This window comes from Leptodactylus fuscus, chromosome 1, assembly GCF_031893055.1.
Source record: "Leptodactylus fuscus isolate aLepFus1 chromosome 1, aLepFus1.hap2, whole genome shotgun sequence".
Lineage (NCBI taxonomy): Eukaryota > Metazoa > Chordata > Amphibia > Anura > Leptodactylidae > Leptodactylus > Leptodactylus fuscus.
Window position 1 is genome coordinate 266023345 of NC_134265.1, and position 144179 is coordinate 266167523.

At 42.3% G+C, this 144179-nt stretch overlaps 1 protein-coding gene across 1 annotated transcript; it reads right to left on the reverse strand.

Annotated features, from left to right (window-relative positions):
* Positions 1–9990: 9990 nt before the first annotated feature.
* QRFPR (pyroglutamylated RFamide peptide receptor) lies at positions 9991–76509 on the reverse strand. Its single transcript, XM_075287186.1, has 6 exons — positions 76170–76509; positions 31636–31794; positions 26799–26860; positions 22194–22429; positions 18341–18438; positions 9991–10361 (listed from the first exon to the last, which is right to left on the reverse strand). Exons 1-6 carry the CDS (start codon positions 76507–76509, stop codon positions 9991–9993), a joined length of 1266 nt encoding a protein of 421 aa, XP_075143287.1.
* Positions 76510–144179: the final 67670 nt, after the last annotated feature.

Consider the following 144179-nt stretch of genomic DNA (forward strand, 5'->3'; position numbering starts at 1 on the left):
GCCTGTGCTTTTCCCCAGCTTTTTTTGTTGATTTAGCTTCCCTCCACATGCACACTGCTTTTGCCCCTAGACATCACCCCAGTCCATACCTCTGCTTTTACGCCCAGTTTTTTATGCTTAGCTTTCCTCCACATCCACACTGCTTTTGCCCCTACACATTACCCCTATCCATGCCTGTGCCTCTAGCCATAACTCTGCCACCCATGGAAACTCATGGTGCAGAAACTTTGGGAGCTGACTTTGAGGAACCCTTGGGTTTTGTAGATGGAACTCTATCAAAGGTCTGTGCAGCTCACACACCCTGCTCAAGATATGGTATTGTAGGGTTTCAGCGGACAACAGCCGGACAACAGCCTGTGTTTGGACAGATGTAGGCCTTGCTAGAGTGTTTTTTGGCTAGCAGCGGCTAGTGTAGACTTGTGAAAGTGGGTGTCCAAGCGCCGCACTTTCACCCTTAGCTCAGCTAATTTGGGGTATGATTTGAAAAATCGTTGCACCACGACATTGAACACGTGGGCCAGGCATGGAACGTGTTGGAGGCTGGCAAGCTCCAGAGCCCTCCAACAAGACAAAAAAGCCTGGCCCCAGGAGCAGCGGGGATAAACAAATTGCCATCTCATCCAGGATGGCATCCCTGACCTCAGAGGCAATGTGCTGTCCGTCCCCCAAGCTGATGAGATTCAGCCCGGCCTGCTGACGTCTCCCCACACCAGTGTTGCAGCGTTTCCAGCTCGTAGCTGGGGTCAATCTAACAGCGGAGGAGGAGGGTGGTGTTTCAGCCCTCCTCCCAGGAATGTTGTGTGGGGAGACAAGTCAGTCTACCACATTTTGCAACCCGGTCCATGCCTCAAGTACATTCAACCACTGTGCCAAGATTAAAAGTTAGCGTCCCTGTCCGCATGCACTTGTCCATTCGTAGCTGGTCACGTGGAACTTTTGGGCAAAGCGCTGAACTTAGGGACCGCCTCATGTTTGGGGAAAAGTGCTGGTGTGGACGGCACAGTGAGGTGGCGCAGTAGCCAGCAGGCCCAAAAAGGGCAGAGTATCCACAAGCCGGGACCCCAACATCTCCTGGGCCAGAATTTTTGAGATGAGGCCGTTGAAGCCTTGGGCATGTGGGTGGGTTGTGCTGTACTTTAGCCTGGAATGAAAGGCCTGGGAGATGGGGAGTCGCATTGCAAAGTGTGTAAACCACACTCAGTTTGTCCTCGACCTATACATTTAGAAATTATCTCCCCCAGCGAGGAACATGGCCTCGATGGGGGAATTTTTCTAAGGAAGCTAGAAAAGAGGGCATCTTGGGCCTTGCTGGCTCAGGTCTAGCTTCTGTCATGCAGCTGTCTTCTGCCTCTGGACATCCCTTTGCCTCTAGCCACCTTTTTCCCTGCTTAGCTTGTCTCCACATCCACACTGCTTTTGCCCCTAGACATCACCCCAGTCCATGCCTTAGCTTGTACCCCCAGTTTTTGCTGCTTAGTTTGCCTCCACATCCACACTGCTTTTGCCCCTAGATATCACCCCAGTCCATGCCTCTGCTTGTACCCCCAGTTTTTTCTGCTTAGCTTGCCTCCACATCCACACTGCTTTTGCCCCTAGACATCATCCCTATCCATGCCTCTGCCCCTAACCATAACTCTGCCACCCCTGGAAACTCATGGTGCATAAACTTTGGGAGCTGACTTTGAGGAACCCTTGGGTTTTGTAGATGGAACTCCATCAAAGGTCTGTGCAGCTCACACACCCTGCTCAAGATATGGTATTGTAGGGTTTCAGCGTGTGTGAATGACGGACAACAGCCTGTGTTTGGACAGATGTAGGCCTTGCTAGAGTGTTTTTAGGCTAGCAGCGACTCCTGTACACTTGCAAAAGTGGGCGCACAAGCGCCGCATTTTCAACAGTAGCTTCGGTACATTTGGGTATGTTTTCAAAAAACGTTGCACCACTAAGTTAGACGTGGGCCAAACATGGAACGTGTTGGAGGCTGGCAAGCTCCAGAGCCGCTACCAGGTTCCGGCCATTATCACAGGCATAAAAATGCCAGGCCCCAGGTGTAGCAGCGAAAAAAAAATGCCATCTCAGCCAGGATGGCATCCCTGACCTCGGAGGCACTGTGCTGTCTGTCCCCCAAGCTGATGAGCTTCAGCACCGCCTGCTGACGTCTCCCCACACCAGTGTTTTAGCGTTTGCCGCTAGTAGCTGGGGTGGAGGTTGCAGCGTCGTAGGGTTTCAGTCTACTCCTGCCATGAATTTTGGCCTGGGAGAGGAGATAGGGTACCTGAGTTTGCACCCCGGGACCAGACTCCACCACATTCACCCTGCCTGTCCTTAAAGATAAGCAGCATCCCTAACCACAGGCGCTTGTCCAAGTGTTGGTGGTCAAGTGGACCTTGCAGCAAAGCGCGGAACTAAGGGCCCACCTGATGTTGAGTGACACGTGCTGGTGCAAGGCGGGGACGCCACACCGGGAGAAGTTGTGACGGCTAGGGACGGCATAGTGAGGTGCCACAGTTGCCATCAGGTCCGGGAAGGCGGGAGTTTCAACAAGCCGGAACGCCAACATCTCCTGGGCCAGCAGTTTAGAGATGTTGGCATTCTAGGCTTGCGTGGGTGGGTGGTTAGCGGTGTATTTCTGCCGGCGCTCCAATGACTGAGAGATGGTGGGTTGTTGTAAAGAAGCGCCTAATGGTGCCTTTGATGGTTCTAAGCACACTTGCACACATTTTTTGAAGAATCTTTTTGAAGGGGGTTGCTCCAAACATCTTGAAGAACTAACTACAGATCTTGGTTTCTCAGATTCTTCTGTCTCTTCATGTAATCTCAGACAGACTCAATGATGTTGAGATGAGAGCCCTTGATCATTTTCACTGTTTGCTGATGTATTGGAATAAGCAAACCATTATTACTAGAGATGAGCGAACAGTAAAATGTTCGAGGTTCGATATTCGTTTCGAGTAGCCCCTCAATATTCGACTACTCGAATCGAATATCGAATCCTATTATAGTCTATGGGGGGAAAATGCTCATTTCAGGGGTAGGCAATGTTCGATCAAATTATACTTACCAAGTCCACGAGTGAGGGTCGGGCTGGATCCTCCGAGAAGTCTTCTCCGTGCAGCGTCCCCGCGGCATCTTCCGACTCTGAATTCACTCTGCCAGGCATTGGGCCTGGGCAGAGCCGACTGCGCATGCCTGCACTACAAGCGGACATGTGCAGTCGGCTCTGCCCAGGCCCGATGCCTGGCAGAGTGAATGAAGAGCCAGAAGACGCCGCGGGGAAGCTGCACGGAGAAGACTTCTAAAGGTAGGAGAAGAACCAGCGTTGATTGGCCGACTATATAGCATTCGGACAATCAATGCTGTTTCTGCATCAAACTTTTACATTCGAACAGCGAGTGGTACTCGATCGAGTACGAGTATTTCGAATACCGTAGTATTCAATCGAATACCTACTCGATCGAGTACTACTCGCTCATTATTACCCATACAGTTTGCATTGGTCGGCAGCACACTGCCCAGATTACAGAGGACAATGCGCTGCTAAGTGTTGGTTTTAAGTACTACATTTAAAGGTAGAGCGTTCCTTCTCTTAATCCACAAATTGCAATAGATTTTGTTGAGAATTATAACATTTAAATTGAAGATGGCTACCTCCGTATTAAAAGACATTGGCTAAAATATCTTGTTTTTATAATATTTTCATATTATTTGTGCAAAATGTGTGCAAGAAAATGTTAATCATACCAAGTGGTACCTGAGGCCAATATTAATTTATTTTGAAGCATTCATTAAAAAATCACAATGTCTTTCACATCTAGTCATTCACTCTCAAGTTCACTTAAACATTCATATGAATGACCTTGATGAATAAAATATCTGTATTTCCTGCAGATGGCATTTTTCCTGCTAATAAGCATTAGATTTGTCTTTACCTGCTGTTTTAGAATACGTCTATGCTGCTTTATAGATAATAAAGCCTATATGTTAGAAAATGACTACCGGCAGCTACATTTGCATGTGTTTTAATATAAATGGTATGCTGGTTTTAGACACATATTGATCATAGAAAGGAAATGATCTCAGCAGAATAAAATAAGTTTTAAATTCTAAAAGAACAGTGTGATATCCGCATAGTCTAGAAGGCTGTGAATAACTATGCAGAACATCCCCCTTCTCGCTATTATCGCACATTTGTCGTGCTATGTTTTCTACTCTGTTTCTATCTTCCTGACATTATATAAAGGGAATCTGTATAAACATATAACATGGTATTCACATACTATATATTTATTTGATGCAGATTTCTCTATGTGCTATTAGCAGTGTTGTGTAAGACAAAGCTTTCTTATACAAATCTTTTTCTGGTGATTCAGAAATATGTCAGTTTTTAGAAGTGAAGCTCTTATCTTATCCCTTATGCAAATGAGCCAGGGGTGCACTGGAGTCACCTGATGCACCAAATGCATCCTATCATTTAGAATCCCTTGATGAATGTAGACATAGCTTTGCACAATATATAACCATGACATAGTTAACAAACTATCCACAATTACTTTGGGCCTTATCAATATTAGGCTGTAGGACAAATCTGGTAGCATAGTCAGATGTGCTATCTTATGGATATTCATACAATGTGAGTCTTGCTCTGTGGATTTAATGTTAAAGGAGTTGTCCAGGATTTAGAACAACCCGCGGGGCAGCCAAGGATGCAAAAAAAATAAAAAATACATAGTAGGTTTTCTCACCCATCTGTGTACTAAAAAGACTTGTCCAGAACCATCTACCATTGGTGTTCCATTCCAGATGGTCCTGTAGTAATACCTTAGGCCTGGTTCACATCTGCGTTTGATTTTCCGTTCTGGGAGTCTGCTTGGGGACCCCCCGAGCAGAATACTGAACACATTGACAAGCGGTAAGCAATGAAAGCACATGGACCCCACAGATTATAATTGGGTGCCGTGTATTTTCCGCAAGGTGTCCGCAAGAGTCATGTAGACAGGAAAGTAGTTCATGAAGTAATTTTCTCTCCACATGTTCCTTGCGGACACTGCGCGGAAAACACAGACCCCATTATAGTCTATGGGGTCCATGTGCTTTCATAAGTTTACCGCTTGTCAATGGGTTTGGTATTCTGTTCGGGGGCTCCCAAGCAGACTCCCTGAATGGAATACCAAACGCAGATATGAACCAGGCCTTAAGGGAGTAGATTCTCTACTGTAGTCTAGGAGTGAATTGCTCTAAACTCTGCATATCAGGGTCACTGATAATAAACAGACTAGATTAAAGGGGTTGTCCAGTTTCATACATTTATTCAGAGACAAATGTTAATATTTGTATAATGCAAACTTATACAATTTTCGAATGTACTTTCTGTAATTCCTCACGGTTTTAAAGATCTCTTCTTTCTATCATTCATTCTGCTTACGTCCAATGGATAAAATATGTCCATCGGTATGTGATATATAGTCCATGGTCATGTGATATACTGTATAATACCATTTGACTTTATAGAGCACTCTTTTAACAGATCTTAGTATAAGTGAGGCTAAGGCCCCACGTAATGGGCTGCAGCAAAAAAGTACTATGGTAAAAACTGTGCTTTTTCCTACAGTGCTTTTCACAGAAAGACTTTCTGCTTCAATTATACCTATAGGAAAATCTCCAGTGTTTCCATAGGTATAATTGACATGCTGCGATTTCCAAAAATGTGACAGTTTTGGACATTACAACATTTCCACTGTGTGTATTTTTCTGCAATTTGTGGATGAGATTCACTAGAACTGTAAATCAAAGTTTTATGCCAACTCAAATGAGTATTTTGTTTTATTGTCAAACTATCAAATTGAGCTAATCCTTACGTTTGCTGCCCAAAATAAGTCATATGTCACCTACATTTCTTCTGCAGCTAAGTAATGTCAGAAATCTGTGCAGAACTATACCTACAGTCCTATGAAAAAGTTTGGGCACCCCTATTAATCTTAATCATTTTTTGTTCTAAATATTTTGGTGTTTGCAACAGCCATTTCAGTTTGATATATCTAATAACTGATGGACACAGTAATATTTCAGGATTGAAATGAGGTTTATTGTACTAACAGAAAATGTGCAATATGCATTAAACCAAAATTTGACTGGTGCAAAAGTATGGGCACCTCAACAGAAAAGTGACATTAATATTTAGTACATCCTCCTTTTGCAAAGATAACAGCCTCTAGTCGCCTCCTGTAGCTTTTAATCAGTTCCTGGATCCTGGATGAAGGTATTTTGGACCATTCCTCTTTACAAAACAATTCAAGTTCAGTTAAGTTTGATGGTCGCCGAGCATGGACAGCCCGCTTCAGATCATCCCACAGATGTTCAATGATATTCAGGTCTGGGGACTGGGATGGCCATTCCAGAACATTGTAATTGTTCCTCTGCATGAATGCCTGAGGATTTGGAGCGGTGTTTTGGATCATTGTCTTGCTGAAATATCCATCCCCGGCGTAACTTCAACTTCGTCACTGATTCTTGAACATTATTCTGAAGAATCTGCTGATACTGAGTGGAATCCATGCGACCCTCAACTTTAACAAGATTCCCGGTGCCGGCATTGGCCACACAGCCCCAAAGCATGATGGAACCTCCACCAAATTTTACAGTGGGTAGCATGTGTTTTTCTTGTAATGCTGTTTTTTTTGGACGCCATGCATAATGCCTTTTTGTATGACCAAACAACTCAATCTTTGTTTCATCAGTCCACAGGAACTTCTTCCAAAATGAAGCTGGCTTGTCCAAATGTGCTTCTGCATACCTCAGGTGACTCTGTTTGTGGTGTGCTTGCAGAAACGGCTTCTTTCTCATCACTCTCCCATACAGCTTCTCCTTGTGCAAAGTGCACTGTATTTTTGACCGATGCACAGTGACACCATCTGCAGCAAGATGATGCTGCAGCTCTTTGGAGGTGGTCTGTGGATTGTCCTTGACTGTTCTCACCATTCTTCTTCTCTGCCTTTCTGATATTTTTCTTGGTCTGCCACTTCTGGACTTAACAAGAACTGTCCCTGTGGTCTTCCATTTCCTTACTATGTTCCTCACAGTGGAAAATGACAAGTTAAATCTCTGAGACAACTTTTTGTATCCTTCCCCTGAACAACTATGTTGGACAATCTTTGTTTTCAGATCATTTGAGAGTTGTTTTGAGTAGCCCATGATGCCACTCTTCAGAGGAGATTCAAATAGGAGAACAACTTGCAATTGGCCACCTTAAATACCTTTTCTCATGATTGGATACACCTGGCTATGAAATTCAAAGCTCAGTGAGATTACAAAACCAATTTTGTGCTTCAGTAAGTCAGTAAAAAGTAGTTAGGCGTATTCAAATCAATAAAATGATAAGGGTGCCCATACTTTTGCACCAGTCAAATTTTGGTTTAATGCATATTGCATATTTTCTGTTAGTACAATAAACCTCATTTCAATCCTGAAATATTACTGTGTCCATCAGTTATTAGATATATCAAACTGAAATGGCTGCTGCAAACACCAAAATATTTAGAACTAAAAATGATTAAGATTAATAGGGGTGCCCAAACTTTTTCATAGGACTGTATGTATGTGAATACTATTGTGGAAAGACCATTCATCTGCAGTCCAAGTGGATTTTGGCATTCAATCCACATTGCAGTCCTCAAACAATTCAGCTGTATGAATATACCCTTAGTGAGAATAAAATATAATAAAGTAATTCCATATTCTATATGATACATTGTCACAAATAATTTATTAACATGTCAATCTTCATATACAAAATATATAGTGTATACAGTAAATTATACATCACAAGAACACAATTGCTCAATACTATATTATATCTATAGAACACGCACTGTTTCGTAAATATCTGACATAAATTGACAAAAATGACATTGCATTTCAGTGAAAACATATCTCTCACTTCAGAATTCATTTTCCATTTTAAGAAATCCTTTAAAAAAAAAAAAGATACAAAATTGGTCACAATTGTTTGGAAATAATTGTTGATTTTTCAAACGAAAAGAAAAGTTTTAAATATAAAATTGCAAAGCATTGATTTTACAAATGAAGTGGAGGAGCCTATTAGCAATACTAAATAAAATTAATATTCATATGTCTGCATTTCACGTGTGTGTATGGCTTCCGCATTTTTCATGGCTGCCATAAGTATCCATTCATTTTAATGTGTTCATTTAGAAGTCAGTAGCATGTCTGTTTTTCACAGATGCTGATGTTTTATAGATGCTTGGCATCATTGAATGTCTATATGTTTGTAAGAAAAATGGATGACATCCATCTATCATCCGATCATCACAGACTCATACAGAGACAAACAAAATATATATAAAAAAAAATTGATCTGCTTTTCACAGAGATAAAAAAAACGAATCAGCCACAGACAGTACACCATCCACAAGTGAGCATGGCGGGATGCTGTCCATGAAAAGTGCGGGCTGTGGATGCAGCAATGTGAATGAGGTTTAACATAGAAAAATTTTCAGACTGTATCCCAGTTCTTAAAGCTAGACATTTTTTTCACAGATAATATTCATATTGACATATTGTCATTAAAACACAGAACTGATATTCATATTCTGACTATTTTAAAGTTTAAAGCCATGAAGAAGCTCCATATGATGAGCAAGCAAATATGTACTTGGAAACTGCTGCCCAAGTGATATACTGTATATACTCGAGTATAAGCCAAATTTTTCAGCCCAGTTTTTGTGCTGAAAAAGCCCCCCTCGAGTCAGAAAAAAAAAAAAATATATATTTTATTTTTTAGGAGGGGGGGGGGGGGTCTATGACCAGCCACAATATCAATATATAGAATCTCCCATAAAACAGTGCAAAAAAAAAAAAAAAAGATTTAAAAAAAAAAAAAAAAGTTCTAAATCTCTCTCACGTTCCCTAGAATACGTATAAAAGTAGAAAATTACTGTGAAACACAAACACATTAGGTATCCCTGTGTCTGAAAGTGCCTGGTCTACTGAATATAGGTTATCTGCAGTGCTCCTGTTCCGTCGGGAAGGGGTTAATAGGAGCACTGCAGATACCCTATATTCAGCCAGACTGAATTCCAAGTGGAGGAAGAAAAAATTCTGCATATTCTGGTTTTGAAAACGTAGCTTTTCCACGTTGTTTAATTTTAAACATTGGATGGAATGGGATGGGATTAGCCAGAATCTCATTTTTCTCTGCTGCATTTCCTTAACGGGGGCCAAAGCTTTAGAATTCTGCACAGTTTTCATCTGTAGGTACAATTGACATGCTGCGATTTACAAAAACAAAAATGCAACATTTTCACTGCAGATTTTTAACTGCAATGTGTGAATGGGATTAGCCAGAATCCCATCCACTTTGCAGGCACTGTAAAATACAGCGTTTTTTGCCAAATGCTGCTTTTTCTCAACGTGGGGTTTTGACCTTATACTGGATTTACATTGTGCTTTTTTTTTTTTTATTACTGAAGAACGGCATGCAATTTTTAATTGCAATAATAAGTAGCACATTGGCTATTTCACCTATAGGTTAATGGCCAGAACAGCAGAGGTTTTCTATTTAATAGTCATTATATTGATATTCTTAGTAAAATGTTCTTCTTATTACTGCCATAAAAAAGAACTGTATGCAGTTCTTCAGTAAAGAAGCACTATGTAAGCCCTGCCTCATCTTATTCATTTACAATCTTACAAACAAGTTAATAATGTTAATAATTAATCTTAATTATTATTATATATAGAATATATGTTATATATATATATATATATATATATATATATATATATATATATATATATATTACTATATGACAGTGTTTTTTTGAAAGACATGATTTAAAATACATGATATTAATGTATGGCTCGTCTGTCCCTTTGAGGCTCAATGTAAACATTTCCAGTACATCGTACATGTATTTCATTCAAATACATTTATTTATAGGCATAATTGTGAAATTGTATATTTGGCTTGTAGTGTTAAGAATGGACAGTAAGTTCCGATGTAAACAAATGTAGATGTCTTTTTGTGCTCTTTTTAGAAACAGGCTGATCGAAAAATTTGACTTCAATATTTCCATCACTGAAAGCTTCCCTTCTCGTATCTTCACTTGTATTTTCTCTTACTTTGTGTTGTGTTAAGGTGATACCTGAATTTCCAGGTCTTCTTAAAGGTGAAGAGGGGTCTTTCACGAAGCAGAAACATATAGCTGACAGGAAATTTTTTTTAAAGTTTTCATTCATGAAAGCATATACAATAGGATTACAAATTGAATTAAAAAATCCAATTGTTTGTGCGACAGCAAATATTATCTTGATTGTGACATCATCATACTCATTTTCAAAATTGCCTTAAGGATTGAAAGAGAAGAACATAGAGGTATTAATAGAATGTTGTATTTATACATTATAAAAACTGTAATAAAACCAATAAGAACATCAGATGATATTGAAAATGTACAGTGATGTGCAAAATTTTTAGATAGGTGCAGAAAAAATGTGCAAATTACGCTGGGTTCACAGCAGCGTCTGGACTCCGTTATCAGGTTTCCGTCTCCTGCATACAAAACGCTCATCGGCCGTGAGCGTATTGAGCTCTCTGCGGTGAAACCGTTTTTTTTTTAAAACCAGCCACAGAGTACTGCATGTCCGACTCTGTGTCTGGTTTTTTAAAAAAAAAGGTTTCGCCGCGGAGAGCAAAAAACGCTCACCGGTGCTTATGGCCGGATACTTTTCAAACCCATTCAAATGAATGGGTTTGGAAAGATGCCGGCAGGTTTCCGTCTCCTGCCCAGGTTTGAGCAGGAACAGAACCCTGGAACCCAGGTGCGGATGCGAACAAGCCCTAAGAAGGTTTTGTTGTCTATTAATGAAATTAAGTTAATGAATAAATCTAAATCAAATCAATATTTGGAGTGACCACTCTTTGCCTTCACAACAGCATTAATTCTCATAGATACGCTTGCATATAATTTTTGAAGGAACTCAGCAGAGAAGTTGCTCCAAACATCTTGGAGAATTAACTACAAATCTTCTGTAGATGTAGGCTTGCTCAAGTCCTTCTGTGTCTTCATGTAATCCTAGACAGACTTGAAAATGTAGAGGGGCAACACGGTGGCTCAGTGGTTAGCACTGCAGCCTTGTAGTGCAGTAGTTCTGGGTTCGAGTCCTGCCAGGAACAACATCTGAAAGGAGTTTGTATTTTCTCCCCATCTTTGTGTGGATTTCCTCCCATTCTACAAAGACTTACTGATAGATAAAAAAAAATGTACATTGTGAGACCTGTATGGGGCCACAATCTACATTAAAAAAAAAAAAAAAAAAAAAGACTTGATGATGTAGAGAACAGGGCTCTGTGAGAGCCATATTATCCCTTCTAGCACTCCTCCTCCAAAGGGTGATCCCACCAAATGTGTGTGTTTAGATTTCTCTTTAGTTCATTCATTTATTTTTATTTATTGGCAAGAATAAATTATGAACATTTCTATTTTTAAAGAATTTTTACTATGCAATATTTTTGTGCCTAAAATACTGGCATAATACTATATATAGAAAACTGAATTGTGCTGTAAATACTTTGGAGAAAACTATAACATTTGATGATGTAGTAAAAACTTTGTCTGTTTGAAGACATTCTCTGCCCTCTCCTCTCCAATAGACTCCCCAACCTCTAAACCAACACGCCCCCGCAGGAACCTCAACCGCCTTGACACCTGCACCCTCTCAGACTCTCTCCTACCACTCGCTGACATCTCCTCACTCCAGGACACAGATACCGCTGCTGCCTTCTACAATACCACCATTACCTCAGCCCTTGATTCTGTAGCCCCCTACACATACACCAGAGCCCGACCGATCAATAGACAACCCTGGCACACTGACCTGACTAAAAAACTGAGACGTGCCTCGCGGGTTGCAGAACGCCTCTGGAAGAAAAGCCACTCCAAGGAGGATTTCCTCAGGTACAAAGACGCAGTTCTCTCATTCAAGAACGCAGGTCTACTTCACCACACTCTCTTCACTCTCTCGCAACCCCAAACAGCTATTCTCCACCTTCAACTCCCTCCTCTGTCCTCCGGCCCCCCCTCCGACATCACTTATCTCAGCTGACGACTTTGCCTCTTACTTTAAAACTAAAATTGACACCATCAGAGACAGTCTCACCCTACTCCCCCGACAACCCATCTACCCAACTACTTACTGTTCCTTATCCCTGACCTGCTTCTCCTCCATAACTGACGAAAAACTCTCCTCCCTTATCTCCAAATCCCACCTCACCTCCTGCGTGCTCGACCCAATTCAGTCACATTTCATCCCCAAACTCGCTGAAGTCATTACTCCAGCCCTAACCCAGCTCTTCAATCTATCCCTAACCAATGGATCCTTCTCCTCAGCCTTCAAACACGCCACTGTCACTCCTATACTTAAGAAACCATCCCTTGACCCGTCCTCTCCTGCCAACTATCGTCCCATCTCTCTGCTCCCGTACGCCTCAAAACTTCTTGAGCAGCATGTCCTCTCTGAACTCTCCTCCTATTTCTCATCCAACCTGCTCTTTGACAGACTTCAGTCAGGCTTCAGACCCTGGCACTCCACTGAAACTGCCCTAACAAAAGTCACCAATGACCTGCTAACCGCCAAAGCCAAGCGCCATTACTCTGTCCTCCTCCTCCTCGACCTCTCCTCTGCCTTTGACACAGTTGACCACTCCCTCCTGTTAGAAATTCTCTCATCCCTTGGTATTTCAGACCTGGCCCATTCCTGGATCTCCTCATACCTCACCGACCGCACATTCAGCGTCTCCCACTCGCACACCACCTCCTCACCTCGCCCTCTCTCTGTAGGTGTCCCCCAGGGCTCCGTCCTAGGACCCCTCCTGTTCTCCATCTACACCCTTGGCCTGGGCCAACTCATAGAATCTCACGGCTTTCAGTACCACTGCTATGCCGACGACACCCAAATCTACATCTCTGGACCAGACATTACCTCCCTGCTGGCCGGAATTCCAGATTGTTTAGCGGCCGTAGCCTCCTTCCTCTCCTCCCGCTTTCTCAAACTCAACATGGAGAAAACAGAGTTTATCATCTTCAGCCCATCCTGTATGGCCCCACCACCTGACCCATCTATCAAAGTTAATGGAACCACAATTACCCCTGTCCCACAGGCCCGATGCCTTGGGGTAACCCTGGACTCTGACCTATCCTTCAAGCCACATATTCAAGCCCTCAACACTTCCTGCCGCCTCCAACTCAAGAACATCCACCGAATTCGCCCCTTCCTCACCCAGGAAACTACCAAGATGCTCGTCCAGGCCCTCATAATCTCCCGCCTACACTACTGCAACACCCTTCTCCATGGACTCCCAGCTAACACCCTCGCCCCCCTCCAGTCCACCCTAAACTGCACTGCTCACTTAATCCACCTCACCCCCCGATCTTCATCAGCTGCTCCCCTCAGCCAGTCCCTCCACTGGCTACCAATAGCCCAGCGAATTGAGTTCAAGCTACTAACGCTAACATACAAAGCCATCCACACCCTGTCCCCTCCATATATCTCTGACCTCATCTTCCGCTACCTGCCCACACGTAACCTCAGATCCTCCTATGACCTCCTACTCCGCTCTGCCCTCATCCGCTCCTCACTCAACCGTCTCCAAGATTTCTCTCGTACATCCCCATACTCTGGAACTCCTTACCACGACACATAAGACTGATCCCCACAATCATAGGATTCAAGAAGGCCCTGAAGACTCACCTATTCAGGAAGGCCTACAACATCCAATAACACTATCACCGCACTGCCATCTGTACAGTCTCCCCCTCTCCTTCTGTCTCTACCCCCCTTCCCCCATAGATTGTAAGCCCTCGCAGGCAGGGCCCTCTACCCCACTGTGCCAGTCAGTCATTGTTAGTATTATATCTACCTGTATATTCTGTGTATTGTATGTAACCCCCAAATGTAAAGCACCATGGAATTAATGGTGCTATATAAAATAATAATAATAATAATAATAATAATAATAATAATAATAATAATAATAATAATAATAATAAAGACTAAACCAATTACAGCAAACATGAAAAGTAGGACTACTAGTGAGGGCCATGGAAAGTGTCATTGCAAATGTAATTACCCCTCACACAGGGCAAGTCTAAAAAAAAGTACTTTCTTACATTTATAGAACTACGTACATTTACCAAGAATATTATTCCCGATAAAATATAATACAGTATATAATGAAATTTGCATGTAAGCATGTTGTCTATTATCTGCATAGGTGGTCAAACTTGAGGTTGCCCAGTTTAGAAAAGGTAGCATAGGGGTGACCTAATGACATTGCACACATATATGTATGGACAGTACAGAGATATTTCCAATGATTTCGTAACAGGACAAGAGGGCATGCTCTATGTCTGGAGGTAAAAGGGTTTTACCATAGTCATAGGCGTGGTTTCTATACAGTAACAAGAGTGAGTCTATAGAACACATGGCCACAAGATGTGGTGATGAATGATAACATGTAGAAGTACAAGAGGGGCCTGGATGCCTTTCTTGAAAGTAAGAATATCATAGGTTATGGAAGCTAGTTAATAAAGGGACTTATTCCAATTGCCATATTCCTCCGAGGAAACTAACATCAGTCTTGTGTTTCTTTTTTCCTTCCTCTGGATCAGCTTTGTAGCTTTATAGGTTGCGTCTGGGAAAAATGTAACACATTATTTCCATTGCTTGACATTTTTTTCCCTCTTAGTTTATCTTTGCAGTGTTGGAGGAAACTCATGCAAACACAGGGCGAACATACAAACTCCTTGCAGATGTTGTCCTTGGCAGGATTTGAACCCAGGACTCCAGCGCTGCAAGGCTGCAGTGCTAACCGCTGAGCCACCATGCTACCATTGACTATTTTTTTAAGATTCAAAAATGCTAAGTGGCATCTATTTAATAGAAGTGTGTTATCTTTTTCTGGATCAAGACTCTAGCTTCAGCACCTAATTCGCATTCAAGCAAGAAGAGAGAATGTTTTATATATTCATACTTAGAAGGATTTTTGCTAAGGCCGCATGTGGCATTCCGCAGCAAAAAGGTGCTGTCGGAAAAACTGTGGTGGCAACGCATCCTAGTTCTTCCCGCAGTGCTTTAGACAGAAAGTTTGCAGAGGATTCCTCCGCAGACTTTCTGTTTCTACTGAAACTGCTGTTTTGGAAATTGTGGCGTGTCAGCAGTGCGGTTTTTACTGCAAAGTGAGTATGGAATTTGCTAGAATCCCATCCACTTTGCCCTGACTGCAAATCACGGCGTTTATGCCACATGGGGCACTGGCCTTAGTGCAGTACCTAACCTGCACCTTCATTTACCTGGAAAAAAATGATTTTTAATTTGTTGTATCATTTACTTTCTCAATACTTAACTCTACAGATCCAAGAAAAGGTGACCTGGTATATTTGTACAGTGTTGGCCAAAAGTATTGGCACCCCTGCAATTCTGTCAGATAATACTCATTTTCTTTCAGAAAATGATTGCAATCACAAATTCTTTGGTATTATTATCTTCATTTAATTTGTCTTCAATGGAAAACTACAAAAAGAATTGTCAAAAAGCCAAACTGGATATAATTCCACACCAAACATGAAAAAGGGGGTGGACAAAAGTATTGGCACTGTTTGAAAAATCATGTGATGCTTCTCTAATTTGTGTAATTGACAGCACCTGCTACTTACCTGAGGCACCTAACAGGTGGTGGCAATAACTAAATCACACTTGCAGCCAGTTGAAATGTATTAAAGTTGACTCAACCTCTGTCCTGTGTCCTTGTGTGTACCACATTGAGCATGGAGAAAAGAAAGAAGACCAGAGAACTGTCTGAGGACTTAAGAAGCAAAATTGTAGGAAGCATGAACAATCTCAAGGCTACAAGTCCATCTCCAAAGACCTGAATGTTCCTGTGTCTACCGTGCGCAGTGTCATCAAGAAGTTTAAAGCCCATGGCACTGTGGCTAACCTCCCTAGATGTGGACGGAAAAAAAAAATTGACGAGAGATTTCAACAAAAGATTGTGCGGATGGTGGATAAAGAACCTCGACTAACATCCAAAAAAGTTGAAGCTGCCCTGCAGTCCGAGGGTATAACAGTGTCAACCCATACTATCCGTCGGCATCTGAATGAAAAGGGACTGTATGGTAGGATACCCAGGAAGACCCCACTTCTTACCCAGAGACGTAAAAAAGCCAAGCTGGAGTTTGCCAAAACTTACCTGAGAAAGCCAAAAACGTTTTGGAAGAATGTTCTCGGGTCAGATGAGACAGAAGTAGAGCTTTTTGGGAAAAGGCATCAACATAGAGTTTACAGGAAAAAAAAAAAAGAGGCCTTCAAAGAAAAGAACACGGTCCCTACAGTCAAACATGGCGGAGGTTCCCTGATGTTTTGGGGTTGCTTTGCTGCGTCTGGCACTGGACTGCTTGACTGTGTGCATGGCATTATGAAGTCTGAAGACTACCAACAACTTTTGCAGCATAATGTAGGGCTCAGTGTGAGAAAGCTGGGTCTCCCTCAGAGGACATGGGTCTTCCAGCCGGACAATGACCCAAAACACACTTCAAAAAGCACTAGAAAATGGTTTGAGAGAAAGCACTGGAGACTTCTAAAGTGGACAGCAATGAGTCCAGACCTGAACCCCATAGAACACCTGTAGAGAGATCTCAAAATGGCAGTTTGGAGAAGGCCCCCTTCACATCTCAGGGACCTGGAGCAGTTTGCCAAAGAAGAATGGTCTAAAATTCCAGCAGAGCATTGTAAGAAACTCATTGATGGTTACCGGAAGCGGTTGTTCGCAGTTATTTTGTCTAAAGGTTGTGCTACCAAGTATTAGGCTGAGGGGGCCAATACTTTTGTCCGGCCCATTTTTGGAGTTTTGTGTAAAATGATCAATGATTTGACTTTTTTTTTCATTCTCTTTTTCATTGCAAGCAAAATAAATGAAGATATTAATAGCAAAGAGTTTGTGCTTGCAATCATTTTCTGGAAGAAACTGAGTATTATCTGACAGAATTGCAGGGGTGCCAATACTTTTGGCCAACACTGTATATAAATAAATGAATATATGAATACATCCTGACTTGTGCAGGAACACAAGAGATTTTTCATTCACAAACTTGTACCTTCATGATGGATACTTATATGGAGAGCCAGTTTATCCCTGGGTCATAAATGTGTTGCACTCTACTGTAGTACCAGCAGGCTACACAACAGTTAAACACCAAATGAAAGAAAACTGTTACATCTGCAATATACTGAACACATGTTGTGCTTTCAAGCTGTAAATTTGTATAGATTCCTTAGTTTAATAGTTACACCAAGCTGAGATTTTGTATTACACTACTGTTATAACATATTCTGTAACTATGTTTTATTGTTACATTATACATATGTGTTTCTAAAAAGACAAAAAAAACAGTTCTTGTCAACACACTAAACACAGCTAAATCATATTCCCTGTGGTGCATGTTTCAGTGTACATCTCTAGAGAAATATTTTAAGCACAGATCTAAATATATTCACATTGGGGCCAATTTATCATGCCTTGGGTACCAGCTTTCTGGTAGAAAAGGCATGAAAAGTGTTTTTCTCACATATCTGGTTTTCTTACAAAAATAGCAACCTTTAAGACTTTTGAAAAAAGGGTTGGATTCTAGCAGGACTTTACCTATTAGATTTACTACAACTCATGCCAGAAAGCTGTCGTAAAGGTGCATTCACACTGAGTATACGCTAAGCTCTTTCTGAACGTAAAACACGTTCAGAATGAACGCGTACAAAGCAGATCCCATTCATTTCTATGGGAGCAGGCATATGTGCACTTCCTATTGAAATGAATGGGCTGAATGAATGAATGCATCCCATAGAAATGAATGAAATCTGCTTTGTACGCGCTCATTCTGAATGTGTTATACATTCAGAAAGAGCTTAGCGTATACTCAGTGTGAATGCACCCTTATACCAGAATTCTACACCGGTCCCAGAGTAGCACAGATTTCATTTATGGGATGTCCTGTGACATAATAATATAATACTGTAAATGAAATTTCTGGCACTCTGTGGGTATACTTCAAAAATGTAATTTTTATTCTGACAAATACACAAACGTTTCGGTCAAAGTAAAAGACCTTCTTCAGTGTGTCGGTAGGTAGGAGAAGGAATAGGAAGCCCAAGTAAATTGGATATGTAGTCCTAGGACATTTGCTTTCTCATTATTGTTACAATTCTTTTTTCTGTCATACAAAACATAACATATTGACTATGTAAGATTATTTTTAACTAGAGCATAGTTACTTACTGTATTCTATCATCATATGCACGACATGAAATGGTGCCCAGCAGACTGCAAAAAGGACAACCACTGTTATCATCATTATGATAGCTCGCTTCTTCTTCCTAGATGAATGGAATTTATGTTAATCAATGATCAGGCAATATTGATTGGAGATAAGTCACTTACTCTTCATGTTTAGATAAGTATTTAAAAAACCTCAATAAGATGCTATACTATCCTGTGTACTGAAAGTGAAGTTACTCTATATCTCTGACACTAATTTAAGGTATGGCTGGAATAGCCTTTATAAACTTTACTATACTGTGTCATTAGTTTACAATTGTGTTTTGCTGATAAAATGTATTGCAATGTATAGTGAAATCCATTCACTTCTATTACACTGCTATGTCAGCGTGTAATAGAACTGATGTAATGACAACCCTGAGAGCCTTTAATAGGCTCCCGACTGTCATGGCAACTGATCACCGCTCTCTGATGACAATCCTGTGATTTACTGTTTCCTATAAAAGGGCCATGGGCCATAGACACAACAGTCTGAAGCAGACCCTATTGACTTTAATGGGAGAGTTTTCTAGGCATGTTCTTTGATCTGGGCAGAGGTCATTGTATAATGAGGTAGGTGGATAAACTACTGTGACTAGTGAATTCTATGTCTTATCTACATGTACATGCTAGCTGTGATCATCAGTGTATTGCTAAGTGAGGGGGCTGTTACAAAGACATTTCCCACAGAAAACAGGAAGTATAAGTGTTTTATATGGCCTAGTGACAAAGTCAGAACTACAGGATTTTTAGGAATTGTAGTAGAACACTACACAAGAGCCCCGAAGAGCCCAATAGCCACATGTGGTCCCAAAACCACTAGCTGAGGAGCACTAATATAGAACAAACAAATCTAGCAGTGCTCATGCAGAAATCTATATGTATCTCTTCAAATAAAACTCTCTGAGAAGGCCACTCCTTAAGCAGACAATATTTCCTATGACAAATTTTGAGTTCCATTGTGTGTATATATATATATATATATATATATATATATATATATATATGTATCTGTCTGTATGTCTGTCTGTCCTCTGTGCGTGATCAAACGACTGGACCGATCTTCACCAAATTTTGGTGCACAAATACATCAAATGTCTGGGAAGGTTTTAGACTAGGCCTCAACTCTCTCTCTCGGATGTACTGTTCCTGAGATACAGTATTTCCAAAACAATGACCCCCATTAGGAAATACAAACCTGCAAGTCTTTCACTCATATTCCTACTGCCAATCACAAGGTCACTCCACATGCACACAGCATTATTCCAAGTTTCCATAACTAATATCCAACACTTGATGTCCAAACTGAGATAAACACATTAGAGGATTAGATACACAAGTCAGCACACATTGAGTATTAGATACACAGCTCAGCACACAGTATCACACATTGGAGGATTAGATACACAGCTCAGCACACAGTATCAGACATTGGAGGATTAGATACACAGCTCAGCACACAGTATCACACATTGGAGGATTAGACACACAGCTCAGCACACAGTATCACACGTTGGAGGATTAGATACACAGCTCAGCACACAGTATCAGACATTGGAGGATTAGATACACAGCTCAGCACACAGTATCAGACATTGGAGGATTAGATACACAGCTCAGCACACAGTATCACACATTGGAGGATTAGATGCACAGCTCAGCACACAGTATCAGACATTGGAGGATTAGATACACAGCTCAGCACACAGTATCACACATCAGAGCTTTACTCCAGGTTTCCATAGCAACCCAGGCATTTTTTTTTCACTACTGTAGGTCAGTTTTAAAGGGGCAAGGTGCTGTAGATGACACTGATACACAAAGTCATATTCACACAGCTTTACTTCAAGTATCCATAGCAAATGATTGCAGATTTTCACTGATATCCAAACTGAGATACACATGATTACATGATGCTTATGGACACAGACACACACAAACAACTTACTAAATAGACCAGCACAAAACTGGGCCATTCTTATGGGACCACTACACAAACAAAAAATGAAATATACCTGTGTGAAGCCGGGTCCTCCTGCTAGTATATTATATAAACTGATCATATTCCTTGTGAAAACCACTGGCCCTAGAAGACCACTTTTCAATACAATTCTGGATGATTGTCCGTAAAGTGATTTTACGGACATTTGAAGGTATTAATTTAATTCCACCCAGGTATTTTCACAAATGCATACACTATATATTTATACACTCTGGACTCTCAAGCACCCCGTTATCACGTAGAAACACATTTAGTAAATTGGAGTAATTTTACCAGTTCCATCCATTCCCACAATAGCAATTATATTTCATATACCATTACTTAAAAATGTAATTGTCACCCATTGTACGTAATTCGTCATACTGTATACATCACAAGGAAAAGCCCAATGAAATACCCATTGCTACACCACTATTTGAGCAGTGTTGCCACGTCCTGTAGTTTGTTTTCATCCAGGACGGGCATGCTCAGTCTTTTTTTTTTTTTCTTCTCTAAGGCTATATGTGTGTCAGTCTAACAGATAGAGAATGTGTAGTGCATGATTCATTTCTACTAGGAGGAATGGTCAGTGCAGTTAGATAGAGCATAGAGTGACTGAGAATTCTATGTTGTTTTTGTAACATGATCCACAATCAATTATTGTTATGATTGTAACTAGCTTTTCTCTCTTATTTGACCACCAAACCTTTTCTGATTTAACATTTATGTATACAGTTGTAAATGTCTTTAAAAAACACAATAAAAATTGAGAATATAAAAAAAAGAAAGAGCCTAGAGCAAGCTTTATCTATACATCTGCTTAAAGAATTACCATAGGGACTAGAGATGAGCGAGTAGTGTTCGATCGAGTAGGTGTTCGATCGAATACTAAGGTATTCGAAATACTCGTACTCGATCGAACACTACTAGCTGTTCGAAGTTTAATGTTCGATGCAGAACCAGCGTTGATTGGCAGAATGCTATACATTCTGCCAATCAACGCTGGTTCTTCTCTTACCTTTCCGAAGTCTTCTCCATGCAGCGACCCCGCGTCTTCTTCCGGGTGGAATTCACTCTGCCTAGGCATCCGGCCTAGGCAGAGCCGACTGCGCATGTGTGGGCATGCAGGCGCATACACGCGCATGCGCAGTCGGCTCTGCTCAGGCGTTGGGCCTGGGCAGAGCCGCACGCGCATGCGCAGTCGGCTCTGCCTAGGCAGGATGCCTAGGCAGCGTGAATTCCACCCGGGAGAGGACACAGGGACCCTGCACCGGGAGAAGACTTCAAGCAGAATCCAGCCCGACTGTCACTCGTGGACTTGGTAAGTATGATTTTTTTAAATGTTGCCTACCCCTGAAACGAGCATTTCCCCCCATAGACTATAATGGGGTTCGAAATCCGTTCGAACAGTCGAACAGTGTGCGGCTGTTCGAATCGGATTTTGAACCTCAGACACTTTAGTGTTCGCTCATCTCTAATAGGGATCTAAGTAGCCCTTATCACATCAATGGGAGCTGATCTGCAGTACTGGCAAACCCAACACTAAACAGAGACAGAAGTGCTCCTTTTGTTATGTATAGTAGAAGCGACTGCATACAGTTGATCAGTATGGGGGCCAGCTATTGGGTCCCCATCTATTAGATATTTATGGCCTTTCCTTAAATTCCTGGACAACATCTTTACTCTAATATGTATGACCATGTTCAGTCAAACAGTTGGAAATAAATTTTAAAATACGAATACATTGCTTGGTTTCCCATTGTCCTTCAGCCATTTCATAGATGTGATTTACAGATTAATTCTAATTTTTGTAATAAAAGTAAATCATCTCACCTAGCTATTTTAGACATTTCATTGCCGTGAATAGTTTGCAGAACTGAGGCATCTCCAACTCGCTTCTTTATCCAGAGTTCATAACCAATTTTACTGTAGAGCAGAAGCATCAATGTTAGTGGAAGGAGGAAGAGGATCAATAGAATAAAGGTTGTGTAGATTTTCTGGTGGACGTGGCTGATCCATTTCTCCAAGCAGCATACATACTGTTTGTCATATAAAAAGTCATATTTAATCTGAAACATAACAATGTAAACCATGTTAGACGTTCCTAAAAATGAAATAACTTTACTGTTCAATATAACATTGGAATAACAAATCTATCTCCCTTTAGAGATTGTTAAAGTGTATCTCCAGTTCTACTGCTGTTATCTAATCGACCTGCTGACTATTGATGTCTAGAAGACTCGGCTCTGAAGAGCATTGGAAAGTATTCCTCCATCATGATGCTTATTCTGTTTACATACTTTTTGTTGCCTAACTTTTTATTTTATATCAACCAAGTATACTCTTGCTGACTACTGAATGAAGAAGATGCTTGAAACATTGAATACATTGGTAAGAACATGTGCCAGCTTCACAAGAATTTTCATTATATTGTTTGTCTATTCAAATAAAATATACAGTATGTAACCATGAAAATTAGTTACTGTATATACTCGAGTATAAGCCGAATTTTTCAACCCAGTTTTTGTGCTGAAAAAGCCCCCCTCGGCTTATACTCAAGTCAGCAAAAAAAAAATAAATAAATAAATATATATATATATATATATATATATATATATATATATATTTATATTTCTTTTTTTTAATGAGGCGGGGGGGTCTATGACCAGCCACAATATTAATGTATAGAATCTCCCATAAAATAGTGCAAAAAAAAAAAAAATTAAAGAAAATAAAAAAAAATAAAAGTTCTAAATCACTCCTTTCCCTAGAATACATATAAAAGTAGAAAATTACTGTGAATAAAATAGACATTAGGTATCCCTGTGTCTGAAAGTGCCCGGTCTACTGAATATAGGGTATCTGCAGTGCTCCTGTTCCATCGGGAAGGGGTTAATAGGAGCACTGCAGATACCCTATATTAAGCCAGACTGAATTCCAAGTACGGGAAGAAAAAACAGTCCTGGTAAAATTGTGGGCCTCGGCTTATATTCGGGTTGGCTTATACTCAAGTATATACAGTACATTGCCTGTGTAGATAACATAGGAATTTCCATGGGAACAACATTCCTTATGCTGAGTCTCAATAGTATACTGTAGCTCAGCATCTTTAATCCAAATGACAATGCTATAAGAAAGTTTTTTCCATTTTTCAATTATACATATAAAAAGCTACATCAGACAATTCAAAAGAAAGATACAGGATCAAAACATTGTCATAGCTTGTGGCTTTGTTATACATTTTTAGCTGATGCACATTTCTTAAAAAATTTTAACATTTCAACTTTTTAGAAGAAATATATTGCTATATTGCAGTTTGAAAGAAGCTTACCTCAATAAAAGAAGTGAAAAAATAATCTAAGTTATGGCAATGAACACTAATGCTAATAGAAAAGCAGATTGCTTTCTACCGGTCTGCAATAGAGGAGCTAACACAATCTTTGACTTTTCCGTTATTTGTACTTTCTTACTTCACAATGTCATATGGTCTATCTAGTTAGGTGGTTGGACTAATAAATAGAGATTTGTGATCTGCCAAACATGGTACCACCAATATTACACTGTCTACCAATAAGTATTTGGACACCCAGGCAAATGAAGATATCTGCAGTCATGATGTACGTCACACCTTCTGCCGTTAAATAGGAAACAGCATTGATGTTAGTGAATTAGCATTAGTCACATGCAAGATGCCATGAAGTGCAGAGTTGTCCAATTTCGATAAATGGGTAATTGTGGGGTACCACAGAAATGGTCGATCCTTAAGGGACATAGCAAACGAACTGAATTACCCAAAATCGACAGTGGCCTATGTGATTACGAAGTAGAAGATGAACGGTGATTGTCGGAATGTGCCCCGAGTCGGCATACCCCCGAAACTGGGAGATAGAGACCGACGAGTGCTGGCCAGAGAAACCGCTCCCAACTGCTGGTGTATTGTGTCGATTAATACCATCCATAAGGAAGTCCATCTGTTGGGGTCTACCAACTATTGAATATGAATAAATGGTGTTTTTCTAAATGTAGGTGGAAAATAAATAATAGTCATGTTTAGGAATACTATATCAATGGATGAAGCTGTAAGCAGTTGTTCAATTACAAAGATTACAAAGATTCGAAGGAAATGTTCTATAACATGTTTCTACACTTGAAATATTACAGAAGTTATGTTCTCACCCATTTTAACTCCTGCACCGTCCTCTGCCCCCATTGTACAGCGCAGGTGGCGTGTCAACTTATGATTACCTGCTCCTAGACTTTTGTGTTGGCACTGTTAGGGTTAACCTTTGTGTGCTTGTGATTGACAGCTTATCTGTCAATCAAGCCTGGGGCAGGTTCTACTCTTTGGCTTTTGACTACTACTCTTTTTCGGATTGCAGTTTAGTACTATTTTGTCTCTGGTTCAACCCTTGGCTTGCTGTCTCCTCTTCTGTGTTGTGTTTTCTTGTCCAGTTCTATGTATCACTTATCTAGAGTAGGGTTCATTGTCCAGTTATCCCTCTTATTAGGATAGTTGCAATAAATAGGTAAGGACACAGGGTGGGCCTAGGTTTAGGGCTCACTATCTCTGTTTTCCCTTTCCCTAGCAGTTGTTATTGGGAATTACCTTGAATCTGATAACTTGCTGTACCCTGATACCTCACAACAAAAGCTGGTGAAAGCAATGGAAAAAATGAGTTACTGGTTACTGTAGGTGTTACATGTTAAGCTTGTCCCCAAAGTCAAATATTATGGAACAACATAAGGATACAAATATACAGATGTGGTAGAGTCAATCTGAATTTCTGCTATTGGTTAAACTACTGCAATGTGATATCTTAGTACCGTATTTTTCGGACTATAAGACGCACTTTTTTTCCCCAAAATTTTGGGGGAAAAGAAGGGTGCGTCTTATAGTCTGAAGGTGGCGCCTGGCATCTGCTGTAATAGAGAGGCGGAAGCCGGCAAGTGATAGACGCCATTACAGGTGCCGGGGCCTGAGACATCGCTGCGCTCCTCTGCACTGCATGAAGCCAGCAGCAGCGGCAGGGGCTCCTCCGTGCCCCCGCCGCTGGCTTCATGCAGGGCAGAGGATCGTAGCGATGTCTCATGCCCCGGCGTCTATCCCTCCCCGGCATCCGCCTCTCTAGTACAGCGGATGCCGGGTCAGTATCCGTGGCCCCTTCTCCCCCGGGGCCGGTCCCCACCGGCCCCGTACCTGTAAAGTTGCAGGCCGGCTCCTGCGCGGCAATATCGCAGGAGCCGACCTGTTCGGGTGACAGCCGGGAGCCTAATGAGGCTCCCAGGCCTGTCACTGCTATATATTAGTATTGCGGCTGGGTCTATGACCAGCCGCCGTAATACTAATATACAGAATGTCCCATAGATGGCAATACAGTTGTATTGCCGTCTATGGGACTTGCGATCAAGTGACCGCAGGTTCAAGCCCCCGGGGGGGGAATAAAATAGTAAAAAAAAACAAAAAACTTTAAAAATATAAAATAAATAAAAGTTCTAAATCACCTCCTGTTTTTTTTTTTCAATACAAGGTGATCTAAGCAATAGATATCCCCAAAATGGTATAACTAAAAAGTACTTCTGGCCCCGCAAAAAAAAACACTCTATGGGTCCCCGTACAGCTGCAGGGTCACCTGTCAATGTGGCCTTGCAGCTGTTGCAAAACTACAACTCCCATATATTAAATATTTTACCAGTTTTTGCTTCAAAATTTTTTTTCCCTATTTTCCTCCTCTAAAGCCTAGGTGCGTCTTATAGTCCGAAAAATACGGTATATAAAACAACAACAACAAAAAAATATAATTCTGTAGCTATTTAACCAACTGCAGAAGTTCGGGTTACATCTGTATACCAGTTCTACCATGGATCCAGAAGCAATGGAGGAGATTTCTCAAGCTAAGTGTACCAGAATTCAGGTTTATTTTTTGAAAAAATGGTGTTCTTGCTTATTAAACAGCAATAATTATGTGTTTTAGACATGTTTTGCACCTCGCTAAACAAGATTCTGAAGCTTAATGATAAAGGACATGACTTAGCAAGAAAGCAAGGAAAGTTTGATAGGTGATAATATGCACTAAAAAGTTGGCACAAAGTGTGCTATAATGACACATTATTGTCTAAAGATACAAAATATTTGTCATCCAGTGTGAGCGACTATAATAAATTTGGCTGATCTTTAGACTACTGAGGCCCAGTTCACATCTACGGGTTTCCGTTCAGGGAGTGCGCTTAGAGACCCCAAATGGAAACCTATATGCATAAAAAGCAGTTACCTAAGGAAACGCTCCAATACCATAGACTATAATGGGATCAATAGCATCAAAGTTCACTATAATGGCAGGAGTCCATCTCTCCACATAGTCTTCAGGTAGGGAAATCTGATGGACGGATCTATTGTTATGCTTTAATTTGATAATTTTGAAATGTTATAACAAATATTACCTCAAGATGCTGCACGTGCCATAGTGGAATACCAACAAGTGCTGCAGTTACCCACACAATACCTGAAATAAATATTAATGAAATAAGTCATTTACATATATGCAAGCAAATATTCTCTGATCTACACATTTTAATGAAAACTGTAATATGGATAAATGTAACTGGTAAAATAGTGTTTTTCCCTTATGAATAAGTGCCATTGTTTGTGAGAGTTCCACTTTTTTTTTGAGAATATGCAAATGAGCTTTTTGGCACAATGATGGCTTTGCTGTTGATCCAAAGGGTTAAGAGGCACCACCCCTGTTGCTCCAAAGAACTCCTTTGTATGTTGACAAAAGCGGTGATATGTATGCAATGGAGGCACCAATTTACAAGAGGAAAACACCTTTCAGGTGACCCTAATGGAACCCACACCTGAACTTTATGAAGATGTCTCTTCCTATGTTAACAACTAAATCAATACATTATACATGAAATAATACTGAGAAAACTTAACCAGAAATAAATGTTATTGCACCTACAGCTGAAAGAAGGGATCCCTCACTAACAAAGAATCTGTACCGAATTCCCTGTTAGTGAGCGATCCGGGCAACGGCGTGCGGGCCAGCAGAGATGGTTCTGCATGCTCTCTCTGGCACGCGTGCCATAGATTCACCATCACAGCTATAGACTGTCTATTATAGACTATCTAGTATAGCACCCTATTTTGCTATGTTTGCACAAATATGTTATAGATATAGCTGATGACTTTTGTCTTGCTTCCTTACTGTTGATGCTGTTCCTCCTCTATATTCCCAACCTGGATGTGTAATACTGAGGTATCCCCTTCTATTTTCCTCCATTTGTCTATATTGTATATCTTGACAGATTGGTATCTCCCTATCTTATAAAAATGAATTCTTGTCTGTCTGTCTGTCTGTCCGTCTGTCTGTCTGTACTCTAATGCGAACCAAATGACTGGACCGATCTTCACCAAATTTGGTACAGAGATACTTCAGGTATCCGGGAAGGTTTAAGACAAGACTCCAACTCGCTCGGACGTACCGTTGCTGAGATACAGCATTCCAAATACAGTGCCCCCCCCCCCCCCCTTAGCCAATACAAACCTGCAAGTCTTTCACTCATATTCCAACTGCAATACACACGGTCACTCCACATGCACAATACAACACTGATATCCAAACTGAGATACACGCATCAGAGGATTAGATACACAGATCAGCACACAGTATCACATGCCAGAGGATTAGATACACGGGTCTGCACACAGTCCCACACACCAGAGGATTAAATACGCATTTCTGCACACAGTTCCACACACTGAAGGATTTGATATGTGCATTTGCACACGGTTTCACATGCCAAAGGATTAGATACAGGCGTCTACACACAGTTCCACACTCCAGAGGATTAGATACGTGCGTCTGCACACATTTGTACACGCCATAGGATTAGATACACGCGTCTGCACACAGTTCCACATTCCAGAGGATTAGATATGCGCGTCTGCACACAGTTCCACATTCCAGAGGATTAGATACACGCATCTGCACACAGTTGTACATGCCATAGGATTAGATACACACATCTGCACACAGTACCACATGCAGTAGGATTAGATACGCGCGTCTACACATAGCTCCACACGCCAAAGGATTAGATATGCATGTCTGCACACAGTACCACACGGGGGAGGATTAGATACGTGTCTCTGCACACAGTACCACAAGCCAGAGAATTAGATACGCGTCTCAGCACACAGTATCACACAGGGGAGGATTAGATACGCGTGTTTACACACAGTACCACACGGGGGAGGATTAGATACGCGCGTCTACACACAGTTCACATGCCATAGGATTAGATATGCGCACACAGTACCACATGCCGGGTAATTGGATACACGCCTCTACACACAGTTCCACATGCCGTAGGATTAGATACGCGCCTCTTCACACAATACCACACAGGGGAGGATTAGATACACGTGTCTTCACACAGTTGTACACGCCATAGGATTAGATACACGCGTCTGCACACAGTACCACATGCCGTAGGATTAGATACGTGCGTCTACACACAGTACCACATGCCTTAGGATTAGATACACGCGTCTACACACAGTACCACATGCCGTAGGATTAGATACGCGCGTCTACACACAGTACCACATGCCGTAGGATTAGATACACGTCTACACACAGTTCCACACGCCGTAGGATTAGATACGCGCCTCTTCACACAATTCCACACGCCGTAGGATTAGATATGCGCCTCTTCACACAGTACCACACGGGGGAGGATTAAATACGTGTGTCTGCACACAGTACCACACGCCAGAGGATAAGATAAGCGTGTCTGCACACAGTACCAAATTCCGTAGGATTAGATACGCACGTCTGCACACAGTACCACATGCCGTAGGATTAGATACCCACGTCTACACACAGTTCCACATGCCGTAGGATTAGATACGCGCCTTTTCACACAATACCACAGGGGAGGTTTAGATACGTGCATCTGCACACAGTACCACATGCCAGAGTATTAGATACGCGCATCTGCACACGGTACCGCACACCAGAGTCATTAGATATGCGCGTCTGCACACAGTTTCACTTACTGGAGGATTAGATACGCGCCTCTTCACACAATACCACACGGGGAGGACTAGATATGTGCATCTGCACACAGTACCACACCAACAAGGATTGGATACTTGCATCTAAACACAGTACTACACGGGGAAGGATTAGATACAGCTTTACTCCAGGTATCCATAACAACTGATCACAGGTTTTTCACTGACATCCAAAATGAGATACACATAATCGCATGACGCTTATGGACATACACACAAACAGCATACAAAATACACCAGTGCAAAATTGGACAATTCTTATGGGGCCACTACACAAACATAAAATGTAATATACCCGTGCGAAGCCGGGTCCTCCCTCTAGTATCTAATAAATATTAGTTATTTTAACTTCTTTCTGGGCATGATTTTTTTGGTAGGTTTAAACCCAAACTCTTTGGAAAACTTGTAACAAACCAACTTGTTTACCAGCCAGTTCATCCCCTGTGGCAATAAGTATTCCATAGCTAGGAGCAAGTAGAAATAACCAATATTGGACCAATCAACACTGCAGAAATTGGGTGTTATATTTCAGATCTTGTCTAGAGTATATTCAGGAGATTTACACAGAACTACACTTTATTTTCAGGCTTTATTTAACTAATATACACTTTATTAACAGACTGTGACTGCTTTTTGTGAAGTCCTGTACTTTAGTCTTTCCCTTATTTCTTTATTGAAAGCACTAATCTATACACTGCTTTCACAAGGTGAAAGGATGGGTATATGGCTCTTGTATAATGGATGGATATAACAAAAACTAAATTGTGGAGTTATTTCATACAGATAAATTTTGGGCATTTTAAAACATAGAACAGTACTGTAAGTGTCATAAGAAGGAGGTGAGGTTCTCATCTGTGATATGACACCAAGATCAGAGTATTACAGCATTTGGTAGATTTCCAGAGTAGTTTATAACTTAAGACACTGAAACACAAGGTTTAGACAATGTAGAAAAAAAATCCTATTGTTAATATAGATTTTGAGTTTTAGAGTTACTAAACTATAATTTCATTCTAGCAAGTCTTTGAGGCACTGGCAATGCATATTCTTGTCAGCATGGCGGTGCTTGGAATGCTTATTTGACTTTTTGCGAGTGTCCAGCGAACCTGGGAAGTCACTGTTACAAGGGGTAATAGAAATCACATCAAACGTACACATGGAAACCCATGTATACAAGTATGGAAATAGTCATAAAACAGAGCAGGAAAAAAGCCACCAAGGCATAGTGACCAATAGTGATACTTTATGAATTGTGATTTTTAGGGGTCCATTCTCTGGATGTTTATTTACTGTCAGCCACATATTATGTGTAGGTAAGTCTATGCCCTTCTTACAAAATGAAGAGGAAGGCAGTATACTTATTACCTGGAATAAAGTATTTGCTGAGGGAACTAAAAGATATATCACAGAAGATCCCCATGATCAAGGAGACAATAGATTTGGTTAATATTACAGAATGCAGGACTCATTGAAAACACTATATGTAGTAGAGAAAAGTTGATATTTATATTAATGTCACTGCCCTCCAGTGGTATGATACTTTCACTGGCTTCTCACCAACTTAAAAACAGATAACACATATTTTATTTAGCCCTATATTGTTACTATTTGGCAACTTGATATATATACACATATAGTACAATGTATTAAGGATTAGATAGATGGTTTATGGGGATATTTCAGTGAGTACTATTGCTCTGCTTATGTATCAATTTGGTTATAAACCTTATAATCTGGTTTGCAAAGAGATGTAACCGTGGGGCAGCCATCTTGTACCTGTCTCCATCTTACCCCACTGTTCAGAGAGCTCATCCCCCTCCTTTGCAGAAAACTGTTATTTATAATGGGATGCAGCTTCTTGTGTCTACCTTATCCAAATATTATGTACTAAAACTTATGTTACAACTGTTTACCCACTCATGTTATATTAATCACACCTTCTCTTTGTCTATGCAATGTGTAACCCACCTACAATGTATAAAAACCTTACTATCCACCAATAAAGCCCAGAGTCCATATTGCCGGCTGATATACCAATTGTATTAATATTGACTTCAATACGATGATACTTAATCTAAGCTTCCATTCTAGTATTAAAACTTGTCTGGTGTTTTTATTTTTTGACATGACTACGCTACACCACCATCACATTTGTCATAATTTAAAGTATTCATACATTTACATTAAATTGCTTACCTAGCATTGTAAATGCTCTTCTGTTAGTGTATTGCCATTTCATTTTTAGAGGATGTATGATTCCCTGATGTCTTTCTACAGCAATGCAGGTCATTGTTAGGATTTCTGTGACAATGGCGGTAGACTGAACAAATGGGACCATTTTGCATGCAAAGGCACCTGTAAAAATCATCAAAAAAGAACACAATGTAATTTTGAATAGTTCTGCTGAAACATGGAAACATACTCAGAACAAATGCTTTGAAATAATTAAAGCAAAGTATAAAGTATAATAAAATAGCTAGATGTTACTTGATCCTTTGTTCTAGCGTATATCTGAATAGGTGTTGTTTGAATCAAGTCAACAGTGTCTGCAATTAAAAAGATGATCTTGGTGAAATAATCTTTTATTAAGAATGTACATGTACTTTAAAACACAGAGCCTGGTTAAAATGTAGTGCTATGACAGCTTGCAAGCCGTCTACAATGTTGTAGCCTATGCAACATAATTCAATGTCAACCCTTGAGCAACCTTTTTCTCTTTAAAAGCCTATTTACCTATATCTGTGATGTTGAACAAGTCCAACTATTGACGTAGATTCAGAGGCACAGACAATTTGGCAAATTTGGGGGAAATTAGCTTTCAATATTTTATTTATATACATATTTAAAGAAAAGACTAATGGTCTACCTCATGTATCTTTATTGTACAGAGGCCATGACGAAAATCATTACACATTTCATAACATGAATGGGATGTTAGAAAGTCCAGTTTAGTGCCATCTCCAGCACAGGTGATGGGGCAACCATTTCTTTGTTGAGGAAGCAGAAGTTTGTACACAAAAACTGATTCTTAATGTTCCAGCACTACCACTCTGGTGCTGGAAGCAGAGGCCATTGGGCAGCACCAAGCCACAACATTTCCTAGCTGAAGGTACCCCGCTCTTGGTCCCCAGCATACCATCTTTCAAAATATTGCGCCCCAAACTGACTTTCCTTTTCCTGTCTCTTCCTGACTTACTGTCATTCCTGTTCTCCAGTAGAGTATCCCATTAAATATTGGCCCACAACATGTTCACCCTCCTGGACTCCAGCATCACTTCTTCTTTCATTACTGTTTCATATGAGCATGTCATTCCTAGACCCCAACACGGCTCCCATCTCATTCCCAGACAACCAACATGGCTCCTCTTTCATTTTCCCCTGCATTAATAATCTTGATACTACTTGCTGACATTTCATACGCCAAACTCCAAACTTTAAACCCCACCTGGGAACGCCCCAAGAATGCCCTTTCTGATATGCTGTATACATAAAATCTCTTCTTTTGTGGCCTAGTTTCTCAGATTGTCCTGGCAAATACATGGGATTGGGACTTATAAGCTCAACATCTCAATGGCAGATTACATTAACTATGACATGGACTCTGTTCCAGAGTGATGCTTCACTTTTCCTCTCCCGATGTCCCTTGCAATTCTCTTGCTTTTCCTTGCTGCAGTCCAAAGATTCAGCACAGCACAGAAATACGTCCATGTTGCTTTCACATTGTATGTAAATCCAATTTGTCGACTTTTCAAAGGGGTTCACAGTAAACAATTTACTCAAAATGTTGTCTATAAGAGGTTGATCTGCTTATAGTAAGGTCTTCTCAAAGAAGGGGACTTCTTCATAGATTTCTATGTATATATACACTATTGTAATAACCCAGGAGGAAAAAATAAGGAATGTTGACCTGACTACCAGGCAGATGTCTGATTACTGAGCTGTGACTATAACAAGCTGCGCATCTGTGTGTTTATCACATGACCATGGTCAGAATTTTATCCACTAGAGGTAAGTGGAATGAATGACGGCAAGCAAAGATCTATAAAGCCTTGAGGAATTCATACAGAAAGTATATTGGAAAAATTGGAAAACTTTTAATTATACATTTGTCTCTCAATATTGGTCTGAAAGTGGACAACCCCTTTAAGTCTATTAGGGTTCCATGAAAACAAATTCCACACAGATGGAAAATGGCTGTTAAACTTAATGTTGCCTTTTTTTTACAATGTTCCTATGCATGTAGACTAAAACTAAACATTTTTTTTTAAAGGGTGATATGTAAAGATGAGCAAGTAGTATTCGATCGAGTAGGTATTCGATCGAATATTACGGTATTCAAAATACTTGGTCGAATACCACGCGGTAAACGCAGTAAAAATTCGATTCCCTCCCACCTTCCCTGGCGCTTTTTTTACACCAACAACTATGCAGGGGAAGGTGGGACAGGAACTAGGACAATGTAGGCATTGAAAAAAAATGTATACAGTCATTAGCTGGCTAAATCAGGTGACCTCCAATCTATAAGAATAGTGGTTTTCAGATTCGGTTCAGATGCGTCTGTGAACTAGACAGGGATAGATGCCAGGGTTAGCTAGCCATTAGAATTATTTAGGCAGGAATCTTACACTAACAGCTCTTATAAGAGCTAAACTTAGATCTATCACTGCTTGAAGATTGTATATACACCATCTGTATATACAATCTTTTTGCAATTAATTTAAGCTAGGTGTAAGCTAGGTGTATACTTACTATACAGTACGCTTGTATACATCTAACATACATAGGTTTGTGCGCCCAATATACCTTTCCCATCTCCTGTTATATACTTGTTTTAAGCTCAGTATATACATCTAACATACAAAGGTATTTGGGCGCTATATAACTTGTCCATCTCCAGTTCTTGTTTTAAGCTCAGTATATACATCTAACATACAAAGGTATTTGGGCGCTATATACCTTGCCCCCATACCACCATACCACCCCATTAAGGCTCACCTCAAGGGCCACAAAGTAATTTTTGGAGGTCTCACCACATCACACACACATACACAATGACAGTTAAGGGTGGGTGCTGTTTGATTTCCCCCTTGCCTATGCCATCTGTGGTTGTCATGGGCAACGTGATTTAAAGGGGTGCATGGTAATGTTTCTTTAGCTTAAAAATTGTCTTTCTGTCCATACTAATGTAGAAGAAAGAAGGTTTCCAAGTATTTTTCCACTTTCCATAGAGGTTCTTTTGAGTTTAGAGTGTCTAGTTGGTAGGCTGTGATAGTGGGGTAATATTGGGACTTGGGCTTGTTAGATGCCCCCAGATATGCTTCTCCTGCTGTCCCAGTTGCATTCCAGAGGTGTTGGCATCATTTCCTGGGGTGTCATTGTGGACTTGGTGACTCTCTTTAGTCGAATTGTGGTTTCCCCTTAAACAAGCATTTTTTTCCCGTAGACAATAATGGGATTCCATATTCAATCGAATAGTCGAATATTGAGGGCTACCGAATCGAATTTCGAATAGTCAAATATTTCACTGCTCGCTCATCTCTAGTGATATGGTTGACAGTGAACAGATGAAATATGTTAGTGACATCTGTCACAGCCTCAAGTAAATAAAATATATGTTAATTAAATGTGTTATTTTTACATAGGAGCCTATGGGCAATAGATGGGTCATGAACCTCCTTTATCATTACATACAAATCATTTTTGTTTTTTGTTTTTTCATTTTAGTTTAATATCTTGTGCCATACATCTTGGGATATGATAGGTTTAGACACAAGGAGACACATCTGCATATAAAAAAACATATAGATGCTCAGATAAATTAGAAAGGAGGCTTTATCCATGAAACATGTTGCTTTATATTCATTTTCCTACTACATTAGTATGATACAAGATTATGTGTTATTATATTTCACACATTTCTCACATACAGTATAGTTTCTGCAAACCTGCTAAAAATGGCAACTGCAATTAGCACTTTCTGGTGAGAATCGATGTAACAGCGTATTAGGTTAGGTAGTTAAGCTTAGCAAAATGGAATATATCACAGAGAAGATAGAGTTATATAACAATGTATTTTATGGGAATCTTAAAAACAACTTGATAATAATGTTAAAAAATTCAGATCTGTTATAAAATGTTAAAAAATAAGCTTTACCGATCTGTTCTTTCCCCAATCATTCCGTTACCACTACTCCAGTGCTCTTCTGAGTAGTTTGGGTCACTAAAACTTGCTGTTGTCCCAGAGTAACCAAAGGGAAAATCAGGTAAGTAAAGCTTATATTTAACAGTATGTTTGGCCTGCTCAGCTAATTTTTGCAGGGTTCTGTAAAACCTCTTTAAATATTATAAAAGTGTATATTTTGCTAGTTATTTTAAGCCAAAATGATTGAAACAAATATTTAAAGGGTTAGATATTCCTCAAATATCCCAGCACATGTTCTAGGCTCTGGGAAAGCACCTTGTATAGTTATTGTTTAAGGCTAGGTTCACACCTGTGCTCAATCTACATTCGAGGTTTCCGTCCCTGAATCCGCTTAAAAAGTGTGGATAGAAAAGTCCCGCAAGCAGGACATTTCTCTCTGCATTTTTCATCATTTTTCAGGTAGAAACCCAGCGGCAGCGCCGCACGTCTCATGAGGCGACCTGAAGCGACCGCTTCAGGCGGCGCTATGCCGGGGCCCGGGGGGGGGGGGGGGGGGGCGGCATTTTTTGACCTAAGCCAGTCCAGGACAAACTGTCCTGGACTGGCTTAGTGTCACCGTCTCGACAGGGAAAGTGAGCAGTGGATTGGGGCGGCCCTGCTGGACGCAGCGCTGCTCCAGCGGCCGCCACTCACCCTTCGCAGAGAGCAGATCTCCCTGCCTGCTCTCTGCCTGCTCCGCTCGGCCCCCTCCTCCCTCCGCTCGGCCCCCTCCTCCTCCCTCCTCTCCGCCCCTCCTTCCCACACGCTGGGTGACGTGGCCACGTAATCAGGCCCGCACCCGACGTGTGCCTGTGTCCTATGCAGTCTCACAAGATCGCTGCGCAGGCTGAAGAGCAAAAGCAGGTAAGCTTCTGCAGAAGAAATTGTGATTTTTCAAGTATTTAACCCCTATCCTACAGATAGGGGATAAATACTAGATTTATGATGATGGGGGGGTTTGAGTGCTGGGGAAGGGTTGGGGTGCTGTGGGGGTGCTGGGGATGGGGGAGGGGTGCTGGGGGAGGGGGGCTTTTTGATGTCTGCCTGATGTATGTCTGTCTATCTGTTTTTTTTCCCACCACCTTGTAATTCTTTCACTTGGGGGTTAATTGGAGCATTACAGTCTGTAGTGCTTTTATTAACCCCCAAGTGCAAAAATTGCAAGTGGGTGGGAAAAAACAGTCCTCAGGCCCAAGGAAGGGCTAGACATCCAAAAGCCCCCCTCCCCCAGCCCCCCCTCCCCCAGCACCCCCCCCCCCAGCACTCCAACCCTTCACCAGCACTCCAACACGATAATGGTGTCTGCCAGCTTTAACTGAGGTGCCATTTTACCGGCAATCGCAGGCACCCGGACCAAGATTCGGGGCCTGCGTGCATTTTTATGGCAGTCGGGAGCCTTGTGAAGGCTCTCCAGCCTGTCATTCTATACTTTTTATTGTAGGCTACTCTATCTAGCCTGCAATAGAAATGCCGGATTTTTGCGATGCATGGTATTAGTGATCAGACCCCTAGGGGGTCTAATAAGTACAAAAATTAAATAAAAATTAAAAATATTAGAAAAAATAAAAAGTATTAACAATTCAAATCACCTCCCTGTCCCTAGAACACATATAAAAGTACTAAAATACTGTGAAACACATACACATTAGGTCACCCTGTGTCCTAAATCGCCCGCTCTACAAATCTATAAAAATATTTTTCCTGTACAGTAATCGCTGTAGCAGAAAAAAAATCAAAAGTGTCAAACTGATGGGTTTTTTACTGTTTTGCCTCTTATAAAAATTTGAATAAAAAGTGATCAAAGCAATAAACAGTCCCCAAAATGGTAGAACTGAAAAGTACACCCAGCCTCGCAAAAAAAAAAAGATGCCCTATGCATCGTACACGGAAGTATAAAAAAGTTACAGGTGTCAGAATATGGCGACTTTATATAGGGACTATTAGGGGCATTATTAATACCAGGGGGTATTATTAATAAGGGGCACTATTTAAAAAGGACCTTTCATCAGTTGGGCACATTCGGTTTTATACACAGCTGGAAAGCCGACAGTGCGCTGAATTCTCAATGCTTGGCCAGTAGCAAAGCATTGTGGGAAATAACCTCCGACCTCGATCCCGCCTAAAAAGATTGGGATCGGAATTCCGATCGCGATCATGAAATTTACGCGATCGCCAATCGGAATCCGATCTTTTCCGATCTCGATCACTCAACCCTACTAAAGATTTTTGCTGACTGTTTTTGTAAAATTTCAGTCTTCAGATCTATATATCTATATTTAAAAAAAAAAAAAAATCTAAATCCTGCAATTTTCACTTTGGCTACTAAACTTAAAGAGGACCTTTCACCATATCTGGGCACATGCAGTGTTATATACTGCCGGAAAGCTGACACTGCGCTGAGTTCAGCGCACTGTCGGCTTTCCCGATCTGTGCCCGGTGTGAAGAGCTTACGGTCCGGTACCGTAGCTCTTCTATGGTCAGAAGGGCGTTTCTGACCATTAGCCAGAGACGTCCTTCTGCCTCGTGGCGCCTATCGCGCTGTGCTGTGGAGCGGGGAGGAACGCCCCCTCCCTCTGCTCACACAGCTCGTCCATAGACGAGCATTATCAGGAGAGGGAGGGGGCGTTCCTCCCCGCTCCACAGCACAGCGCGATAGGCGCCACGAGGCAGAAGGACGTCTCTGGCTAATGGTCAGAAACGCCCTTCTGACCATAGAAGAGCTACGGTACCGGACCGTAAGCTCTTCACACCGGGCACAGATCGGGAAAGCCGACAGTGCGCTGAACTCAGCGCACTGTCAGCTTTCCGGCAGTATATAACACTGCCTGTGCCCGGATATGGTGAAAGGTCCTCTTTAAGAATATGCTGTCACTTCCTGTTCTGTTGATCTCTTTGAAGCAGGCATGTCATTATCGGCAAATCAGGATAGCAATAAAAGCCCATGCATAAATAATATAGAGATCACCATTCATAATAGGTGAGGGACACAGATTATCTATTTGCTTTCACTATAATGCCCTCTGCAAGGGGCACAGAGCACATCTAGAAAACTTTCCCATAGACAACAGTGAATATCTTCACACTATTATGTCTATGGTCCATGTGGCTGTTTTAAAACATATCTCTAAATTCTATTAACAGTAGTTGAGGCAGAATGGTAGGTACCATCAACATGTGCAGAAAATAACTATCAAGTAAAACAGATGTGATGCCTAGTATAGACTATTTAGCAGGAGTAGTTTGAATTTGACATCACATATAACAGACTGGTCATTAATCTGGATAACATTAAAGGGATTGTCCCATGAAAAGCATCCTATCTATACTGCTATGTGCATACTGCTACTGCTTTATGTGGATTTAAGACTTTTCCTAAATACATTGCTTTATCAAAACTGCTTTGTTTGGCCTGCTATCTTAATTTATTCACTTCATTGTTTACACTCAGTTTCTATGGCCATGGACCTTATCTGCTCAGTTCCCAAGTGATGTGGCTGCCTGCTCTCAGGGGGAGGGAGGGGCTGAGTGCTGGGAGCAGCTCTGGGCTGTTTATGTCTGATAAGTAACGGAGCTCCTCAGATAGGGGAGGGAGAGGTGAGAGCTCCAGAATTCCTGATTCTGGTTTAATTGAATTTGGCTGATAGGGGCTGAGATAAGGAGTCCATTACCTCTGTATGTAATGCAAGCTGACTCAAATCCAGCTCTGCTACATCAGCCTCTACATCAGCTTCATACTGTGGTAATGCATTTACAACCAATCCCTCATTACTGACTGCAAACATAGCAGATAGCCGTGCAAGTGAAACCCCGCCCACCAATGTGCTGAAAATCCAGGAAGTGAACAGAGCACAGAGCCTGCTGGTTGATGAACAAGGGTTATGGGAATACCACTTTAACACTTTTCACATGAGTCAATTGTGTATGCTTTGGGGGAATGACCTCCAGAAAAGGTGTAGACAATAAGGGAGACCAGATATTGCGCAGAAAACTGAAAGACTGGGTAATCTTATCAGTAATTCAGTTGGTTTCCCTAAGAAGCAATAGATTCCCATCTTTGGTACTTAGACGCTGACCATTGTTTCCAGTCTAGTAGTATGGTCATCTAATCAATTTAAAGTATCTCGGCAGCAGGAAACATGTCTTAATTTCATCAGCGCAGTTCTATTAGTGAAGGGATTACTTCTAATAATGTTTCTGGAGCATGTGTCTGTCGAGCACTGACCATTATAGTGTAGAACATTGCAGTGGAGGGTCAGTACCAGAGGTTCCCAAGCTTTTTTTTCTCGTAGACTACTTTCAAAATTTTACTGGTTTCGGTGGAGCCCCTGCTGCTACATTTCTACCATATTCTACCATATTTCTACCATATTTCTACCATATTCCCAAAACTCGTCAAAAAATGTGAAGATTAGATCTAACTATGGAAATTTGCGTCGTGGCTGAGACCCCTGGAGGTCCACCTGAACCACTTTGGGAATCACTGGTATATACTTTCTAGTTTCTGTGTCATCTATGTCTTCCAGCAGCAATTTTTTATAGCCATGGTCCCAAAATTAACAATCCGAGGCCAACACAATCTCTCAATGGCAGCTTAGTTCTCTAGGTTCAAATCCAAACAAGAATAATATCAGCATGGATTCTATACATTATCCTCTTGTTTGCATGGGTTTCATCTGAGTTAAAAACATATTATTATTTTAGCTGATTTCCTTTTTGAAATGGCTGTTTTTCCTCAGGACCATTGAGCAATCGCATTCAGTTCTGACAATATATAGCTGAGGCCATCTGTGAGCTGACATTTGTGGTTCTAAGAGCTGAGCAGGAAATGGGAACTGAAAATGAGCATAACAATTTGTTGAGAATCGGTATCATTAGAGTTACAAAGTACTTTGATGCGCTACCTCCAGCTGGGATCCTTTTCTTGTTGTATTAAAATTTGTTGAAGCTTGTCAAATCAGAAACTTTTCTTCCACTATTACTCTCAGGTTGCATTCTGTGATTTCAAGATTAGCATTATGAAGAAAGCCCTAGTTATAACAACATGAACTTAGTTGTGCTTAGCACAATATTAAGAACGATAAAGACATTTTCCAGTTTCTAATTTCCAAATAAGACATACCGTATATACTCGAGTATAAGCCGAGTTTTTCAGCATAGTTTTTGTGTTGAAAAAGCCCCCCTTGGCCTATACTTGGGTCACGCAAGAAAAAAAAAAAAAAAAAAAGATAGAATCTCCCAAAAAATAGTGAGAAAAAAAAAGCTTTAAAAAAATATAATAAAAAAAATTAAATAAATAAAAGTTCTAAATCCCTCCTTTCCCTAGAATACATATAAAAGTAGAAAATTACTGTGAAACCCATACACATTAGGTATCCCTGTGTCTGAAAGTGCCCGGTCTACTGAATATAGGGTATCTGCAGTGCTCCTGTTCCATCGGGAAGGGGTTAATAGGAGCACTGCAGATCCCCTATATTCAGCCAGGCTGAATTCAAAGTGGGGGAAGAACAAACAGTCCTCAAGCTCAGGGAAGGGGCAGACAGACAACCAAAACACCCCCTCCCCTTCGCCAGCACCCAGCAACTACTGCACCCAAAAACTCTGACCATTTTGAAATTTTCCAGTAGCTGCTGCATTTCTCCCCCTCGGCTTATACTCGAGTCAATAAGTTTTTCCAGCTTTTTGTGGTAAAATTAGGGGCATTGGCTTATACTTGAGTATGTGAGAAGAAGGGTTTTTTTTTTTTTTTTTTTTTTAAGAAAACTGCTATAGACTAGCAAGAGAACAATAGTACTCTAGTGTTATTGTTCTTGACCAACCTGAGAGTCTGTAATGGTAAAGCACGAGGTCAGTGGATCAATAAGTTTCATCCATATTTCATCTTTTCAATTGACCTCCTCCATACACAGCTCCATAATGGTCTTCACCTATGTCCCTGCCACTTGTCTTAGCTATTGTACTCCAAATGAATTTACTTCTCATATCTTCCAAGTACTTGCAATGGTACGCCTTTCTTCTGTTACTCATGATTTGTCTGTAAGTTTTGGCTATTGGTTCTTGTTCTACTGAAAGTGAACGGGGACTTTTCTGTACCTCTGTATACGTCTGATATGGTTTTCCATAAATCTTAACAAAAAAAATTGTGACATGTTCCAGTGAAGTATATTTTCTGTACAGATAGAGTCTAAGGGCCCCTTCACATGGCTGATACGCTGGCTGCTTTAGAACGTGTAAACGTTCCGTAGCAGCGGCGTCTAAAGCAGTTCCCATTGTTTTCTATGGCGAGCGCGCGTCTGCCGGCTCCCATAGAAAACAATGCGATCAGCTTTAGACGCCGCTGCTACGGAACGTTTACACGTTCTAAAGCAGCCAGCGTATCAGCCATGTGAAGGGGCCCTAATAGAGCATGTACAGCAGCCCATAGAGATTAAGATCTGAGCCTATAAAGGAAGAAGTGTTCCGTTGAAGCAACTAACAAAATACCGGAGTTACATACAGAAGTCTTGATGTACTTAGCACTGTAGTAATTTGTTCCATGCACTAGAAAGTCAAATCTACACTAGCTAGGAGCTACCATTTGAACTATCCTGGAATTTATTCCAGATCTTGGTGTAAAATAGATTGAATGTGTTAACACCCCTACTGCTAAGCCAGCCCCCCTCCACTCTCACATAACATTAAGTCATTAGGTTCTGGTATAGGGGGACTTGATGAATTCCCCTTAGTTCAATATATTTACAATCTATATATGCCTAGGTACTTCTGAGATAGAGATTAGAGATGAGTGAGTAGTGTTCGATCGAGTAGGTGTTCGATCGAATACTATGGTATTCGAAATACTCGTACTCGATCGAACACTACTAGCTGTTCGAAGTTTAAGGTTCGATGCAGAACCAGCGTTGATTGGCAGAATGCTGTACATTCTGCCAATCAACGCTGGTTCTTCTCTTAGCTTTAGAAGTCTTCTCCGTGCAGCATCCCCGCGGCGTCTTCCGGCTGGAAATCACTCTGCCTAGGCATCCGGCCTAGGCAGAGCTGACTGCGCATGCGCGGACATGCCCTCGCATGCGCAGTCGGCTCTACTTTGGCGTTGGGCCAGGCAGAGCCGACTGCGCATGTCCGTGCATGACCGCGCATGTGCAGTCGGCTTTGCCTAGGCCCCGATGCCTAGGCAGAGTGAATTCCAGCTGGAAGAAGACGCGGGGACGCTGCGCCGGGAGAAGACTTCAAGGAGAATCCAGCCCGACCGTCACTCATGGACTTGGTAAGTATAATTTTATTGAATTTTGCGTACCCCTGAAATGAGCATTTCCCCCCATAGACTATAATGGGGTTCGAAAACCGTTCGAACAGTCGAACAGTGTGCGGCTGTTCGAATCGGATTTCGAACCTCGGACATTTTAGTGTTCACTCACCTCTAATGGAGATGGAATAAAGTGAAACAGTATTTAAGAGCCAAAATTAGGAGTATTTGGGACTAAATAAGGAGATATGTTATATATATATATATATATATATATATATATATATAATAAGACCTATACTCTTAAAAAAATAAGAATGCATAAATGATCAAGTAATGCTAAAGTTTAGTCCTTCTTCTTGTAGTGTGATGGTGTAATAAGCATATTACTATGTCACAAAGTTTGCTGTACTGTCTACAGCGTCATAACTTTCAGTGCACTGATGTCCTATCTCGCATTTGAAAATACACTGAAAGAGTTGAGTTAAGACAGAGTGTTATTAACACATTATGAGTCATGTTAACCTTTGCTACATGTGTATGTCTGACTTTTCATCACTACATACTATGGGAATGTCGTTGTTAGTTTATTATTTATTTTCCCTGATTGTTTTTTGGTTTTGTCTTTTTCACTCCACGGATTTCAGTACATACTTTTTCAATCTTCCTAAAGGGCCTTACGAGCCGTAAGGGCCGGCGTTACGAACGCTCCCATTGAAGTGAATGGGAAGTGTTTGGGAGCCGTCCGCAGCGCTTGCGTGTACGGCTGTGAATGAGTATTTTTACAAGCCCGGCGTAACTCCGTGTGCATGCAGCCAAAAGGTGCAATTCACATACTAATTCCATGTCACACAAGGGTAGGAAAGTAAAATACAGTGAAAAGCCATACGTCAGTAGCAATGTATACAGTCTTTAGGCACAATGACCATTAGTAAACCCCAGTTCACATTTTGCTCCCCATGACTTCCTCTCCTTGAGAATGCACGCATGTCATTGGCAACAGTGATAATGTTCTATAGTGTAACAAATCAGTTACAACGAGAAATGAAGTTTGTTAAGCTACATTATAATTGTCAGCCTAGTGCCATGATGTCACTAGTTGCTGCTTTTGCACTATACAATAATAATCTAATCATGATATTGGATATACAGTAACAGAGAATAAGGTATTGCCCCTTCCGAGGATTTATTTATGCATCTATTAGCATTGCTTTGCCTACTATATTGTAGGGGAACGCTAAGGAGGCATTATACTGCATGCGGGTCACTAAGGGGCATTATATTATGAGGGGGCCACATGTGGGGGATTATGATTAGTGTGGGTCAGGTATGTATAAGTAATGGTGAGTGGAGCCCACTTTTGCACTGGGTCTACCAATGTGTTAAAATGGCCCTGAACTGTTACATCGCATATTTGCTTTTGCACAAATACAGCATATCTTTGACAATAAATATAAGCTTTTATAAATAGCTTTTTATTTGTGTTTTTGTCTCTTCAAAGTCTTACAGATTCTACTCAAGACATACTGTCACCAGCATCTTTCTCTGTTTATCTCTTAAAATAGCTATCGGTTCAGGTTCTAAATTGCATTTAATTACTGATGGAGAATGACATTAATATAATAAAATAATATAGCTTCCAGGGAAGATTAACAAAGCATATGCAGTCATGATAAAAGTAAGTACTTTTTGCATGAATTTCTTTGATTTGTATAGTTTTACATATCAGGGTATAATAAACAAACATCTGGCCCTTAGAACTAGGTAAATCCAATCTCAGATAAACAGTAACACGACAAATTACACTGTGCCATTATTTATTTAACAAAAACTTTCCCAAAATGCAGCAGCTGTTTGTGAATTTTTTTTTACACCCTTATTGTTTCCATAGGAAATAATAGGGTAGGTAGCAGTTAGATGCTGAAAATGTCCTTGATTAATCAAACATCAAAAGTATAACCACTAGAGATGAGCGAACACTGTTCGGAACAGCCGTTCAGAACAGCACGCTCCCATAGAAATGAATGGACGTAGCCGGCACGCGGGGGGTTAAGCGACCGGCCGCCGGCAAAGTGTACGTGCCAGCTGCTTCTATTCATTTCTATGGGAGCGTGCTGTTCGGAACGGCTGATCCGAACAGTGTTCGCTCATCTCTAATAACCACCTCTATGAAAGAAGAGGATTTGGAGGTTTGCTGGTCTGGAACATTCAGACTTTTGGTAATACCAAGGGAGAATGACATTAGCAATGATCTTAGAGAAGCAATTGCTGCTGACCATCAATCTGGGAAAGGTCATAAGGGCATTTCCGAACCTTATCATTCTACAATGAGAAAGGTTATTCCCAATTCAAAAACATTTCAGACAGTTGGCAATCTTCCCAAGGGTCCTAGAAAATCAACTCCAAGATCCACTGATGCAATGCTAAGAAAAGTGCAATAAATGCAAGAACTACATGTAGGATTCCTCAGGCCTCATATACAAAGGTAAAGCATGTTTCATACCGATGTCTTATCCACATAATGTGATTTGTGGTCTGACACCTAAACTACACACAGATCAGCTGTTCTGGCAGCCTCCAGGCCCTAGAAGCTGCTGGGTGGGCAGGGAATGGCTACAGTCTGATCAGTTCCTTGAATAGGAGTGGAGCTGCCATACCACAGCATCACTGCTATACAGTGGATGGGGCTGCAGTGTCAGTAAAAGTCAGATACAGATGAACTTGAAACATGTATTTTGGGCTATAAAACTCCTTTAAGCGTTCAATTTTATGATAATACAGTTAAAAACCGAATGAACAAGTATGGCTTGTTGAAAAGTATTGTCATGAGAAAACTTATTTCTAAAATGAATTTGGCAGCATGGCTTAAAGGAAATGTGTAAGAAAATGACCTATTTTTATTCAAGTTTTATGTTAAACTTCTTTTTAAAGAATTTTAATTTAAAGTAATTTTCTAGATTTAAAATATAGGTCACAGAGCATACCTATAGAGGTCAATAAGATTTGCTCTACACCAGGCATGTCCAAAGTCCAACCCACGGGCCAAATGTGGCCTGTGTTCAAATTTTACCCGGCCCACCAGTACTGTTTCCTTTAGGGGACCGTACCGGATCCCCACTGCTTTTTTAGTAGGCAGTGGAGTTCCAGTAACAGCCCCAATAACTTACCTATTCCCGTTCCTTCTCACAACCTCTTCTTCCCTTTTCATCCACTAGGGGGCACCTGCACCTGGTAGAGCTTGTAAACCATAGGCCACATTGAACCTGTGGCTGTAAAACTAAGTAGCAATACTGATCTGTCTGTTCTCCAGGACCTCCCAATTCTTCCTCCTCCTGATGACCATGAGAGAGAAGGAGACAGAAGGAGATCGGGGAGCAGACAGGTAAGTACTAACTGAATACTGCTATGGGGAAGGAAAGGGGACCAGTAAATGGGCTACTGTATGGCCCATATAGTGGCCCCTCACAATTTCCCCTCATACAGTGGCCACTTCACTGGTCCCTCCCCTATACAGTGGCCTCTTCACTGGTCCCCCATACTATATGCATGGGGACCAGTGATGGGGCCATTATACTGAGTGGGGGCAGTGATGAGGGTTAGTTTTGGAATGTGAAGAAATTGAAAGTATCCCATTTGCAATAAAAAAAAAAATACAAATAAAATAGCTATTTTGCATTTAATGTGAAAGAGGACCTTTCATGTCCTCATAGTTGTGTGAAATTATATACCCATCCAAAACTGACAAAGTGCTGAATTCAGTCAGCTTTTCTAGTGGTATAAAATACCGTACATCTATGAGGACATGAAAGGTCCAGTTTAATGGTTAAGATTAAGGCCCCACACAGTGAGTCACAGCCAAGAAGCTCTGTGGGAAAAACCACGGCAAATGTGAATACATTTTTTTTCCCACAGCGCTTTTCTCAGAAAGTTCACAGGAGTTTCCCTTTGCAGATTTACTGCTTCCTGTATACTTATAAGGAAAACACCAGTATTTCTGTAGGTATAACTGACATTATGCAATTTACAAAAACGGTTTTGAAATTGCACCATGTCCACAGCAAATATATTTCTGCAATGTGTGGGTGGGATTAGCCAGAATGCCATCCATTTTGCAGGTACTGTAAAATTCCACAGTTGTTGCCTTGGCTTTTATGCTAGGTGGGGCCTCAGCCTAAAAGAATGTCAGGCTGAATAGTCAGCCCCCACACATTTTCATTCACCAAATCTGGCACTCCTTGGAAAAATTTTGGACACCCCTGCTCTACTGCTCTACACCTTTGTATTTATGGCCAATGGACCATCTCCAGGAAACAGGACATCACAAACTATTTTAGGCTTAGTGTCAAGAGTTGGAATTGCTAAATTTTCTTTTAAATTTGATAATGTGGAGGATGTCAGCTTGTGTGACCTCCATTTGAGACGTGTGCTGACAGCCACCATTTTGTTGAGACCATGCAGCTACCATGCGGCCAGGTGCTGTGGACTCCATTTTGTTTAGTTAACTCACAACCCCCACTCATCCCTCAGGGGGTGTGACCTCTCTCCTTTTTCTTATCCAATAGGCATGTGCCAGGACTATTGTTACAACTTCTCCACCAATCATGTTATGCTAATTATGTAAATACAACCTGCTTTGTCTATGCCATGTATTATATACTGCTGTATTGTTACCATTAAACAGAACACACCTTACACACACAAGCTGTATGTGGAGTAAGTTTCTATGAGCCTGGCTTATTAAAAGGAAAAGACAACTTTATTAATTTGGACTTCAATACGATACTTAGATTGAATTGCGCTCACAGAAATTGGCACCAAAATGTGGGGTCAGAGGTCAATTACTACGCATCCGGAAAAAACATACAGAGAGGACGCCAAGACGAGGAGATGAGGAAACTGGTTTAAAAGCAGCTGCTCCTTGTCTCATGTGGCCTCTCTGAATGCCGGGGGAGTTGTAAGGGAAGTAAATCCTCTGGTCTTTTTTAAGAACCTTGTTTATAAAGTATCCATATTTGAAGAGTAACTAATGTAGAAAATTTCTGCTGTATACTTGGCATACATCCAATTTGATTTCTTTATGTGTTCAACCCTGTGGAAAGCTGTTAAGGAAAGATTAGCCAGGAAAGGTTAGACCTTGCCCATCTCCTAACTAAAACTACAGGAGATAGTAGCAGCCCGGGGCTATTATATAGTTTCCTTGTAAGTAGTTAACACGTATTTGCTGAAAGATACCTTCTATGTGATTTAAGGCAAGGCGTTGCCTTAATTAATCGCTGGACGACCGGAGATATCTTTCTCAGAGGGTCTACTACAAGTAGTGTGTCGTTAAGCATAGGACCGAGAGGTACCGGTACCGTTTATACGATTTCAGGTTCGCCACAGAAGTTAGGCAAATCATGGGGAATTTGCCTGGGCGGGGGAGGGTGATCCCAAAAATATAGGAGTTTATATCGGCATCATCTCTTTTTTGTTTTTTAATTTATTTTGGACGTCACAAGACTTACAATTGTAATAGCGATTTTCCAGATTTACAAGAAAATTCCCCAAACCAATTTTTTAAGGACCACTTCGGTTCTGAAAGGAATTATAAAGGCCTGTATAATAGAATCCCCCATAAATCACCCCATTTTCAAAACTACACCCCTCAAATTATTCAAAACAGCATTTGGGATGTTTGTTAACCCTTTAAGCATTTCATAAAAATAAAAATAATATGGAGGTGAAATTTTTTCATTTTTTTTCCCACTAATACATTCATTTAGACCTAAAATTAACACATTCACAAAGGGTTAAAAGAGAAAATGCATATCACATTTTGTTATACAATTTCTCCCGTGCACAGAAATACCGCACATGTGGGTGTAAACTGATTTTTGGGCACACGGCAGCGCATGGAATGGAAGGAGCGACACATGGTGTTTGAACAGCAGATTTTACTGGAATAATTTTCAGGCACCATGTCTCATTTGCAGTGCCCTTAGAGTACCAAAACAATGGAAACCCCCCAAAAGTGACCCCATTTTAGAATCTACACCCTTCACAGAATTCATCAAGGGGTATACTGAGCATTTAGACCCTACAGTTGTTTCACAGATTTTACTAACATTGGGATGTGTAAATGAAAAATTACTAAAATGTCACTGTATCCCCAAAGTTTTCATTTTCACAAGGGGTTAAAGGAGTAAAAGCCCCCCACAGTTTATTAAACAATTTCTCCTGAACACGGCAACATCCCATATGTGGTCATAATTTGCTGTATGGGAACATGGCAGGGCTTGGAATGGAAGGAGCGCTATTTTGCTTTTGGATGGCAGATTTTGCTGGAATAATTTTTAGGTGCCATGTCTCATTTGCAGAGTCCCTAGAGTACCAATACAGTGGAAATCCCCTAAAAGTGACCCCATTTTGGAAACTACACCCCCCACAGAACATATCAAAGGGTATAGTGAGCATTTTGACCCTACAGCTGTTTCACAGATTTTATTAACATTGGGATGAAAATTAAAAATTACTGTTTTTTTTCCAACAAACTGTCAATTTAGCCCCAAATGTTTCATTTTCACAAGAGGATAAAGGAGAAAAATCTCCCTAAAGTTCGTTACACAATTTCTCCTGAACACAGAAATGCCCCATATGTGGTCATAATCTGCTGTATGGGTACATGGTGGGGCTCAGAATGGAAGGAGCGCTATTTGGCTTTTGAAGGGCAGATTTTGCTGGAAAATTTTTCAGGTCCCATGTTGCATTTGCAGAGCCCCTAAAGTATCAATACAGCATAAACCCCCTAAAAGTGACCCCATTTTGGAAACTACACTCCTCATAGAATTTATCTAGGAGTTTGGTGAGCATTTTGGCCTCACAGCTGTTTCACAGATTTTATTAACAATGGGATGTAAAATTATTTTTTTTTTCCAATCAATCATCCATTTAGCGCCATATCTTTAATTTTGCAAGTAGTTAAAGAATTAAAAGCTCCCCACAGTCTGTTACACAATTTCTTCTTAACACGGCAATACCCCATATGTGGCCATAATCTGCTGTATGGGAACATGGTGTGGCTCAGAATGGAAAGAGCGCTATATGGCTTTTGGAGGACAGATGTTGCTGGAATAGTTTTCTCGTGCCATGTCGCATTTGTTGAGGCCCTAAAGTATCAATACAATGGAACCCCCCAAAAGAGACCCCATTTTAGAAACTACACTTGTCAAGGAATGAATCAAAGGGTATTATCATTTTGAGCCTAAAATGCTTCCCAAAAATTAATGTAAAAATTGAAAATTTAAATTTTTAAAGATATATGCCATTTCGGTGCCCAGTACATTGCACCCACCTTTGTGTTGTCAGAGACCTGCACTCCTAAAACTATTAAGTGGGCCATCCCGAGAGGCAAAAAATTATATATGTGGGTGTAAACTGCTGCTTGGGCACACAGCAGGGCTCAGAAGGGAAGGAGCACTGGGCTTTTAAGCTTTTGGGGTACAGATTTAGAGGGACTTTCTGGGCGCCATGTTGTTTTTGCAGAGACCTGGAGGTGCCAGTAAACTGGAATTCGCCAAGAAGTGACCCCATTTTGTAGGGACAATTTTAGGGTCTCTGCAAATGTGACATGGTGTCCAAAAACAAATGCGACTTTTGGAGTACAGATTCAGATGTTTGGAATCTGGACGCCATGTCATGTTTGTAGAGTCTGTAAGGTACCAGAAAAGTGGATTGACCAAAGGAATGACCCCATTTTGAAAACTGCACCCCTCAAAGAATCAGTATTAGTATCCCAGATGTGACTGTACAGCGGATGGCGAAGAGGGAATATGTAAGCTGTGCGGAGTGCATTGCAAACACCAAATTCCCTACTATGTCCCAGTAGCTCCTATGATTGGGGGAGTCACTCTGAGGTCACTTTGGGGGTCACTTCTGCTGTCTTTTCTCTGATAAGCTGTAAATCTGGGGTGTCCCCTGATATACCCTCGCACAGCTTATACATTCCCTTCCTGCCGCACCCAGTTGTATTCTAATGATTTGGAGATTTGAGGGCTTTTTTGTCTTCACATTGCTAGATGCTATATTTTCTTTATTTTTCTGGTGACATGGCCATATAAGGGCTTGTTGTTTGTGAGATGAGATGCATTTTGTAATGATACCATCTTTGGGTGCTTACAGCTTATTGAATGCATTTTATTAACTCTTTCTTGCGGGAATTTTTTTTTTTTTAAATCAATTCTGGCATTGTGTTTTACCTTTTTAATTTTTCGCCATGCAGCATACAGTGTAAGTAACATGTGGCCTTTATTCTGCGGGTCGGTACGGTTAAGGCAATACCTCATTTATGTTATTTTTTTATGCGATACTAATTCTGCAGAACAAAAACACATTTGGGGACATACAGTGTTGGCCAAAAGTATTGGAACCCCTGCAATTCTGTCAGATAATACTCATTTTCTTCCAGAAAATGATTGCAATTAGAGATGAGCGAGTAGGTATTCGATCGAATACTACGGTATTTGAAATACTCGTACTCGTATTCGTAATCGAATACTACTAGCTGTTCGAAGTTAAGATTCGATGCAGAACCAGCGTTGATTGGCAGAATGCTATACATTGCCAATCAACGCTGGTTCTTCTCTTACCTTTAGAAGTCTTCTTCCTGCGCAGCCGGCTCTGCCTAGGCCCGATGCCTAAGCAGAGTGAATTCAAGGCCGGAAGAGGACGCGGGGACACTGCGCAGGGAGAAGAATCCAGCCCGACCCTCACTCATGGACTTGGTAAGTAGAATTTGATCGAATGTTGGGTACCCCTGAAACGAGCATTTCCCCCCATAGACTATAATGGGGTGCGAAACCCGTTCAAACAGTCGAACAGTGTGCGGCTGTTCGAATCGGATTTTAGTGTTCGCTCATCTCTAATTGCAATCACAAATTCTTTGTTATTATTATCTTCATTTAATTTGTCTTCAATGGAAAAACCACAAAAAGAATTGTCAAAAAGCCAAATTTGATATAATTCCACACCAAACATAAAAAAGGGGGTGGACAAAAGTATTGGCACTGTTTGAAAAATCATGTGATGCTTCTCTAATTTGTGTAATTAACAGCACCTGTTAATTACCTGAGGCACCTAACAGGTGGTGGCAATAATTAAATCACACTTGCAGTCAGTTGAAATGGATTAAAGTTGACTCAACCTCTGTCCTGTGTCCTTGTGTGTACCACATTGAGCATGGAGAAAAGAAAGAAGACCAAAGAACTGTCTGAGGACTTGAGAAGCAAAATTATGAGGAAGCATGAGTAATCTCAAGGCTACAAGTCCATCTCTAAAGACCTGAATGTTCCTGTGTCTACCGTGTGCAGTGTCATCAAGAAGTTTAAAGCCCATGGCACTGTGGCTAACCTCCTTAGATGTGGATGGAAAAGAAAAATTGACGAGAGATTTCAAAGCAAGATTGTGCGGATGGTGGATAAAGAACCTCAACTAACATCCAAACAAGTTCAAGCTGCCCTGCAGTCCGAGGGTACAACAGTGTCAACCCGTACTATTCGTCGGCGTCTGAATGAAAAGGGAGTGTATGGTAGGATACCCAGGAAGACCCCACTTCTTACCCAGAGACATAAAAAAAAGCCAGGCTGGAGTTTGCCAAAACTTACCTGAGAAAGCCAAAAACGTGTTGGAGGAATGTTCTCTGGTCAGATGAGACAAAAGTAGAGCTTTTTGGGAAATGGCATCAACATGGAGTTTACAGGGAAAAAAAGAGGCCTTCAAAGAAAAGAACACGGTCCCTACAGTCAAACATGGTGGAGGTTCCCTGATGTTTTGGGGTTGCTTTACTGCCTCTGGCACTGGACTGCTTGACCATGTCCATGGCATTATGAAGTCTGAAGACTACCAACAAATTTTGCAGCATAATGTAGGACCCAGTGTGAGAAAGCTGGGTCTCCCTCAGAGGTCATGGGTCTTCCAGCAGGACAATGACCCAAAACACACTTCAAAAAGCACTAGAAAATGGTTTGAGAGAAAGCACTGGAGACTTCTAAAGTGGCCGGCAATGAGTCCAGACCTGAATCCCATAGAACACCTATGGAGAGATCTCAAAATGGCAGTTTGGAGAAGGCCCCCTTCAAATCTCAGGGACCTGAAGCAGTTTGCCAAAGAAGAATGGTCTAAAATTCCAGCAGAGCATTGTAAGAAACTCATTGCTGGTTACTGGAGGCGGTTGTTCGCAGTTATTTTGTCTAAAGGTTGTGATACCAAGTATTAGGCTGAGGGTGCCAATACTTGTCCGACCCATTTTTGGAGTTTTTTGTAAAATGATCAATGATTTGACTTTTTTTTCATTCTCTTTTGTGTTTTTTCATTGCAAGCAAAATAAATGAAGATATTAATAGCAAAGAGTTTGTGCTTGCAATCATTTTCTGGAAGAAACTGAGTATTATCTGACAGAATTGCAGAGGTGTCAATACTTTTGGCCAACTCTGTAACTTAGTGTTTTTTGCATTGCCATCTTCTGAGAGGCGTAACATTTTTATTTTTCAGTTAACAGTTTTGCTTAATGGCTTATTTTTGCGAGACAATATGCAATTTTTATTGGCACTGTTGTGGGATACATATGACTTTTTGATCACTTTTTATAGCATATTTTGTAAGGTGAGATAGCGAAAAATCATTACTTCCGGCAAGTTTTTTCCATTTTTTTTTTTCCTTTGTTCACCGTGCTTAAATATTATTTCAGTTTTATTGTACAGATTGTTACGGACGAAGCAATACCAAATATACATTGTTTTTATAAATTTTAGTGCTTTTTATATAATTAATTTTCTATTGAAAAAAAGAGATTTTTGGGCTTTATAACTTTATTCATTTTTTTCATACACTTTATTTTATTTTTTTCACTTTTTTTTAAATTTTTCATGTGTCCATTTAGGACACTTGAATCAGTTGATGCTTTGATGAAAGCATCAACTGATTTAGCATTGTAGCTTTCAAGACACAGCATTCACTGTCCTGCAAGCTACTGAGGAAGTGAGCGATATTGTTCACTTCCTCTTCTCACTGGCAGGATCAACCAGGTATGTGGGGCTCCAGGAGCCTGGGGTCACTGGCCAGACCCCAGGCTTTTTTTTACTGATATCGGCATCCCCCGATCTCGCCGCAGGGGGTGCCAATCGGGTTAAATTTTGATGCTTCACGGCGCAATCGAAAGAGTTAAAACTACCAGTCGGACTCAGTTTCGACTGGATGTTATTGAGGTGGGGGGGTTAGGTGTTAGTAGGTAGGTAGTTGGTTCTTTGCCCATGTACAGTTGCGGTGGTCAGATATGGAGTACAGTCCCTTAAATGATATGCATTATCGTCTGCTGACAGGAGCATTTGTAGAAGGATTGAAAGCCCAGATAGCCCAGGCACAAAGGAGTGCCAGACCTGAGTGGCGTCGAAGCCACCCTCAGGACCTCCGCCTTGTAGCAAAAGGCATAGAACAAGATAACAGTAACAAAAGAAGTAGAACAGCTGGTGCTTACTTTCTACAGGGAGAAGATAGATACAGGGGTAGAAGAAGTGTGAGATGCTACAATTGAGGAAAGGAGGGACATATTGCCCGGAAGTGCAGAGGTTCAGGACCGGAAACCCAAAACCAGGAGGGGTTTGACAATAACAATCAATAGGAAATAGATACTCCAGTAAGCGTGCCTTTAGTATCAGTACCTGATAAACTGGGGCCAGCCCCTATGATCTCCCTACAATTGACTGAGGGGAGAACATGTGAATTTTTAGTGGATACTGGAGCTGCCAAATTTGTCTTTCATGCCGACTATGTTTTCCCTTATAAGATAACTGATGATTTTTTTTCCTGTATTGGAGTGGATGGCAAGCCGGGGATAATTCTGTAACCACTCCCATGAAAGTCACATTTCCTACCCCTGCTTGCACAATTACCACTAGATTCCTTGTCAGTGAGACTGCCCCAGTTAATTTACTGGGATCAGATGTTTTAAAGGCTCTGCAGGCACACATTGTGTATGAGCCAAATGGGACAGTCTCATTGATACCAGGAACATCAGAAGACACCTTGTGTTCCCTACACTCCTTGGTTTTCCTAACAAAAGAAAACAACCCAGAGGTAGTTACTGTAGAGGAATATCTAGGTTGTGTACTCGATTACCTTTGGGCAAAAGGAAAAACAGATATAGGCAAAATTGCCAGTACCCCCAGTAATGGTCACATTGAAGCAGGGAGCACTCCCACCCAGGCTCAAAGAATACTGAGTCCAGCGCAGGAAATTGCCATTGAAGTCACTGTTAAAGAACTAGAGACTGCTGCAATCTGGCCTATTCAGTCAATGGCAAACACACCCCTTTTTCCAGTTAAAGGGCTAGTTCACACGTAAAAACCTCCTGGCTTATTTTGGTCCTGAAAAAAAACGCTTCCTAATTAGGAAGCTTTTTTTTGACATTGCCAAGCTTTTTTTGAAGCTTTTTTTTGTAAAAACCGCTTCCAAAAAAAGCCAGGCTGTTTTCCCCTCCCATAAAGTGAATGGGCTGAAAAAACTGCTAGCGTTTTTTTTCCGCACTGTTTTTTTGCAAAAAAAGTGTCGCTTATGTTTGCAAAAAACCGCGCGGAAAAAAAACGTACGGTTTTTGCCTCCCATTCACTTCTATTGCTTTCTTCAGGTGGAAAACGCCTGAAGAAAGGTCATGTCGCTTCTTTTTTCTGCTAGCTGAAAAATAACTAGCGGAAAAAAAAAGCTAGAGGAAAAAAAAAGCTAGCGGAAAAAAAAGGGGCTGATTTTGAAGCGAAATCCGCTGTCAAAAAACTCCCCTTTGCCCACGTGTGAACTAGCCCAAAAAGAAAACTAAAAAAGGTGAACCTGACACCTAATGGATGGTACATTATTTGAGGGCGGTAAATGCTGTGACTGAGTTACTTACTCCGGTTGTACCCAATCCTCACACCCTGTTAGCTCAGATACCTCCCTCAGCTACACATTTTACTGTCATTGACCTTGTAAATTCATTTTTTAGTGTACCCCTTCATCCTCACTGTAAGTATCTATTTGCATTTACCTTCAAGGGTAAACAATATACCTGGACAGTGTTACCACAAGGGGCGCAGAATTCTCCTACCCTGTATACTGCAGCCATGACAATCGTCCTCCAAAACTGGCTCCTGCCTTTGGGTGTGGTGCTACTCCAGTATGTGGATGACCTGCTTTTATGTTGCCCCTCTGTTGTGCTTTTTAGCAGAAAATGGTTGTAAAGCATCTAAGTCCAAATTGCAGTTCTGTCTTACTAAAGTTGTTTTTTTTAGGTTATTGTATTTCACAGGGACTCAAATATCTAACCCTTGATAGACTTCAGGCCATACAGGAGCTCAGACCCCCTGACGGTGTGACACAACTTAGGACATTCTTAGGCCTTGTGTCCTACTGCAGACAGTGGATCCGAAATGCATCTTTATTGATGCAGCCTCTTTATGACTGCATTGCAAAAGCATTTTCTCTCACATAACAAGCAGTAGAAAATTTCTACTCCCTCAAATTGGCAATCTTATCTGCGCCAGCTTTAGGACTTCCTAACTATGACAAGCCCTTTTCTCTTTACTACACAGAAATGTTCGGACATGCAACAGCAGTGCTTACTCAAAGTCATGGACACCAACAAAGTCCAGTAGTTTACTATTCTGCTAGATTAGATCCAGTGTCCAGAGGAGCACCTTCTTGTGTTAGGGCAGTGGCTGCGGTCCAATTGTCCCTGGAGAAAAGTGCTGACATCGTACTGGATTTCGCTGTAACAGTACTCACTCCTCATAATGTACATGGCATATTATCCCAGGTCCAGGCTAAGCACATTTCAGTGGCTAGACAACTCAGATTACAGTGTACTTTACTTATGCCCCTTAATGTCACCCTTGCACGCTGTACAACACTCAATCCCTCTACCCTGTTACCAATAGATTCACGGAGAAGAAAGAAAGAACAAAACAACGAACAACGGGGCCACACGGTGGCTCAGTGGTTAGCACTGCAGCCTTGGAGCGCTGGAGTCCTGGTGTTCAAATCCCGCCAAGGACAGAAAACCATCTGCAATGAGTTTGTATGTTCTTCCCGTGTTTGCATGGATTTCCATCCCAAAGACATACTGATAGGGAAAAATGTACATTGTGAGCTCTATGTGGGGCTCACAATCTACATTTATAAAAAAAGAAAGAAAAACTACGAACAAAACAACCTGTACACACATGTATTTTCTGATGACGATGTTGAACCACATGATTGTATACAACTGATGTAACAAGAAACTGTAGGGTTTGATCATGTAAAAGATGAATCTATTGCTAACCCTGATGTTGAGTTTTTTGTAGATGGCTCTCGATTTGGGAAGGATGGTAAATTCTACACCGGATATGCTGTGGTGACTGAACACGAGGTAAAACAAGCAGAACCATTACCCCCACATGTCTCAGCCCAAGAAGCTGAACTCAGCCCAAGAGCTCTCACTGAAGCGTGTACAATCGCTAAGATAAGGTTGCTAATATATACACTGTCTCCTGCTATGCCTTTGGTATAGCACATGATTATGGCCCGATCTGGAGAGCAAGAGCTTTCCTCACATCTAATGGTAAGCCTATAAAGAACTTCCAGGCTGTTCAGGAACTGATGGAGGCCTTACTACTATCCGAACAGGTGTGTATAGTCGAAGTCAAGGCACACACCAAGGATGATACAAAAGAAATTAGAGGTAACGCAAGGGCAGATGCTGCCACCAAACTAGCTGCAGAAAAGCCTAGGGAACATGCCTCAACACTAGTGATCACCATACCAGAGAAAGTTTCTCAGCTCTCTTTTCAGGTTCTAAAAACATAGCAAGACCAAACTGGTCCAGAAGAAAAGAAGACTTGGGAGCAGAAAGGATGAACTGGCCTCATGGCCAGTGGTAAGAGAATATGTTTACCGAGAGCATTGTTCACAATGATGGCACAGGCAGCTCATTCTCAAGTGCACCACTCAAAGACAGCCATGTGTAACCTGGTGAACAAACGATGGGTAGCTCCAGGTTTTAGCATGACTGCAGCCAGATATGTGCACAATACGTGCATGACATGATACATGCATCATGACAGATACATGCCAGATACGTGCATGACATGTGCTAGGCACAATATAGGGGAAAAAGGAAAGGTCCCTCAAAAACACACCCCAAAGCCCTTGTACCCGTTTCAGAGATTGCAGGTTGACTATATACATTTACCAAAGGTGGGAAGGTATGAGTATGTGCTTGTGTGTGTTGATCTCTTTTCAGGATGGCCTGAGGCATTTCCGGTTCAGAAAGCCACTGCAAAAGCAACTGCAGATAAACTACTTAAAGAAGTAGTGTGCAGGTATGGAATCCCTGAGACCATTGAGAGTGATAATGGAATGGAAATAATGGAGGCTGTGGGGATATAACAAGCATTCCACACCCCATACCATCCTCAGAGTAGTGGAAAAGTGAAGAGGCTACATGGTACCCTGAAACTAAAAATCCAAAAAGCTATGGAAGAGACAGGGAAGCCATGGACTCAGTGTCTCCCTCTGGCCCTGTTCTCAGTAAGGTACACACCACATAGAAAAACACATTTGTCACCTTATGAGGTACTTTTTGGTAGCGCCCCAAGAATAGGACGATATTTTCCCCAGCAGATGCAAATCCAATATAACACACTGGCAGAATATGTTGCAGCATTGCATAACGAATTAAGGAAAGTGCATGACAATGTATATAGTCAACGTGGATCCACGGTAGTCACTGTAAGAAGGTGACCTGCCCAGTAGAGGACTGAAAAGATGTGGTGCTTACTGTTGATCCTAGCACAGGGGATACAACCAGCAAGCTTGATATATGATATCCTAAATGAAGAGTGCAACAATAAACTGATTAAACACCATCAGGTGTTAGCTGATAGTATGGATGGACAGGAAAAACCTAGGGACTGTTGGATTTGTATTCACAGCCCTCTTTCAGCAAAGACCATGCCCTATCTAGCCCTCCCTCTGGACCCAGATGAGGTTTTTAATGACTCCTGTTTTCATAATGCTTCTTGGAGCCCAGTGACTTATAAGGGGATGAACGTCACTAATAATCATGCTGTTCCAATTCCAATAGCAGGTTGGGTGACCCTCCCATGGTTACAGCTAAACCTTACAGGGAGACCAAGCAAGTGGTATGATTGGAATCCAACAAACAGAAAATTTGAACGTAAATCTGAATTCCCATTGCATGTTGGTGCCATTCCCACAGAAGAGCTTAATATTAGCTTAGGTCTGCCAACTACCTCTAATGTAAGGTCAGGTAAAGTGGTCCGTCAGGTAAAGTGGAGTTCAATTTCAAGAAAAAGATCCATGCCCCCTTACGGGATAGTGACAGATGGTTCATAGAGGGAATAAACGGTTGTCCAGAACACAACTCCTCAATAGAACAGGGACTAATTAAGGATAGTCAGGGGTGTCTGATACTGAGTACTGGACCCCAAAGAGACCTAGAAACAGGGAATAAGTGGTGTGTAAAGCCCCCCATGCAGTGACTCTTTAGCTACCTCTATTGCCTAGTTCAGCTTTGGAAAGCATGCATATTGCCCAAGGATGTATATCTAGTATGTGGTCACCAGGCATACAAGTGGCTACCCCAGAGGGAACTTGTACTCTTGCTAGACACCAGCTACCTTTATAATTGCTCATGAACATGTGTAACCTGAGATGATACCCCATCATACTCTGTACAAGCATGCAGCAGACAATCACCGTAGAAAAGATGGATGACCTCATGTGGTTTCAGTAGGCACAAGCAACAGAATTACCAGCACAATGTTTTTGTATCGCATGGTTATGCAAACTTGGGACAAGTTGGTAGACTCTACTGATTATCTAGATGAGAAGATATACACCATTTTAGGCCTGTTGAATGTCACTAATATTATACAATGACAACTTATAATAGTCGCTAATCAAAACACCATAGTCCTCGACTACCTCAAAGCGGAACAGGGGGGAATGTGTCAGATTATCGGACCTTCCTGCTGTCACTATATCAACTCTGAAGGGAATCTTCAAGTGCATGCAGGAATTGATAAGGTCAGAGAGTTTAGAGAAAAATGGATCAAAGAAAACGTGAAGAAGCAGGATAGTTGGTGGTCAGATACTTTTTCATTCTTAAATCCTGCCAATTGGTTTAAGGGATTAGGTGGATGGTTTATGGGAATATTACAGGGAATATTCCAAATATTACTGCTGTGCCTTTGCATATATGTGAGTATATAATTTATATTCTGGCTTGTAAAGAAACCCGCTAGAAGAAGGCACAAACCTGAGACAATAAATTTGCAGTCTGTAAGGGTGGTTGGACACACATAGACATGTCAGTGAAGGCATTCTTCTGGATGTAAATGGTATAACATATTTATGAGGAATGAGGTGAAGTCTCCATGAGAGTTATCATTATCTGATTAGCAGTTCCTAATGTACCCTGAGTATGGGTTATATCATTTAAAAAAGGAGGGAAATGTGGAGGATTTCAGCTTGTGTAACCTCCATTTCGTAGACGTGTGTTGACAGCCGCCATTTTGTTGAGACCATGCGGTCATCATGTGGCCAAGTGCTGTGGACTCCATTTTGTTTAGTAAACTCACAACCCCCACTCAGCCATCAGGGGGTGTGACCTCTCTCCTGTTTCTTATCCAATAGGCATGCGCCAGGACTATTGTTACAGCTTTTCCACCAATCATGTTATGCTAATTATGTAAATCCAACCTGCTTTGTCTATGCCATGTATTATATACTGCTGTATTGAAACCATTAAACAGAACACACCTTACACACACAAGCTGTATGTGGAATGAGCTTCTCTGAGCCTGGCTTATTAAAAGGAAAAGACAACTTTATTAATTTGGACTTCAATACGGTGATACTTAGAGTGAATAGCGCTCACAGAAATTGGCGCCAAAACGTGGGGTCAGAGGTCAATTACTACGCATCCGGAAAAAACATACAGAGAGAATGCCAAGACGAGGAGATGAGGAAACTGGTTTAAAAGCAGCTGCCAAAGTAAGAAAATTGTATTCTTACAATCTCCGCTTATTAAAAGGAAAAGACAATTTTATTAATTTGGACTTCAATACGGTGATACTTAATGCGAATTACGCTCACAATAATAATATGGAAAATTGAAAACAACAACTTCAAGTAAAGAACTATCTATTTATGGAGTGTACTTTGCTTTTCACACATGGCTTTTCTGAACAAATAATGAAACTGGAATTGTTGTGTTGCTCTTCCTCTGACATGAAATTTACCTACCGTGCTTTTAAGGCATTCTAAAAATTAGATTTTTTTTTTACTATGCCCTTTACATACAGTGTTGGCCAAACGTATTGGCACCCCTGCAATTCTGTCAGATAATACTCATTTTCTTCCAGAAAATGATCGCAATCACAAATTCTTTGGTATCATTAGCTTCATTTAATTTGTCTTCAATGGAAAACTACAAAAAGAATTGTCAAAAAGCCAAATTGGATATAATTCAACGGCAAACATAAAAAAGGGGCTGGACAAAAGTATTGGCACTGTTTGAAAAATCATGTGATGCTTCTCTAATTTGTGTAATTAACAGCACCTGTTATTTACCTGAGGCACCTAACAGGTGGTGGCAATAACTAAATCATTCACTGTGTGTAAAATATATGTTGATCTAGATAACTAGGAGATTCACTGAGGAAATATCTAGAAAGAAAATATATAAAGTAGAACTTTTATTAATTTATAAGATAAAAAAGTATAAGAACATATTTCCCAAAGCCAGGAAACAACAGTGGATCTATGTCCTTGGTCACAATGCACATCGTATCCATGTGTACCAATTAATCATGGAACTGATTGTGATATAAAACTATCTTTCAGGTCAGAAAATAGTAAAAGATACAAGGTATGAGGGTATAGTGATTTTGTTGTCCAAAGCACAATTACTAACTGCTTATCTGCCTCCTTCAACCATAGAAAGCATGCCTAATAGACAAACAGTACGATTCAAAAACTGTGTCCACCTCACTTGTATGCTTTGAAGCCCTCCAGCACTTGTCTCCCCCGAGGTTACTGGCCTAACGCCACTCCAACGGGATCTGGCAAGCCTGAAGGTGCTTAGTGAGTGGCACTTAACCGTCTGCTGTTAATCTAATAAAAGACATGTAACTAAATAGTCTGACCTATATGTAGCCCAACGCTGCGTTTCTTCAACACTATGAATCATCAGGGGCCAATGAGCTGTCATACAACATGGGTTAATACCCTAATCACAAATGAGTGTGACCGCACGAGACCGCACTGATGCCAGCGGTAGCGCGCCGCAAACATAACCCACTTTTAAAGAAAAGTCCCCTCCTACCACATGTCATTCCTCCAATCACTGCGCTAGGTGGGTGTGTCATCGCTCAATGATGCAAGCATATAGTAGTATACACACTACCCAACCTAGCGCATGCGCATACTAGCGAGAGCAGGACTTAATTTTGTGGCCGCTATACAATTCCTTCAATCATTGCGCTCAGTGGGAATGTCATCGCTCGATAGTACGAGCATATCGCGGTATGTCCATTTCCCAACCCGGCGCATGCGCATAATAATCGAAGAGGAACTTAGTCTATCGGTCACTTCATGATGCTAGCGCATGCGCTTTAAACCATATACCATGAACAACTACACCAATGAAGGACATCGCTACATGATGGATACATAATGCAATTGTATCCAACACAAGTATGTTCTCACAAATATATAAAGGAAACAGGTGTGTATAGAATGTAACCAAAACACCAATCACCCCAAAGAGAATAAATAACTTCTCAGAGCAACTGCAACTAATTATTTTCTCTATTCTAAATTGACATCATATATGCCAAAGGTATGTATACATCACTTATTGTCATTAATAACTAATATACGATGTCACAAGTTTCAAATACCAAACTGGTATACATAAAGTGATAGTAAAATGTGTGTTCCTTCTGGCTATCACTTATGATTCTAGATGCTAGATAAAAGAGAGAAAAAAAAAAAAAAAGGGGATGACGGGTCAAAATGCTCACTATGTTGTTCATGGGAATGGATACAATATGTCAAAGAATGACAAACGGAATAAATAATGCCTATAGGAGAACTGTAATATCAATACAGAAGGGGGAAAAGCACTGACCATAGCCAATGGTCAGATCAGAAACTGATCAGCGGTTCATTTTCCAGTGACATTACCAATATCTAAGCAGAAAGTGAACAAAATGTCTACAGGGACAAAATATATACAGAGAACGGATAATGAATAACATAGATGGCGATGCCAATACGGATCATAATCTTAAGAGTGAGTAAACTTTTGTTATTATCACATGACCCATGTCAAATATAACATGAGAAATCTAGGGTCTCATTTATCCCACTCAGTTGGAGAGTATCTAATTTATAGATCCATTGAGTCTCCTTTCTCAGGACCAAATTGTCCCAATCTCCACCACGAACATGTGGTCTCACAACTTCAATGGCTTGAAATTTCAAAGATCTCATGTCTGCATTATGACACCTATTAAAGTGCCTTGCCACTGGGGTATCACAATCGTTCAAAATGTCGCATACATGGTCTCTTATTCTTCTCCTAAATTGCCGGATTGTCTTGCCCACATAGCCCATTGGGCATGGACAACTTAAGAGATAGACAACCCCCATTGTGGAAAATCACGACAGTTGAACATTTGATTGGTGACATAATTCTTAAAGGTTTTAGAAGAGTTGACAAAATCGCAGGCAGAACAACCCCCACATCTATGGGTCCCCACAGTCCGTCCCCTACTCAACCAGGTATCTCTTCCAACCTCCGGTGATAAGAAACTATGGACCAATCTGTCCCTTAGATTTTTCCCCCTCCTATATGTCACCAGAGGTCTAGACCCCAGTACTCCATCCAGATCCGGATCTGATTGTAGAATTCTCCAATGTTTTCTCAATGTACCCATGACAGCTTTATAATGGCTGTCATATGTACCCATAATGCGGAAGTTACCATCATTCTTAGGTTTGGTTTTTGGTACAAGCAATGTTTTACGATCTGTTATTTTTGCTTTCCTGAATGCTCCATTAATCGTGTCTACAGGGAATCCCTTCTGCTCAAATCTGTTGGCCAAATCTCTGGATTGATATAAGAAATGCCTAGTGCTCGAGCAGTTTCTCCTAGCCCTCAAAAATTGACCAACAGGTATTCCCTTTTTCAAGGGTACAGGATGATGGCTTTTCCAGTTCAGTAAACTGTTCGTTGACGTGGCTTTTCTGTGTATTGTGGAGGAAATCTTGCCATCCTCCTCCCTAGTTATTCTGAGATCCAGAAAGGTCAGGGACTCATATTGAAATTCAGACGTAAACCTGAGTCCTAAATCATTGATGTTAAGCTCTGCAACAAAGGAGTTAAACTCCTCCTCCGAGCCCCTCCACAAAATAAACACATCATCGATGTATCTGAGCCAGAGCTCTATGTTGCCTATCCAGAGCTGGTTATCCTCCGAAAATACTGCGGTTTCCTCCCACCAGCCAAGGTACAGGTTGGCATAGGTGGGGGCCACAGGGCTCCCCATCGCTGTACCCCTCAGCTGGTGGAAGGTCCTCCCCTCGAATGTAAAAATGTTTTTTTCGAGTACAAATGATAATAGCTCTAGAACAAATGCACTATGTTGACTAAGTTGTACCCTCCTGGATCCTGGATAGAGGAGTAAAGAGCCTCCACATCCAAACTGGTGAAATGAACCTCCTCATCCAACACTATACCCTCCAATTTATTGAGAACCTCCATAGTGTCCCTCGTATAAGATGTTAACCCCTCAACGTATGGTCTTAATATCTGATCCAAATAGACACTAACATTTTGAGTCAAACTGTCTATTTGGGAAACAATTGGTCTTCCCCTTAGGGTATTTACCCCTTTGTGCACCTTGGGGAGCGTGTAGAAGCACGCCATCACAGGGTGTTTTGGAACTAGGAATGCTTTCTCATTTTTGTCATTCAACTCCTGTTCGAAGGCTCTCTCTACAATATTTGTCAATTCATGATGGTAGTCTTTAAGAGTTTCCCTGGATACAACACGATAACAATTTTTATCATCCAGGATCCTCAGACACATATGAATATATTGCTCTCTGTCCAGTACCACAGTGTTCCCTCCTTTGTCAGCAGGCTTAAAAATTATATCCTGCATTCTTTCCAGTGTCAATAAAGCATCAATTTCATTTTTGTCAAGATTGGAGAAGTGATGATGTGTCTGTGAAAGATATTTCAAATCTTCCGTCACTAGCTTAACAAATAAATCTATGTGTGTGGATTCCACCGGTGGTGGTTGGTGTCTACTGACATTCTTACATGTAGAAAAGGGACCTTTATCTCTATCCCGTTCAGACTCCTCCAACAGCTCTTCCAAGGCCTTTAACCCTTCCAGGTCAGTAAGTTCTAGGCCCATTTGTTCACACCTATCTTTGTCCTGTTTTTTGTAATACTTATGCCACTTGAGCTTCCTGGCATATAAGTGGATATCTTTTGTCCACCTAAATGAATCGTATCTCACCGTTGGGACAAATGATATTCCCTTCCTTAGCAAAGATATCTGATGCTGTGTAAGCTGATACGATGATAAATTGATTATCTCATTAGTGTCAGTAGTTCCTTTTCCCAACTCTAGTCCACTTTCACACATATTACCACCCAGACATTGCTCATCCTGAATCATATCACACATTCGATTGGTAATGCCCAGTGATTCAAATCCTCCACCCATTTTTATATGTCCTTTCTTCCCCTTAGGAGGTAGTTTGAAATGGGGGGATTTTTGTCGAATATATAAAATATAACTTTTATTAATTTATAAGATAAAAAAGTATAAGAACATATTTCCCAAAGCCAGGAAACAACAGTGGATCTATGTCCTTGGTCACAATGCACACTAGGACATATCCATGTGTACCAATCAATCGTGGAACTGATTGTGATATGTGAAACTATCTTTCAGGTCAGAAAATAGTAAAAGATACAAGGTATGAGGGTATAGTGATTTTGTTGGCCAAAGCACAATTACTAATTGCTTATCTGCCTCCCTCAACCATAGAAGGCATGCCTAATAGACAAACAGCACAATTCAAAAACTGTGTCCACCTCATTTGTATGCTTTGAAGCCCTCCAGCACTTGTCTCCCCCGAGGTTACTGGCCTAACGCCACTCCAACGGGATCTGGCAAGCCTGAAGGTGCTTAGTGAGTGGCACTTAACCGTCTGCTGTTAATCTAATAAAAGACATGTAACTAAATAGTCTGACCTATATGTAGCCCAACGCTGCGTTTCTTCAACACTATGAATCATCAGGGGCCAATGAGCTGTCATACAACATGGGTTAATACCCTAATCAAAAATGAGTGTGACTGCACGAGACCGCACTGATGCACACTGATTGTTTCCTGGCTTTGGGAAATATGTTCTTATACTTTTTTATCTTATAAATTAATAAAAGTTATATTTTATATATTTTCTTTCTAGATAGTTCCTCAGTGAATCTACTAGTTATCTAGATCAACATATATTTTGCACACAGTGAATGGTTTTTAGAGCCTATTGCAATCCATATTTATTTGGGGAATGGCTGGTTTCATATTCAACACAGTGAATGCAGACAGCTGGGCAGAGGAAGTTAGAAGTGTGTTTTCGGAGACAGAATTACCGTCTGGTACCTCTAGTATAGTGTCATTAAAGAGTACCTTTAGGAATCTCACCAAACTCTATAAAGATTTCTATAGAAGTTGGTGGGAAATTCAGTCCCTAGAGAATTACATTAAAAATCAAATTGTGCCGAGAGGGCTTAGGATCACTCTAGTACCTGCACCACGTTTGAAATCTACAACAGTGCAGGAGAAGTGGGATACTGAAATAACCAACAGCTCTCTGAGGTTGATGAAAATCCTTTTGGAGGAGGAGAAGGAGTTTTTCAAAAAATTGGAAGTGGATTTGAATGCTGAAAGGGACAGGGCTAAAACTTTGGTGGAAGCACCGGGGTTTGAGAACAAAGATAGGCAATTGCAGCAGACGATTGAGAGATTCAATACACAAATTAAAGAGAGAAAGCACTTTCAATTTGTCCGTGATTTACAAGAATTTAAAGAGAAGAAAGCCTATCTGCTTCAACAAAGAGTGGGTGGAAACAAAGGGTCAGAGCCATCATCGTCAGAAAGTGAGGTCACAGATTCTGAGCTCCCAGTGAATAGAGATAGAGTCTCACAGTTTAGATCTGGGAGAGGAGGCTCTAATAAATATAAAAGGGGAGCAACTAGGAAACAATCAGGAGATAGAGCCTCAACATCTACGTCTTTTTTAGACAAAAATCCCCCCATTTCAAACTACCTCCTAAGGGGAAGAAAGGACATATAAAAATGGGTGGAGGATTTGAATCACTGGGCATTACCAATCGAATGTGTGATATGATTCAGGATGAGCAATGTCTGGGTGGTAATATGTGTGAAAGTGGACTAGAGTTGGGAAAAGGAACTACTGACACTAATGAGATAATCAATTTATCATCGTATCAGCTTACACAGCATCAGATATCTTTGCTAAGGAAGGGATTATCATTTGTCCCAACGGTGAGATACGATTCATTTAGGTGGACAAAAGATATCCACTTACAGTCCTATGAAAAAGTTTGGGCACCCCTATTAATCTTAATCATTTTTAGTTCTAAATATTTTGGTGTTTGCAACAGCCATTTCAGTTTGATATATCTAATAACTGATGGACACAGTAATATTTCAGGATTGAAATGAGGTTTATTGTATTAACAGAAAATGTGCAATATGCATTAAACCAAAATATGAATGGTGCAAAAGTATGGGCACCTCAACAGAAAAGTGACATTAATATTTAGTAGATCCTCCTTTTGCAAAGATAACAGCCTCTAGTCGCTTCCTGTAGCTTTTAATCAGTTCCTGGACCCTGGATGAAGGTATTTTGGACCATTCCTCTTTACAAAACAATTCAAGTTCAGTTAAGTTTGATGGTCGCCGAGCATGGACAGCCCGCTTCAAATCATCCCACAGATGTTCAATGATATTCAGGTCTGGGGACTGGGATGGCCATTCCAGAACATTGTAATTGTTCCTCTGCATGAATGCCTGAGTCAATTTGGAGCGGTGTTTTGGATCATTGTCTTGCTGAAATATCCATCCCCGGCGTAACTTCAACTTCGTCACTGATTCTTGAACATTATTCTCAAGAATCTGCTGATACTGAGTGGAATCCATGCGACCCTCAACTTTAACAAGATTCCCGGTGTCGGTATTGGCCACACAGCCCCAAAGCATGATGGAACCTCCACCAAATTTTACAGTGGGTAGCATGTGTTTTTCTTGGAATGCTGTTTTTTTGGACGCCATGCATAACGCCTTTTTGTATGACCAAACAACTCAATCTTTGTTTCATCAGTCCACAGGATCTTCTTCCAAAATGAAGCTGGCTTGTCCAAATGTGCTTTTGCATACCTCAGGCGACTTTGTTTGTGGCGTACTTGCAGAAACGGCTTCTTTCTCATCACTCTCCCATACAGCTTCTCCTTGTGCAAAGTGTGCTGTATTGTTGACCGATGCACAGTGACACCATCTGCAGCAAGATGATGCTGCAGTTCTTTGGAGGTGGTCTGTGGATTGTCCTTGACTGTTCTCACCATTCTTCTTCTCTGCCTTTCTGATATTTTTCTTGGCCTGCCACTTCTGGGCTTAACAAGAACTGTCCCTGTGGTCTTCCATTTCCTTACTATGTTCCTCACATTGAAAACTGACAGGTTAAATATCTGAGACAACTTTTTGTATCCTTCCCCTGAACAACTATGTTGAACAATCTTTGTTTTCAGATCATTTGAGAGTTGTTTTGAGCAGCCCATGATGCCACTCTTCAGAGGAGATTCAAATAGGAGAACAACTTGCAATTGGCCACCTTAAATACCTTTTCTCATGATTGGATACACCTGGCTATGAAGTTCAAAGCTCACTGAGGTTACAAAACTAATTTTGTGCTTCGGTAAGGCAGTAAAAAGTAGTTAGGAGTATTCAAATCAATAAAATGATAAGGGTACCAAAATTTTTGCACCAGTCAAATTTTGGTTTAATGCATATTGCACATTTTCTGTTAGTACAATAAACCTCATTTCAATCCTGAAATATTACTGTGTCCATCAGTTATTAGATATATCAAACTAAAATGGCTGTTGCAAACACCAAAATATTTAGAACTAAAAATTATTAAGATTAATAGGGGTGCCCAAACTTTTTCATAGGACTGTATATCCCAGGAAGCTCAAGTGGCATAAGTATTACAAAAAACAGGACAAAGATAGGTGTGAACAAATGGGCCTAGAACTTACTGACCTGGAAGGGTTAAAGGCCTTGGAAGAGCTGTTGGAGGAGTCTGAACGGGATAGAGATAAAGGTCCCTTTTCTACATGTAAGAATGTCAGTAGACACCAACCACCACCGGTGGAATCCACACACATAGATTTATTTGTTAAGCTAGTGACGGAAGATTTGAAATATCTTTCACAGACACATCATCACTTCTCCAATCTTGACAAAAATGAAATTGATGCTTTATTGACACTGGAAAGAATGCAGGATATAATTTTTAAGCCTGCTGACAAAGGAGGGAACACTGTGGTACTGGACAGAGAGCAATATATTCATATGTGTCTGAGGATCCTGGATGATAAAAATTGTTATCGTGTTGTATCCAGGGAAACTCTTAAAGACTACCATCATGAATTGACAAATATTGTAGAGAGAGCCTTCGAACAGGAGTTGATTGACAAAAATGAGAAAGCATTCCTAGTTCCAAAACACCCTGTGATGGCGTGCTTCTACACGCTCCCCAAGGTGCACAAAGGGGTAAATACCCTAAGGGGAAGACCAATTGTTTCCCAAATAGACAGTTTGACTCAAAATGTTAGTGTCTATTTGGATCAGATATTAAGACCATACGTTGAGGGGTTAACATCTTATACGAGGGACACTATGGAGGTTCTCAATAAATTGGAGGGTATAGTGTTGGATGAGGAGGTTCATTTCGCCAGTTTGGATGTGGAGGCTCTGTACTCCTCTATCCCGCATGATCAGGGGTATAGAGCCATCAATTATTTTCTGAGATCCAGGAGGGTACAACTTAGTCAACATAGCACATTTGTTCTAGAGCTATTATCATTTGTACTAAAAAAAAAAAACATTTTTACATTCAAGGGGCGGACCTTCCACCAGCTGAGGGGTACAGCGATGGGGAGCCCTGTGGCCCCCACCTATGCCAACCTGTACCTCGGCTGGTGGGAGGAAACCGCAGTATTTTCGGAGGATAACCAGCTCTGGATAGGCAACATAGAGGTCTGGCTCAGATACATCGATGATGTGTTTATTTTGTGGAGGGGCTCGGAGGAGGAGTTTAACTCCTTTGTTGCAGAGCTTAACATCAATGATTTAGGACTCAGGTTTACATCTGAATTTCAATATGAGTCCCTGACCCAGGGGCGGATCCAGGGCCGGGCGAGCCAGGCAACCGCCCGGGGCCCCGCGCTTAGCGGGATCCCGCGGCCCGGCCCTAATAAAATGGTCCCGGTCAGCCTCGGCATAGTCGGGCAAGTGCCAAGGCCCACAGAGCCTCTGGGGGCCCCCCGGCATTTGCCTGTCACGATTTCAGCTCATCTGCGTCCGTCCGCCGATGAGCTGAATACATACGCGATTAAAGCAGGAGCTGTGAGCTCAGCTCCTGCTTTAAAGCTCCGGCCCGGCTTGCACGTGTAGGCGCGATGACGTCATCACATCACGCTTACACATGCAAGCCGGGCCGCAGCTAAGCAGGAGCTGAGATCACAGCTCCTGCATCGCGTATGTGACTGGAGTGAAAGAGAGGAGCGTCGGGGGAATGATGGAAGGTGAGTGATAGAAGGTGAGTGTAAGTGTTTGTTTTGTATTAAATATTAAGGTGGAACATAATGAAGGGGGCCCATGAAACTGGGGGACAAATGAAGGGGAGGGGGGGGGAACGGCATGACACTGGGGAAGATGAAGGGGGTGGGGAGAGAACGGCATGAAACTGGGGACCAAGATGGAGGGGGCCCAAAGAAACTGGGGGGCAAATGATGGGGAGGGGGGAACAGCATGACACTGGGGCAGATGGAGGGGGGGAGAACGGCATGACACTGGGGCAGATGGAGGGGGGAGAACGGCATGGCACTGGGGCAGATGGAGGGGGGGAGAACAGCATGACACTGGGGCAGATGGAGGGGGGAGAACAGCATGACACTGGGGCAGATGGAGGGGGGAGAACGGCATGACACTGGAGATGGAGGGGGGACATATAATTTACGGGTGACTGTAGGAGGATTATACTGTGTGGAATCACATGAAAAATGAATGAGAATGGGCGGAGTCAACATAAAAGTGGGCGGGGCCTGATTTGCTGCTGCGCGTAGGGCCCCGCCAAAGTCAATTGCCCAGGGCCCCGAAAACCCTGGATCCGCCATTGCCCTGACCTTCCTGGATCTCAGAATAACTAGGGAGGAGGATGGCAAGATTTCCTCCACAATACACAGAAAAGCCACGTCAACGAACAGTTTACTGAACTGGAAAAGCCATCATCCTGTACCCTTGAAAAAAGGAATACCTGTTGGTCAATTTTTGAGGGCTAGGAGAAACTGCTCGAGCACTAGGGATTTCTTATATCAATCCAGAGATTTGGCCAACAGATTTGAGCAGAAGGGATTCCCTGTAGACACGATTAATGGAGCATTCAGGAAAGCAAAAATAACAGATCGTAAAACATTGCTTGTACCAAAAACCAAACCTAAGAATGATGGTAACTTCCGCATTATAGGTACACATGACAGCCATTATAAAGCTGTCATGGGTACATTGAGAAAACATTGGAGAATTCTACAATCAGATCTAGATCTGGATGGAGTACTGGGGTCTAAACCTCTGGTGACATATAGGAGGGGGAAAAATCTAAGGGACAGATTGGTCCATAGCTTCTTATCACTGGAGGTTGGAAGAGATACCTGGTTGAGTAGGGGACGGACTGTGGGGACCCATAGATGTGGGGGTTGTTCTGCCTGCGATTTTGTCAACTCTTCTAAAACCTTTAAGAATTATGTCACCAATCAAATGTTCAACTGTCGTGATTTTGCTAACTTCTCCACAATGGGGGTTGTCTATCTTTTAAGTTGTCCATGCCCAATGGGCTATGTGGGCAAGACAATCCGGTAATTTAGGAGAAGAATAAGAGACCATGTATGTGACATTTTGAACGATTGTGATACCCCAGTGGCAAGGCACTTTAAAAGGTATCATAATGCAGACATGAGATCTTTGAAATTTCAAGCCATTGAAGTCGTTAGACCACATGTTCGTGGTGGAGATTGGGACAATTTGGTCCTGAGAAAGGAGACTCAATGGATCTATAAATTAGATACTCTCCAACCGAGTGGGATAAATGAGACCCTAGATTTCTCATGTTATATTTGACATGGGTCATGTGATAATAACAAAAGTTTACTCACTCTTAAGATTATGATCCGTATTGGCATCGCCATCTATGTTATTCATTATCCGTTCTCTGTATATATTTTGTCCCTGTAGACATTTTGTTCACTTTCTGCTTAGATATTGGTAATGTCACTGGAAAATGAACCGCTGATCAGTTTCTGATCTGACCATTGGCTATGGTCAGTGTTTTTCCCCCTTCTGTATTGATATTACAGTTCTCCTATAGGCATTATTTATTCCGTTTGTCATTCTTTGACATATTGTATCCATTCCCATGAACAACATAGTGAGCATTTTGACCCGTCATCCCCTTTTTTTTCTCTCTCTCTCTTTTATCTAGCTTCTAGAATCATAAGTGATAGCCAGAAGAAACGCACATTTTACTATCACTTTATGTATACCAGTTTGGTATTTGAAACTTGTGACATCATATATTAGTTATTAATGACAATAAGTGATGTATACATACCTTTGGCATATATAATGTCAATTTAGAATAGAGAAAATAATTAGTTGCAGTTGCTCTGAGAAGTTATTTATTCTCTTTGGGGTGATTGGTGTTTTGGTTACATTCTATACACACCTGTTTCCTTTATATATTTGTGAGAACATACTTGTGTTGGATACAATTGCATTCTGTATCCATCATGTAGCGATGTCCTTCATTGGTGTAGTTGTTCATGGCATATGGTTTAAAGCGCATGCGCGAGCATCATGAAGCGACCGATAGACTAAGTTCCTCTTCAATTATTATGCGCATGCGCCGGGTTGGGCAATGGACATACCGCGATATGCTCGTATTATCGAGCGATGACATTCCCACTGAGCGCAATGATTGAAGGAATTGTATAGCGGCCGCGAAATTAAGTCCTGCTCTCACTAGTATGCGCATGCGCTAGGTTGGGTAGTTTGTATACTACTATATGCTTGCATCATTGAGCGATCACACACCCACCTAGCGCAGTGATTGGAGGAATGACATGTGGTAGGAGGGGACTTTTCTTTAAAAGTGGGTTATGTTTGCGGCGCGCTACTGCCGGCATCAGTGCGGTCTCGTGCGGTCACACTCATTTGTGATTAGGGTATTAACCCATGTTGTATGACAGCTCATTGGCCCCTGATGATTCATAGTGTTGAAGAAACGCAGCGTTGGGCTACATATAGGTCAGACTATTTAGTTACATTTCTTTTATTAGATTGACAGCAGACAGTTAAGTGCCACTCACTAAGCACCTTCAGGCTTGCCAGATCCCGTTGGAGTGGCGTTAGGCCAGTAACCTCGGGGGAGACAAGTGCTGGAGGGCTTCAAAGCATACAAGTGAGGTGGACACAGTTTTTGAATCGTGCTGTTTGTCTATTAGGCATGCCTTCTATGGTTGAGGGAGGCAGATAAGCAATTAGTAATTGTGCTTTGGCCAACAAAATCACTATACCCTCATACCTTGTATCTTTTAATATTTTCTGACCTGAAAGATAGTTTTATATCACAATCAGTTCCATGATTAATTGGTACACATTGATACGTCCTAGTGTGCATTGTGACCAAGGACATAGATCCACTGTTGTTTCCTGGCTTTGGGAAATATGTTCTTATACTTTTTTTTATCTTATAAATTAATAAAAGTTATATTTTATATATTTTCTTTCTAGATATTTCCTCAGTGAATCCAATAACTAAATCACACTTGCAGCCAGTTGAAATGGATTAAAGTTGACTCAACCTCTGTTCTGTGTTCTTGTGTGTACCACATTGAGCATGGGGAGAAGAAAGAAGACCAGAGAACTGTCTGAGGACTTGAGAAGCAAAATTGTGAGGAAGCATGAGCAATCTCAAGGCTACAAGTCCATCTCCAAAAACCTGAATGTTCCTGTGTCTACCGTGTGCAGTGTCATCAAGAAGTTTAAAGCCCATGGCACTGTGGCTAACCTCCCTAGATGTGGACGGAAAAGAAACATTGACGAGAGATTTCAACGCAAGATTGTGCGGATGGCAGATAAAGAACCTCGACTAACATCCAAACAAGTTCAAGCTGCCCTGCAGTCCGAGGGTACAACAGTGTAAACCCATACTATCCGTCGGCGTCTGAACAAAAAGGGACTGTATGGTAGGATACCCAGGAAGACCCCACTTCTTACCCAGAGACTTAAAAAAACCAGGCTGGAGTTTGCCAAAATTTACCTGAGAAAGCCAAAAACGTTTTGGAAGAATGTTCTCTGGTCAGATGAGACAAAAGTAAAGCTTTTTGGGAAAAGGTATCAACATAGAGTTTACAGGAAAAAAAAGAGGCCTTCAAAGAAAAGAACACGGTCCCTACAGTCAAACATGGTGGAGGATCCCTGATGTTTGGGGTTTCTTTGCTGCCTCTGGCACTGGACTGCTTGACCGTGTGCATGGCATTATGAAGTCTGAAGACTACCAACAAATTTTGCAGCATAATGTAGGGTCCAGTGTGAGAAAGCTGGGTCTCCCTCAGAGGGTTTAGATCACTATGAGTTTCAAGTTTAGGTCAGTATAACCATGAAGGGTCCTGGTCTCCATAATATTGACATTTCTTTTCTCTTCCAATGTCTTTTATATTGACCGTACCTACAGTCTGACTTATTGGTCACTTATTATTGCACAGCATTCTGTTTATAATATTGTCTGGTGTTCAATGGATCTGTTTTTCATAAAATTAGCCCATACATACCTTATGGACATTTGCATCATGTTACTATGTTATTAGAAATATAAACCATTGCATATAAGCTAAACTTAAACTGAATAATAAAATGGACAGTTAAACATGCTGTGGGTGCACATCTACAGTATATTAAAGCTCAATGCATGATTTTTACATTCTGTGCAAATGACAGCATTTAATCCTATCCTGCGAGATCATTAAAGCTTTCAATAAATTCATTCTTTCCTAGTCTCTAAGGGTATGTTCCAATTTGTCATGGCACTAATTACCTTACCTGGATCATGAACAGAGCTGTAATGTACTGCAGCAATGTACAACTGGATGAACATATGTTGCATACAGTATATTCAGTATCTAAAGACAGGAGCTGTTGAATGGCGTCCTGTAAAGTAAGCATTGATTTTATCTGAAAGTCACAATAATTCCATACAAGTTTTATGTAGGCAGGATAGTATATGCTACATCCACTGACTGTACAGTATAGGCTACTCTTGACTCAACTGACATTTTAGGAACTGCTGTGCATGAAAACCTTCATCTGCTGCTTCTCAGCTGTTCCTCTTCCTCCTCTCTGTATGTCAGACTCTATGAATGTTCTTCCACTATAGCATCCTATGAATTATAGACTCTACATTACACAGTAATATATACAGATGTAACAAGGTTCAACATTGTGTTAACACCCTATCTATCTATCTATCTATCTATCTATCTATCTATCTATCTATCTATCTATCTATCTATCTATCATGCTCAATAACAAAGCTCTACAAAGTACGAGTTCTAAAGTGGGATGTGTTGTCTTGAACATTAAATGAACATTAAAACACTTTCTGCCTGATGGAAGGAGCACATATGACATATGTAGATGCATGTACACTTTTAGCAGATCTGCTTTGCTGGCAGCACTTTATGCCATACATTTTCAATGAGAAACTACTATCTATCAGGATTATTTAACTTGGCATTGACGGGTGTCTTTACAAGTACTATAGCTGCATGCTTTCTATCTAGGTTGCAGATACCCACCTCCCAGCCAGTTGGATGAGATGTTCTGAAGCATAGTGAAGGGAATACAGAAAAAAGCAATAAGCAAGTCGCTTACAGCCAGAGAACAGATGAAAATGTTGGTGACAGTCCTCATAGCTTTGCTTTTGGTGACCACGTAAAGAACTAAAGAGTTTCCGAACAGCGCCAGCACGAATATCAGCACACATATTGTCACAAAAGCAGCCTTAGTACGGACAGGGAGCTCTGGGATGTAAACCAGAGGCTGCAGCTGGTAGAGCTGAATGAACTGCTCCCGGGTGACGTTATTCTCCTGCAGGAGCCTGGCGATGAGCTCAGGGGTGATATTGAGGGAATGCATTCAGGCAGTGTGATCAGGCTGCGCTGACCAACCCCACTTCATTCAGCTTGTGCAGCATGGCATTACATAGGATCCCACTCTGATGAGAAATATGCTCTCCAATTTGACAGATCCACAAAGCCTGAAGGGTCCAGAACTTGTAAACACCCAGTATCTGATCCAAAATAACCAGGAGGTTAAACGAAGGAGCTCTGCACTGCCTGGTACTCAATGACAGGTAAGCTGTATCCTCATCTGGGCTGGAGGACAGGTAAACTGTATCCTCACCAGGGCTGAAAGACAGGTAAGTTGTATCCTCACCAGGGCTGGAGGAAGGTAAGCTGTATCCTCATCAATGCTGGAGGACAGGTAAACTGTATCCTCACCAGGGCTGAAGGACAGGTAAATTGTATATTCACCAGTGCTGGAGGATAGGTAAACTGTATCCTCACCAGTTGCTGAGCCCTGCACTGGCCGTGGTGCTAAAGGATAGGTGAGATGTATCTTCAGTAGTTGCTGAGCCCTGCATTGGCCGTAGTGCTAAAGGAAAGGTAAGCTGTATCTTCATCAGGACTGAAGGACAAGTAAGCTGTATCCTCACCAGGACTGGAGGACAGGTAAGCTCTGTATCTTCAGCAGTTGCTTAACCCTGCACTGGCCATAGTGCTAAAGAAAATTCAAGCTGTATCTTCACCAGGGCTGGAGGACAGGTAAGCTGTATCCTCACCAGGACTGGAGGACAGGTAAACTGTATTTTCACTGGATTGCAGGGCAAGTAAGTTGTATCTTCATCAGGGCTGGAGGACAAGTAAGCTGTATCCTCACCAGTTGCTGAGCCTTGCACTGGCCGTGATATTAAAGGACAGGTGAGATGTATCTTCACCAGAGCTGGAGGACAGATAAGCTGAATCCTCACCAAGTCTAGAGGACAGGTAAGCTGTATTTTCACTTGATTGGACTTGATTGGAGGGCAGGTAAGCTTTATCTTCACCAGGGCTGAAGGACAGGTAAGCTTTGTCTTCACCAGTTGCGTAGCCTTGCACTGGCCATGGTACTAAAGGACAAGTGAGATGTATCTTCACCAGGACTGGAGGACAGGTGAGCTGTATTTTTACCAGGGCTGGAGGACAGGAAAGCTGTATCCTCACCAGGACTGGAGGATTAGCTGTATCTTCACCAGGGCTGGAGAAAAAGCTGTATCTTCAGCAGTTGCTGAGCCCTGCACTGGCCGTGATGCTGAAGGACAGCTCCTCTTCATATAAGTACAGGCACCCAATCAGGACTCAGTAACAGGCTGCAGCCCAGTCCTGGAGATAACAGGAGCCCAGCTCACACACACCAATTGCTCACAGTTCCCTGGCTATGCCACTCTGTAACACCTCCTGTATACTGTATGTATTGACTTCACTGCCTTGTTATCCCACTGTGCTGCAGCTGACACGAGTTAGGTCCGGAGGAGTGAAGTACTACCCTTCCAAAAAGCTAGTCAATTACAACACACACTGTGATTTCCTATTTAGCAGGCATGGCTGGGTTTGCTAAACTAAAACATGAGAGCTGTGTCAAGATAACAAAAGCTACAGAAAAACATAGACTGGTAGCCTATAGATGCTATTGTTAAGTGAGCTACAAACTACTTACATGTACTCTATACAATACATATAGCAGGGCTACATTTTACTTTACAGCACTGTATATTTTAAGGGCTGTATTATTTCTGGACACTCAGAACTCATTGGATTAGAATAATTCGGGAGTCAGGACAAACCCAGCTCTCTCATAAAACCTGAAGCCATAAAAAAGATAAGTAGCTTGCAGCTGGAAGACTATATCTAACACCAGCTTCAGATAAGTATTCTCAAGCTGTGAACATGGACCATATGACAGCTATATTTCCTAGACAGAAAACTGTCAGAAGACCCAGTATCACAGCATATTGATTATAATTCTGTGAATCACTGCCTCACCACAGGACTACCATGATGATTTTGAGAGACTGGGTCCTCAGGCTCAGACAGTGTTCAGTGCAGGAGATACAGCTGATATATGGTCCATATTCCATTGTTGCATGTTACAGCATCTCTATAAACTGTAGAAAAAACATTAAAATGTTCTAATCTAATATTGTAAATAGTGAGTCGTATACAGTATGGTGTTTATTCTCCTCCTTCCGGTATTAAAAAAGGGTTTCATAATTTAAAGCGATATCATAGACATTTATGTGCACTGGGGTGAGCCTTCTGCCCTCTAGAGCGCATCTTTTGCCATTCCTACCACTACCATCTCCTCCCTGTACCACCCCATGCAGTGGCAGTTGATCCTCCCTCTGCTGTGACATCAACCATCTTACTTGAGCAGTAATAGCAGTGCTTCCAGAGTTGATGTTCTGTCCCTCCTTTGCATAATATTTCAAAGTTACTTTGACTTAGATAACATGGATTTGTTGTTGGTCACTGTAATATGCTCTATATTGCAGTGATGGCGGCTGAATGTTCTTGTTAGTAGACTCTTTTTAACTAATTTAACTAACTAATTTTAAGGACACGTTGATCCAGGGTTTTTATACTGACTGCCAGATTGGAATCGAGAAGAAATTTTTTTCCCTGAAATGGGGCAATTGGCATAAGCCTCATGGGTTTTTTTTTTTGTCTTCCCGTGGATCCACACTGCAGGGAATTGTAGGGTTATAGGTTGGACTTGATGGACTGATGTCTTTATCCAACCTCATCAACTATGTAACTATGTAACATTCCTTGCACTATTTAGTCTTGCCTGCAATAAGCCAACATGTTATCTTTTCAATCTCTGTGCACTGTAGGAGATCTGTCAGTGGCGTAACTACCGCCATAGCAGCAGAGGAAGCTGCCACAGGGCCCGGGACATTAGGGGCCCGGTGAAAGCGGCTACCGCTGCTATCATTATACTCGGGGTCTTTTCGGACCCCTGAGTATAATGATTGGCAGACTGGGAGAGGTAAGAAACATAAAAAACACTGTTACTTACCTCTTCACGATCCGGGCAGGCTTCGGCCTAGTCGTCTGATGTCTCATGACCCCGGCTTGCGTCCCGGATCATGTGACGTCTGACCTCATTGAAGATCGACTACTTGGGAGGCCAACAGCGTAGGAGATGGGAGATAGGTGAGTAACAGGGTTTTTTTTAATGTTTTTCTCCCCCTGGGACTCCGATTATTATACTCTGGGGTCTGAAAAGACCCCAGAGTATAATAATTGTTTATAGGTGTCCACTATGGGGTATAATACTGTGTGCAGGGGCCAGTAAGGAACATAATACTGTGTGCAGGGGCCACTATGGGGGATAATACTGTGTGCAGGGGCCACTATTGGGGATAATACTGTGCGCAGGGGCCACTATGGGGGATAATACTGTGTGGAGGGGTCACTATGGGGGATAATACTGTGTGCAGAGGCCACTATGGGGGATAATATTGTGTGCAGGGGCCACTATGGGGGATAATACTGTGTGCAGGGGCCACTATGGGGGATAATACTGTGTGCAGGGGCCACTATGGGGGATAATACTGTGTGCAGGGGCCACTATGGGGGATAATACTGTGTGCAGGGGCCACTATGGGGGATAATACTGTGAGCATGAGCCACTATGGGGGATAATAGTGTGACCAGGGGCCACTATGGGGGATAATACTTTGTGCAGGGGCCACTATGGGGGATAATATTGTGTGCAGGGGCCACTATGGGGGATAATACTGTGTGCAGGGGCCACTATGGGGGATAATACTGTGTGCAGGGGCCACTATGGGGTATAATACTGTGTACTGGGACCACTATGGGGATAATACTGTGTGCAGTGGCCACTATGGGGGATAATACTGTGTGCAGGGACCACTATGGGGGATAGTACTGTGTGCAGGGGCCACTATGGGGATAATACTGTGTGCAGGGGCCACTATGGGGGATAATACTGTGTGAAGGGGCCACTATGGGGGATAATACTGTGTACAGGGACCACTATGGGGGATAATACTGTGTGCAGGGGCCACTATGGGGGATAATACTGTGTGCAGGGGCCACTATGGGGGATAATACTGTGAGCATGAGCCACTATGGGGGATAATAGTGTGACCAGGGGCCACTATGGGGGATAATACTTTGTGCAGGGGCCACTATGGGGGATAATATTGTGTGCAGGGGCCACTATGGGGGATAATACTGTGTGCAGGGGCCACTATGGGGGATAATACTGTGTGCAGGGGCCACTATGGGGTATAATACTGTGTACTGGGACCACTATGGGGATAATACTGTGTGCAGTGGCCACTATGGGGGATAATACTGTGTGCAGGGGCCACTATGGGGGATAGTACTGTGTGCAGGGGCCACTATGGGGATAATACTGTGTGCAGGGGCCACTATGGGGGATAATACTGTGTGAAGGGGCCACTATGGGGGATAATACTGTGTGCAGAGGCCACTATGGGGGATAATACTGTGTGCAGGGGCCACTATGGGGATAATACTGTGTGCAGGGGCCACTATGGGGGATAATACTGTGTGCAGGGGCCACTATGGGGGATAATACTGTGTGCAGGGGCCACTATGGGGGATAATACTGTCTGCAGGGGCCACTATGGGGGATAATAGAGCGTGCAGGAATGTGTAGGAGGGGGTTGGTCGAGGTCGTCGGTGTCAGTTGGGGGGGGGGCCATGTCAAAAGTTCACCACAGGGCCCCGCCATTCCTAGTTATGCCACTGAGATCTGTATATTAAAGTAATGAATAGGCACAGAATTTTGGTACTAAAATGACAGTGTTAAAAGATAGAAATCACTGTCTATCATGTATTTATGTAAGTCTTATAAATTTCACAATTATATGATAATGACTGCCTCAAATCTTTCGCTATGTTGCATACTGAGTTTGATCTCCCTAGCAATGATTTTTTAAAGTACCTCCAAATTCGGCACCTTCTACAAACTCTTGGAGCCTCGAGACTTGTTTTTCAAAGACTAGCCTTTTGGTTATGGAGACAGTCTCCTCCTGCCCGAGGTGGCACCTCTGCATTCTATAGTTTTCTCTCGACTCCATCTACGCAGGTCAAACCCCTTTGCCTATTGTGTTGGGAAGCTGACCTAGCCAGAACCATTCCCCTGATGGAGTGGCATGAGGCCTTTGGATTTGTTAAGAAGGTGTCAAGGGGTGCTTCCCATTGGGAGACAGCGCAAAAAATAATTCTACGCTGGTATAGGACTCCTGTTCAATTGGCTCATATGAATTCCTCTACCTCAAGGCTATGTTGGCGGGGCTGCGGTCGTGTAGGCTCATTTATTCATATGTGGTGGGAGTGTCCCCCAATTCAGGCGTTTTGGGTAGCAATGTTTCAGTTCATGTCTTCCATTGTTGGTCTCCCTATTACTCCCTCCCCAGGGTTAGCGCTGTGTTTCTTGGATCCTGACTCTTTTCTAATGGGTACGCAGGTTGTCTTGGGCCAAATAATCCTAGAAGCTAGGTCCATGATTGCCTGACAATGGAAATCAGCATTATGTTTGACTGTAAACGAGTTGTTCCATCATGTCAACCTAGCTTTTATACTGGAGCGTATGCTGGCCAGTAAAGGGCACACTTTTTCTAAATTTCAGACCAAATGGACCCTTTGGTCTTCTTATGTAAGGAACGAAAGGGACTCCCAACCCCGGATTTTGCCTCCTTCGTCTGGAGCTCCCTGATAGCAGCTTTTCTTAATTGAGTTAGAGGTGACTGTACCGCTGGACACCTCCTTAGTCTGTTGATCAAGATTTAAATTTTACATGCTGTGAAGCTGAGTTGGACATAGATAAGTGTTATTTCTATTATGTTGTGGCGGTTGTTATTATTTTACTGTTTTCTCACATTCTCCCTCCCCCTTCCCTCCCTTCCTTCCCCTCCCTCATCCAGTTGAAGCAACCTTGATTTGTCGACAGAAAGAGTCGTACTTACTCATGTGGTGTGCGGTTGTTCTTATTCTTCAACCGTACACTGGTATTGTACATCTGTTTAATATGTATGATGTCACTCCTTCCATGCTATATTTATGGTCTGTTGTAGGTGCGTGTTATTATTTTCCCTGCATTCTTTTTCCTTTCCTGCATTTGAAAAAAAAAATTCTCAATAAAAACTAAATTTAAAATAAAAATTCTGTAAGTCTTATGAGTGTGGAGAAACACTATAGTTTAATTTGTTTTTCTCTAGAAACATTTAGGAAGAAAATTGGTTGGTGAAAGACAATACTGTGTTGCTCATATTTACCTATGTTTTCTACTTCTAACAGCTACTGAGGAAGAAGAGACCTGCTTCTAATCTTTGTGACAGTAACAGTTGGGACTCCCACTTCCAGCTGTCCTTTTAAGCATGTGCCATACAGAATCTGTGGTTGTGCTTTAAAGCACAGGATCTTTTTCTGTAATTTTACAATATGTCTTCGTAAATAGGCTAAAATAGGAAACTGAATACACTTCAAAGAAATATCACAATATGAAGTGCAACCCCGATTCCAAAAAAGTTAGGACATTGTGTAAAAGGAGTGAACAGTCATCTCAGTGTGCACGTACAGACTTGAATAGACCTCAGCAACTATTACAATCTTTTCCTGCCATTTTCTAGATTCCACTGTCTGCTTTTCTTTTAATTGTTTTTAATCCATTTTTTTGTTCAATAAAGATTTGTTTTACTTTTGATATATAACTGGGTTCAGAACCTTGTTTTTAGCCATGTGCTTTTTCCTTCTCTGTTAGCAGTGATCCCAGGACACATGATGTCAGCCAGAGACCAGAAGAGGCATAAATAGTAAGCCAGTGGAGTACGGGATGCCCAGGAGAGATAAGGCACGTTGAGTAAAACTGTTTGTTAGTGTAACTCATCTGCCCTGGGCCTCCACAGGAGACATCAGACAGTGTTTCATGGGTGGTGAACCACAAAAGTTTCAGGTTCATATCAAACCCGAAACTTTGGAAAATTCAGGTTGAACTTGGTTCTGTCTGACTCAGTTTGCTCACACTTAGATATAACCATGTTTTATTCACACTTCAGAAGTTACACATTACATTAAAATTAAGTCATTTCTTTTTCAGGGTCAAGACCTGAATATATTAAAAGTAAACACCAGGTCATCCAGGACAGTGGAGTTTTTGGTAATATTTACCACTGCTCCCTCACCATACAAAGTGTAGCTTTAGATTCTACAGTGTTGTCCCATTGAAGTCTATGGGGCAGCCTTGTCTCAGAACAACTGATCTGCAAGGGTTCTGGCTTGTAGTCCCCTGCATATTTTTTTTTCTTCCTATCAGTATGTCTTTGTAGAACAGGAGAAAATCCATGCAAACATGGGGAGAACATACAAACTCTTCGCATGTGTTGCTCCTGGGGGGATTTGAACCCAGGACTCCAGCGCTGCAAGGCTGCAGTGCCAACTTCTGAGCCACCATGTTGCCCCTGCAGATTTAATATTGATGGCCTAACCTTAGCATAGGCCATAAATATTAGGAAGTAGATAACCACTTTAATCTAAATCATCCCCTAGTACAACAGAGAATTTTTAGTGGTCTGTAATGAAATTTCTGCCCTTATGTTCTACAGGTGATGCCAGGTTATTTGCTAAAATTTACATGATGGGCAAGTATGAAGCGAAATCCCGGACAACATGGTTGTTTATTGGTTAGCACTGTAGTCTTGCAGTGCTGGAGTCCTGGGTTTAAATTCTACCAAGGACAACATCTGCAAGGGGTTTGTATACCCTCCCCATGTTTGTGTGGGTTTTCTCCCACACTCTCAAGGCATACTGATAGGGAATGTAAATCTGCAATAGAAGTAATACTACTGTCCATTTTCTTCATATGGGCAAGACATACATCATACAGTGCACAACAAACACAACGTACATATACACAGCTCATAGAATATAGCACACAGCACACTTATATACAGCACACAGCTTACATACATACATGGTCTATGGAGGAGTCTTCACTGTGCTGGCAGCAAGGAGCAAGAGAATCATGTGCTCCTGTAGTTGGTCCTTGTGGTGGTTTTCCCCTTTCTCCCTGGTCATTGGGTTTGTGAGAGTCTCAGACTGGTGACCCAGTTTTCCACAGGATAAAGAGGGGCAACTTGAATACATTCTCTGTAGAAAGAGAAAAGCATTAATGTGGAGTTGTGGAGTTATCTGGCACTAGAGAGATATACTGGACATCCTTGGCTGAGAAACTTTACCTGGCTCATCCTCATTACACGGTGGAACTCTTATTACTCTGCTGCACATGCTAGGAAACTGCATCATATTCATTAGAGTTCCACCTGTTATTCAACTGCAACCATTATCTCCTGAGTCAATTACTGCACTTACCATCAAGGATCCTTCCCACCAGCATTGCCTGGCTCAGTGAGACTACCATGGCTCAGTGAGACTGAAGATTACCACAACTGGTAACTTCCTAGGGAAAATACCACCACCACCACCAAGTGCCTTACAGGCCCCTCAGCACTGCATTAAATCAGAAGGTGGGCTGGAGGAGACCTCCTCTGGTTACCCCCAATAGATTAAAGTTCACAGCACATATACCGGCATATACAGCTCACAGCACACATATACATTCAGAGTACACACTCAACACTCACAGCACATGCTCACATACACTAATTTAACACACAAACATTTACCTTTGTTCTCTTACTCTCTGGAGTCTTCTTGTTCTTTTGAGTTAATGACCTTTTAGTCACATGATATCTATACATGATGTGTTCATGCAGTCATAGGAAAAAGATCTAAACAGGAGGCACCTGCACCCATCAGTGTGTGGGGGGATTGCTATAGATCACAGTTCTGCCACATGCACAGATATTTGCAGGGCTGCACATGCGTGCAGGACAGAAGGCTCAACTACCTCCCCATTCAGTTCTGGGAAAGGGCTCACTTCGGCTCATGGACAATGCCATTCTGCCCAATGGGTCCAAATGTTTTTAAAAATACAAAAACTTCACATAAGAACAGAAGTCAAACAAAAAGATATACAAAAGTATGGCACTTAGGTTGGCTGACCCAGTAATTTATGGGAAAAATATGCAAATCTGTTTTCTAAGATGTAAATAGGAGAACAGTGCCTCCGCTTGCTGCCCTCTAGGGGCAGCCCCTTTAAACATTGTTATAGCCGCATTCGGCTATATCCTGGATCAATCAGTCAGTCCAAATTAAATGAGCATGTTTGTGCACAAATCGCTAATAATGAGACAGACACAGAGTTCCGTATCAAACCAGCCATGCTCTTCGCCCACCTCAGCATTACTGACTCTTTATTGAAAGTACACACACTTTAGAGACAAAGAAAGGAGGGGTTACTGCCCCCATGGCATTCCTGAGTTGTCCAGCTTCTATTGGTTTCAGTCCTTTGATGTCCAGCCTTCCTTCGTCCACCCAGACGACCCCCCTTGCTGTAATTTGAAGACTTCTACCACGAGGCATGGTAAAGAAACAAGCTCCATCTGGGCTTCAAGATCCTTTGTCTCAGATCCATGCAACCTCATTAAGGAAAAATTAGTATTTCTACAATATAAAGTATAAGAATCTTGATTCATGTTCTCAGACTTGACAACATCATGCCCAACTTTTTCAACAAACCTTTGCTGCTATAATGCGGGGATTAGCCAAATCAATATCCCAGCTGTGGACAGCGCCATTTCGATCTGGTTGGATCTCCTCAGAACAGCATAGGGATAACTGATTTGGCAGAGATGAGAGAACAGGTTCTGGGGATAATATCACTCCTTAAGGAACAATAGAACCTGCCTGACAAAGAGAAGTAGACCAAAAGATCAACAGAAGCAAGACTAATTGAATTTCTAGAGGAGCAATTCCCAGCTGCTGCTGGTGAACCCTGGGGGAAGGGGCACGATAAGACAGTGAACCCTAAGCTGACTCCCCCATCCTTTCCTATTTGCCTGTCTTGTCCTAAGCGACAGGCAACAACTGGTCGACAAGCCTTTCCTAGATATATGTGATGACAGAGAACACAGACAAGACAAACAACAACAAAGGGAGGTCAGCTAGCCAAGGGCCCAGTAACAGTCAAGCAACGCAGTACAAAATCATAATCCAAGATAATAGTCAAAGCTTTAGCCAAATGTCAGGAATAAGAATGCAGGTAACAAAACAGCAAGAGTAAATAGCCAGTAAGCACAAGGCAATAGTAAGCACCAATGTGAATGTGAGCCAAGAGTAAATAGGAAGGAAAAACCCGCCCCAGACCTGATAGTAAGATAGGCTGTCAATCACACAGGTAGGCTAAAATTAACTATTACAGGAGAAGAGGGAAATCAAGGTGAAGGAGATGGGAGTGGTGGAAAATCAATTACAGAGGTGAAGGAATGAGACAGAGTTCAGACAGATTAACAAAAACCCTAGGGCTAAGGCCCCACTGGGCGGAAATGCAGCGCTTTCAACAGAAAGTACACAGAGTTTTCATCCGCGGAATTTCTGTTACAATTATATCTATAGGAAAGCCGCCGGCATTTCCGTAGATAAAATGCAATGGTTTTGGAAATCGCAGCATGTCCATACTACGATTTTTTCCGCAAAGTGGGCATGGGATTCGCATGAATCCCATCCACTTTGCAAGTACTGTAAAACGCTGCGTTTCCGGACAGTAGGGCCCCGGCCTAAGCCAGGAATCAAAACTAAATACACCTGCACTGCAGCATGTGAGCGGAATACACAAAAGTTCGAAAGGATGTGGACGTAACACTAGACATTATGATGCAAAGAAACAAGCAACAAATAAGAAACAAAGTAATTGAGATTTATCAGTCTGAAAAAGGTTATAAAGCCATCTCCAAAGCTTTAAGACTCAAGAGAACCATAGTGAGATCCATATCCTCAAATGGAGGAAACATGGAACAGTGGTAAACCTTCCCAGGATTGGCCAGTTGTCCAAAATTACCTCAAGAGCACGGTGATGACTATTCCAAGAGGTCACAAACCACCCCACAGAACTGCAGACCTCATTTGCCTCAGTTAAGGTCAATGTTCATTACTCCACCATAAGAAAGAGACTATGCATTAATGGCCTGCATGGTAGATCTCCAAGGTAAAAACCACTGCTGAGCAAAAAGAACATAAAAGCTTGTCTCAGTTTTGCCAGAAAACATCTTGATGATCCCCAAGACTTTTGGGAGTATATTCTGTGAACTGAAAAGTGGAACTTTTTGGCAATGAAGCAACACAGGATTTCAGAAAAGGAACATCAATACCAACAGTAAAAGATGGTAGTGGTAGTGTGATGGTTTGAGGCTTGTTGCTGCTTCAGGACCTGGAAGACTTGCTGTGATAATTGGAACCATGAATTCTGCTGTCTACCAACAAATCCAGAAGGAGAATCTCAGACCATCTGTTCATGACCTCAAGCTGAAGCGTACTTGGGTTATGCAGCAGGACAGTCATCCAAAACACACCAGCAAGTCCACCTCTAAATGGCCTAAAAAAACAAAATTATGGCCTGGTTCACATTTGCGCATGGGTTTCCATTTAGGGAGTCTGCTTGGGGACGTCCCCGAATGGAAATCTAAGGGTGCATTCACACTGAGTTTTTTGATGAGGATTTTGGCGAAGAAAACATCTGCTTCAGGAATTAGGAAATTCACCAATTCCACGTGGATTTTCCACCTCCCATTGACTGCATTGGTTTTTGCAGGCAGAATCTGCAAAAAATCTGCTAGCAGAAAAAAAAAGCTAACAGAACCTATAGAACTCTATAGGGAGGCTTTTTTTCCACATGGATTCTGACACAGAGTCAGTGCCATAGCCCTCGCCATAAAACTCCATGTGAATGGACCCTAATCCTGTTAAGAAAGCAGTTACCTTAGGAAATTCGAGACCTCATAGACTATAATGGGGTCCATGTGGTTTTTGCTTGGTTTTCATACGAAAAATGTGGCGCTTTTTTGTCCACATTTTTCATGCGGAGAGGGGACAGAATGGCCCAAAGTCCTGACCTTAATTTGATTGAAATGCTGTGGCATGACCTTAAAAAAGCTCAGAAATGCTTCAATGTGGGGGAATTACAACAATTCTGCAAAGATGTTGGCCAAAATTCCTCCAGAGTGTTGTAAAAGACCCATTGGCAGTTATTGCTGCTAAGAGTGACCCAAACAATTATTAGGTTTAGGGGGCAATTACTTTTTCACATAGGGCCCAGTTGGTTTTGATTACTTTTTCCCTTAATAATAAACACCTTCATCTAAAAAGTGCACTTTGTGTTTATGTGTGTTATATTTGTCTAATATTTAAATTTGTTTGGTGATCTGAAACATTTAAGTGCGATAAACTTCCAATGGATTGGGAAAGTGGCAAATACTTTTTCACACTACTCTATGTATTGTACTGTATGTGCTGATCCAGGGGTCCATGAGGGTCAAGGCTCAGAGAAAGTGCATTGTCCACGTATGAATGAACTTGGTAGTTAAGGTGGCTTTTACCCATTTCCTGATCAGGTTATCAGATTGCTGCTGTGGAATGAAATACTAATCTATCATATCCAGCAAGTATTAGTTATTGTTTCTGCTATATGTTGTAGTGGTAGTGTTGGCACAGGATCTTAAATGTTGATTCAGTAGTAGAAGGAGCAGACAGAGGCCAGATGTACAGCTGGCTGGCTTATTTTCAGCAAGCTGAATACACAGCTTATGCATAAATATGTAGATTTTGTCTGCCTTTGATAAAGAGGGAAAATTCCCAAATTTTGCTTTTTTAGCGACATTCTAAAAGAACAACTATCCAATAATTATCCCTTTGCTTGATGATAACAATATGCTTATCAGCACATAAGCAGCTAAGCTTACAGATTGCCATTCTCCCCTGTATACCCAGGATTCAATTTTGTTTTTGCAAAAATTGTCGTCATCATCATTCTGCCATTTTTTCCAAACTACGACATGTCATACGGTCATTGCTTCTATTCAGGATTCTCACCTCTTATTTGCCTTATTTACCCAGGGTCCATGTCAACATTACCATTATCATGACTACAAGTGCCACTATTGCTTCCACCACCAACACAACTATGTGTTTCAGTCATATCCTCCACCTGATTTCAATCACAATGGTGACAGTTCTCAGAAAAACTCATTAACGGGAAGACTATCTTGAATATCTTCTTTAGCACCTGGGATGCTATCTCTTAGGAGGAAAGAAGGTGTTTATAAATTCAAGGGGTACCCTCTTAAATGAAGATTGCTGGCTAAAATGTGGCTTTTATTAATAAAAAAGATAAAACCTAAATAACGTGTCTCTATTGCACAATAATCAAAAACAAAAAACACAAATGAGGGGAGGGCTCAAATTAAAGATACACCGGACCCCTGCCGTGAATTCTTAAGATAGGGGGACAGCATACACAATGTTAAACCCCCAGTCACTCCAATAGCAAACAATTTGTGGTAATAGTCCCTGTATGCCGTATCCCAATTCCTAATCTCCATAGGATAAAGTTGTAGCAGACCCCAGCGGGAGGTGTGCTGGTATGTGTTGTCCAGCTGGTCAGATATGCACACTGAACAATGTCAGTACAGACCCCAAGTGTTAGCTGTATGATCCAGGGACCGGTCAGAATTCTAGCCCCTGCTAAATGTAAACCCACACAGAGTCTAGCTAGTATTGCAATACCCCCAATATTGTAAGTGGGCTGCTACTAAAGTCTGCCTCTTAATGCGTTTCACTAAGACATTAGCTCTTCATGAGAGTAAATATTTCTGAAGGAGATGAAAAGAAACAAAATTGCAGTGAAAATACTAGAATAGGTCCGATGCTGTGTGCTGCGTCTGCTGATTTTTTATAACCCCATGTCCAGGGTACCACCCGCCCTTTGATCACACCTCTGTATACCTCGGCCAATCAATCATGTTCGTGGCTGAGCACGTGGTTGGAGGCTCGGCAGGTGCGGCAGGTCAATAGTAAACATGATATTCACAACATATAGAAAAGGAGGAGTATCTCTGAACAGATAACTAAGGATAGAACAGGTCAAAAATACACTTGAAAACCTATATTGTCATAAAATACAATCACATGTATCTGCCAACAAACAGCCGGCAGCTACTATCTGTTATAAGGGCGGATCGCTTCCTTAAAGAGGACCTTTCACCGATTTGGGCATAGGCAGTTCTATATACTGCTGCAAAGCTGACTTCAAGTGTATTCAAGTGTCTAAGTGTTGTTAGTGGTTGTGTGGTCTCATGGCCCTCTTTTTCCAATAGGAGGCTCTCAAGGACATGTATCCCTTCTAAGTCCTCAATTTCGACCCCTAATTCCCTAGCCCTCCTGGACTCCACAGTGCACATAAACTTCGACCAATGTAAGTTCCTGACAAAAAGGGCCACATCCTTAACCCATTCAAAATGTTGAAACCGGGTCAATGGTACAAAAGAGAGACCCCTAGATAAAACCGATATTTTGTTCTGTGTAAGTGTTCTATCTGACAGGTTGATGACCTGGAGGGAATCTGTATTAGGAGCCATATCTATCCTGGTGTCTGCTGTACCATTCTGTTTTTCAAGAGGTATTGGGTGATCTGCGATCCCTGAGCTAAAAAACCCAATGTAGATGGAGTTTGTGTGTTATCCCTGGTTTGGTTCTTATTCCTCCCTCTATATTTTGCATTGGTGTTAGTGCCTTTTGTATACACTTTATCATTGGGTCTCACCCTACGGTCATTGTCAGAGGTCTCATACTCCGAAGAGGACAAATCACTAGTCTGGCCAGTTCTACCCAGATCTTGATAAGCTCTATTTTCTTTAAATTCAAGTAAATCTCTTTGAAACTGTTGATGTTTACGATGTTTTATCTGGTTTGTAAACTTCTCAATGTTATTCTGTAAATCAAGCTCTTTTTGGGGAACTCAGGGCTCATTCACATCTACACCCGGCACTCCGTACTTCAGGTTTCCGTTTCCTGCCTAAAACAGAGGCAGGAGACGGAAACCTGCAGGAGGCTTTCTCACCCATTCATTTGAATGGGTGAGAAAGCTGTCTGGCCGTGAGCGGCAGTGAGCGTTTTAGGCTCTCCGCCGCCAAACCGGGTTTTATAATCTGGACACAGAGTCGGACATGCAGTACTCTGTGTCCAGATTTTAAAAAACGGTTTTGCGGCGGAGAGCCTAAAACGCTCACCGCTGCTCACGGCCGGACCCGGTCTACGGAGACCCTGAACGCAGGTGTGAACCTAGCGTCAGTATCAGACGATAAGGCCTTAGTGATAGTCTCATTAAGGGTGAGCTCTAATTTAGATAAATTGCTCTATTCCTCTTCTAGGATCAGTGCTATCAGACGAAGGGATGACTCTGTGACCTCTTTAGTCTATAAGTTCATCAGTTGAGATGACCTAACCCGTGGTGAGGGTAGGATAGGGGTATGTAGCCCTCTTGGTACAATTTTATGTTCAAGATATTTCGAGAGCCCCTGCACCTCCCACCAACATCTGACATATTCTTGTTATATTTTGGTCAATCCCTTAAAAGTATCATTGAGGTTAACAAATTGTTCATTTCTAGTCAGTTCCTGTTCAAAGAACGCTACCTTAGCCTCCTCTAGCCAGAGTGAGGTTTTTAAACTATCAGTCAGGAAGCCTGACATGACCAATAATAGTGACTGATAGTAACGATAAAAACCTATGCCGGTTTTACCCACTAAGTATTGGAACAGTTGTATATTGAGTGAGAAATACCTTAAATATGTTTTTAAACTGAAGGGGTACCCTCTTAAATGAAGATTGCTGGCGTAAAACGTAGCTTTTATTAATAAAAAAAGATAAAACCTAAATAACGTGTCCCTATTGCACAATAATCAAAAACAAAAAAGACAAATGAGGGAAGAAGGTGCCCCACCATGATCAGAGAAGACAGAGATGATAGAACAGAAATGTTTCTATAGGGCCACATATTATCTGTTACGGTAGAGGGGGAAAGCACTCAACGCTGGCTTAAAATCGGTATATCACCGTCAGAGGCAACATCGTCCTGCTGTGACTGAGGATGATGAGTGAGCCATCTAGTCCATAATGTCATCTGCATCCTCCGCAACAATACAAATATGGAAGACATCTGGTGCCAACAGTTCTGCTGATATTTGTGCTATAGCCACCTACATTCTTACTGGCACGTGTGTTTTTTCCTACATTAGGGTGAATTCACACTGAGTAAACGCTAGCTTATTCTGAACGTAAAACACGTTCAGAATAAGCGGCGTCTAAAGCAGCTCCATTCATTTCTATGGGAGCGGGGATACGAGCGCTCCCCATAGAAATGAATGGGCTGCTTCTTTCACTCCGTGCAGTCCCATTGAAGTGAATGGGGAGTGCCGGCGTGTACGCTCCGGCATGAGCAGAGCTTGCCGTATACACCGGCACTCCCCATTCACTTCAATGGGACTGCACGGAGTGAAAGAAGCAGCCCATTCATTTCTATGGGGAGGGCTCGTATCCCCGCTCCCATAGAAATGAATGGGCTGCTTCTTTCACTCCGTGCAGTCCCATTGAAGTGAATGGGGAGTGCCAGCGTGTACGCTCCGGCATGAGCAGAGCTTGCCGTATACGCCGGCACTCCCCATTCACTTCAATGGGACTGCACGGAGTGAAAGAAGCAGCCCATTCATTTCTATGGGGAGGGCTCGTATCCCCGCTCCCATAGAAATGAATGGAGCTGCTTTAGACGCCGCTTATTCTGAACGTGTTTTACGTTCAGAATAAGCTAGCGTTTACTCAGTGTGAATGCACCCTTATCCCGTAATATGTTATGTGTTATTCATTCAAATTTCCAAGTATGTTTATATGAGGAAAAAATATATATATACATATATGATATAAAAATTGGAGACTGAAAGACGTAATCGAGTCAACACAGATGGCAGTGTGGTATTCTATCAGAGTCAGCACTAGCAGCAATGTGTAATTGTTAGCTTGCAGCAGAAAATATGGACGTTTTGCATTTTTTGGAGTAATTCATCTGCAACTGCTGGAATACAAAATTTTGGGGAATTTCAGAATGGAATTGATATGTGCCAAATCTATTTACTCATTTCAGTGCTTTTCCTTGTAGAGATATTGTCCAGTACTAGTGCCATGTCTTTTATACAGTTTTATGAAGTATCTAACAATTTTAGCAAACAGGCTTTTGAGATTGCTCTCAGTTTTGAGTGAGTTTTATGTGATTTTCTAAGCTCAAAAAAGTCAAATACAGAAATATGGATTCTATAATATATATGTGACATGTTCAAAAAGTGTCCAGCACATTTTCAAACTATTCATTTAGTGAATGTGGCACACACTTAGTACGTTATGTGCCATATCTACTGAGAAAATACTTTGAGCTCAGATACTATTTTTATACATGTGTTAGCAGTGATTTTCCTCCACTCTTTGCTTTCTGATTTGGTCATACTTGGCACAATCAATTTTTCTTTAAGAGGATCATTGATTTGAACTAGAAGAGTCACTTCCTACATCAAATAATGAAAAGATCTATCAGATGGTCAGTGAAAAGTTTACTGGGGCACTCAAGCTTTAGAAGTGACAAATTTTAAAGGGAATGTGTTGTTAGGAAATGACCTATCACGTTTCCATGTTAAATATGTTTTTAAGAATTTTTGGTAATGTTGTTTTTACTCTTCCAAATAAATATCTATACTTAGAAAAAAAATAATCTTACAATTCCAATGTTTGCCACGAAGCCTATAACATTCTCTGACCTGTTTCCTAAAGACTAATCATGAACCATATACACAATGGTCTGGAGCAGATCCTATTCCCTTGTATGAGAGAGACAACAAGCTTTTACATATGGTACCATAGAACTGCTTTATCACTAGTCTATGCCGCATGCCGCCATTACTTACCTTAATAAAATATTTAACCTATTTCTCTCTTTTGGAGTTTTTCTTGGAAAACTTGGTCTATTCTTGTTCAATTTGCTATCTTTCTGCTATCTTTCCCCTTACAATCCCCTTACTCTGCACTCTACTGAAATGGCCCTTACAAAAGTCTCCAATATTCTTCTTTAGAGATGAGCGAACACTAAAATGTTCGAGGTTCGAAATTCGATTCGAACAGCCGCTCACTGTTCGAGTGTTCGAATGGGTTTCGAACCCCATTATAGTCTATGGGGAACATATACTCGTTAAGGGGGAAACCCAAATCCGTGTCTGGAGGGTCACCAAGTCCACTATGACACCCCAGGAAATGATAACAACACCCTGGAATGACACTGGGACAGCAGGGGAAGCATGTCTGGGGGCATAAAAGTCACTTTATTTCATGGAAATCCCTGTCAGTTTGCGATTTTCGCAAGCTAACTTTTCCCCATAGAAATGCATTGGCCAGTGCTGATTGGACAGAGTACAGAACTCGACCAATCAGCGCTTTCTCTGCTGGAGGAGGCGGAGTCTAAGATCGCTCCACACCAGTCTCCATTCAGGTCCGACCTTAGACTCCGCCTCCTCCGGCAGAGCCAGCGCTGATTGGCCGAAGGCTGTCCAATGCATTCCTATGCTAAGCACACACATTCAGCTCTACTTCATCGGGCTAATAGAATGCATTGGCCAATCAGCGCTGGCCAATGCATTCTATTAGCGTGAGCTGAGTTTGCACAGGGGTTCTAGTGCACCCTCGGCTCTGCTACATCAGATTGCTACATCTGATGTAGCAGAGCCGAGTGTGCATCAGATGTGTAGTTGAGCAGAACTGGCTCAGCACTGCTAAGTCTCTGCATTCGCATAGGAATGCATTGGCCAGCCTTCGGCCAATCAGCGCTGGCTCTGCCGGAGGAGGCGGAGTCTAAGGTCGGACCTGAATGGAGACTGGTGTGGAGCGATCTTAGACTCCGCCTCCGCCAGCAGAGCCAGCGCTGATTGGCCGAGTTCCGTACTCTGGCCAATCAGCGCTGTCCGATGCATTCCTATTGGAAAAAGTTTATGTCACAAAAATCACAATTACACACCCCATAGAGCCCCAAAAAGTTATTTTTAATAACATTCCTACCTAAATAAAGGTTATCCCTAGCTATCCCTGCCTGTTCAGCTATCCCTGTCTCTTAGTCACAAAGTTCACATTCTCATATGACCCGGATTTGAAATCCACTATTCGTCTAAAATGGAGGTCACCTGATTTCGGCAGCCAATGACTTTTTCCGATTTTTTTCGATGCCTCCGGTGTCGTAGTTCCTGTCCCACCTCCCCTGCGCTGTTATTGGTGCAAAAAAAGCGCCAGGGAAGGGAATTTTTTTGGAGTTTGCCACATGATGTTCGATTCGAATCAAACACATCGAACAGCCTGATATCCGATCGAACATGTGTTCGATAGAACACTGTTTGCTCATCTCTATTCTTCTTCTTTTTTTTTTTTTAGGGGGTTTGGTCACCCTTTTTTTTTTTTTTTTTTTTTTTTTTATGTAGATTGTGAGCCCCACATAGAGCTCACAATGTACATTTTTCCCTATCAGTATGTCTTTTTGGAATATGGGATGGAAATCCATGCAAACACAGGGAGAACATACAAACTCCTTGCAGATGGGTTTTCTGCTCTTGGTGGGATTTGAACACCAGGACTCCAGTGCTGCAAGGCTGCAGTGCTAACCACTGAGCCACCGTGTGGCCCCTGAAGTCTCCACTAATATCCTGACGGCTAAGTCTTATGGTGATTATTCTCTTCATATTCTTTGGGATGTCTCAGCAGGATTTGACACTGTAGACCATCAATTCCTTCTCAGTATGCTGCACTCTGTCGGCCTCATAGACACTGCGCTCTCTTGGTTCTCCTCGTATCTCTCAGATTAAACTTTCAGTGTATCATTTGCAAGCTCTGTCTCTTCCCCTCTTCCCTTGCTGTTGGGGTTCCTCAGGGCTTAGTCCTAGACCCTCTGCTTTCTGATCTCTACATGGCCCCTATTGGACAAACCATCACCAGATTTTGCTTCTGGTACCATCTTTATGCTGATGATACCAACTTTACACCTTATACCGTACCATCACCCCTGCACTACTACAAAACACCAGTGACTGTCTCTGCTGTCTCAAATATCATTTCTACAGTCTCAAAGACTGAACTAGTGCTGTTTCCACCATCTGCTAATAGACATAACTCTGATATTTCCATTTCAGTCTCACTTCTTACCATAACACTGAGTCAGTATTCCCACTGCCTTGGGGTTATATTTGAATCAGACCTTTCCTTTACCCTCTATACCCACGGTCATGTCATTTCCATCTCAAAAACAACTCCAGAATCCACCTTTTCCTTATCATGGAAACATTAAAGATTCTTAATGTCGCCTTGGTTCACTCTCAACTTGACCAGTGTAACTACCTTCTAACTTTTCTTCCTCCTTGTCCCCTCTACAATCTATTCTGAATGCAGCAGCCAGGCTCATCTATCAGTCTAAACGCTACACCAATGCCTGCTATCTGTGCCAGTCATTGCATTGGCTGCCTATTCATTACAGAATGCAATATAAACTTATCACCCTCATCCACAAAGCTCTCAATAATGCTGCACCTCCCTAAATTTCCTTCCTCATCTTTGTCAATCACCCAACCCATGGACTCTGTTCACTCAATGCCATCAGACTAGCATACTTTAATATCAGAGCCTCCCACTCCCATATCCAAGACTTCTGCCATATTGGACCAGTTCTCTGGAATTCTCTACTCCAGATAATCAGATTAACTCCCAATTTCTACAGCTTCAAACACATGCTAAAGACGCATCTTTTCAGACAGGTCTATCACAATTCCTAACCTAAACCCTTCCGCAGTTAGAATCCCTAAAAGTAACTCTCAACTGTTCCCACAGGGCATGATGCCTTTTTCGATCTGTAATCTTTTATTTTCAGGCAGCATCTGCACATACGAGTAAAAGGACACTGACTGGCGACGGCTCATACAGCTTTATATGTGTAACGAAAACCAGTCTGACCACTGTTTAAGAAATGCTACCTCTTGTGTCACTCTCTTTACCTCATAGAATGTAAGGTCTTGCGAACAGGGCCTCAAGCCCATTGTGCAAATTATTCCTCTGTAATGTCTTGTTTTGTCTATACTTTTTTTTTTTTTTTTTTTGTAGATTGTGAGCCCCACATAGAGCTTACAATGTACATTTTTCCCTCTCAGTATGTCTTTGGAATATGGGATGGAGATCCATGCAAACATGGGGAGAACATACAAACTCCTTGAAGATGGTTTTTTGCCCTTGGCGGGACTTGAACACCAGGATTCCAGCGCTACAAGGCTGCACTGCTAACCACTGAGCAACCGTGTGACCCCCATTGTTTTGTCTGTACTTGAACCCAATAATTTGTAAAGTGCTGAAGATTATGTTGGTGCTATATAAATAATATGTATTTTTATTATTATTATTAATATTATTGTGATTATTTTTAAAAGGAGTCTGTCACCATAATATTCTTTGTTGAATTATAAGTATGGTCAAATAGCTTGTGTTCACAGGAAAAGGGACTTTTCTGGTGACAGACTCTCTTTAACTCTCTTGCTGATTACAAGAAGCATAGCTCATTCAGTTGGAAAAGGCCAATACAGTTTTTGATGTCTCCAGCATATCTATCAGCTTAATTGTAGGGAATACTTCCTGTCTGATCTTTGCTCGTGTTGTTTTGTCATCACCCCAATCTATGCTCTCAATAACCTGTTGTTAACCACATTTTTCCTCTCTGAGCTGTATATATGTTAATAGGAATCCTCCAAAAGCTAGTAGGATCCTTAATCCCTGAGATACTGTAGTCAATGTTGACCACAGCATCTGAGTGACTTTAAAGTGAAAATAAAATATTTTTAAAAATTAATTGAAATATTTTTAAAAATGTAAAAAGTAAAGACTACCAGTGGGTGTCAGACCCCCAGCTATCTTGATGATCATTCTACGAACAAGGGAAGAGACAGGAAGTCCCTGTAGGAATCAATATGAAACACACTCTGGTCGGGGGTGACACAGATCTCATATGTCATCAGTATTTTGGCTCCTCTCCAACAACCGGTTTCTACTGATGATTTGCCCAGCTGAGTGGGAATCCCACCAAAGCCTGATGAAATGCTTACTGCATGAAACGATCGTTGCTTGATCTGTTTGTTATACCATCTACTCTATCCCTATGCACTGGATGTTTTTAAAAAGATGAAATAAAGTCTTCTGCTTTTAAAGAACCCGTTGTTTGGTGAGTGCCCTGCGCTTTTTTTCTATTTTTTGCTACTTTTTGTATGGACTTCTTATGCAGAGAGCACCATTTGGCAAGCTTGTTAGCTTTTATATTTGACAACGTGGTTACACGTATTTTGTGCTCCACCTCATTGCATCTGTTTTCTCAGGAACAAAGAACTTTGTGTGTTCGGTGGTGCCACTTTTTTCTACTTTTTTCTAATAGGATAAAATGTATTAATAAAAGATAAGTACATTCAACAATGACACATTACAGCTCAAGGCCTTTTTCAAATTATATATGGTACAAAAGATAGAAGGTTATTGAATACATAGATTGATCACAAGACATGACAGATAATTGACAAATAAATTAAAACACCTCGGTTGTTTGATTAGCGGCGAGGCATATAGAAGTACCGTAATATACTACGCTGAAAGTGAAGATGAAGAAAAATCTCAGCTGTCGAATGTTAACAGTATTTATCAATTGATATTCTTAATTCAAAATGAATAATATTGTGAAAAAAGTGACAGGATATTCATCTTAGGAAAACAAAATAATATTTATTAATATAAATTATATAATACATATAGCATACATGTTATATAATACAATGTGCAATGATGATACAATACTATAAGGATAGCACATATATATGTATATATATATATATATATATATATATATATTTATACTGTGCAATTTTTGCTGTGGCGTTTACACTACTTGGAGCCCTGGCCTAAGAGTCCAATGAGTGGTTTTATTCAATGGTTGACATCTTTCCATGTACGAATCCAAAAGTCAGGATGCTCTGAAACTCCTGTAATTGGTCTCCTTACATCTTAGATGTTTACTGATTAGGGTAAAAGGAAGAAGGGATGCTACACAATTGTAAACATAGCCCTGTCCCAACATCTTTGAGCTCTGTTATTGCATGTAATCTATTTTTTTTTTTTTTTTTTTTTTTTAATGAAATGGAAAAAATGTCTAAATTTCAACCTCTGATACAGATGCATTGCCCATACGGATCACATGCTGCTCCTAAATGCAATTCAGCAATTAGAATCACATAGAAGTTTTCGCTATATGAATTTGTGAAAAGTATGTGGCATGCTGTATTCTATGAAATGCTGTTTTACAAAGATGAAGTCCTCTTAAATGCAGTTTGTGGAATCTGCTGCTCTTATATTTTCACTGCTCTACTCCTAATACATGAGTTGAACAATAGAAACAAAATTACTGATGTGAACCTAGAATGTCTAATATAATGTACAGTCTATGTTATAAAATTACTGCACAAAGCAAGTAATCCGAATCAGCATGTACTTTAACATTAGCCCTTACAGTAGTATATCTCAAGATACATTTCTGCTACCATATCTACTGCAAATGACTGTAACTTTCATTAACTGTGAACGTTTAATTCCATTTCATAGTTAATTATATGGTTATTATAATTAGCTGGTTATTATAATTAGCTGGTAATTGTTAAAATGAAAGTGAATAATGAAAACTAAGAGAATACTAGACCATAAGAACATGCTTTTAAATGTTCTGCTAATAGCGCTGAACTTTTGGACTTCACAAAAACTCCTTTTCATTGCTATATTGTTTTACATGCTTATATAGGTTACATATATTACCTAGTTAAACAGTATTCCCTCCATAGACGAGCAATAGAAATAATGGGGGGCATTTATTAAATTCTCTTTTCACTGTTCAACTGATCACTTTGGCCTTGTGTTTTAAATGATTTAGGCCAGAAACTGGTGTAAACTATAGCTACAATATAGACCTGAATCTCTGGTGCATGGAGGGCCATAGAGTTTAAAGGGGTATTCCCATGTACATCATTATTTTTAAATTTGTAGATAATTAAAAGTTAAACAGTTTTGAAAATATAAGTAATTAAATATTTTGCAGAGTTTTAAAGATATTCTCTAAATATCTTGTGGTAACAGTCTTGTAGTCTTGATCGGTTGCCATTGGGTACGACCATGAATGCAGAACCTTTCTAAGGTCAGAGAACTAGCCTTGATGTCCTTATTGTGGCCGGGATATCTTCTGATACATGTAGTGTCCCCACCTGATAACCCGGATACAATAAGAAAATCATAGCTGGGTTTTTGACAAGTCCCAGACCATAGAAAGTTTATGCATTAGTGGTCGTAACCATCAAGACAACAGACTGTCACTACTAAGATGGTTAGAGGAAATCTTTAAAACACTGCAGAATTTTTAATTACTTATATTTGCAAAACTGTTTAACTTTTAATTATCTACAAATATACTGTAGATATGATTATGTACATGGGAATACCCCTTTAAGTAAGCAAAATGCAAATCTTGGAAAGTTCTAACCACCTTCACTCTTACATTGCATCCATAAGTGTCTTCCTTCCCAACCTTCGTTTTTTTATTGCATCCATAAGGTAGAGGAGATGCAGGGCATGGAGGATCTTATTGCGTGCCTCAGGGACACTCATGAGTCCTTCATTATGACCTGGAAGCCATGGATCCTCTTCCAGGGTTCGAAAGATTACAGAGACCTTGTGGGTTGAATTTGAATTTGTGACTGCCTTTTCCAGTGGTGGACTAGAGGGAACTCCTGCCTTGAACTTCCCTAAACCCTGCCCCTTTTTTCCCTCCTTGTTTCTTCTCTCTACTCTTCCTTTTACTTCCCTCTTTTTTTTTCCTCTGCTCCACTTGGCCTTCACCCTATCCTTTCCCCTTCCTCTGTATATACATAAACATCTGTACTGTATGCACTTAACTATAATGTCTCACATCTTCATATGCAGATTGTCTCTGTGATTCAAACAGTTTGCTTTCCAACTCCTATTTCAATGGTGGAAGGGTTACTGTATGTGTGGCTTGTTATATTTGTTTATATTTTTGTTATAAATAAAGAATATATATATATATATGACCTCAAAACGCATTGGAGTTTTTTTAGCTTTTTTTCACATTTTTTGTGCTTTCTGAACTTTTCACTATATGTAGTTTGTACTGTGGACTCTGTATTGGTTTTAATGTACCATTAAAAGCTAATTTTTAGAGATGAGCGAACAGTGTTCTATCGAACACATGTTCGATCGGATATCAGGGTGTTCGCCATGTTCGAATCGAATCGAACACCACGTGGTAAAGTGCGCCAAAATTCGATTCCCCTCCCACCTTCCCTGGCGCCTTTTTTGCACCAATAACAGCGCAGGGGAGGTGGGACAGGAACTACGACACTGGGGGCATTGAAAAAAATTGGAAAAAGTCATTGGCTGCCGAAATCAGGTGACCTCCATTTTAGACGAATAGTGGATTTCAAATCCGGGTCATATGAGAATGTGAACTTTGTGACTATGAGACAGGGATAGCTGTACAGGCCGGGATAGCTAGGGATAACCTTTATTTAGGGGGGAATGTTATTAAAAATAACTTTTTGGGGCTCTATCGGGTGTGTAATTGTGATTTTTGTGAGATAAACTTTTTCCCATAGGGATGCATTGGCCAGCGCTGATTGGCCGAATTCCGTACTCTGGCCAATCAGTGCTGGCCAATGCATTCTATTAGCTTGATGAAGCAGAGTGTGCACAAGGGTTCAAGCGCACCCTCGGCTCTGATGTAGCAGAGCCGAGGCTGCACAAGGGTTCAAGCGCACCCTCGGCTCTGATGTAGGAGAGCCGAGGGTGCACTTGAACCCTTGTGCACCCTCAGCTCTGCTACATCAGAGCCGAGGGTGCGCTTGAACCCTTGTGCACACTCTGCTTCATCAAGCTAATAGAATGCATTGGCCAGCGCTGATTGGCCAATGTATTCTATTAGCCTGATGAAGTAGAGCTGAATGTGTGTGCTAAGCACACACATTCAGCTCTACTTCATCGGGCTAATAGAATGCATTGGCCAGCGCTGATTGGCCAGAGTACGGAACTCGACCAATCAGCGCTGGCTCTGCTGGAGGAGGCGGAGTCTAAGATCGCTCCACACCAGTCTCCATTCAGGTCCGACCTTAGACTCCGCCTCCTCCGGCAGAGCCAGCGCTGATTGGCCGAAGGCTGGCCAATGCATTCCTATGCGAATTCAGAGACTTAGCAGTGCTGAGTCAGTTTTGCTCAACTACACATCTGATGCACACTCGGCACTGCTACATCAGATGTAGCAATCTGATGTAGCAGAGCCGAGGGTGCACTAGAACCCCTGTGCAAACTCAGTTCACGCTAATAGAATGCATTGGCCAGCGCTGATTGGCCAATGCATTCTATTAGCCCGATGAAGTAGAGCTGAATGTGTGTGCTAAGCACACACATTCAGTACTGCTTCATCACGCCAATACAATGCATTAGCCAGTGCTGATTGGCCAGAGTACGGAATTCGGCCAATCAGCGCTGGCTCTGCTGGAGGAGGCGGAGTCTAAGATCGCTCCACACCAGTCTCCATTCAGGTCCGACCTTAGACTCCGCCTCCTCCAGCAGAGCCAGCGCTGATTGGCCGAATTCCGTACTCTGGCCAATCAGCACTGGCTAATGCATTGTATTGGCTTGATGAAGCAGTGCTGAATGTGTGTGCTTAGCACACACATTCAGCTCTACTTCATCGGGCTAATAGAATGCATTGGCCAATCAGCGCTGGCCAATGCATTCTATTAGCGTGAACTGAGTTTGCACAGGGGTTCTAGTGCACCCTCGGCTCTGCTACATCAGATTGCTACATCTGATGTAGCAGTGCCGAGTGTGCATCAGATGTGTAGTTGAGCAAAACTGACTCAGCACTGCTAAGTCTGCATTCGCATAGGAATGCATTGGCCAGCCTTCGGCCAATCAGCGCTGGCTCTGCCGGAGGAGGCGGAGTCTAAGGTCGGACCTGAATGGAGACTGGTGTGGAGCGATCTTAGACTCCGCCTCCTCCAGCAGAGCCAGCGCTGATTGGCCGAATTCCGTACTCTGGCCAATCAGCACTGGCTAATGCATTGTATTGGCTTGATGAAGCAGTGCTGAATGTGTGTGCTTAGCACACACATTCAGCTCTACTTCATCGGGCTAATAGAATGCATTGGCCAGCGCTGATTGGCCAAATTCCGTACTCTGGCCAATCAGCACTGGCTAATGCATTGTATTGGCTTGATGAAGCAGTGCTGAATGTGTGTGCTTAGCACACACATTCAGCTCTACTTCATCGGGCTAATAGAATGCATTGGCCAATCAGCGCTGGCCAATGCATTCTATTAGCGTGAACTGAGTTTGCACAGGGGTTCTAGTGCACCCTCGGCTCTGCTACATCAGATTGCTACATCTGATGTAGCAGTGCCGAGTGTGCATCAGATGTGTAGTTGAGCAAAACTGACTCAGCACTGCTAAGTCTGCATTCGCATAGGAATGCATTGGCCAGCCTTCGGCCAATCAGCGCTGGCTCTGCCGGAGGAGGCGGAGTCTAAGGTCGGACCTGAATGGAGACTGGTGTGGAGCGATCTTAGACTCCGCCTCCTCCAGCAGAGCCAGCGCTGATTGGCCGAATTCCGTACTCTGGCCAATCAGCACTGGCTAATGCATTGTATTGGCTTGATGAAGCAGTGCTGAATGTGTGTGCTTAGCACACACATTCAGCTCTACTTCATCGGGCTAATAGAATGCATTGGCCAGCGCTGATTGGCCGAATTCCGTACTCTGGCCAATCAGCACTGGCTAATGCATTGTATTGGCTTGATGAAGCAGTGCTGAATGTGTGTGCTTAGCACACACATTCAGCTCTACTTCATCGGGCTAATAGAATGCATTGGCCAATCAGCGCTGGCCAATGCATTCTATTAGCGTGAACTGAGTTTGCACAGGGGTTCTAGTGCACCCTCGGCTCTGCTACATCAGATTGCTACATCTGATGTAGCAGTGCCGAGTGTGCATCAGATGTTTAGTTGAGCAAAACTGACTCAGCACTGCTAAGTCTGCATTCGCATAGGAATGCATTGGCCAGCCTTCGGCCAATCAGCGCTGGCTCTGCCGGAGGAGGCGGAGTCTAAGGTCGGACCTGAATGGAGACTGGTGTGGAGCGATCTTAGACTCCGCCTCCTCCAGCAGAGCCAGCGCTGATTGGTCGAGTTCCGTACTCTGGCCAATCAGCACTGGCCAATGCATTTCTATGGGGAAAAGTTAGCTTGCGAAAATCGCAAACTGACAGGGATTTCCATGAAATAAAGTGACTTTTATGCCCCCAGACATGCTTCCCCTGCTGTCCCAGTGTCATTCCAGGGTGTTGGTATCATTTCCTGGGGTGTCATAGTGGACTTGGTGACCCTCCAGACACGAATTTGGGTTTCCCCCTTAACGAGTTTATGTTCCCCATAGACTATAATGGGGTTCGAAACCCATTCGAACACTCGAACAGTGAGCGGCTGTTCGAATCGAATTTCGAACCTCGAACATTTTAGTGTTCGCTCATCTCTACTAATTTTTACTGAGCCTGGAAGACTGCGGACCACTTGTTTCTTCACTATTCCATATGGATTTTGCCTCTTCAAGTTCGGAGGATTATTAGGTCGTGCACCCTTTCAGGACTCATTGATTTATGGTGAGTTGCAGTGTGCTTTATCTTTATTATTGAATAAATATTAATGCCTATAATATCACAGAGGAGTGTATACAAACATAGATGCATTATTTAACTTAGGGGGATTTTATTAACCAGAAGTCCCAGTTGGGGGATGTCTTAAATAAAGAGATACAGCAGGGACCATTTTCTAAAATCAGAAGGGCACAGTGTGGAGCATTTCTATAAACTGGATGTATGTTGGTTTGTCGCAATGTAATTACTTTGGCGGTACTGCTTCACTGCAATTGTGCTCTTACTATTACTCTTGTTTTTCCAAAACACTTTATAATTATTGCTCCCCATTTTATTTATAGAAAATCCCATAAAATCTCTGTTTAAATTAAAGAAAAGCAATAATAAAAAGCAAAAATAAAGCTCTTTAAGGTTAACAGTTATGTACAGTCCTATGAAAAAGTTTGGGCACCCCTATTAATCTTAATCATTTTTAGTTCTAAATATTTTGGTGTTTATAACAGCCATTTCAGTTTGATATATCTAATAACTGATGGACACAGTAATATTTCAGGATTGAAATGAGGTTTATTGTACTAACAGAAAATGTGCAATATGCATTAAACCAAAATTTGACCGGTGCAAAAGTATGGGCACCTCAACAGAAAAGTGACATTAATATTTAGTAGATCCTCCTTTTGCAAAGATAACAGCCTCTAGTCGCTTCCTGTAGCTTTTAATCAGTTCCTGGATCCTGGATAAAGGTATTTTGGACAAACAATTCAAGTTCAGTTAAGTTAGATGGTCGCCGAGCATGGACAGCCCGCTTCAAATCATCCCACAGATGTTCAATGATATTCAGGTCTGGGGACTGGGATGGCCATTCCAGAACATTGTAATTGTTCCTCTGCATGAATGCCTGAGGATTTGGAGCGGTGTTTTGGATCATTGTCTTGCTGAAATATCCATCCCCGGCGTAACTTCAACTTCGTCACTGATTCTTGAACATTATCCTCAAGAATCTGCTGATACTGAGTGGAATCCATGCGACCTTCAACTTTAACAAGATTCCCGATGCCGGCATTGGCCACACAGCCCCAAAGCATGATGGAACCTCCACCAAATTTTACAGTGGGTAGCATGTGTTTTTCTTGGAATGCTGTTTCTTTTTGGACGCCATGCATAACGCCTTTTTTTATAACCAAACAACTCAATTTTTGTTTCCAAAATGAAGCTGCCTTGTCCAAATGTGCTTTTTCATACCTCAGGCAACTCTATTTGTGGCGTACGTGCAGAAACGGCTTCTTTCTCATCACTCTCCCATACAGCTTCTCCTTGTGCAAAGTGCGCTGTATAGTTGACCGATGCACAGTGACACCATCTGCAGCAAGATGATGCTGCAGCTCTTTGGAGGTGGTCTGTGGATTGTCCTTGACTGTTCTCACCATTCTTCTTCTCTGCCTTTATGATATTTTTCTTGGCCTGCCACTTCTGGGCTTAACAAGAACTGTCCCTGTGGTCTTCCATTTCCTTACTATGTTCCTCACAGTGGAAACTGACAGGTTAAATCTCTGAGACAACTTTTTGTATCCTTCCCCTGAACAACTATGTTGAACAATCTTTGTTTTCAGATCATTTGAGAGTTGTTTTGAGTAGCCCATGATGCCACTCTTCAGAGGAGATTCAAATAGGAGAACAACTTGCAATTGGCCACCTTAAATACCTTTTCTTATGATTGGATACATCTGGCTATGAAGTTCAAAGCTCACTGAGGTTACAAAACCAATTTTGTGCTTCAGTAAGTCAGTAAAAAGTAGTTAGGGGAATTCAAATCAATAAAATGATAAGGGTGCCCATACTTTTGCACCGGTCAAATTTTGGTTTAATGCATATTGCACATTTTCTGTTAGTACAATAAACCTCATTTCAATCCTGAAATATTACTGTGTCCATCAGTTATTAGATATATCAAACTGAAATGGCTGTTGCAAACACCAAAATATTTAGAACTAAAAATGATTAAGATTAATAGGGGTGCCCAAACTTTTTCATAGGACTGTATATGTCTTTAACTATCAATTATTTTCATGCAGAGAGAGAAATGAGCAGGAGAGGGCAGACAGAAGTACAGTATATAGAGTCTACAATGAGCTAAATGGAAAGATTTCTATTTCACCCCTAGTGTTTTATTAATAGCATCAGTACAGTTCATTAGTGTCCTATAAAGACCTACATGATTCTGCTGTAGCATCTCAGAGAAAGTCTACCTTCTATGTACTATCAGACGTAATAAAACCTAGCATCTACCCACCACCAACTCAGAGAGAACTGAAAACTAGAGACAGAACCTGCAGAACTTGCTAAACCTGCAGCATACATGTAATATATAATGGGCAGAAATACAGGTTACTTTTTTGTTGGTACCATATGCCCAGCCAAAGTTCTAAACTAATGGGCTATGGATCCTGATATGGAACACTCCTGTAAGGTACCTCTGTAACTCCAAATGGCACAGACACCAATGTCTCTCGGGAACCCTCAAAGTTCTCTCACTAACTCCAGGGCAGCCTCTGGTTGTACATTGGGATAAAGTGGCTTATTTACTGCAGGCTATATGCAAGGTGACTGGTGCTGAAACGCTGCTCTCTGCAACTAGATCTATTCTGGACTAGATCTGAACTTCTCTACTTCTGAACCACTGGATCACTAACCACTGGGCTAACTTTCCTACAGCAGCTAGAGAATATAAACCCTTTCCTAAAACCCTGCCCAGTGGCCTGTATTTGGTCATGAGGTAGCATGCATCATTCAAACAACAAGAAGGTGCAAATATAAGTGCGTATGTACAGTAAAATGGTGGACATATTGCTTTTACCATAGTCACATACACAGACAAGACAAACAAGACAACCCCAGGGTACATGTATAAATCACAAAACATATAGCAGCCTTGCCCTGGGATGCTGCATTTTGCATTCATGGGACAGGCATTTCCATGGTTCCCTCATAGACTTCCCTTCTTAATAAGTGCCTAATTACACTAATTAGTTGTACCTCTGTGCTCTGTTACAATTAATCTAAATAAAGTATTTTTCAAAAGCGTGTTGCTATGGAAAGGCTTTGACAATGTCACAGTCTTTATGTCTCCATGCTTCCTTTGTAGCTTTTCAGCAATAAAATAAAATTGTAGAAAAAGCAGAATTGCATTGAATGTTGGGTCACATGGATTTCGCACCTATTATTTTCTACAGCCTTTTTTTCTCTACAGCAAAATTCAACAAAGAAGCACATGATAATTTGTCCTACCTAAGATGATATTTTATATATTTTTACGGTTATTTTATTTGTTTCTCAGCAAATAAACAAATTATTGCATTCTGGCATTTGTAACAAGATTTTTAGTGTAAAATGAATTATGTGTCTTAATTGGGGTGAGCATGTACTAACCTTTCCATTATTCGGTAACCCTCCTCTAGAAGATGAAACATCATAAACAGTGTTTATGTGATGGAAGCCTACACTTCAAGGGGATGTTTCCATGAAAATGTGTTGTAAATGCATGATCTGTTTAAAATAGTTCTGCACCTTGAGACTATGACTCATCCGTACACTAAGGAAAGAAAATGTTGCAGTAAGAAGCCTAAAAAGCAAAGCCATATGTAGAAGTATGTGCTGTGACAAATGGACTCCCTACAGCTCTGTCTTATAGCGCCATAGGTAGAGATGAATGAACAGTGAAATGTTCGAAGTTCGATTCGAGTGTAGCAGCGGTTCTCCGGTGTAGCAGTGCTGGCCGTGCGCTCAGCTTGGCTGTATTTCTGGAGTAGTCGAGCTGAGCGCACGGCCAGCACTGCTACATCTTGGCATAGGAATGCATTGACCAGCGTTGATTGGGCAAATGCCATATAGCGTACAGTATTCGGCCAATCAACGCTGATTCTGCCGGAGGAGGCAGAGTCTAAGATCGGTCCACAGCAGTCTCCATTCTGGTCCGATCTTAGACTCCGCCTCCTCACAGACAAGCCTCCGGCAGAACCAGCGTTGATTGGCCGAATGCTGTACTCTTTATGGCATTCGACCAATCAACGCTGGTCAATGCATTCCTATGGGAAAAAGTCAGCTCGCACATATCGCAAGCTGACAGGGATCCCAACCAGATAGAGCCCCAAAGAGCTGTGTGAGTGACAATCCCACCTAAAAAAAGGTAATCCCTAGCTAACCCTGCCTGTACATCTATCCCTGTCTCACAGTCACATAGTTCACAATCTCATATGAACCGGATATTAAATCCACTGTTTGTATAAATTGGAGGTCACTTGAATTAGCCAGCCAATTACTTTTTCCGATTTTTTTTTTAATGCCTCCGTTGTTGTAGTTCCTGTCCCACCTCCCCTGCATAGTTATTGGTGCAAAAAAACATTATTTGGCAACATTATTTTATACCTCTATTTTGGTCTTTTATTGTCTGACCATTCCAGGTTGTCATTTTACATGTGATCCTCCCTCCTTCTAACTTACTTATTGATATACTGTATATTTTTATGACTTTCAATATAAATAAAGGATACTCATTTATTATTATATTGTGTTCTTTGTGATTGTTAGTATTTTAGTGACATTGTTGCTCACAGAACCTATTGATCGTCTTTGCAAGGGCTCATGTTTATGTAGGATTAACAGTAGTACAGGGGATATAGTATCTAGAGAAAGGCTTCTTCTGTAATAATCCCATTGTATTTTCTACCTTACCACAGTTTATCAGAGATAAAGCCATTACAGACCTGGACTGGTTGTGCAGCAGCTGCCAATAAGGCTTAACAGTGAATGCTAACACTTAAAAGTACATTTTACAGCTATGTCACAGAAGATCTAAATGAATATACTCAAAGTTTTCAGACTGTGACAATATAGTGATTGTTAGGGGGCCAGGCCGGCTTTTAATCTTATACCTTTCCAGTTCTTACTAGCTCTACAGTTCTCATCTGGTACTTTCGGCATTTTTATTTCTTCTCTATCAAATTTAAGCAAAATTTTATGTAATATTAAAATGAACAGTAGATGGGAAATAAGAATCAATCAGCAAGGCTCAACATTCAATATTTAAGCATAGAAAAGCAAATGTTTTGAAACGTGTTATGTTCTATGAGCATATAAGGAAGGTGCCTGAGCTATTTAGGTTCCTTGTTTGCTACTTTCTACTAAGGTATACCAGTTCCTCCATTGTGCAGTTTGCCTGTGCTTGACCTCTACTGTAATCTGCCTCTGATCATGCGTCATTAGCCCCGGCCTCTGCTTATCCTTTGACCAGTTCCCTGCAGGACCCTTTGGTGTTATGTACTACAATCTCTCAAATTATTAAAAAACTGGAAAACTTATTTTAATCCATAGACGCATTCTCTTTCCAATCTGTAATTCAATAAGATACTTTAGATTTCTTCGAAATATATACTCAAATGCAATGCTTATATTGATGTGATTGAATATTGCATGCTGAAAAATAGCTAGACTCCGCTTTAAAAATATACCCTTTTACCATTCTGAAATGTATTTATTTATTATGTATTCAACTTACATAGGAGAGAGGTCTCATTCTATTAGCAATTATTTTCATGTGTCAAGGGCATAAATCCTGACAGATAATCAATTCTCAAGTTATATAACCTATTTCAAGATTCATTTTTACAATCAACATGATAAAAACCTAAACACCAGAGGTTCCTTTATTGAAATTTGCCAGCACGAACTTAATGATCAACTCCATTTAGATGTGTCAAATGTTCTACCTGTTCAGTGCTATAGTTTTGTCTATGTGGTGGAGAGACGTTCAGATCATAAGACATAATTCCCTTCCTCCTATACATGAGAAAAGTACACATAGCGCAAAAAAAAAAAATATGATGCTGAGTTTTGGGCCATTAAAATTGATGAGATCTGGGAATTTCAACCAGTTGTGTAACTTCTTAGCAGCAGACCATGTGGCAGACTCTTGATGAGGAAGACTTTATATTAGGCCGGGGCCCCACGTGGTGTAAATGACATGGCAAAAACCGCAGTGTTTTCCAGTCCCTGCAAAGTGGATGGAATTCTAGAGAATCCCATCCACACATTGCAAAAAAATACTGCAACAGAAATTGAAATTGCAGCATGTGTTTTTGGAAATCACAGCATGTCAATTACACCTACAGAAACGTTGGCAGTTTCCCTATAGGACAAAAACAAACAAAAAATGGGAAAAAGCACTCAACATAAACAAATAAGCTATAAAAAGTAACAAAGTATGGGTGCATTCACACGGAGTAACGTGCCGCGTGACCTGGTACGTATACGCCGTGTGAGATTTTGAGCGCCGTATACGCTCCCATTGATTTCAATGGGAGCCTGGATCGTATACGCCGCGTTTTGCGGCCGTGATCACGGCAAAATCACGGCCGCAAAATAACACGGCGTATACGAGACTAACTCCCATTGAAATAAATGGGAGCGTATACGTCACTCAAAATCTCACACGGCGTATACGTGCCAGGTCACGCGGCACGTTACTCCGTGTGAATGCACCCTATATTAGTAAAACAAAAAGAGACACATACAAAGTAGATAAAACGTCAAGGACAAAGACATGGACAAAGTAAAAATATGCTCTCCATAGGTATGAATCATTCTATATATGAATGTATATAAACGTACAAAATACAGTGGATCAGATGCCTGTTAATATACAGATGACAAGATGTGTGCAAAAGCAAATCTTACATAGAGGAGAGGTACTCAAACTCAACAGGCACCTGCTATTTTCAAAACAGGTTTTAGGATAAAGCCTCACATGGAGGGCCACAGCAAAAAGCACTGCGGAAAAAACACAACAGAGACACATCGCAGTTTTACCTGCAGTGCTTTATACAGAAAGTCTACACAGTTTTCCTCTGCAGACTTTCTGCTTCCATTATACCTACAGGGAATATAGTAGAACTATTGGGTTTTAGTGAATGTGGAGGTAAAGTTTGATAGTAATAAAAACTTAACCTTGAATAAATGTAAATAAAAATTATATATTAGACAAAATGAAACGTCTCAATTAAGCTTGGTTACTAAATAGATGTAAATCCCTGAGTGCCTAAATTAGCCTGCAACAATGGAGAGATAGTAGACCCCAAACTGGAGATTAGATGGTTACTCCACGTACAGTATATAAGGGTCATCTCCTGCTGCAGGAGGGCCAATGTAGTATCTGGCCCTGGCTGAGCTACATCGATAATATTTTCATCTTATCGAAGGGCACAACTGACTCTTTTAATGAGTTTCTCACATGCCTCAACATCAACAATCTAGATTTTAGATTTACTTTGGCCATTTGCTCTACTAAACTAACATTCTTTGATGTTCTAATACTTCAGGACATCTATGGGGGCATGCAGACCAAAGTATTCACTAGAGATGAGCGAACACTATTTGAAACTGCAGTTTTGAATAGCACGCACCCATAGGAATGAATGGACGCAGCCGGCGCGCAGGGGGTTAGGCGGCCGGCCGCCGGCAAAGTCTGTGTGCCGGCCACTTCCATTCAAAATGGCCGTTTCAAATAGTGTTCGCTCATCTCTAGTATTCAGGAAAGAAACATCTACTAACAGCCTCCTCAGGTTGAAGAGTGCTCATTCTTTTGCCCACAAAAGGGGCATTCCGAAGGGCCAGGATCTCCGCCTGAGAAAGAACTGCTCATGTCTTTCCATGTACAATAATCAGGTAGATGACCTGAGGTCAAGATTTTGTGATAGAGGATAACCCAACAGAATTGTAAAGGAGGCTTAGGATATCCCGACAGAAAATCCCTTATGACTTCAAAGAATAAGGGAGGAGAATTGAATACTCAATACAGGATTATTGGAACATATGACATGGTTCAGGATGAATATCTGCAAGGAAAGAGTCACTGTATGGGAGAAACAGGTACAGGAACATGGCTTGACCACAAGCCTTGTGGCAACTTTTCTTGTGGTACCTGTCTTGTATGCAATGTGATAACGAAGGTCAAAACAATAACTGGCTCGGTCACAGGAGTGGACTTGAAAGTGACTGGGATAAGCATATACTACATCTAAATGCAAGTGGATATACAGTTATAGAGCACTGCATCGGGGGGGGGGGGTGAATGAGAACAACTTTTCCTCTTGCTTTCTGTAACACTCTGTGAAACATATAATACATTTTTTTCCAATGATTCAAAACATTTATAAGAAATATGCATCAAAGTAGATGAGATATGCTCTCTACCCTCCTGGACTTTCGTCTATATGATCTTGAAATTTGTATTATTTTTTGGCCCAGAACTGCAGTATGCATATTCCAAACGCATAGGGCATAGTATACCTATCACACTCATAGCCTATCATGTAATATCTGTCCTTCTGCACACCCCTCTGAGGAACATTTTGATCATTTGTCTGAGTGATCATCTGTCTTTCGTTAATATAAGTACCTTAAAGACCTATACAGTAACATTATAACCAAAAATAAATATACATATGCTATCATTCTATTTTTATAGGCTTATTAGCATCCGTATCCTTGACAAGTGGGATGAACATGTATATACATTTATCTTTTCACTTGTAGTAGATAACACTATTCCAGTTAATTGACTTAATTCCAATTTGACTTAATTCCAAGTGATTTGATCAGTCTCTGATGCATGTATATGATGGTTAGCATCTGCTATGGTGATTACATTAAAACACTCATGACAAGATAGAAAAGCACATATACATTTATCTTTTATCTGTGTTTTTTATATGTGCCTAAACAATCTGAATCTCCTTTTTAATCTTTATAATCTTGACAACATCTGTTGCCTTGTTGTTTGGACATAAAATATAGCCTTACCCCTGAAGCTAGGTTCACACTAGCGCCCGGAGTCCATTCTCAGCTTTCCGTCTTCTGCATGCAGAAGACAGAAAGCTATCAGACCGGGTCCGGCCGTGAGCACCGGTGTGCGTTTTATGCTCTCCACCGCGAAACTGTTTTTTAAAAGTACTGCATGTCCGACTCTGTGCCCGATTTAAAAAAAACGGCTTCGCCGCGGAGAGCATGAAACGCTCACCGGCGCTCATGGCCGGACATCTTTCAAACCCATTCAAATGAATGGGTATGAAAGAGTCCTGCAGGTTTCCGTCTCCTGCTCAGTTTAGTGCAGGAAACGGAAACCTGTATGAACGGAGATCGGGCTCAGATGTGAACGAGCCCTGAGACACCAGTGAGCCAGTAAAGAGACAGGGCACTTATACTTGCCAGTGTAGGTCTGGCAATCAGCTGAAGGCATGCACATGTCTCCTTGTTTTGTACCACTCTGCTCTTACTCCCCATCAATCACCAGGGTGGGAGTGAGGCTGTACAGCTGATAAGGCCCCACCCCCACATTCACATGATTGGCTTGTGTAGGGGAATGTCTGGAAGAGCTTTATAGAGCTGGCCACAACTTAGCTGCCACTGCTTATCAGATTGCCTAGCAATCAACTTCTATGCTAGATTGCGTCCGCTGATGATCCAACTGAGCGCTAGCGAAAAGCATAGGGATGCAATATGTAAGAAACTAAGCTTTAGTTTTTTTATTTTTTACTATATAGGAGCAATTTTTCACTGTCAGCCTAAGAAAACAGAACATAAAACTGGGAAAATTTTGGGTCTCTACCACGATTACCGTATATACTCGAGTATAAGCCGAACCAAATATAAGCCGAGGCCCTTAATTTTACCACAAAACACCGGACAAACTTATTGAGTATAAGCATGGGGGGAATGCAGCAACTACTGGAAAATTTAAAAAATTAAAATAGATACCAATAAAATTACATTTACTCATCACCGATCTTTACATTAAAAATGAATTGATAGAGCTGCAAATGCCGACACATATAGGACAGGTATAGGACACATATAGGACCTGCTCCATAAGTTGCAGCTCTTCAATTTGGCCCGGACACACAGCTGCAAAAGTGACGGCATCTATGTGTACGGGCCCATTGAAATGTAATAGTCCATAATTATATCCACCATTGCAGATAAATCACAAAATAAATCCAGACCCCTGGTCAGGGCAAAAAAGATCCGTGGGTTCTATATCTAGGGTTCTCTTCACTTCCAGGCATTAGATACTGGGTCCTGTAAACAAGCATTGTGTCATTGCACAAACATTGTGTCAGGATACGGAGTCGCCGCGGTCTCCTTGCTGCGCGGCGTCTCCCTGGGAGACGTGTTAGGAGTTCTATTGGGTGTGCTTAGGTCATTAAGGGTTAATCTTTTCCTTGCTTTCAGTCTCCATGTCATTAGCCATCAGGTGTGTTTCTCTGCTGCTATTTAAACCCCACCCAGGCATGGATCCTTGCCAGCCTTTCACTTTGGGTTTCCTGGTCCCCCTGCTCAGTCTGTTTCCCTGTCTGTTTGTATTCGGTCTGTTCCTTGGTTATATACCCGGCTTGTATTTTTGACTATCCCTTGTCTTTTGATTTGGTACCTTTATTATATCACCTGGCTTGACCTCTTGCTCGTCTGACCTCGCCTTTTCTTCTGTGTCTTGCTGGGACTTGTGGTCCTCCCTGGTTCCATGCTGTTTAGTCTTTTGTTTTGCATTGCAGTTACACTGTGCTTTCTGTTTAGGTGTGACCCCGTGACTCCAGTCCCTAGGACTTTCAGGGCCTCCTCTTCCCTTATCCTAGCCGCCGGGATAGAAGCGTAAGGAGTTGTGGTAGGCGCACTTCAATTAGGAAGTGCATTGGTCTGCCTCATCTCAGATATATTCCAGCATAGTTATAGCTGCAGGGCCTACGACCCCTTTTGTCATTAGTTGCACAGTGTTGCTTTCCCAGCTGTGTCACTTTGCACTGCCTGACCCTGACTCCAATCCTTACACATTGTGTTAGGAGAACTGGAGCATAAACCATCACTGTGGTTGGTTGTATATTGTAATTGGTCATTCTATCATTGTACTGTATATACCAAAGATTGGATGTCATTATGGGAGATTTATCAAAACTCATTTAACCCTCTTCAACATCTATATCAATGAACTGGCTACAGCCCTGGAGGTCTCACCAACCCCAGGCCTCACCCTGAACGACCGGGAGGTGAAGTTCCTGCTATACGCCGATGACCTCCTACTCCTGGCCCCCACCGAGAAAGACCTCCAAGAAAGCCTGTCAGTGCTGGAAAAATTCAGCACCACATGGGCCCTACCCATCAACCAGAAGACCAAGGTCATGGTATTCAGAAGAAGGGCCACAATAAAGCCTCCACCACCCCACAATTCACACTGAACGGCTCCACACTGGAGAAAACCAACAGCTACACCTACCTGGGGCTGGAGCTCAGCCAATCAGGAAGCTTCAAAGCAGCAATAGAAACCCTGAAAGCAAAAGCCTGCAGAACCTTCTACGCCATCAGAAGAACTGTACCACCTCAAACCACCGGTGAGGGTCTGGCTGAAGATATTTGACACAGTCATCTCCCCGATCCTTCTCTATGGCAGTGAGGTTTGGGGCCCAGCCACCTACCCAGACCAGTCAAAGTGGGATTCCAGCCCAACAGAGAACTTCCACCTGGAGTTCTGCAAATACCTGCTCCATGTCCATCGCAACACCACCAACATGGCCTGCAGGGCAGAGCTAGGCAAACTCCCCCTATGGCTCACCATACAGAAGAGGGCACTAGCTTTCCAGGCACACATCCAAGGGAGCAAGCCTGACTCCTACCACCACCAAGCATGGCTAAGCCACCTGAGCAAACCAGACACCCACCAACCAAACAGACAACCACCAAACCAAAAACACCAACAGATGATAACCAAGGCCGAAATAAAGGTGACCACAGAGGCAAACAGAGAGCGGTACATTGAAGAATGGAGAAACAAAATAAATAACTCCAAGAAACTCACCATGTACCAATCCCTACAAAGGGACTACACCATGGCTACCTACCTGGAGAGAATACGCCACCCCAAGCACAGACAGACCCTGAGCCGGTACAGACTGAGCGCCCACAACCTAGAGATAGAGACGGGGCGATACAGGCAGACGTACAAGCCACGGGAGAACAGACTGTGCCAGCACTGTGACCAGGGGACCCTAGAAGACGAGACTCACTTCCTGCTACACTGCACCAAATACTCAGCTGTGAGGGCCATCTACTACCAGACTCTCTGCCCACATCCCAGATTTCATATCTGCAGACGAGAAGAGGAAACTCTACATCCTACTGGGAGAAGAAGAGGCCACTGTGGAGATCGCTGCCCAATACTTGTCCAGCTGTCACCAAATAAGAGGAAGATGAGACTCCACGGACTATTATATTTATCCCAATACACCCGCCCCACCCCACCCCACCTCCAACCCCACCTCCCCATATAGCGGTCACCAACGAAGAGGAAGATGAGACTCCATGGACTGTTATAACCCAAACCACTCCCCACCCCCACCCCCCCCATACCCACCACTCACCCACCCGAATCCAACTCCCCCCCCCCACCGCCCACTTTACTAGCTTTGGCAATGCCGAATACCTATTCGGACGTGCCAATAAAGCTTTTTTGATTTGATTTGATTTGATTTGATAATGGAAAAGCAGATACCATTATGTAATTTTCTTAAAAACTCCTGAATGATCATAGCTTGAACCTAGCTTGTTGCTATTGGTAACTTCCACATTTTGCCTTATTGATATATGTTTCCTAATATTGTGTGCACATGTACATCCACACATCAGTAATCTCTCCCTCCACAACATCACATCTCACCTTCAAGTTGTTATCTGGTTTTAAAAAGGACACAAATTCTATAAAAGAGAAAAAAAAATGTTTTTTTACTTCATCAGGACCCTGTTGATGCTCTAGTGGTTCCTGTGGCACCTGACCACTGTGTTCACTGACCGGTGATGTCATTAGTATGGCACCTGACCACTGTGGTCACTGAGCGGTGATGTCATTAGTATGGCACCTGACCACTGTGATCACTGAGCGGTGATATCATTAGTATGGCACCTGACCACTGTGGTCACTGAGCGGTGATATCATTAGTATGGCACCTGACCACTGTGGTCACTGAGCGGTGATATCATTAGTATGGCACCTGACCACTGTGGTCATTGAGTGGGGATGTCATTAGTATGGCACCTGACCACTGTGGTCACTGAGCGGTGATATCATTAGTATGGCACCTGACCACTGTGGTCATTAAGTGGGGATGTCATTAGTATGGCACCTGACCACTGTGGTCACTGAGCGGTGATATCATTAATATGGCACCTGACCACTGTGGTCATTGAGTGGGGATGTCATTAGTATGGCACCTGACCACTGTGTTCACTGACCGGTGATGTCATTAGTATGGCACCTGACCACTGTGGTCACTAAGCGATGATCTCATTAGTATGGCACCTGACCACTGTGATCATTGAGTGGGGATGTCATTAGTATGGCACCTGACCACTGTGGTCACTGAGCGGTGATATCATTAGTATGGCACCTGACCACTGTGGTCACTAAGCGATGATCTCATTAGTATGGCACCTGACCACTGTGGTCATTGAGTGGGGATGTCATTAGTATGGCATCTGACCACTGTGGTCACTGAGCGGTGATATCATTAGTATGGCACCTGACCACTGTGGTCACTGAGCGGTGATATCATTAGTATGGCACCTGACCACTGTGGTCACTGAGCGGTGATATCATTAGTATGGCACCTGACCACTGTGGTCATTGAGTGGGGATGTCATTAGTATGGCACCTGACCACTGTGGTCACTGAGCGGTGATATCATTAATATGGCACCTGACCACTGTGGTCATTGAGTGGGGATGTCATTAGTATGGCACCTGACCACTGTGTTCACTGACCGGTGATGTCATTAGTATGGCACCTGACCACTGTGGTCACTAAGCGATGATCTCATTAGTATGGCACCTGACCACTGTGGTCATTGAGTGGGGATGTCATTAGTATGGCACCTGACCACTGTGGTCACTGAGCGGTGATATCATTAGTATGGCACCTGACCACTGTGGTCACTGAGCAGTGATATCATTAGTATGGCACCTGACCACTGTGGTCACTGAGCGGTGATATCATTAGTATGGCACCTGACCACTGTGGTCATTGAGTGGGGATGTCATTAGTATGGCACCTGACCACTGTGGTCACTGAGCGGTGATATCATTAGTATGGCACCTGACCACTGTGGTCATTAAGTGGGGATGTCATTAGTATGGCACCTGACCACTGTGGTCACTGAGCGGTGATATCATTAATATGGCACCTGACCACTGTGGTCATTGAGTGGGGATGTCATTAGTATGGCACCTGACCACTGTGTTCACTGACCGGTGATGTCATTAGTATGGCACCTGACCACTGTGGTCACTAAGCGATGATCTCATTAGTATGGCACCTGACCACTGTGGTCATTGAGTGGGGATGTCATTAGTATGGCACCTGACCACTGTGGTCATTGAGTGGGGATGTCATTAGTATGGCACCTGACCACTGTGGTCATTCAGTGGGGATGTCAGTAGCAGGTCACATGATGAATGTGTTCACCGAGTGGAAATGACTGCTTGACTGCTGAGGCCACTTGACTGCTGAGGCCAGTAATATGCTATACCAGTTGCAGGCCAGCTATTTAAACACAGAACCAGGGGAATCACCAATTGTAAGTTCTGGATCATAAGAGAATTGAACAGGTGGATTTTGTTTTTCTTGTTTGTTTTTATTTTTATCATTTGCAGATTGAACTGAATTGAATTCAATAATAGCAGTGGCTCTTCTGTGATAGTGTATACCCAAAAAATGGATAGCACTCTGGACTTTCTAAATTTATTTAATCAATTGTATGATTTTACATATAAGTTAAAGCTGCATCAATATACAATTTGTCATAATGAAGTAGAATTCAGGCAACATTTGGGGCTTTGTAGCCCTTATGGGGCTTTAAAGGGATTCTACCTCTTTTACAGATACAGAGTTCTAATTTCTGTATTATATGTAATTTTAAAGGGATTCTACCACTAAAAAACTACGATCCTTTCTTAAGGATATTCCGACTCAGTAATTAGAAAAAAATGTTGGTTTAGTGGTAGAATCACTAGACCAGGATCAAGGGTGACTAATATTTTGATACAAAAGCAAAAGGTGTCCCCTACAAAACTACGATAAAATGTAACTTTTATTGAATCAATTTTAAAATAATTGTGAAAAACACATGTACTCCCTATGGAAGTGAGCACCTATATATATACACTCCACTGTGGGACTAGAACTGTCATGGAATGATGTCTCATGCTCCTGAATAAAGATCTACCTTAATATTGTGTCCGTGTCTCTATTTGTTAAGACAAGGTGCAAATTTGTATATACAAAGGAGCTATTGCTTCCAGCTGACAGCCAGAGACAAAGTGGATAACGGTGAGCTGCTATTGTTACAAGGCAGCAACACCAAGTAAGTTGGAATAAGCTAGCACTACTATGGAACAAGTGCTGTCCAGTATGTGGTAGCCAGCCGCAGCACTAGTCCGTTCAAGCCCTATTCCAACTACACAGTCAGGGTACCGAAAGTATACAGGAGTGGCTGTGTTTGATATATAACAGCCATCTACTCCTTAGAACAACATAATTAGTCTTGACGCGTTTCGTTTAGTGCTCATCAGGAGACTATCATAACCCTGCCTATCGGGTTCTAACACCTAGATAGTGGTGTGCGGTAAAAACCGCAGTTCGCGGGACCCGTGTGGTAGGTGCCGCTACTTTCATAAGGTCTGACACTGCGTTCACGTATCCTCGCTCCTATATAGTCACGGAGTGAGGAAAAGCCCGCCCCCTCTCACCACCTTCAAAGTACTCCCCTTTAGCGGCAATACACTTGTCAAATCTCGTCTGCCATTGTTCAAAACATTTTTTAAACTCATCTACTTTGATGTGTGCAAGCGCCTCCGTCGTTTTTCCTCTTCACCTCCTCCACGTCGGCCGGCGGCCATTTTTGGGAGGCCGCTCTTGCTCTTGTAGTTCAATACAGGAGCGTACTGTGCAGGCGTCGGAGGTTGCACCGAGATGGAAGGCAGAAGAGGTGGGGTTGCAGCTAAAGATGGAGGCGTCGCTGGAGTGATTCTAATTATACTTACCCATCGTAGCTTGAATGTACCATAATTACACTTACCCATCGTAGCTTCTCTGAAAACGAACTTGGTCTCTCGCTAGCCGAGCCTTAGGTACGCCCACGACACTCCCTCTGGGTCTTGTGATACACATGGAACCGCTCTTCCCTAACCGGATTGGACGGTGGCGAGAGGGGGCAGGCTTTTCCTCACTCCGTGACTATATGGGCTAGTTCACACGTGGGCAAAGGGGAGGTTTTTGACAGCGGAATTCGCTTCAAAAACCTCTCCTTTAACATGGTGGTCTATGTAGACCACTAGCTTTTTTTTTCCTCCTAGCGTTTTCCGCCTGAAGAAGCGACATGACCTTTCTTCAGGCGGAAAACGCCTGAAGAATTGCATAGAAGTGAATGGGAGGCGAAAACCGCGCGGTAAAAAACCGCGCGGTTTTTTGCACACAAAACCGCGCGTTTTTTTGCAAAAAACCGCGCGGTTTTCGCCTGCAGTTTCTATAGCACATATAGGAAAAAAAAACCCTAGCGAAAACCGCTAGCGAAAACCGCGTCAAAAACCTCGTCAAAAACCGCGTGGAATGCAAAAAACAGCGTCAAAAAAACTCCTCGAGGTTTTTTACCTCGCACAAATAAGCTAGGCGGTTTTCACGTGTGAACTGACCCTATAGGAGCGAGGATACGTGAACGCAGTGTCAGACCTTATGAAAGTAGCGGCACCTACCACACGGGTCCCGCGAACTGCGGTTTTTACCGCACACCACTATCTAGGTGTTAGAACCCGATAGGCAGGGTTATGATAGTCTCCTGATGAGCACTAAACGAAACGCGTCAAGACTAATTATGTTGTTCTAAGGAGTAGACGGCTGTTATATATCAAACACAGCCACTCCTGTATACTTTCGGTACCCTGACTGTGTAGTTGGAATAGGGCTTGAACGGACTAGTGCTGCGGCTGGCTACCACATACTGGACAGCACTTGTTCCATAGTAGTGCTAGCTTATTCCAACTTACTTGGTGTTGTTGCCTTGTAACAATAGCAGCTCACCGTTATCCACTTTGTCTCTGGCTGTCAGCTGGAAGCAATAGCTCCTTTGTATATACAAATTTGCACCTTGTCTTAACAAATAGAGACACGGACACAATATTAAGGTAGATCTTTATTCAGGAGCATGAGACATCATTCCATGACAGTTCTAGTCCCACAGTGGAGTGTATATATATAGGTGCTCACTTCCATAGGGAGTACATGTGTTTTTCACAATTATTTTAAAATTGATTCAATAAAAGTTACATTTTATCGTAGTTTTGTAGGGGACACCTTTTGCTTTTGTATCAAAATATTAGTCACCCTTGATCCTGGTCTAGTGATTCTACCACTAAACCAACATTTTTTTCTAATTACTGCGTCGGAATATCCTTAAGAAAGGCTATTCGTCTCTTACCTTTAGACGTGGTCTCCGTGGCGCCGTTCCTTAGAAATACCGGTTTTAACTGGTATGCAAATGAGTTCTCTGTAGCAATGAGGGTGGGCCCCAGCGCTGAAACAGCGATGGGGGCATTCCCACTGCTGCCTGAGAGCTCACTCCAGCGACGCCTCCATCTTTAGCTGCAACCCCACCTCTTCTGCCTTCCATCTCGGTGCAACCTCCGACGCCTGCACAGTACGCTCCTGTATTGAACTACAAGAGCAAGAGCGGCCTCCCAAAAATGGCCGCCGGCCGCAGTACGCTCCTGTATTGAACTACAAGAGCAAGAGCAGCTGCCCAAAAATGGCTGCCGGCCGACGTGGAGGAGGTGAAGAGGAAAAACGACGGAGGCGCTTGCACACATCAAAGTAGATGAGTTTAAAAAATGTTTTGAACAATGGCAGACGAGATTTGACAAGTGTATTGCCGCTAAAGGGGAGTACTTTGAAGGAGATTGACGGAATTTTGTACAAAAAAATAAATACACGCTTCAAAAACAACTTGGCTGGTCAGGTAATGGAGAGGGTGTACATCTCATTCAGGCTGTTCAGATGGGTGAGATGAGAAAACTCCAGGAATGTTTGTTCTCAGCAGACAACTTTGGTCTGCTGAGCATTTTGGTAAATGATCAGTATTGGGATGGATTTTTAGGAATGACAGGTAGGTTGGTAGTGGGACCTGTCATTCCACCCCCCTCCAGTCCACACTTTGGGGATGTTCCGGCAGCGACTCAGCTGCAGAGAGTCTGCTCATCAAGGGAGGCTTAAGAAGTTGCTCCATCAGCAACACTTTGGCAGAGCTTGGCTGAAGAGTGAAGGAGAGAGGTCATATTTTTGGAGCTGTGTCCTGAATGACTCAACTGGCTTTTGATTTCTGTTATTCTAGGTGAAGTAACTTATTCTATGTTTAGTTAGAGCCTAGCCGGGCAGGTATTTATTTTTGTATTGTTTCCTTTTGTTGCTGCACTATATTTTTGAGTGAAAATAAACTCTACCTTTGTTTTGGACTAAAGAAACTGGACTTTTGTGTTTATGCCATCCCACCTAGCAACCCCAGACCCTGACAATATAGATAGATAGATAGATAGATAGATAGATAGATAGATAGACTGATCAAAAAATAAAGGGAACACTCAAATAACACATCCTAGATCTGAATCAATGAAATATTCTCATTGAATACTTTGTTCTGTAAAAAGATGAATGTGATGACAACAAAATCACACAAAAATCATCAATGGAAATCAAATGTATTAACCAATGGAGGCCTGGATTTGGAGTCACCCCCAAAATTAAAGTGGAAAAACACACTACAGGCTGATCCAACTTTGATGTAATGTCCTTAAAACATGTCAAAATGAGGCTCAGTAGTGTGTGGCCTCCCCATACCTGTATGACCTCCCTACAATGCCTGGGCATGCTCCTGATGAGGTTGCAGATGGTCTCCTGAAGGATCTCCTCCCAGACCAGGACTAAAGCATTTGCCAACTCCTGGACAGTCTGTGGTGCAACGTGATGTTGGTGGATGGAGGGAGAAATGATGTCCCAGATGTGCTCAATCAGATTCAGGTCTGGGGAACGGACGGGTCAGTCCATAGCTTAAATGTCTTCATCTTGCAGGAACTGCTGACACACTCCAGCTACCTGAGGTCTGGCATTGTCCTGCAGTAGGAGGAACCCAGGGCCAACCACACTTGTATATGGTCTCACAAGGGGTTTGAGGATCTCATCTCGGTACCTAATGGCAGTCAGGCTACCTCTGGCGAGCACATGGAGGACTGTGCAGCCCTCCAAAGAAATGCCACCCCCCACCATTACTGATCCATTTGCACAACAGCATGTGAAATTGATTGGCTATCAGTGTTGCTTGGAGTATTCCCTTTATTTTTTTGAGCAGTGTATATATAATTTTTCCCATTGCCAATAAAGGGGGTTTAATATTGTGCGGGACATGTTTAAAAGAGAGACAAATGTATTACAAAGGCTACTCACAGTCTTCGGCTGATGACCTCAGGTAACTCTTCCTAACAAGGGGACTTCAGCATCCCCCTTGTTAGGCAGCCAGAACCACGTGATATAAATGGTTGCAGTATAATACTTACTTTAGCCAAAGGCGAAATAATAACCCCTGCCTCTCTCTCACCCACACACAGTGTTGCTTATTATGGCTAGTTCACACGTGGGGCGCCCGCACGGGTTTTGACACAGAGAGAGACGCAGCAAGCCACGTCTGTCTCTGGTCAAAACCCGCCTGCCACGACCATCGCGGTCGTGGCTTTCCCCTCCTATGTCGGCTCAAATGAACGAGCCGACATAGGAGGGAGCTGCCGCTAGGCGGAAGCCGCGGTCCAGCGTGCCGCGGCTTCTGCCTGAAGAAAGGACATGTCGCTTCTTTTCTCCACTAGCAGCAGCCCGCCGCTAGTGGAAAAAAGAAGCCTGGCGGTCTGCATAGACCACCATTGTAAAGGGGCGGATTTTGAAGCGAAATCCGCTGTCAAAATCCGCCCCTTTTTTCACGTGTGAACGAGCCCTAAGAGTTTTTTAGTTCTCCCAAGATGAATCCCAACTTGTTCTGTTTTGTTAAAAAACAAATAATTTGTAATATTCTGGCTGCCTCCAGTTCATTACGAGCCAATTCAACCATTTTTACCACTGAACTTTGTTACAAAAACTGCAAACTGGTCTGCAGGGCAATGTTGCAGTCAATTGGATCCAATAAGTTAAATGTCATGGTGAACCTGTACTATGCTTTTGTGATGATTTTAGAACACAGTTAAGTTAGGTTAGGTAGACTGCATTTTTGAATTGACAGCACAATGAGCTTTCTGAAGCAGCTATTCATATTAATGGAGGTATGTATTCAAAGGAATAAACTATCTCTATTTACTATATTGGAAATATAGACCACAAAATTCCCTGCTGAGAACAAAATACAATTATTTAGAAATATGTACAGTGTATTCCATTAAAGAAAATTGAGCGCAATAATTATTTTAAGTGTATTTTTACCTTTTCCACTTATCCTACAAGGCATAAATGATTCAAATTCATGCTGGTGTCCTTATGCATCTTGTGAAAATGTTAAACCGTATACATTTGGGTAAATAACAAGTCACATTTCCTGTCTACATGTCTAGCAGACATATATAGAAAGAAGAAGCTTGCACTAAAGTAAAAAATTCTCATACTTTATTAATGACAATGTGTAAAAGACATATAATATACAATATATATAAGGGGGAATAAATAAAAGAAATAAGTCCAAGCATAAAATACACAGGGAAGTATACCATAGCTGAGTATACCATAGCATATCATGATTGACTGCGGTGCCATTTTGCCAGGTGTCCCATTACCATGACAGGCGGGAGCCTTGTGAAGGTTCCCAGGCCTGTCTTTCATTACTTTCTATTTCAGTCTATTCTATGTAGCCTGTAATAGAAGAGCCGTTTTTTGGGCAATGCATTAGCATTGTAATTAATGGCATTAGTGATCAGACACCCTGGGGTTCAAGACCCCTAGGGGGTGTAAGAAATGCAAGAAAAAAAAAATATAAAAAAAATAAAAAAATATTAAAAAGTTCAAATCACACCCCTTTCATCAGAACAGAAGTAAAAGTACTTAAATACTGTGAAACACATACACATTAGGTATCACTGTGACTGAAAATGCCCAGTCTACATATCTATAAAAAATATTTTTCCCATACGGTAAACTCCATAGCCGGGAAAAAAAAATCAAAAATGCCAAACTGCCGTTTATTTAATGTTTTGCCTGTGATAAAAACTTGATTAAAAAAAATGATCCGAGCAATAGCAATTCCCTAAGATGGTATAACTAAAAACTACACAAGGTTCCACAAAAACGCCCTATGCATTCCTGTACACGAAAGTATAAAAAAGTTATGGGTGTCAGAATATGGCGACTTTAAGAAAAAAAAAATTTGCACACATTTGGATTTTTGTTAAGGAGTTAAAATGTAAATATAAATGTAAAGTATAAATTTGGTATCCCCAGAATCATATCGAAACATAGAATACAGCTGACATGTCATTTTGGCTGCACAGTGAACGCCATAAAAACAAAGCTGGTAAGAAAGCACAAATGTACTTTTTCTTCAAATCCACCCTATTCTGAAAATTTGTTCTGCAAACATGAAGACCTCATATGGCTCTGATAGCAGAAAATAAAAAAGTTATGGCGTTTGGAGGGGGGGGAGTTAAAAAAACAAAAATCAAAAACTTCCTCCTGCGGGAAGCGGTTAAAAAGGGAATTTTTGTAGCACTTTGTGCTATTAAACAAAAAAAATGGTCTTGAACCAGAAATTGGCCCAGTACTGCAGTGGTTAAAGCCAGCCTACCACCTCGCCCATGCATTTGTAACTGCCACTACTGTTTTACAAAGCCCATTACAGTGATGAAAAACATACCTTTATAATGCATGTAATTTTTGTAGATTTGTAAAAAGAAAACTGAAGCAATAAGCAAATTAGGCAGTTGGTGTATACAGGGCATGCCTTTAGCTCCAAGACCACCGTAATTGCCCCTTGCACCTCTTCCATCTCCTTTCTAAACAACCCCTCAGATCAAGTCCCACTTCTTCTTCTTTTTTTTTTTTTTTTTTTTTTATTAATTCGTGTTTATTGACAAAATAAGGTAATACAAAGCCAAGTACAGGAAGGCGAACTGCTCTGGAAAAGACACAGCTTCCCTAACAATCTCCGCCAGTTAGTGCCACAAATAACATCGACAATAGAGATGAGCGAACAGTGTTCTATCGAACTCATGTTCGATCGGATATTAGGCTGTTCGGCATGTTCGAATCGAATCGAACACCGCGTGGTAAAGTGCGCCATTACTCGATTCCCCTCCCACCTTCCCTGGCGCCTTTTTTGCTCCAATAACAGCGCAGGGTAGGTGGGACAGGAACTACGACACCGGTGACGTTGAGAAAAGTAGGCAAAACCCATTGGCTGCCGAAAACATGTGACCTCTAATTTAAAAGAACAGCGCCGCCCAGCTTCGCGTCATTCTGAGCTTGCAATTCACCGAGGACGGAGGTTTCCGTCCAGTTAGCTAGGGGTTAGATTCTGGGTAGGCAGGGACAGGCTAGGATAGGAAGGAGAAGACAACCACAACAGCTCTTATAAGAGCTAAATTCCAGGGAGAAGCTTGTCAGTGTAACGTGGCACTGACGGGCTCAATCGCCGCAACCCAGCTTTCCCAGGATCCTGAATGGAATACACTGTCAGTGTATTCCCGTATACCCGATATATACCCCCGATACCCGTTCCAACGGTGTGCCCCCCCACCTTCACCCCAGAAATACCCTGCAAGTCCCCTAGCAATAGGATTGGGGCTATATACACCCACTATTTTTGCTACTGCCATATAGTGCCATTGTCTCACTGGGAATTCAAAGAATATATTGGGCTTACATATAACTTCAATTCCAGGGAGAAGCTTGTCAGTGTAACGTGGCACTGACGGGCTCAATCGCCGCAACCCAGCTTTCCCAGGATCCTGAATGGAACACACTGACAGTGTATTCCCGTATACCCCATATATACACCCCAAATCCCCGTTCCAACGGTGTGCCCCCCCACCTTCACCTCAGAAATACCCTGCAAGTCCCCTAGCAATAGAATTGGGGCTATATACACCCACAATTTTTGCTACTGCTATACAGTGCCATTGTCTCACTGGGAATTCAAAGAATATATGGGGGTTATGTGCACCCACAATTTTTAATACTGGTATACAGTGCCATTGTCTGACTGGGAATTCAAAGAATATATTGGGGTTATGTGCACCCACAATTTTTACTACTGGTATACAGTGCCATTGTCTGACTGGGAATTCAAAGAATATATTGGGGTTATGTGCACCCACAATTTTTAATACTGGTATACAGTGCCATTGTCTGACTGGGAATTCAAAGAATATATTGGGGTTATGTGCACCCACAATTTTTACTACTGGTATACAGTGCCATTGTCTGACTGGGAATTCAAAGAATATATTGGGGTTATGTGCACCCACAATTTTTAATACTGGTATACAGTGCCATTGTCTGACTGGGAATTCAAAGAATATATGGGGGTTACGTGCACCCACAATTTTTAATACTGCTATACAGTTCCATTGTCTCACTGGGAATTCAAAGAATATATGGGGGTTATGTGCACCCACAATTTTTACTACTGGTATACAGTGCCATTGTCTGACTGGGAATTCAAAGAATATATGGGGGTTATGTGCACCCACAATTTTTAATACTGGTATACAGTGCCATTGTCTGACTGGGAATTCAAAGAATATATTGGGGTTATGTGCACCCACAATTTTTACTACTGGTATACAGTGCCATTGTCTGACTGGGAATTCAAAGAATATATGGGGGTTATGTGCACCCACAATTTTTAATACTGGTATATAGTGCCATTGTCTGACTGGGAATTCAAAGAATATATGGGGGTTACGTGCACCCACAATTTTTGCTACTGCTATACAGTTCCATTGTCTCACTGGGAATTCAAAGAATATATGGGGGTTATGTGCACCCACAATTTTTAATACTGGTATACAGTGCCATTGTCTGACTGGGAATTCAAAGAATATATTGGGGTTATGTGCACCCACAATTTTTACTACTGGTATACAGTGCCATTGTCTGACTGGGAATTCAAAGAATATATTGGGGTTATGTGCACCCACAATTTTTAATACTGGTATACAGTGCCATTGTCTGACTGGGAATTCAAAGAATATATTGGGGTTATGTGCACCCACAATTTTTACTACTGGTATATAGTGCCATTGTCTCACTGGGAATTCAAAGAATATATTGGGGTGACGTGCACCCACAATTTTTACTACTGGTATATAGTGCCATTGTCTGACTAGGAATTCAAAGAATATATGGGGGTTATGTGCACCCACAATTTTTAATACTGGTATACAGTGCCATTGTCTGACTGGGAATTCAAAGAATATATGGGGGTTATGTGCACCCACAATTTTTAATACTGGTATACAGTGCCATTGTCTGACTGGGAATTCAAAGAATATATTGGGGTTATGTGCACCCACAATTTTTACTACTGGTATACAGTGCCATTGTCTGACTGGGAATTCAAAGAATATATGGGGGTTATGTGCACCCACAATTTTTAATACTGGTATATAGTGCCATTGTCTGACTGGGAATTCAAAGAATATATGGGGGCTACGTGCACCCACAATTTTTGCTACTGCTATACAGTTCCATTGTCTCACTGGGAATTCAAAGAATATATGGGGGTTATGTGCACCCACAATTTTTAATACTGGTATACAGTGCCATTGTCTGACTGGGAATTCAAAGAATATATGGGGGTTATGTGCACCCACAATTTTTACTACTGGTATACAGTGCCATTGTCTGACTGGGAATTCAAAGAATATATTGGGGTGACGTGCACCCACAATTTTTGCTACTGCTATACAGTGCCATTGTCTCACTGGGAATTCAAAGAATATATGGGGGTTATGTGCACCCACAATTTTTAATACTGGTATACAGTGCCATTGTCTGACTGGGAATTCAAAGAATATATGGGGGTTACGTGCACCCACAATTTTTAATACTGCTATACAGTTCCATTGTCTCACTGGGAATTCAAAGAATATATGGGGGTTATGTGCACCCACAATTTTTAATACTGGTATACAGTGCCATTGTCTGACTGGGAATTCAAAGAATATATGGGGGTTATGTGCACCCACAATTTTTAATACTGGTATACAATGCCATTGTCTCACTGGGAATTCAAAGAATATATTGGGGTTATGTGCACCCACAATTTTTACTACTGGTATATAGTGCCATTGTCTGACTGGGAATTCAAAGAATATATGGGGGTTATGTGCACCCACAATTTTTAATACTGGTATACAGTGCCATTGTCTGACTGGGAATTCAAAGAATATATGGGGGTTATGTGCACCCACAATTTTTAATACTGGTATACAGTGCCATTGTCTGACTGGGAATTCAAAGAATATATTGGGGTTATGTGCACCCACAATTTTTACTACTGGTATACAGTGCCATTGTCTGACTGGGAATTCAAAGAATATATTGGGGTTATGTGCACCCACAATTTTTAATACTGGTATACAGTGCCATTGTCTGACTGGGAATTCAAAGAATATATGGGGGTTACGTGCACCCACAATTTTTAATACTGCTATACAGTTCCATTGTCTCACTGGGAATTCAAAGAATATATGGGGGTTATGTGCACCCACAATTTTTAATACTGGTATACAGTGCCATTGTCTGACTGGGAATTCAAAGAATATATGGGGGTTATGTGCACCCACAATTTTTAATACTGGTATACAGTGCCATTGTCTGACTGGGAATTCAAAGAATATATTGGGGTTATGTGCACCCACAATTTTTACTACTGGAATACAGTGCCATTGTCTGACTGGGAATTCAAAGAATATATGGGGGTTATGTGCACCCACAATTTTTAATACTGGTATACAGTGCCATTGTCTGACTGGGAATTCAAAGAATATATGGGGGTTATGTGCACCCACAATTTTTAATACTGGTATACAGTGCCATTGTCTCACTGGGAATTCAAAGAATATATTGGGGTTATGTGCACCCACAATTTTTACTACTGGTATATAGTGCCATTGTCTCACTGGGAATTCAAAGAATATATTGGGGTTATGTGCACCCACAATTTTTACTACTGGTATATAGTGCCATTGTCTGACTGGGAATTCAAAGAATATATGGGGGTTATGTGCACCCACAATTTTTAATACTGGTATACAGTGCCATTGTCTGACTGGGAATTCAAACAATATATGGGGGTTATGTGCACCCACAATTTTTAATACTGGTATACAGTGCCATTGTCTGACTGGGAATTCAAAGAATATATGGGGGTTATGTGCACCCACAATTTTTAATACTGGTATACAGTGCCATTGTCTCACTGGGAATTCAAAGAATATATTGGGGTTATGTGCACCCACAATTTTTACTACTGGTATATAGTGCCATTGTCTCACTGGGAATTCAAAGAATATATTGGGGTTATGTGCACCCACAATTTTTACTACTGGTATATAGTGCCATTGTCTGACTGGGAATTCAAAGAATATATGGGGGTTATGTGCACCCACAATTTTTAATACTGGTATACAGTGCCATTGTCTGACTGGGAATTCAAAGAATATATGGGGGTTATGTGCACCCACAATTTTTAATACTGGTATACAGTGCCATTGTCTGACTGGGAATTCAAAGAATATATGGGGGTTATGTGCACCCACAATTTTTAATACTGGTATACAGTGCCATTGTCTGACTGGGAATTCAAAGAATATATGGGGGTTATGTGCACCCACAATTTTTAATACTGGTATACAGTGCCATTGTCTGACTGGGAATTCAAAGAATATATTGGGGTTATGTGCACCCACAATTTTTACTACTGGTATACAGTGCCATTGTCTGACTGGGAATTCAAAGAATATATGGGGGTTATGTGCACCCACAATTTTTAATACTGGTATATAGTGCCATTGTCTGACTGGGAATTCAAAGAATATATGGGGGTTATATGCACCCACAATTTTTAATACTGGTATACAGTGCCATTGTCTCACTGGGAATTCCACAAATAATTTGGGGATTCATTCACCCTACATCTCAGGCTCTTGCCATATTCACCCAGGTTGTCAGTGCTGCACCAGCTCGTTCCCAGACAGCTCGGCCCGAAAAACACGTTACCTATATAGAGGATTTGGACAATGAAGACAACATGTTCTAAATCTAATGTCTGCACCTTCTCCAGAATTAAAATAAAGGCAGCGTTTAACTTTCAAATAGCACTGCACAAAGGAAGAGCTTATCAGCTTGTCTCATGACATGCTACTGAAAAGTTTCATTTGTGTATCTTAATGTAAATATAGTTGTATAAGCTTTTTGGGTTTTAGGCACTGCCAAGTTATTTATTACCACCCGCTCCCTTATAATGATGATGACGCCAAAGTCACTGTGGGTGTTCAGAGCTCACAGCTTTGGGTGACATTTGTCTTGCTCTCTGTCGGTACCAGCTGTCTTTTTGGATACCGTAAAGTTATGTTGACTTTATTAACAGCTATAGAAGCTTTAGCCAGGTTGTGACGGTGTGTAACCCTAACAACACTAAGTGGGATACACATTAATAGTCAGTCTATGTACGCTAAACGTATCACTGAAGTAATTTTTTTTCCCTCTCCCCTAATATAAGAAAGGAACAGACATTAGACCTAGACCGGGGTTCGAGGCTTGAAAAAATCCAGTATTATTTGTTCTTCATGATGTGAAATATGTGTTGAAAAGCAACCCAAGATGAAGTCAGCCATGTGTGTCAGTGTGTTACTTGGCATGCCTTTGCTGGCCCCAACTGTAAGGGTCACTCTCCATTTCCTCCATTTTCCACTCCCCTTCACACCATTTGTGGTGAAGCAATGGGATGCACTGAAGTGCACCCTCTAGCCTCGTGTGGGATAGGGACATCAGATGCCACTCCAACCCCCTCGTCTTCCTCCGCCAGCCAACGGTGCGAAGATGAGAGGAGTGTGCTCTGAATGTTTTCTGCCTAGCAGAGGCTAGTTCTCACTTACGAAAATGGCCCCACTTTGACCTGTATATCAGGCACAATGGTGTAGGTTTCAAAGAAACATGGCACCAACAAGTTGGAAAACGTGGGCCATGCGTGGACCGTGTTTGAGTCTGGCAAGCTCCAGATCTGCTACCAGGTTCCAGCCATTATCACAGGCGCAAAAATGCCAGGCCCCAGGTGTAGCAGGGAAAAAAAAATGCCATCTCAGCCAGGATGGCATCCCTGACCTCGGAGGCACTGTGCTGTCTGTCCCCCAAGCTGATCAGTTTCAGCACGGCCTACTGACATCTCCCCATGCCAGTGTTACAGTGTTTTCTGCTAGTAGCTGGGGTGGAGGTTGCAGCTTCATAGGGTTTCAGTCTACTCCTGCCATGAATTTTGGCCTGGGAGAGGAGATAGGCCACCCCAGTTTGCACCCGGGGAACAGACTCCACCACATTCACCCTGCCTGTCATTAAAGATAAGCACTGCAGCATCCCTGACCACAGGCGCTTGTCCATGTGTCGGTGGTCAAGTGGACCTTGCAGCAAAGCGCAGAGCTCTGGGCCCGACTGATGTTATGGGACACATGCAGGCGCAAGGCAGAGACAGCACACCAAGAGAAGTAGTAACGGCTAGGCCCAGCATAGGGAGGTGCCCCAGCTGCCATCTGCTGACGGAAGGCCTGGGTCTCCAGAAGCATAAACAAACACCAACATCTCCAGGGCCAGCAGTTTATCGATGAGGCTGTTACAGGCTTGGGCATGGGGGTGGGTTGTATTGTACTTCTGCCTGCAATGAAAAGCTTGGGAAATGTGGAGTGGCTGGGAAGAGGCGCATGATGGTGCAGGCCAAAAGGGCGCATGAGGGTGAACTCCCCAATGTGTCAGAGATAGGTGTGTAGGTGTCCTTGCATCATATACTTGCACCATATTTGGCTTTGGAAGTTAATTTTGTGCCAAAAAGTGGTTAAGACAGCGATCCCTCAGCTACTCCCGTTACACTGTCTATTGAAGTTACCATCTGTGGAATTGGACCACCATTTCTAAGATCCCAAAGGAAGCAGGCAAGAGATGTGCAGTTCAGAAAAAAAGATGAGAAAATAAGTTTAGGCTGTAGAGCACAGAGGGATCGGAGAGGACAGAGCTGGTGTCGGCCAGGTATTCCCACAACATGCGCCTATACTTGTCCCTCCTGGTGACACTAGGCCCCTGAGTGGCAGTAATTTGTCCAGGGGGGCCATTAACGTGTTCCAGACCTAGGAATAAGTCTTCCAACAGGGTAGAGTTTTGCATGCCTTTGCTTCTACCCACTGTTTTTGCTGCTTAGCTTCCCTCCACATCTACTCTGCTTTCACCCCTAAACATCACCCCAGTTTATGCCTTTGCTTCTACCCAGGTTTTTTGTTGATTTAGCTTCCCTCTACATCTACACTGCTTTAGCCCCTAGACATCACCCCTGTCCATGTGGGGTCGGTGGCCTCGTCATCCACCAACTCCTCTTCCAATTGCGCACTGCCCCCTTACTGCAAACCGCACATGACCACAGCTTGCCTTGATGGCAACTGTGTCTCATGATCCCCACTTAGGTCCAGACAAGTCGGTGGCGGGTCCAAAACCCCAAAATTGGAAGGAAATGGCAGATGCTGCAGTATTTCTAACACCTGTTCCTGGTGCTCGGGCCTGGTCTGTGTTGTACCCTGCACCCTGCTTAACGCATCTGCCATATCCGAAGTTGTGCTGAGCGCATGCTAATGTTTCGTGTCCAGTGCAATGGATGGGATGGGATTTCACATAAGTCTGCCACCCATGGCCACTCATGGTTGAGCAACTGAGGGAGTTGACTTTGACGAACCCGAGGGTTTTGGAGTTGGAACTACATCAAAGGTCTGTGCTGCTCACACACTCTGCTCAACACATGATATGTTTAGTGCCAGCAGTGTGGAGACGTCGCACAACAGCCGTTGTTCCAGCAGGTACAGGCGTTGTAGGAGTGCATAGAGGCTAGCAGCGGCAACTATACACTTTAAAAACTATCCGCACAAGCGCCACACTTTCACCAGTAGCTCAGGAACATTGGGGTACCTTTTTCAAAAGATTAGCAGCAATGAGTTAAAAACGTGGCCCAGGCATGGAATATGTTGCAGGCTGCCAAGCTACAGAGCCAATCCCAGGTTACGGCCATTATCACACATGACAACATGCCTGGGCCCAGGTGCAGTGGCAAAAACCACATTGCCGTCTCATCGAGGATGGCATGACTCACTTTGTAGGCAGTGTGCTGTCTGGCCCCCAAGCTGATGAGCTTCAGCACGGCCCGCTGACGTCTCCCCACACCAGTGTTGCAGCGTTTCCAGCTCGTAGCTGGGGTCAATTTAACAGCGGAGGAGGGTGGTGTTTCAGCCCTCCTCCCAGGAATGTTGTGTGGGGAGACAAGTCAGGCCACCACATTTTGCGACCCGGTCCACGCCTCAACTACATTCAACCACTGTGCCCAAATTGAAAGGTAGCGTCCCTGTCCGCATGCACTTGTCCATTCGTAACTGGTCACATGGAACTTTAGGGCTAAGCGCTGAATTTAGGGACCGCCTCATGTTTGGGGGAAAGTGCTGGTGTGGACGGCACAGTGCGGTGGCGCAGTAGACACTCTGCCCAAAAAGGGCAGAGTGTCCCCCAGCCGGGATTCCAACATCTCCTGGGCCAGATTTCTTGAGATGAGGCCGTTGAAGCCTTGGGCATGTGGGTGGGTTGCGCTGTACTTTAGCATGAAATGAAAGGCTTGGGAGATGGGGAGTTGCTGGGAAGAGGCGCATGATGGCGCGGGCAAAAGGAGAAATGGCAGGAAAAGGTGAGGATAAGGGTGAACTCCCCAAAGTGTCAGAGGCAGATGTGTAGGTGTCCTGGCTCCTGGTCTGGACTGCAGCGCCAGCCCTGTCAACAGTGGAAGAGGCAGTGGCCGCCAGGCCAAACGACGATTATCCTGCGCTTGCTCTCACCCACTGAGCCCAGGGCTTGCCTTCCAAATGATGGCACCCGCAAGAGGTGGTGAGATTCCTCTCCGCAGATCTCCAAACCATCTTGGACTTGCAAATTGCACTAAATTTGTCATGTAACTGACATGTATATGATGAGTCTATCCATTGTCTGTTCATTTTGGTGAAAGTCAGCCTGTCAGCTGACAGACAGCTGTGCTTGTCAGTGATGATGTCACCGGCTGCTTGTACCCCCAGTTTTTGCTGCTTAGCTTGCCTCCACATCCACACTGCTTTTGCCCCTACACATCACCCCTATCCATGCCTGTGCCTCTAGCCATAAGTCTGCCACCCATGGAAACTCATGGTGCAGAAAGTGAGGGAGCTGACTCTGAGGAACCCTTGGGTTTTGTAGCTGGTACTCCATCAAAGGTCTCTGCTGCTCACACAACCTGCTGAACATACGGTATCTAGGGTTAGAGCGTGTGGTGACCTCGCACAACAGTAGGTGCTTCAGGCAGATGTAGGCCTTGCTGGAGTGTATTGCGGCTAGCTCCAGGTACTGTAGACTTGGGAAAGTGGGTGTCCAAGTGCCGCACTTTCACCCTTAGCTCAGCTAATTTGGGGTATGTTTTTAAAAATCATTGCACCACTACATTGAACATGTGGGCCAGGCATGGAACGTGTTGGAGGCTGGCAAGCTCCAGAGCCCTCCAACAAGCTAAAAAACCTGGCCCCAGGGGCAGCGGGGATAAACAAATTGCCATCTCATCCAGGATGGCATCCCTGACCTCAGAGGCAGTGTGCTGTCCGTCTCCCAAGCTGATGAGCTTCAGCCCAGCCTGCTGACGTCTCCCCACACCAGTGTTGCAGCGTTTTCAGCTCGTAGCTGGGGTAAATCTAACAGCGGAGGAGGAGGAGGGTGGTGTTTCAGCCCTCCTCCCAGGAATGTTTTGTGGGGAAACAAGTCAGGAAAATTCTTGAAACGGGAGAGTTTTGCATCTTTGCCCTTGCTGCCTATGGACATCCCTTTGCCTCTAGCCACCATTTTCCCTGCTTTGCTTGCCTCCACATCCACACTGCTTTTGCCCCTAGACATCACCCCAGTCCATGCCTTAGCTTGTACCCCCAGTTTTTCCTGCTTAGCTTGCCTCCACATCCACACTGCTTTTGCCCCTAGACATCACCCCAGTCCATGCCTTAGCTTGTACCCCCAGTTTTTCCTGCTTAGCTTGCCTCCACATCCACACTGCTTTTGCCCCTAGACATCACCCCAGTCCATGCCTTAGCTTGTACCCCCAGTTTTTCCTGCTTAGCTTGCCTCCACATCCACACTGCTTTTGCCCCTAGACATCACCCCAGTCCATGCCTTAGCTTGTATCCCCAGTTTTTCCTGCTTAGCTTGCCTCCACATCCACACTGCTTTTGCCCCTAGACATCACCCCAGTCCATGCCTTAGCTTGTACCCCCAGTTTTTCCTGCTTAGCTTGCCTCCACATCCACACTGCTTTTGCCCCTAGACATCACCCCAGTCCATGCCTTAGCTTGTACCCCCAGTTTTTCCTGCTTAGCTTGCCTCCACATCCACACTGCTTTTGCCCCTAGACATCATCCCTATCCATGCCTCTTCCCCTAGCCATAACTCTGCCACCCCTGGAAACTCATGGTGCAGAAACTTTGGTTGCTGACTTTGAGGAACCCTTGGGTTTTGTAGATGGAACTCCATCAAAGGTCTGTGCAGCTCACACACCCTGCTCAAGATATGGTATTGTAGGGTTTCAGCGTGTGTGAATGACGGACAACAGCCTGTGTTTGGACAGATGTAGGCCTTGCTAGAGTGTTTTTAGGCTAGCAGCGACTCCTGTGCACTTGCAAAAGTGGGCGCACAAGCGCCGCATTTTCAACAGTAGCTTCGGTACATTTGGGTATGTTTTTAAAAAACTTTGCACCACTAGGTTAGACGTGGGCCAAACATGGAACGTGTTGGAGGCTGGCAAGCTCCAGAGCCGCTACCAGGTTCCAGCCATTATCACAGGCGTAAAAATGCCAGGCCCCAGGTGTAGCAGGGAAAAAAAAATGCCATCTCAGCCAGGATGGCATCCCTGACCTCGGAGGCACTGTGCTGTCTGTCCCCCAAGCTGATGAGCTTCAGCACCGCCTGCTGACGTCTCCCCACACCAGTGTTTTAGCGTTTGCCGCTAGTAGCTGTGGTGGAGGTTGCAGCGTCGTAGGGTTTCAGTCTACTCCTGCCATGAATTTTGGCCTGGGAGAGGAGATAGGCCACCCCAGTTTGCACCCGGGGAACAGACTCCACCACATTCACCCTGCCTGTCATTAAAGATAAGCACTGCAGCATCCCTGACCACAGGCGCTTGTCCAAGTGTCGGTGGTCAAGTGGACCTTGCAGCAAAGCGCGGAACTAAGGGCCCACCTGATGTTGAGTGACACGTGCTGGTGCAAGGCGGGGACGCCACACCGGGAGAAGTTGAGACGGCTAGGGACGGCATAGTGAGGTGCCACAGTTGCCATCAGGTCCGGGAAGGCGGGAGTTTCAACAAGCCGGAACGCCAACCTCTCCTGGGCCAGCAGTTTAGCGATGTTGGCGTTCTAGGCTTGCGTGGGTGGGTGGTTAGCGGTGTATTTCTGCCGGCGCTCCAATGTCTGAGAGATGGTGGGTTGTTGTAAAGAAGCGCCTGATGGTGCCTTTGATGGTGCAGGAGAAGGAGATAAGACAGAAACAGGGGAGGATGAGGGAGAAGTCAACAAAGTGGCGGAGGCAGATGAAGTGATGTCCTGGCTCGTCCTCTGGAGTGCATCGCCAGCACTGTGAGCAGAGGCAGTGGCATGAACGGCGGGCGACGTTTGTCCTGCCGTTGCTGCCTGCCACTGATTCCATTGCTTGGATTCCAAATGACGGTGCATTGAAGTGGTGGACAGGTTGCTCTTCTCAGGGCCCCTACTCGATTTCGAGAGGCAAATTGTGTAGACGACACTATATCTGTCCTCGGCGCATTCCTTGAAAAAACTCTACACCTTCAAGAAACGTGCCCTCGATGGGGGAGTTTTTCTGGGCTGGGTACAAAAGGGAACATCTTCGGACATTCCGGGTCTGGCCTGGCTTCGGCAAAGCAGCTGACCTCTGCCTCTGGACATGTCTCTGCCTCTAGCTACCCTTTTTGGTGCTGCACCTGCCTCAACATCCACACTACTTTCCCAGCTTGACATCTGCCTTGTCCAGGTGGGGTCGGTGTCCTCGTCGTCCACCACCTCCTCTTCCAACTCCTGTCTCGCCTCCTCCTCCTGCACAATGCGCATGTCAACTGGCTGCCCTGACAGCAACTGCGTCTCATCGTCGTCGATGAGGGTGGGTTGCTGGTCATCCGCCACCAAATCGACCGGAGATGGAATGGAGGAGACTCTAGTGTTTGAGCATCTGGACACAGATACTCGTCTGTTAGGTCCGTGGAATCGCGAAATGGAGGGGCAGGTTGCGGTACAGTCAAAGGAAGGGAGAACAGCTCTGGGGAGCAGGGACAGTTGGGGTTATTGTTCTGGGAAGATTGGGAATTTTGGGTGGAAGGAGGACAAGACTGTTGGGTAAGAGGAGGTAGAGGCTGACTGGCTGGTGGACAATGTGCTTTAAGCGTTATCCGACAGCCATTGCAAGACCTGTTCCTGGTTCTCGGGCCTACTAATCTTTGTACCATTCAGCCTAGTTAATGTGGAACTTTTGTGCAAAGCGCAGAACTTAGGGCCCGCCTGATGTTAAGGGACACACGCTGGTACAAGGCTCAACTCACCCTAAGTGCCAAAAACACTGCTGGTGCAAGGCTCTACTCATGCCAAGGGCCTCAATCTCTGCTGGTAGCTCAGCTTAAGGTCATGTAACTTTGTTTGGAAGGGCTCATGTTAAGGGCTAGAAAAGTGAATTTTGGAAGGTCTTACCACATCACACACACACACACACACACACACACACACACACACACACACACACACTCAAAATGACAGTTAAGGGTGAGGGCTTTTGGAATTCCCATTGCCTATTCCATTTGTGGTTGTCATGGGGAACGTGATTTAAAGGGGTGGTTGTTACTGTTTGTTGAGCTTAAATTGGGGTTTGTGTCCATCCATTTGGGGAGTAAAGAAGGTTTCCAGGTATTTTCCCACTTTGATAGAGGTTTTTTTGAATGTGGAAAGTGTGTAGTTGTTAGGCAGTGATGTTGGGGTAATAGAGGGTCTTTGGTGTGTTAGATGCCCCCAGGCATGCTTCCCCTGCTGTCCCAGTGTCATTCCAGAGGTGTTGGCATCATTTCCTGGGGTGTCATAGTGGACTTGGTGACCCTCCAGACACGGATTTGGGTTTCCCCCTTAACGAGTATCTGTTCCCCATAGACTATAATGGGGTTCGAAACCCGTTCGAACACACGAACATTGAGCGGCTGTTCGAATCGAATTTCGAACCTCGAACATTTTAGTGTTCGCTCATCTCTAATCGACAACCTTGTGATTAGCGAAAAAGTCCATAAAGTTTTTCATTTTCAATATTTAACATTAAAAAACAGATAAAGAGAGAAGCGAGGCAATAGCAAGAAAGAGAGACAGTGTGAAAGAACAGAGAGAGAAATAAGAGGAGGGGGGGAGGGGAAGAAGAGGATAGGGGTTTGAGGTCAAAAAGTAGTGCTAGTGATCAGCAGGTATAGATCCGAAGTCGTCATCACTGGGTGCATAAAGCAACATATAGAAGTGGTCAAAAAACAGTAGGTAACGGCCCAGTTAAATCAGAACTAAGAGTGCCAGGTAGTGGGGAACAAGTCATTTATGTTCTAACCAGGGGGACTATATTTTCAAAAAGGCTTTCCTATTCCTGCAGGACCAGCTACGCATTTCTTCATATCTAGCTATCTGATGCGATTTAGCCAGCCACAGAGAGGGAGAGGGAGCTAGCGTTTGTTTCCAGAATCCAGGAATTAAAGCTTTTGCTGCCGACAAGAGGTGAAAAATCAATAGTTGTGAAGATACATCTAAATTTGGAATCGGAGTGAAGAGAATAAGAACTACAGGGTCCAATGTGAAAGAGGAGAAGCCCAAGGATCGAATTTTAGCCTCTACCGCTTGCCAATACTTTCAGATCAAAGAACAGGACCACCAAATATGCAATAACGTTCCCCTTTCAAGTCCACATCTCCAGCAAGAAGAGATCAAGTCCCACTTCTATGACATCACTGACACTGATCAGTCTGATTCTGAAACTCGTAGAAAATTGGTCAGAGGGAGATCAAAAGGGAGGAGAAGGGGTCGTAACAGATTGCCAAAACCACAAACAGAAAACTTGCTTTCTGAGGAACCAAAATCTCTCCCTAACCCATCTGACTCCCAAATAGTAAATTTATCCACAAAAACATTGACTGTAAATGAAATGAGGGTTCTTGATAGGGGGCTTTTTTTCTGATTTTGACCTCTTTAGCAGGGCGAAGGATCTTCATTTGTTCACTGAGAAGCTAAGGTGGTATATGTTTTTCAAAAAACAGAACCAAAAAAACATTTTTGGAGTTGGGAATTCCAGTAGATCTTCTTCCAGATGTGAAATTGTTGTCTGAATTGGGAGAAAATGATAACCAGTCATGTACTCAGGGTCCCTTTACAAACTTGCAAAACGAAAAAACGAAAGTACGAAATTACCCCTGTCTTGTGAAATCTCCTGTATTGATGTTTTTCTTAATAAGGTTGTTTGTGATTTATGGAAGATCAAGCAGATGCATTCCCCTTTAATCTTAGCAAAAACAAAATTACAGCTCTACGGGAATTGGAGCTCAATAAGGGGCTAATTATAAAACTTGCTGTTAGAGAAGGGGAATATGGTTTTAATGGATGTTCCGCAGTATACTCTATGTGTGAAGAACTCCTCTCACAACAAGATAATTATGAGAAATCGCCAAAAAAATCCAACAGTTTAGTACAGTAATATCTTAAACACACTTTTGTGGGAAGCAAAAAACTAAATTAATCTCTGATCAAGAGTTTGACTTTTTGTTACCACTAGCAGCAGTAGAGGCAACCTTTTATTGTTTGCCAAAGAACCACTATGGCCTGTCCCCCCTCAAGTGGGGTCTATTTAGATAAATCTTAAGACCCTTTAAGTTACCTCACTTCCATCATTTATCCAGGGCACCTCTAACTTGTTGCATAAGCTGGAGGGGTTGGTACTGGACGATGAGGTAATTGTGTTCTCCATAAATGTGAAAGCATTTTATCCTTCCATACCACATCTTTGGGGCAGCAGTTGAATACTATCTGCATTCTGTACTGTGCCCACAACAAGCTTATCCTCAATCTTTTGGAGACCTCCTTGGGACACAAATTTTTTCTCTTTGATGGGAGACACTACCAAAAGCTCAGGGACACTACCATGGGGAATTCACATGTGCCAACATATGCCAACTTGCTCTGGGGCTGGTAGGAGGAGACAATCATGTTTACAGATAGAAATGAGGACTTCATTAATAATACTGAGTTTTTAGCACGGTACATTGATGATGTACTTTTCCTGTGGAAGGGTGGCATTGACTTTGTCAGGACCCTGAATTTTAATGATATTGGTTTATCCCTTTAATTTGAAATCAGAGGACCAATGCTCCCTTTTTTGTATGCCTTGATCTCCAGGGACAGTAGGGGAAGCCTCAATACCAACGTCTATAGAAAACTAACAGCAACTAATTCTTTCCTACAGTGGAACAGCAGTCACCCTTTCCTACTTAGGAGGGAAATCCCCAAAGGACAATATTTGAGGTTAAGGAAAAATTGCTCCGGGCGATGGGACTTTGTGTATTAGGCAAAAGACTTGAGATCACATTTTAGAAGACTGGGCTGCCCCAATCAATTTTTTGAGGGAGGCATATCATAACTCTTTAGCCTACAATAGAATACAACTGTTGAAAATCAAATCAATCGGACATATCCATCTTATAACCACATTTGATAATGCTGTTAATAAGGCGACAGCGGTACTCCAATTTCATTGGCAGACCCTCATCTTGGACCCAGAACTAAGAAAGGTGGTGGATGAATGTCCCTAAATTACATTCAAAAAGGCAAGATCAGCCTAAGGGATCGCCTAGCGCACAGTCATTTTGCATTGGCTAGGACCCCCTCGTGGATATCCCCAACTAGGGGGTGCTATACATGTAGTGGTTGTCTGGGGTGCCTGTTTTGGATCACGGACTAGACTAAATCCCCTCAAGGAGAGGAGTGACTAGAAAAAACTAACACTTCAAAGGGAGTTGAAGTGGATTTTTAAACTCGGGACTGAGTTACCTGGTGGTCTCATTGAGCAACTTAATTTTTCTTACTTTATTTGAGCTTAAAATTCCGGTCTAATTTCTTGAGATGTTTCTTCAGCATTGCCACATAATGTTCTTTCCTCATAGTGCCATCTATTTTATGAAGTGCACCAGTCTCTCCTGCAGCAAAACAACTCCACAACATGGTGCTGCCACCCTTATGCTTCTGAAAAATATAGGGCTTATGCAACAATATATATGTTGACTTTATTGAGGCACATAGAGACCCTGTAGACATTCTGGTTTTCACTACATATGACCCTGAATGGTAGCACATTACATAAAATATATCTGTAATGAGGCTTCTGATGGAGGATGCCATTGTTTATGCAATAGAGTTCTATTAGTTCCATGTTACAGAAGAGTCAAACTGTGTGAAGCACTAAATGTGTAATGTGTTAA

Coding starts and splice junctions, on each gene's coding strand:
- QRFPR (XM_075287186.1), bottom strand. CDS start 76,509: ATGCATTCCCTCAATATCACCCCTGAGCTCATCGCCAGGCTCCTGCAG. Junction 22,430..26,798: donor GGCACGTGCAGCATCTTGAG/GTAATATTTGTT, acceptor GTTATGTTTCAG/ATTAAATATGACTTTTTATA. Junction 10,362..18,340: donor GCATATGATGATAGAATACA/GTAAGTAACTAT, acceptor TCAATCCTTAAG/GCAATTTTGAAAATGAGTAT.